Source organism: Pholis gunnellus (assembly GCF_910591455.1).
Source record: "Pholis gunnellus genome assembly, chromosome: 2".
Classification (NCBI taxonomy): domain Eukaryota; kingdom Metazoa; phylum Chordata; class Actinopteri; order Perciformes; family Pholidae; genus Pholis; species Pholis gunnellus.
In genome coordinates this window covers 9961462-10076243 of record NC_136536.1, presented here as the reverse complement: position 1 = coordinate 10076243, position 114782 = coordinate 9961462, and the positions used below count along the sequence as shown (strand labels likewise).

Sequence of the window (114782 nt, the reverse complement as noted above, 5' to 3'; positions counted from 1 at the left end):
TCTAAGGAAATTGGAAGGGCATTTCCCTTTCCCATTTATCATGATTTTCACAGTAACAGCTGCCTGTTGGCGCAGAGAGAGGGGGATGGGCTGTTAATAAAAAGCAGTATTTAAGATCAGTAGGTTTTCAGGTGGTAACAGGTAGCCTTGCTGGGGAAGAGACAGCTTTATTCTGGAAATGACTGTATTAATGTCTGCAGAGGCCTCTTTATGTGCTGCCCAGAATGATTATTCATGAATGAAAGTATAGCACTCAATTGGCAGTTTATTAGGTGTAGCTTCTAGTCCAACAGTCCTTTAATACATGATGATGATGTTAATAATCATTTTGGAGGATGCAGTTTGTGGTGCTGTTGAATTGTATTGCTTTATACTGAGAGGTGTATCTATTATTTACCACCCTCATTTATATAAATTGGTTGGATATAAGCAAACGCTCTAAATCTGTCATTTGGGATCGTTGACTCTGTCTGTAGCATCAAATGCAGTTCTGAATTTGGCATGTGCAACAACATACTGAGGCCAAAACCAGAAGATTTCTATTAGGTCACCAGGCTCTGGGTATAAGATGGCACCGCCAGAACTGGCAAGAAAGGAAACATGGCAGCATAGTCGAGTGACTCCAAGCAGAACCAGAAAAACAGCTGTGTGTCCACAGCTGTGTGAAATATGGTGTGTCTTCCTCTGCCTGCTGGTCCCCAAGGACATGTCTGTCTTGGCTACATCCAAGTTCCCCAACAGAAACTCCATATACTGTGGAGGTTGCTGAAAAAACATAGCATGTAGTTTCTGTTCAGTGCATGTTTTTTTTTTTTATTGTTCTATGTTCTCACTTTCTTTCAGTCCTGTAATAAACATCATCCCATTAGCTAAGCAAGTGGCAGTGGGCCCAGCTTTCATTGAGGTGGAGGTTTAAATATCTGTATGCTTAGCCTCATAACAACAACCAGCGGGGAAACCTCATGTTCATGTTTTCTATCTTACCGTAGGAGAGAAAAGAGGTGACTTCATGTCAGAGGTATCTGGAGAAAGAGGAATCTGCATCTCTTGAGTATCATTTTAATTTGTGGAATAAAATAGTCAGTCTTTAAAAACTGGCTGTTAATTTGTTGAACGTGGTGAGTAATGTTGGTTATTGACTGTTTTGTTCAAGGTTTTTCCATGATTTCTACTCTTTATTTAACTTCTCAACTAACAACTGAGTAGTTATGCCAAAAGTGGCAAATTCAGGAACTGGTGGATTATTGATGATATTCCCCTCATGTGGTAATATTAAATCATGAAAAGAATGTTGTTTCCATATTACATGCAGATGTGGGAGGTTTTCATGGGCTCAAGGGATGGTAACGTCGGTCGGTATGTCCGCCGTTTTGGTTGGATTGCCATGACATGCATGTGGTACAGGTACAAAGTTTACACTTTTCTAGAATAACTATATCTACATCTACCGTATAGATTGCCATGAAATTTGATACAAAGATTTCTGTTTCACTCATGAATTGTAATAACTTCTAAGACCCCCTGATGTCTCATATAGGTCAAAGTATACTTTGTTTCAAATACCTTAAAAACGTGTCCAGTTTCTGTCCACCTGATGAATTTAAGTTCAATATTAACTCTCTTTTAGCTCTGGTCTTTACCAGCTCTATCTGGGTTAGGGTTATGGGGTTAGGTTGGTTTTTATTTATTTTTTAGCTAAAAGTAGCTAAAAAACAATGCTATGAGAGAGTTGAGTGAACCAAAACAGTAAAGTTAAAGGTTAGATAGCTAAACAATGAACTAAACTTGTTATAAAATTCCGTAAAGCGGAGAGGAGCTGCAGCTTATGGTAATTATCTGTAGGTTCGTCACTATGCGTGACCCCTTTCACATTGTCTATTGATTTAGTTAAAATATCATTTATAGCTAGTTTAAGTTCTCATTAGCAAATGCTAGCATGCTAACACAGTACACTGAGATAGTAAACATCACCTGATAAATATCAACATGTTAGCGTTGTCATTGTGAACGTGTTAGCATGACGGCGTTAGCATTTAGCTCAAACCACTGCTGTGTCCTGGAGTGACTCTAGTAGACTGAGAATGAAAAAGACTGAGAGAAGGAAATCAAGGTGTTTCATCACAAGTGTCTTAGTCCAAATGCACTTTCTAACAATGCTGTTACAGCTCTGTCCTGCTCTTGATCTCGGTGCTGCTGTCGCCTCGGGCTCACATGATCGATCGCATGTTTGTGGGGCTCAGACTTTGTGTTGCAGAAGTGGTGGGAATAAGAAGGATATGTTTTTGCAAATCTGGGAAAGGATGTAGAATCACTTCCTGTCCATGTGCCCTAGTCCCTAATGGACAATTAAGTGAATCATGTAAAATTCCCTCATTGCTTGTGGCCAATGTCAAACCCCCAACACGGCTGGGAAGTCACTCCTCGACCTTAATTAATACCATATTCCGACAGTACTTTTCTGTTTTTTTTCTCTTGCTTGGGCAAAACTGGCAGTGATAGTCACTCTCAGCAGGGGCCGGGCTGTGGTGAATTTTATAGTTCAGTTTTCAGTAGCGCTCTTGTATTTTGATTGTTTTATCCAAATGACCTCATTTCCTGTAACAAAGGGCTTTGCTGGTCTACATGTAAAAACAATGCTTTGCCCTGTAGTCTCTGTGGCTAAGAGTTTCCATTGTGTGTGTGTGTGTGTGTGTGTGTGTGTGTGTGCGCATAGCCCTTGCTGTCATGGAAACATGTATGCAGAAGCAGAGGAGTGTGTTTAGGGAAGGGAGGTTGGAGGGCACTTTCCATTTGTGGAACAATCTGAAAGGGTGGAGTCAGGAAACGTGTCGCTTAGTTAAGGTTACAGGTGCAGTTTAGTCTGATAAAGCTGATAAACAATGTTGTATTTTGGCTAACTGCTTAGCATTGGAGTTATTAAAGTGATGAGATAAAGTATCAGAGATTTTTTGTTAACCCTCTATAGTATCTACATTATTTTTATCCACATACTAGCTTTTTTTGTGTGTTTTCCCACATACAATAACTCAGATCAGGTTTCAGAGGAAAAAGTTCCATCTGTGCTGAAATGAACCTGGCTAACTAAACTAAACATGATCAGATCACATATTAGATCCACCGCTATTAAAATACATTAAGAATATTGTTGGTGTTCTAAATGTAAGTGTAAATGTTTGTCGTACACAAGCTGGGAATGAGGGCTAAAACTTTATTATAGTAAATAAATAAATTTAAAAAATGAAGAGTTAAATGTAGACAAAAAGCCTCAATTATCAAATCAATGTGCAGATTCATCTGTAAAAAATGCACAGAAAATAGAAAAATAAATTAACAAAATATATTAATTCATTTTGACAAATTTCATTAATTTCATTATTTGCCAATTTATTTTCTGTTTACATGTATTTATGTTTTTATTTATTTCCCTATTTATTAATTTCTCTATTTATCAATTTATTTATTTATTTCTGTTTTTATTTATTTTAAGGTTAAGAAATACATACAGAAATAAATAAATATTCATAAAAAATAAAACTGTTAAAAATGAACAAAAACGTAAATACATATTTTCAAATTAACCCGCACATTTATTTGGTAATTGATACTTTTAGTTCTACATGTCTTTCTTTATTATTTCATTTATTAAGTCATTTATTTATTATGGTGTCAGTTTTAGTCCTCCGTAGGTCTCGGGTTACTGCTGGGAAAACAGGCGTAGCGTGAGTCCAACAGGTGATGGGCTTGATTGAGTGGCTTGTCATAACACTGCAGCGCTTTATCACTGGGGAACTACTGCTGAAAATTAATTACAGATCAAGGATGACTTCAGAAGATTATTTATAGCCTCTCTCAAGGGTTTTAGTGGGAAGGGGATCCCCTCGGAGAGAATGAAAGTATCAGTGAACTGCTCTCCTGGACACTGAGCAACATCCGTCTGACTAAGTAACGTGAGGTCACTCATAGTTTGGATTTTTAACGATCTGCCCTGCAAGTGTAAGCAATCAGTAACAGATAACAAATAAGTTCGACCAAACGAACGTGAGGTTAACTCTGTAACGCTCTGGAATGCCAAATTGGTTTCTGTTTACTCTGTTCTTCCTTCCTTCTGGGTCGTTTTTTGAAGTTTATGTTTCAGATAAATCACTAACATGCAAACCAGGTGCGAAATAAAGACAACTGAACAGAAGGAAACATATTTCTCTCTTCTAAAAGAACTTATATTGTCTCTGCGGGATTCAGAAGATATCAGTACTGGCACGCAGAGTCACCTGAGCTGTGTAAACTGGTGAAGAGGGGAGATTATGCGGCAGCAAAAGAGCAGAGTTAGAAGGTCATAACACTGCTGAATGTCAATTTGATCTCCTTCTTCTTGCTTTAATGACCAGACACTCCCAGCTGCTCCCAGAGAAAATGCTATGGTTCAGCACTTCCGTGACATGCGATGGCTTTCCCACTGACCCCTCTAGGGAATCACAAAGACATCTTGTTACTGGGGATCTTCATTTGTCTGGGTTTTCAAGAGTTAACTGAGACTGATGAGGCATTCCTGAAAAACATCAGCGGACTCTGCTGTGATCTTGGTACAGATTTACTTGACTCCCATGTCAGACAGCATACTGGGAGCTGATCAAATATTTCAAGAGAAACCCAAAACGCCCTCCCAGAGATTAAGCTCCAGGGGAGAGAGAGAAAGAGATGAGGAGTTCAAACTGCCATACATTCTTGGCAAAGTAACGTGAACTGGAAAGCAGCTAGATGGTTAATGATTAGAATATGTAGCGATCTGCCTCACTTCCCCCTGTGGCGCTTTTCCCCACAGACCATCACTTTCCTTGAGGTTAAAGCACTGAAAAGTCATTGTTTGGAGTGAGCACAAAGGCTTGAATTATGTGCAATTAGTCTTTTGTTCCCGGCCTGATAAAACATTCAGATTAGATCTTTGCCTGTATATATTTGGTGTTAGACTGCTCAGGGTTTTTAAGTGGATACACTTATATTAAACTAACTCCTTTTTGAGCAGATGCCATGGCTGCCATCCCAGTAAGTGATGGGTATTCCCCATATTTCATACCCTTAGCTGAAAGGTTTCTTTCCCAACTGTTCCACTATTAACGTGATTTTCCTCTTTATAGGAAATGATTTAGACACAGTGCTCTTTAAAGGGAGGGTTCACCATAATTATGAAAGACCATGTTTCCCATGCAGAGAGTTTAACTGAGCAAACTCCATCTGCGGATGCAGGACATGTGATGCGATGATTGGGTGATCAAATCCGGTCTGGTCCTTGGGGTGAGATTGTTTTTGCCAACAGACAACTTTGTTTTTGTTTGTCCAGACTTTGAGATATTTCTCAACATTTCTCTCCATAACAAAGTTTCACCATTACAGTACTTTCATTGGAACATCTGTCTACCAAAGAAACAGTAGCCATGAAAACTGTCAAAGGAATAGTTCAACATTTTGGGAAATTATTTGCTTCACTCTAGCTTCATATTTAGCATACGGACAGATGACAGTGGTATTGATTTCCTCGTAGAAAGGCCTTTACACACTGTGGGCGTGACGAATAAACAACATGAAATTACGAAATACTCTCCTGCGAATAACTTTAACAGCACTACGGCTAAATCATACATTTACCCGTACATGCACATGTCCCGTTGTTGGGTGTCTCTAGATTAGAGGGCTCTGTAGTTTCCCACTGACATCAGACTCTGACCCTGCAGGTCTTTCTTTGCATTCAGGCCCCATCATTAAGCTCCTGCAGAGTGTGGCCACTCACCCAGGGAGGGGAGGTCATCTCCCAGCCTTTTACTATAATCACAGCCACAGACCAGCCTCACCAGCAGCTGGCAGGTGAATCAACGTGCTCTTTGTCAAATCACCTGAAGGTCTGTTTTCACCCCCTGAATCGTTGTTTTGTTTCTGATTACGGGGTAAAAGCCAGTGAGTCAGAGAAGTACCCTTGTTGGGTTTGGACTAACAGCTGCTCCTCATTCATTACCTTAATTAATGTTTCTTTTCTTTCTTTGTCATCGTGGAGGAGTCTTGTGATGTACGGTCTTGTATTTATGTGGTGGATGTAGGTACTTGTGTGTTCATGTTTAGAACAAGCAATCCTTCAATTTCTCTGCGTGTGTGTGTGTAATCATGAATTTATAGCTCGCAAATAGAGAGTGCTGCAGGGCGGACGTATTTTTGTAGACCAACTCCAGAACGTTGCAATGGCACCCTTTCACTTGACAAAGAGCCAGTGGGATTTTCTATTGTTTTTAGTAGTATAGCAGAAATTAAGCCCGGTGGCAAACAAATGTTCATGATACTTACACGTTTTGTTCAGCAAGATAAGCTTGTGTAAACCACCGAGCTTATTTCAGGCATCACACCAGAAAATCATTCAAGGAACCCACTGACTTTAAGACGAGGGAACCGGAAGTTCAAAAACTCATTTCTGGGTTTTCTGACTCTTTTCCCGCAGCACTCTGCTGTTAATGCAACTAAAGTTAGGGAAGATAATGAATCACATCACATGTAAAGGAAGAAGGGTGGAGCTTTAGGGGAGGAAGGAGAATGATAGTTGCAGGATTGTGACAGGTGATATGTGAATGTGGAAGGTTTAAGAACTCTAGCCATCAACGCTTGGCTTTAAATCACTGTAGGTGCAGGGTGTGTCTCTATCAGAGAATACGGGAAGTTAGAGCCCCATGCTGTGCTAATGAGGTTGCCCGGTGCCTTAACCCAGCATGGGGGCTCCTGCTTGTGGAGAAGGTTGCGGGAAAATTGAGTCCACCAGATCTGGGTAGAGATACCAGAAGCACCGTGAAAAAAGCTCCACAGTCTTTCAAAGTTGTCATGAGATATGTGTGTCTCTCATATGGATGGTTTAGTCATCAAACAGTTATAAATGTTATTTTTTAAAGTAGTATCATTTGGGTAAAGTACGTGTATTCACAGTTATGAAGCTACATGAAGCAACGAGCAGAGGGTCAGCTTAGCCTTAGATCATCACAAAGACTGGAAGCAGGGTAAACAGCCTGGCTCTCTCCCACCGCCAGCAAGCTAATCAACATGTTTAGTCTTGTTTGTTTTATCCCTACAAAAACTGAAGTGTCAGAGCTTTGGAGGTGCTGGTAGGTGGGTTTTGTTGCCTCAATGCAGACAAAGCCAGGCTAGCTGTTTCCCCTTGTTTCCAGTCTTCATTCTAAGATAAAATAACCGGCTTCTGTTAGCATCATAGTTACGCTAGCAGGCACTGTTAATTGGTAAAGAAAGCAAATAACCGAAATATCTAACTATTCCTTTATCATGTTGGGAGGCTTTCACCCTTCATTTGTTTAGCTACTGTATATTTATATACAAATAAGACTTGTGGAATATATTAGTCTGTGATTTCACAGTACTCTTAGTACGTTATTGCTTTTAATGCACTGTAGCCTTTATTGCATTAAATCTGGCTGAAGCTTATTTATCCTTCATAAGGAAAATAAAGTCACAGACTCACACTGCCAGCAGTACTTTCTCTGGATGCCCTCAGGTGAAGGAAAGTGTTTAAGTAACTATGGAAGATTAATAAAACACCTCTCTGCTAGGATAAAGCTGTTTTGAACAAAAATGATAAGTGTCTTCATGGATACAAAGTCTCACATGTTTTGATGCTCAGCTTGTGGTTGCAGTTATACCAGCAAAATGACACCAAAAAAAGCTTCTGTATTGACCTCCAGGAGGTATCCAAACATTACACAACGTGTGAGAAAGATGGGACCTCCAGGTGACGTCTTCTCACAGACGTGTTAATTAAACACAGGAAGAAACACACCCTGACTTTTAGCTTGGCTTTGCTGTTTGTGCTCAAACCACACTTTTCGCAAGTGTCCAGAGGTTTGCAGGCACACAGGGCAGAGAGGGCAGATGAGTAACTGAGTGTCTAACTTTGAGGTAAAAAGATATTTGTTCACTTAAAGTGCGTACATTATTAATTGAGTAATAACAATTTCTCAAAAAATGTATGTGTGCTTGGAAGAAAAACTTTTTTCGATGTGGTGAACTTAAGCTGACCTGTATTTTGCAATGTTGCATCATGAAACACATGCTTTTTTTTATAAAATAGGGAACGTTTCCTTTTACCTTTCCCTGCCCTCACAGTCTTAAAGGAATCATTTTCTAATTTTCAACATTTTGGGAAATTCATATGTTCCCTTTTTTGCTTAGATTTGATGAGAAAATCGATACACCACTCATGTCTGTCGTTAAGTATGCAGCCAGAGCCAGGAGACGGTTAGCTCGGCTTAGAAATACTGCAAGTTGGGAAAAACAGTTGCGCGTGGCTCTGTTCAAAGTTTAAAAACATCTGGCCCTAGCACCACTGAACCTCAGTAATCAACACAATCTATATCATTTGTTTCAAGCTGCTTGTAGTTTAACTTTGGACAGAGACAAGTTAGCTGCTCCCCCCCCCGTTTCATGTATTTGTGCTAAGCTAACCAGCTGCTGATGTTTAGCTTGATATTCACTGTACACAGGCATGAGAGTAATATCAATCTTCTCTTCAAATCCAGGCAAGAAAACCAATATGTGTATTTATTTACCAAAAAGTCAAACTATTCCTAGCTTTTTGATGGTACGATGCTTGCTCTTTTCTTGTCTGGTTGCGGATATTTGCTTCCCTAATGTATCTTGTATCTGACAGATACTAGTTCGGCAGCTTTGAAGCAGGCATTCCGTTTTCTCTACACTCAGTTATTCCGTTATTCACTCTGTTAAGTACGTACAAAGAGCAACCACGGAAAGAGTCAGCAACCTCCCACCGATGACAAGACTCCAGAGAGTCACTGTGTCCGGTCAAGAAACACTGACAGCACCTAACGCCCTCTAAAACCACAACTTGAATGTGTTGCATCACTGATGTGCCGGAGTGCAGTCACAGACTGATGACACAGACGAAGCATCTTTGTATTAACTATCCTCATCTGTAAGGCTGCCTTTATGGCCAAACCCCAGTTGTCAATGCATTCAATGGTGTTATTAACAGATGATCATGAGTGTTACATTTGTGGTGAATATCAACAAAGAAAGTGCAGGCCATTGTCAGATCAGTGGCAATGTGGTGAAACCACATCCCAGGAGTGGGGAACAAAGTGAGCTGCTGTTCTCATGAAGTGACTGTTCCAGCATGTCTTGTTCGAGTTTCTATGTGATGTTGGATGAGACAGATGTTGGCCTTTCAGTTTTCAGTGCAATTTCATTTCGCTCTCCAAGATAGCGCACATGTTTGTCCTGGTGCCACCTCCGATCTGCTCCTATCAGAAGGCTTCTTCAGAGAGATGGGAACACCTGGCAGATCGAGGTCAGAGGAACCAGATGGTACCTGTGGAATTCAGCCTCCTCACCTGCTGCCACGGTGTGGAGCACCTAAACACCTGGATAGTATAGTCTGGGATCACTGAGATCATTCTGTTTGTCTCAAAATATCTGGCTTTGACTGTCTGGCTGAGAGTTTATCAGACTGACATGTGTTGTTACGTGAAAAAAAGGATCATCTTTAGAAGCCTCTACAGAGCCACGGATCAAACGTGTCTCTAAGTGGAAACATATACTTTATAAATCATGGTCAATCTCTTTAAATTCAGGGCCAGTGGTCTGTGACACAATTTTTCTAATTTTGCCTCTTAACACGACACATATGGATTTGAAATGAAGCAGTCAATATGTGGTTGAAGTGTAGACTTTCAACTTTAATTCAATGGATATAACAGAAAAATCACAATAACCGTTTAGGAATTACAGCCATTTTTACACAGCCCCCCACATCTTCAGAGGCTCAAAAGTAACTGGACAAACTAACATAATTGGGAATATAATCATTATGTTTAATACTTCGAGGAAAATCATTTGCAGTCAATGATTGCCTGAAGTCTGGCACCAATAAACATCACCAGACGCTGAGTTTCCTCCCGTGAGATGCTTTGCCAGACCTTTTACTGCAGCGTTCTTTAGCTGCTGCTTGTTTGTGGGTCTTTCTGCCTTCAGTTTTATCTTAAGTAAGTGAAAAGTATGCTCACTTGGGTTGAGATCAGGTGACTGACTTGGCCATTGAAGAATATTCCATTCCTTTGCCTTGAGAAGCTCTTGGGTTGTTTTCACAGCATGTTTTGTGTCATAATCCATCTGCACTGTGAAGCGCCGTCCAATATGTTTTGCAGCATTATGCTGAATATGAGCAGATAGTTCAGCACCAAACACTCATCCTGCTACTTCTATCAGCTGTAACATCAACAATGAACACCACTGACCCAGTTCTATTGGCAGCCATTCATGTCTATGCCATAGCACTGCCTCCAGCAGGTTAGACAGATGATGTGGTATGCTTTGGATTCCTTTCCTTCTCCACTCTTTTCTTTTCCCATCTTTCTGGTACAAGTTAATCTTGGTTTTATCTGTCCAAAGAATCTTTTTTCCAAAACTGGTCAGTCTTTTTCAGATGTTTTCTGTCTAAGTCTAATTGGACCTTCCTATTCTTCAGTGTTACCAGTGGTTTGCACCTTGTTGTAAACTCTCTGTATTTAGATTCTTGAAGGCGTCTCTTGATTGTAGACTTTGACAATGGCGCGCCTACATCCTCCAGAGTATTTCTGTCTTCAGTAGATGTTCTGAAGAGGTTTTTCTTCACCAAGGTAAGAATTCTGTGATCATCCACTTTAGATGTCTTCTGTGGTCTTCTGGGATTTTTGGTGTTGGTGAGCTTACCAGTGAATTCCTTCTTTTTAAGAATGTACCAAACTGTTTAATTGGTCAATCCTAATGTTTCTGCTATCTGGCTGATAGGTTTGTTAAGTTTTTTTTACCTAATAATGGCCTCCTTCACTCGCATTAACACCTTTTTGGTCCGCATGACACCAGCTACCAACTGCAAATTCAACATTTTCAATCCTATTATCTGCATCATTTGTCATGAAATAGTGACAGAACAGGCCACACCTGGCCATGAAACCATTTGTCAGACAATTGTCCAATTACTTTTGAGCCTGAATGTGGTGGGCTGTGTAAAAATGGTCCTAATTCCTAAACGGTCATTGTGATATTTTTGTTGTATCTATTAAATGTGGACGTGAAGCTGAAAGTCTACATATTGACTACTTAGTTTCAAATCCATGGGAGTTGTGTAAAGAGGCAAAATTGGAAACATTGTGTCACAGTCCAGATACTTATGGCCCTGACTGTATCTCCATTTCACATCTGAGGGCCTTTCACAATTCACTGCACCGAATTTACCTCATTCCTTTTTTACTAACAGCGTGGTAACTTTAATTGGCTGTAGGAGGTTGCGGTTCGAGACGTAGGGACGCCTGCCATGACTGCTATGGAAATAGCACGTTATAAGCAAAGGAAAGCCTTACTCATAGAGAGCACCCAGAGAGATCTGCTCTCCATAGCTGTGTCATCAACGTGCAAGCCTCTCAGCTGAGAGAATGGGTCCTCCACAGCCAGTAAATGACCCCACCCAGCTGGGCTTCGCTGTCCTCATCCAAAACCTTCCCTCTCCACCTCTCTCTAACATCATCAGCATGGCCTGCACCACAACTGAGAGACATGGAAGCAATTATAGCAGCAGGCACGGGAACACACTGTGTAGGCAGGGTGAAGTCGAATCTGGGTATAAGAAAAGCTCTGCCTCTGTGTTAGCATGCCAGGGTACTGATCATTGATTCAGGAGGTCATGAGGAAAAGGAAGGAAAACTACTGCTTTTGATGAATGTATCAGAAAATGCAGAGATTGTTGGAGCACATGACTACTCAGCCTTAGAAAACTGCTGCATAATGCTCTCTGTGGCTCTGGAGAAGCTTTATAAAGTGATACAAATAACACTGATGATGTCATACGGGTTATCTCAACCTGGAGCCATCACATTTTTAGCGGAAAGCCTGCATTTCAAACTGTGGATGTAGAGTTCGTAAGACGTGGGCGTTTCCCAGGAAGGGAGGGTCTGATGAGAGATGCTGAGGCAACCAAGTTGGATTATGGGAACTGTAGGTTCCAGATTTTTGGAGCTTGACTCATTTTAGGACTTGTGTCTATTTAGCGTTGTGTATGTATTTTTCCCAATGACCGTATGCAAGCACTGCACCCAGGGTCCGTTTTCGGAGCGCTCCACCTTTTTTTGTGTAGCGCTAGTGCTTGTTGTTGAAAATCTTTTCAGAAAGAAATTGGTGATGTAACTTCACAGTCCTCATATTGAGCAAAGTTTATCTGAAGCTAATGTGAAGCTTCAGCGGTCCGGCCTAGACAAATCAAGTGAGTTCCTTTTTTAAGTACCACATTTCCTCTTTCTCTTATTATCTCACCACTGTGCCTCAACAAGGAAACACTGTCCAGGCGGGGAAACGCAAAGAGGGAATATCGTTCTAAAAAGTACATTTTGGAAGACACCCACCCTCTAACTCAGACTGCTGAAGCCTCATATTAACTTGGGAGTATATTTTTGTGAATAACACTGGCACCGGCTAAATATGTCCCCAGAGCAACATTGGACGTAACAATGGTTCCTATCTCATATAAAATAAAACAAAAATCTTCATAAAAACAAGTTGTACAAATAATAATATATAAACAAGCATATTAAAGCTACTGCAGATGTAAAAAGAAACGCATTTAACTTACCAGAGCTGCTGTTCACTATTTAGCTGCTGTTCCCCCTTTCTTTGTTAATAAAGAGTTTAATCTCACGGTTGTTCAGTACATCCGTGCGTTTTACTTCCAGTAAGAAGTCCTCCTCGATTCATGGACGCCAGTGAAGACAGTCGAGCCTCTCCAGTTGTATTTCTTGAATACGTTTTAATGCGTTTGAGGGCTGAAAATGTCCGCTCGACAGAGGCAGCAGATATTGGGATTGTCACCGCCAAACATGCCACGCTAGCCCACTGACCAATCACGTACTTGTAGGCCAGCTAGCAGCTCTGGCACGTCAAAGAATATGCCCAACATGTCAAACTAAAGATCTAATTGGTTGAAGACTATGACAATCAACAATATCGTCCCCATTCACTTAAACTGCACAGGGATTCACTTGTGAGACTGCAGGCCTCGGGCCTCTCTTCTTACCTAGAGACACAGAGGTGAAATCTGATTGGATAAAAGCTCTACTTAAAACAAGCTGCACTGGAAGCAGAGCAACTGAGGAAGACAGTAGCTGTGCAATGAGAAAATAAGATAATGAGAAAAATATTTTTATAAATTATAATACATGTAGTGTATTTAAGATAAATTATAAAATAGCTATAACTTTGTGATTCTGTTTAGGCCAGCAGAGAAGGCTTTGCAGGCCCTGACGGCCCACCACTGCTTTTAGAACATAATGGTTCTGAATGGGTTGATGGCCAGTATGGACAGGAGGAATGATTACATTAGGATATTCCAGATTCCATCCTTTTGTTAACAACCCTTTTCTGGTGCTTACTTTTCTGTTAATTAAGCAGTCAAATTAGTCCTATCTAGCATTTGCAGTATGATGAAACAATATCAATGGCAGTGTGATTGACTGCCTATCCCAACAAAGTTTCTAGTCTCATTCATAATGTAATCGCTTGAACTGAAGCTGCCAATAAGGAAAGCATATCAATTTTAAGAACGTATGGTGTGCTTTGAAAATGGTCAGCAGTAATGTATAATCTATAGAATTTGCTTGTTAATGGGCAAAAAAAATAAAAGCGAGGCCAATGATATCGTCCTTGAAATCACTTTTTGTTTCTGGATCCACACTAGCGGCTTTCATTCCCACAAGATCCATGTCATTATTTCTGAATCCAGATGATGATTTTTCTCAACGCTCACTTCTCACAGGCTCCTCCGACATTTTCTGTGATCTTCCCAACATAAAGAGGTCATTATCTTTCACATCACATGGAGGTATTACAAAACAACAAGGTATTTCTTCCGAACTCCTCAGTGGCTGAGGTCTGACCAGATCCTGATGGGCTGAGGTAGGTTCGTCCAAAGAAAGTGGACGCGCCCATGAAAGCAGCTCCTCGGGGAGACCACCCCCCCTCGTTACCCATGGAAACCAATGTAATAACACAACCAACTTTACTGGGACACTCAAATGTTCCGGGTTGTCTTCATGTCCCCTGGTTGCAGGGACGTGACAGTGGATTTGTACATTATACATACTGCATGTGCACATGTGTGTGAGTCAAAGTGAGAGAGACAAGCTGAATGATGGGGGCCGTGTTGTAAAAGGGAAATTTCTGCCTTAACAGCTCCCGTACCTAGGCAAAACGCACGCAGAGGCCTCTGCCAAATCACTAATAGAAACCAGACACATGGCGCAAGAGGAGTGAGCCTTTCACGGTACAGCTCCAGAGGGAACCACTGGAGGAGTGACGCGGGAGAGGAGGTGGGGAGGGTAAGTTAAGCAGGCAGAAAGAGAAAGAAAGAAGTGCGTAGATAACACACTTTTAACCGTTATTTGCCCTCAGAGTTTGCCTGAGAAGGGAGCGTTAACTCCCTATTAGTATCTGAAATGTCTCCATCCACTCAAAAGATGAGCGCACTGACTGATAAGGGGGAAGAGAAAAACTCCTTAAAAATGAGCTTGCTGTAAATGTGAGAAAATACCATTTTTCTTGACATCTTATTGATTTGGCTTGAGGACTAAATCAACCTAATCACAACCACATGCACTCACACAGATAGCCACCCAGCTTCAGCTTTGAACTCACGACTGACAGCATATTGAAATGTAGCCAGCAGCGTGTTAGAAGATACACATGGACAGAGAAAATGTGAAAAGTTGAGTATGGTGTTTTTTTTTGTATTGGACAAAGTACGCCTGAAATGGGAATAGAACTGGAGTACTGGAGTAATGTGTGGCATTGGGCCTTCAGATCAGATGATTCATCATCAACATTTTATGAATCAGAGGTTTTCTAAAGAAAACAAGAGCTTTTAATCTCCTTCAAGCTGCCTCTCCTTTCCTCTCCTCTCCTCTTTTCTGCCCTCGTCTCTCATTTTGTATAAACCATCACATTTTCTACCCTGTACTCTACTTGTCTTGTCTCATCTTCTCTCCTTTCCGCTCCTCTTGCTTTCCTCTCCTCTCGTCTCCTCTCTTCTCAGTTTTATGTAAACCATCCCATTCCCTACTATCTTCCCTCTCTCTGCCCGGAGAAGCTCCATGCCGGTCATGTGTGAGACATCGGGCGACTAAGAACAGAGGCTCCACTTCAGTCTGCTTGAGCTGCATGTCAGGTCATACCCAGGGACAGTGAGTGCCCGTGAGGTGGGAGTGCTACTGAGAAATACACTGCCTTATTTAGAATCACAGTTGAAAGAGGTTTTGAGTCACAAGGCATCGGCAGCACAGTCTCTCCCAAGGGAATTCATTAGGGAGAATGAATCAGCATCGAAGCACAAACATTAGGTGTTGGTGTTGACGCTCAGCAGTCTTTGTGTGAGAAAGTATTACCATGAATGGTCAATTTCTATTCCTAGTGAGACATTTAGTCTCCAGGTGGAGGAGATGAATCAGCTTCCACAGCTGTGACATCACTTCCTGAATGAGTCTTAGAAGGTGGAAACAAAATGGTAATATTATATTTTAGTTACATTTTCAACAGCTTGTCGTGATGCTTTGAATAATAGAAAACGTGGAGGGGAAGATACAGCAAAGATCTGGCTGAGCTGATCATTATGAACTTCATTGGGTCACTTAAATTGTCAAGAACATTTCATTAGATGTCTTCTTTTCTCCAGTTATCAAAAAAGGTTAGTTTCTATAATTGCTTTTCTTTTGGCAACGGCCCCTTTCCGACTCACTACCCCCCTACTTCCAGTGCCCTTGCTCGGACCACACTCATCTTCGAAGTCAACCTTCAATTTAATCTAAAATACACTAGGTTGACAAGGGGAAAGAGCATGTCGAATGAAGAAAGCAGCGTAGAGCTCCACAGTGATTGGCTTTGAAATTTGTGACATATCGAATCTAGCTTGCCTGGGGAGTGTGAAAACACCTTTCTACTGGACCTAAACATTAAAAAAAGAGGAGATCTTGAAATAATCCCATGTCCTTCCCAGATGTACGTGAGTTAGTGGTTGGAATTTTGTTTTCAAACTGTACTCATTAGTTAGTAAGGGAGGTTCATGGGAAGTTGGCTACTGGCAAGATAATGTTTTCCTGTTGTTTTCCACCTGGGTGTTCCACGATTAAAAAAATGTTTTCAGTGAGAGTGAAATCTCTGTTTTTGAAAATGTCTTGTTCCCCACAGGGAAGACACCACTGCTGCTCCGGTGTGTTGGTGGTCCTTCGCTAAGCCCTGAGCTGTGTCATATTACATTACCAGTTATGCCAGTTATGTGTGGTCAGAAAAATGCGTTTTGTCATTGCTGTAACCATAATGCATATAATCGTATAATTGCAGCACTATGACGTAAATGCCAGATTAAAGTAAAGTGGGTGTGATTGTCGTGTTTTTACAATGACAGATATAACGCAGCATTCATTTTGGCCTCAGGGAGAGCATTCGCAATTGGAGACGTCATCAACACATTGTGCCTGAACAACATGTGACGTAAAATAAGCTGCAGAATGAGTCTCTTTTACTTTGAAGAGCAGGCGATTCATCAGCAGCACCAAAACACAACATTCCTCAACACAAACACAGGAAGACTGGGATTGTTTGTGCTCAATACTTGGCTGTGGCAGCATGGCACTTTTTTAATAATGCAGCATAGTTTCCCGGATAAAACATGCCAAGAGCGGCCAATCGATGTCGTAGTCACAAAATTAGGGTTAAGCAGTGCTGAATAGGACTGTGCTTGGGATGTGGGTTTGGATAAATCAACCTTTGCTGTGCGAAATAAAAGTCAAGCGCTATTTTTAGTCCAGTGCAGGCTGTTTGAGCTGTAAATTCCTTACAGCCAGGCGAGTAGTCGTACAAGTATTAACGACTGTCCCAAAAGCAAAAAGGCCCAGTAAAAAGTTTTTCCATGGAGACGTCCCAGAGCTAGATGCAGAAGCAATAAAAATACCTGACTGGATTTTTTTTCCCCCCCAACACCAGCTATTCTTTGAATTTCAGTGATGATTTAGAAACTAAATGTTCACGTCATATATTCTGCTGCTGCTCACCACATCTGCTCACAGGCTCTTGTCATATTATTGAACAAATAAATGTGGAGAACAGGTGAAGATCCTTTTCTGATATTTTATCACCTGAACCTGCGATGTGTCCGATTTCAAGTGGAGGGAAAACCTGCAGTTGAACCATAATACCGCTGACCTTGCACCCTTTCATTACAGAAGACACTTCCCCTCCGCGCTGTTTGCTTGTGTGCATGCTTTTGGTTTGTTTGGGATGTAACCCTATCCAGGCAGAGGACATGCTTTGTGCCAAGTCTTCTCTAACGCCTTCGTCTATCTCGACCCCCGCCGAATAACTGACCATGCCAATCATTTCCCAGAACCCCTCATGCTCTGCCTGTCTGGGACCCTTACTCATATAAGGGAGGGGTATGAGCTACTTCACCAGACCACCCCGGGATGTGACCTTGCCATGACTTGTACATTAGCAAGATGACAGAATACCCTATGCATGTTGGTTCACACCGGCTGATACTACTAATGCACTGATCATAAACCTCTGACGGCTTCTATATAAGGCTGTGCAAGTGTGCGTGACACCTTGGTGGTCTGGACAGCATTAACATCAACATTGACTTATAAGGAGGAGCAGCACAGATTAACGGGAGCCAGGGAGGGAAGGTGAAACATTTTAACGGGCATTGTGACTCACCATCTCAAACATTGTTTTTTTATGTTCATATAACGTGACACAGCTGAAGACCCACTGTGTTATTCATCAGCTTCAGACAAGACACACATTAGGAAGAAATTAGATAAGTGAGAGAGTTGGAATAATAGAGGTTTTAAAGTTTGAGTCACCAGAACACTGTTAAATCTATTTTCATATTTTTAGCCATATTGGTGGCATGACTCGAGGGATGGCGATGTTCGACTAATGGTCAGTTCACTACTTCAATCCAGACTGAAATATCTAAAAAACACTTGAATTTTATACAACATTCATGGTCCCCAGGGGATGAATCCTAATTACCAGCTGCGACAGCGATGCTGGCATTGTTTTCACCTTGTTAGTCTGTGTGTGAGTCATCATGGCAAAATGTGGTCCTGTAGACCCCTACTGTAGTGGGAATTACCAAAAAAGCGGTTTTGAGTACTTTGCCAGGTGTTTATATGTCTGTCTGTGGACAGATTTTGTCACCGCAATATCATCACAACCGTGCAAGTTGCATTCACAAAACCTAACAGGTGTGTAGTTGAGATCAAAATGAAGACCGATTTAGAAGATGTGTGTGGTCCAAGCAAGGGCAAGTAGGGGGTAGGACGTAGGGAAGGAGCCATCCCCCCCCCTGCACTTTACTAACCTGGCCCGATTTGGTGTTGAGGCTTGGGTGATCCGAAGACTTTCTCTAGTTGCTTTAGCGATCCCCTGATTTTTCCTCTACAGTGCAGGTTTTCACTTACTTTCTCTACTCGATAGATTGGAACAATATTTTGAAAAGACATGCATCGTCGCCAGATGATGAATCCGAATGACTTTGGTGATCCTCTGACTTTTTCTGTTGCGCCACCATCTTGTTGACATTTGAGGGAAATATTCAGACTTATTGGATGAATTGTCATAACATTTTGTACAGACGCCCCCCTCAGGATGAATTGTAACAACCTTCGTAATCTCTTTACATGTTCCATTAAGGCCAAAATGTAAAAGAAATTCCATTGCTTTGGTTTATGACCGCAAACCTGCATAACTAAAAGAAAACATTCAGCCTCGGCTGTACTTTGTGCTAGTGGTAATCATTCATATCATGATTTATAGAACACTTTATCTCTAAAAACATGGCTGTGGACAGTATTCACTGATTTATGGAGTGATAAAAAGAGATATCCAAAAATCCCTCTGTAAGAAACGTTGGCTCTAATATGTTAACAAAATGAAACAAGAATGTTGAACCTATTTGAAATATTAGCATGCTAACACACTTAGCAAAAATTTGGAGCATGGTAAATGTTATGCCTGCTAAACATGTTAGCATTGTCGTTGTGATATGTTAGCATGCTGATGTTAACAGTTGGCACCGCTGTGAACAGCCTCACAGAGCAGGATGGTGGCTGGGGGCTATTGTCTTCTTACTATACAAATAAAAAAGAAAACAGTAAAGGTGTCTAAGCACTTGGCATGCTGTGTTGAGGGATCTAAATGATAAATGTGAACCTCCACCACAGGAAGGAAGTTAAACATACTAACAATAAACATTCAGGAAACTATAGTAATGCGTTCCACCCATCGGTGGACATGATGATAGCAAATGTTGCTTTTTGTCAACCTCTCTTACTGCAAACATGTAGAGGAGACGGTTTGTTGTTCTACCATCTAGAAATGTCTCCCTCAGTGGAGGAAGTGCATGTCGCTCATTCAGCTGATGAAGTGTTGAAAGTCACCGTATTGTGTCTACTGGTCAACCGTCTATTACCATGAGATTTCTCAAGTCACAACACAAGTGGAGCAGCCAAAGGCCTTTTTAAGGATGCTTTGCCCTCTTTAATCATACATCTAATATAAATTTGTATGTGCTTAAAACAGCAGTGGTTGATACTCTGTCATGCTGTTCTTGTAACAATAACATGAGGCTGTAAAAATATAGAAGATATATATGTTTATGTCTATGACTATAAGAAGAAGTAGCATCTATATTCATCTATTTTCACTTTAAGTGCAGTTTGTTTTTGTCATGGGAAGTCGGGCGCGACTATTTCCATATGCATTGTGTCAAACATGTGGCGAAGCGAGTGGGTGTGGGAAAGCAACGGAGGCAAATTGGAGGGAATGTTTGAATGGTTATACGTGTGTGTTTATTTGCTTGTGAAACAATACCCAGAGGCTCTCCTGTGATCACATTGATTCACTGCCCTCTCCTGCGTGTACCCCCAGATACACATTTTACAGCCGCATTCCTTCACTCCGAGGCACGGCGGCGGCCCCGCGGCACGCCCGCCCCAACAGCAAAACACAGGAGGAGGTCACAGGGGGCACACCATTACTCTGAGAGACAAATAGGCCATCCAAATAAAACATGACACCCCGAAACATGGGACCTGAATGCAAAACCTGGGCGACTGGCTGTGCACACATGGCTCGTACATTGTCATCTTTCAACTCAAACATTCCTGTTTGCAAGTTTTCACAGCGAATCAGTTTTGACCTGATTTTGGAATCGCACCGTCTGAGGTTTATTTGTTGCTCTTTCGTTATGATAACCTGCACATATTGCCTGCTGTGATTCAACTCGGAGTGTTACCAGTTTTATGTTTTGTCGTTGATTCTGGTATTTAAGAGGATTTTCCCACACCTCCCGCACACCTTGCTTCTTTTTTTTTGTGCATCTTGTCATGGATTGTCAGCCGGGCCACTCTGCCTCAGTGACCTCCCATTAAAGTATGTCAAGCATTTAATGCCGCCTCTTAAGGAGTTGTGTTTTCAAGCAAACAAGTCCGGTGAGGTTGAACAGAGACTAAACACTGCATGAAGCAAAGTGCTGGCTGTAATTGCGGGCGAGACAGGGGACACTTGTGTGTGTTATGGATTGTCGAGCGTGGCTGCCAGAGCTGGTAGCGCCTCCCAACAGCTTGCGGACGGCTGCTTTACTGCTCTGCACCCTTTGACTGATTAGCAGATGTACATAAAAATACAACAGTTCATTTTCAGGCGTTTTGTGGCTGTTTTAACAAGGCCACTAAACAATGGACACTGTTTGGATCATCTTGCTCCCCACACACGTTGTCTGGATTGACAGTTAAAGCCACAAGAGGAAACCATAATGCAGAAGGGCGGGTGGACTTTGCCTTGTAAGGAGCCTACGGGATGATTTCTCCGTCTCAAACAATCATATGATTCACTCAGCTGCTATGTTGCTAAGAGCTTGTGTTGAAAACAGTGGATAGTGGATGTAGCAACAGGAATTCTCAGGACTTCCACCCCTTCATGACAAATCTGTCATCCAGTATGCAATGCCTCAGACTGGCTGCAGCGATCAGCAACACCTCACCACCCTTTCCTCCTTGTACATGGGGAATGTTACAGAGCAGAGGGGAAAGCAAAGCAGATAGGAACATGGTGTGTGTTTATGTGCGCGCGTAACGGAGCAGCAAAGAGTAAAGCACTAGCTGAAACAGGAAGCACAAGCAGGCTTTTACATTGGAGGAATTTCCTGCCTGTAAGATGCGTATCGCTACGTTTTCTACGGTTAAGGGGAAACGGAGAGGGGGATGAAGAGGAGGAAGGAAAGTTCGCTCTGTGTTTGAGGAGGCCTTTCATGGCAGGTTTCAGGCTTACTGTTTAGATCAAGAGCTGGTTTGAATCCAAGCCACAGTAGCCCATTCTTCTCAAAGACTAATACTGTACATGGGAGCTGACACAGTATAGCCCCATGTTCAGAAACCACGTTTTCCATCATTACCTTCAATTTTCTTTCTCAACAACACATTTGATTCATAGCTAAGTGAGTCCCAAATCCAATACATCCGAAAGCAACTGGCTTAAAGAGACAAACGCATGTTAAATTCTCTTTGCCTCATTGTTCTTTCTGTTGACTTGTGCGTGTACAAACTAGTATCAAGTGGCCTGTTGTGGCCTTTTATTTGCCGTCTGTTCCCGAGTGGTAAAATGATGTTTATTCTGAGACAGTTGCCTAACGGCAGCCATCAGGGTGTCTCCCCACCCGGCTCCCGGGGAGCCCATCGGTGTCAGCTCACCGTTTGTGCTACAAAGAGAATTGAGATGCTCGGGGGTTGGTGCCTCGAGGAGTAAAGATAATTTGAAAGTTGCAGATAGATGCAGTGATAGTTTGCTGAATTAGAGACACAGACCACACCTTAATTTTGAAGTTTAGATTTTTGAAGGAAGAGTTTGACATTTTAGGAAATCTTATCACACGTCAGTTGAATAGAGTAAACATCTTTACAAATATACTGTATATCACAATTAAACTTCCCCAGTTGATTGCTTATATTAAGCCAATCATTTCTTTGTACTGCAGGTTTTCTGAAATAATATGTTTAAATATTCACATGAGGCATTATTTTATTATATATGTGCTAATTTGCATACATTTCTGGAACAGAAATTGGAACATTGAACAAGACTTGTTTCATTTTGTTGACATATTAGAGTCAAAGTTTTTTACAGAGGGAATTTTGGATATCTCTTTTTATCACTCCATAAATCAGAAAATATACTGTCAACATCTATAAAAAATATTTTTTTCACCATGTTTTAAGAGATAAAATGTTCTATAAATCATGTTTTGAATGAAATATGAACAAACCGCTCAGTAGAACCATTCAGAATATAGATAGGAATGAAACTGGAACGTTTCGTGCATGTCCGTGCTAATGGACAGAGTACAAACAAAAATTTCACTTTCAAAATTTCAATTTTGAGAAAACAAGTTATGGATTGTAAAATGTCATACATTTTGACACTACAGCTGAATGCAGGGTACAATGTTTAACTCATAGAAATGTTGGCTTTCTTGCAGAGGGTGAGGTGAGATGAGAAGATCAATACCTCACCATGTTTTGAATATTAAACTGCAGCCATGAGGTGGTTAGCGTAGCTTAGCATAAAGACTGAAAGCAGTGTGAAACAGCTGAAGCCTGGCTAAAAAGCAGTTGCATGAGCACACTGAATTCACACCTTCGTATCTTGATATAACTGTGAAGATAAGGGCACTAAGTGGCCTTCTGGTAGTGCTATTAATAATTTGTCGGAAAGCACATGCTCATCTAAAACGATAATGTGTATGTGTGCATGTGCCTGTACATGTATATGCCTGGCTGTGCAGACGTGCCAATGTGTCAGGTCTATATTTAAAACAGTTGGCCAGCTGTGTAGAGTCCTGTAAAATGTTCTCTAAGGGTTTTGCTGCACTTCAGATCTGTTGCCATAGCGGCCAAATGATGATGTCAAAGCAGAGGCATTGGAATAAAACCACACCCCCCTTTTCAACGGAAATCACAGTCGGCGGGAGATGGAAAATACTGTTCAGTTAGCCAGACCCAATTCCGCTGCACCAAAAAGCAGAACAGGCTCTCTGGCTCCTTCACTCACAAAAACATGCTAAACGGAACACACTTGTGTACACTGGCTTGTAGGTTAAGTTGCTACTGGATGACACACATACAGAGAGGGAAGAGAGAGAGGGGGCACAACTCTTGAAAGGAATATTTCTCCTATCTCCAGCCAAATCCTGATCCTGTACGATGTCAAATAGATAAATGTGGGTGGCTAGATAACATTCGAGCTGTGCTGCTCAATCAGGCACTAAAGAAGACAATGACTGAGCGCTGATACCAATATTATCTATGTCCAGTGTTTGCTCGCCCCCTTCAACTAACCTCATACATGAGGTCTGTATGTAAATGACTTTGCAACAGTGGCTTAAGGTATAGGTACCACGTTCCACAATGCACGCTATTATGACGGGCCCTAGTGCACGCTAGTTACTAGTTATGAAACGCACAAACACACACACAATCACACACACACATACACACACACCATTAGGCGTACACATGTACATCCAAAAATGTGTTGGATTTTACATTTCAATGACTTACTCAGGAAAGAGAACGCATTAAGGACGAGCTACCATTTATCATATCATATACATGACCAAACAGAAACTTAACAATGGGCAACATCTACAAACATTTTACCCAGAAATCATCATTGCACATCTGTGGATGGCAACAAAACCAAAGAAAATAAGAAATTATTCAATTTATTCTATATAATTGTATATTTTATTTATAGTTGTAATAGTTTATGTAGATTAAGCATACCATTTAGTTATATACTGCTGCAGACTTTACAAACAAATTAATACTATAGGTTTGCTTTTTTGAGCATATAACAAATACGGGCCCCGTGCTACCACGCTGCCTGCACAAGACATTTCCATCCAAGGCATCAAACTCAGACTTTCCAGTACGGTAGTAAACATGTGTTTACCACTGTGAATTTAAGCAAAAACACTTATTTAGGTTTAGGAAAAACATCATGTTTGGGCTTAAAATAAGTTTTAAAAAAAGCAGAATTATCTAACATAAGTAAACACCACAAACATCCCTAACGTAACTGCAAAATAACTCAATACCACTTGGACACAAACACTGGTGTCTTGGTTGAAGGTCCTGTGTTTGTTTGATCAGCCTGCCCCGTGTGGGTTTTTTCATCACACTCCCGGTGAGTTTTTCTTTGAGCGTCTACTAATGACGTAGTTTGGTTTTTAAATTCAAGTTACTTGAAAACCTGGTGCGTCTCATACAGACGCTAAAGGGAGCCTTATGCATCGGTATCAGACGTGAAGGGGCGTGACAAAATTGTTGGTATTTGGCGCCCTGGGAATAAGAATGGGCTGGTCTGCACTATCTATACATACGCCCCTGCTGTGATGACCTCCAATGGCTTCAGAATTTCAGAAGTGTGTTTGTGGCAGATTGCACAAACATCCTCTCATCTCAGAGTTAGCATATGATGGGGAGTCTGAAAACCAAACCGTGACTTCAGAGGGAAAGTTTCGACTCCAAATAATGTTGATGGCTATATAATCTTGCTTTCTGTCAACCACGCCTTGAATGCTGCTTCATCTACAACTCATCTTGAGGACCTAAAAACAGAGTGAGAGACCCCTCAGGGATTAAGGCTTTGAACCGTCAAGTGCCCCCAACAGCTGTGAACTGCCCCCCCACAGACACTCTGGATCTCTTCCATCAGTCTACGGTCAGGCTTCGCTCCCTGTGTCGGGGAGCTTCAGACAGGTTATAAATACGAGCAGCACTTGACAGAGAGTTCATGTTGCTTTACTGCCACACAGCCAAATTTGGCCCCTGTATTCAATCCCAGAGGCTTCAAGTGAATCAGCTAAACCAACAGTCACTAATTCCAGCCGGCCAGGATAGGTTTATTAAAGGTCTCATTTCAGTGAGTAGTTGCTTTTTTTTTCACAGCCTAACCACTTTCCTCGATCTCGTGTGACTCAGAGGCAGGAATACGAAATCAGATCACAAATCAGATGGACGCTGCCTGTAATTAGATAGAAATACATGTGGATCACACATTGAGATGCAAGGGTGTGTGAGAAAGGTGTAATTAGTGTGAAGTTGTGCAAATAAGTCTTTAAGAATTGTATATTTGGGAGGTGTATTTGACCCGTGGAGATGTGGCAGTTCATATTTCTAGTTTTATGGAATTAATGAAGTTATCTGAAAAAAAGTGTTTTTTCTGACTTATCAGTGAAAACCTCAAAAGATAAAGATTAAAAAAGAATACCATGTAGGCTCGGCATCTAAATAGCAGAACTGTTGGTTGGCCATGTGACGTTTCATTGACCTTCTCATCACCTGTCAGCAGCAAACAGTCACAAAAGCTCAAGATAACCGTGAGATAAAATCAAAAGGAGGAGTTTTTTGATCCATTGTTCCTTTTGGTTAATAATCTTGTGTCACCGATAAAAAAAAGTCTCTGAACTCAAAAGTGACCACATTTACACCGCATTGGTAAACATGGAAGATTAGCGGACGAAAAGTGTCTTTTTTTTCCTTTTTAGGGAATCACAGGCTCCTCCTCTTCCAAACTTTGTCACGGGTGTGGGAACTCCCTGCTCCTCCGTGTGTCGTGAGTAGGTGAGCAGAGGAGGCGTGGGCCTGGAGAGAGGAGAAGCAGAGAGAGGAGCGAGGACGCTGAGAGGAGCTGACGGCGCATTAATGAGACACTGGCCGGTTAGAGCTACAGGGATGCAGTTTTAGCCGTAATCCACAACAATTTTCAGGCTTGATCTGCGGACTCGAAAGCGCCCAAAAACTGGGACAATTTCGACATTTAAAAATAATTTGAGAGGATTCATTTATTCTCAATAATGGGCTTGGAACGGTTTCGCGTAAAGACGCCGGGGATCGAAGCCCTCCTCGCCCGATCTCTCCTTTGTATCAGCGGGCTATTACTCACTTTTTCTGTCTGCGAGGCGTTTAACTTGGACGTGGAGAACCCAGCTGTTTACAGCGGACCTAACGGGAGCTACTTCGGATATGCTGTTGACTTTTATGTAGCCGATTCTTCCAGGTGAGTTTTTTTTAAAAACATAAGTACGACTATTTCTCTTTTTTTAAATTATATTAAAAAAAGTAACAAGGGGCTTCTCAGCAACAAGCTCCAGTGCAGTCTGAAAGTTGTTTATGACTCTTTCTGGGCGCCTCAAAATACTCAGTTGTACACAAATATGTTGCGTGCAGCGTGCAAACTTTCCAAGGGGGGGACTTGGGTGTTTTGCCAAGAAATGTAAATTTACAACTCCCCTGTTAAAGTTATTGAAGAAGTTTCCAAAAGGAAACACGGAACTCGTACGTGGGATGTTGTTGTGGCGGCTCTGGCATTAAATCAAGAGACTATCAGAGTTTTGTGTACTGTGTTCTCTGGAAGGACACATGCCCTACGCACAGCGCACACGCCTCAGTGTGCACACAACTTACTGCAATTTAATATACTCAGGGAATTGCATTCGTTTTAAAGTAACTACATTAAAACCCAGATAGTGCTATCTGTATTCATCATAAAAGTATGAACCAAAACCTTTTCTTCTTTTTATCTCTCTTGAAATCCTTATTGCCCTACAAAATTACATTTACATTTAGCTCTGACCTTTTAATCTGCCCTCGTCTTTAAACGCCAGGGGGGAAAAAAGCCTGTTAACGGCTACCTTTAGCCATCATGTCTTATTGGTCTGAAATGCTGCTGCTGATTGTGATGCTTTCTGGCTCAGTGGGGATGTGATCCCTGTGACACCTAGCATGCTGTGATCGTCTGGCATTCTTCCTTGTTGGCATCGGCCCTTTTGAGGGACTCATGCATACATGCCTGTGGTCAGGTCTAATAGTAGTATGAGGAGAAAATAATAGTGTGGGACATTCTGGCTGTCCTATAGGAGCATGTAGTGTTCATATCAACAGGGATGCAGCCAAAAAAAACAAACTAGACATGCTTGACAGATCTGCATTTGTGTTTCTTTACATTCGGTACACTTTGGTGAGCCTTGGACCCAAACCTGTAATTGTCATAATCATTAACAAAAGGTTGTGCGCCCGCAGTCAAGATTTCCCTCAGACAAAATCAGACTTCCTGGCTGAGTCTGTGTCTGCTGAGCAGCACCAGCGGTGTCTCGGCCCACTGTTCAACCAGCCAGCATGCTGGGGTTTGAGGAAGGGCTTTGTGCCGAGTGGGCCGCCAGCAGCAGCTCTAGTTTCCCTGTTTCTCCTCCCCACTTCCCCGGACGGTGAGACACTCAGACATGGGGACATCCCCACCCCCCACTCCCACTCCCCCCCCCCCCCCCCCCCCCCCCACCATGCGCTGTCTCTTTAAAAGCCTGCTGCTCTTGGTCTTCATCTCTCTGCCTGGGAAGCAGCGACTTCAGGAGAGCGGTATGATTTAGGACGTAAAGCCTGAACGCATGAACCCCTCTTCTCTCTCCAGCCTCCCCCTCCTCACTTCCTCCTATGCTGATGTCATTCTGCAGCATGGCTTTTTAATTCATCCATCCCCCCACTGTCTAGCCGCTCTCCCCATCATCTCTCCACGACTCATTAAGTGTGAGGCAGAGTAGACGTCATCCTAATGATGACTTAATCTGAACTTTTCTACAGTTGGGATGCCATACTCATGGAGGAGGAGATGAGACAATGCTCCTGCAGAACAGGAACAACGTTTAAATGTAGCCTCCTACAACCCAGTGCCCTGTAATTTTCCTGTGGATGATATGTATTCAGGAGTCCAATGTCAAGCAAAACAAAGTACACGTGAGCAGAATTGAGATCATGACTCATCGCTTTATCTGCAAACCACACGTATCTGCCATTTTTCATTCACAGTTTCTTAGATGTGGACGCATATCGGGAGATGTCAGGAGAGTCATGAAAGGAGTTTCTGTTATCTCATGTTATTGCCGTCACATCATCATCGCCCACACTTGGGAGACGTGGGGGAAACGGGGGAGTAGCTGGAATCCAGGGGTGAGGTCAGTTGAGGGTTGCACAGGGAGTTTCTTCTTGTCAGGATGAGCTGCTGTTAGCCCGGCTCCGATTTTTAATAACTTGTGTTCATCACTGGTTGGATTAGCAAAATGAGACGGATGGCAGATGCAGAGACGAGGAAGGAGGATACTTCGCCCATCCATAAATGCCCCTGACAGGCCTGCGAACACAAAGGCTTACTTTCTCCCAGTTTGACGCTCATCCTTGACAACAAGTTTATATACGCGGCGGGGTCTGTCATGCCCTTCGGCCTGGCGTAATAAAATTATGTTTGGACACTGGCAGACAGCCCACCATGGAAGAGCGCCTAAGGATAGTGTCTGTGAACTGTGTATGGAGGCTCTTGTCAGATACACACAGGAAGGGCAAGAGGATATATGGTCCTCTGTTGAGTGTGTATGTTATTTTCACGAGTGAAGATGGTCAATTTGCATGTTTATATGTCAGTTTCACACACACCCTCCTCCTCGTCATCATTGGAAGAACTTCTGAGGGCTGACTCTCTCCTCAAATAACGTAATAATCAAACAACAGTAACTGCCTCCTCTTTTACTTTTGCCGGTGCCAGGCAGGGATGAGGGAGTGGATCACACTGCAGATAGAAGGAGTCAAAGGGTCAGGGGCTATAAATAATAACAGACCTGGCCTGGAGTGTATGGAAGGACGAGACAGCTTCTGGTGCCTGTTGAATGTTGGACTTTTGAGGAAACGTACAGTTATAACCACTTGTTTTTGGTCTTTAACTGCTCTAAGTGAGATTATAGTGCCATTGAAACAATAATGGACAACCAATGATGGAGGACCCTCTGATGGATTTAGTAATATGTTCCAGTCCCTGCATGCGTTTCAGTGACGTGTCGGAGATGTGCGTTAGCTCACGAATTGTTTGGCCATGACCAACACATGCCGGGTTCATTCAGTCCATTTAGGTCACTCTCCTGAAGTTTACCCTCTCAAACAGGGTTAGAGTTGAACTAATGTTGACATTGGATTGAGGTCTCTTTTGGCCACTAAAACTGCAATGTTTTCTCTCACAGAGGTCCCTCTCCATATATGATCTCTCTCATTTGTGTGATTGTTTTCATCGGTGTCCTTTTCTATGGACATGTTTTGAAATGAAACCAGTAAGTGTTGGAGCGGCAGGAGCACAGCTTGTATATTTGTGTTGCCAAGCGTTTCTTCATCCAGGTTCATGCAGACAATAGGGCCCTTTGTCTGACGGCAGAAATTGTTTTCTGTTTTCCATTTTCCAGAGTAATTTTCACTATGACTCATTTCTTTCTTAATGTATTAGTCTTCTGAAAAGCTGAGTTAATTTTCTGTTGTCAAACTTTGTACACACCTATGATAAGCAGGCCAGTAGGTTGAGAGCATTAGTGTCTGCAAAGGTCAGTTGGGGCATACTTAGCTTGGCTACACTGCAGTCTGTTTGTAACATAAAGTGCCTGTTTAGCTTTTACTGGTCTGTTGGTAAAAGGGGGGTTTAAATAATGAGCCTGTGTGTGTTACTGGAAAAAGTCGGTGTGGCCCGTGGACCTTGCTGTCACGTCTGCTACATTGAGTCGGGAATGCCCAGAGGACATCATGTCTGCTTTGGAATGGAGTTAGCCATTGGTCAGGGTCCTCCTGACTCATACTTTGCTAGATTTAATCTCTGACTGCCAGGGGGCCTGGTTTGTTTTAACCCCAGGTCACTAAATGACACATCTATGGTAACTTGATAAAGACTATCCTTTTATACAGCAATAAGCAAATGACGCCATCGTCCGCTTGTGCCGATATAAAATTCCACTGGCTGGAATTCAAATTAGCATCTCATTTTTGTAATGGAAACGTGACGTAACCTCTGGCCATTACTGTCTCTGGATGTGCATTTTGTATGTATGCATGTGTGGGTGTGGCTGGGATTGTGGGGGTGCACAGACAAAGTGTCAACAGCTGCTTTACCCCCCCTCCCCCCATTAATACAACAGCCTCTCTATCCTGAGGTGAGAGGACTGGACCCCCTGACGTGGGTATTGTGAAGAGGTGTGAACCACCAGCAGTTAAACTCCCCACAGGAGGATTTTAGAGCGGCTGGACGGTGAAAGGAGAGGGAGGGGTTGCATTTGGGAATGACGGTGGGAAAACAGTTAGGTATGAGAAAATGCGTTTGCTCGACCACAAGTCATTTTGATATTTTTTAAGAGTGGCAGGATGTTTCAAATTTCTCACTTGCTACTTGTGAAATGTTTTTTTTTTTTTTTTGCATGGTTTGTGGTTCAGACAGAGCAGCTGCTGGTTTCACACATTAGCATCCATAACGATGGTATAATACAGCCACAGAATGATCGCTGCCTGCTGAAAAGTCTGAAGTAAAAACAGCAGTCGCTAAATCAGCTTGGTGGGGACTTTGCTGATTCACTTACCAGGCTAGTGACTTCTTCCCAGCTGCAGAAGAGCATAAAATCATTAAGTTCCAAACTATAAAATTGACATTTTTCCTGTGTGACTATAAAAAAACATTATTTGGCTACCTTGGCCTGCAGCACTTTTATGTTTAGAGGATACCAGGGGAAATGGTTTTGTGGTGATAGCGGAATCAGCTCCTCGACAGACTGGACTGTTCATCTGATCCACAGCGGTCGGTGCGGGTTCAGATCTCAATGGCTCCTTTTCAAGTTCATCCTGGAATGTAGAAATGTCCATAGGATGTAATAAAAGATCTCAGGCCTGTAAGCAACATACAGATCCTTTATCTGGTTCTTACTCTACCATCTGACCGTTATGACAAGAAATGTGGCTTCAGCACAGCACAGCACAGTGGACTCTCTGTAGTCAGCACACGCCATCCCAGCAGGCACTGCTACTCTCATCATCTTCAGGCTCCTGGACAGCAGCACTGAGAACATGTGTGTATGTGTGTGTGTGTGTGTAAGAGAGTAGACGCTCGTCCATATGGCAGACGTAAGGACTCAAACAGCTTCTGTCTGGCCTTGGTTCTGAGAGGACATGAGGATATTCGTGTGGCTCCATGTGGTCTAGAATAAGTCATCACACACTGCTTGTCCTTCTCATTTCTGTCATTCAGCTGATCTCACTCTAAGTGCCCACGCGTGCTTTGAAAAGTCAATACTGCTGCAAGATGACATCATGCAATTCGTTAATTTGTTCAGCGTGTCACCTAACTGTCTACTCCCATTGATCCAGGTATCATTAAATGATGTTGGTGAAGGGATTCTTTAGGGATGTTTGTTTTATTTTGCTTCCATTTCTGCGCTGAGGGAGTGAGAGCAGTGAAGGTCAAGAGCTGCCTCTGGCTCAGGATCATCGGAGTTCCTCTACTGATATGGAGCCACTCCACTGTTTAAGCACTTGTTGATAGCTCTGCGGTTCGAAGGCAACAACTCCTTTGTCTGTGCCACGGCATTCGTTGAGCCGTGTTTATGACTGCAGGTGGTGACTGCAGCCGGCACTGGCATGCTTAACAAATGCGATTTTTCCTCCCCCTTCTTTCTAGCTTAAAGCGGTTATAATAGTGTTCAAATGACATCAGCTTTTGCAGCTGGGTGGAAGAAAATTAAATGTGGAATGAGACTAAAGGGGCGGGGGGGTAACAGAGGAATTTGCCCTCTGACAACCTCCTTCTGTAACCTCATCATAAACTGTATTAGCCATGGCCATGCGCGATAATGTCACATCAGCAAGTTCCAGCACTCTGCATCACCCTTAATCTCGCAACCCCTCATAAAATAGTGGTTACTGTCTGGCAATTGTGGTGTGGGGTGGGATTTCTTTGTAGAATGTCCTCTGATTGCTTGAGCTTCAACTGAGACGAACCCAGTTCTCAGTCACAGTGAAGCTGTTGTTTACGCATTCCTTATTTGCAGTAGTTTAATTAATGCTTCATTAGTGGCTGCTGTATGGTAGCTGGTGGGGTAGACTTTGTTAGACATGATGAAGCTTCCAATGCTTTACATCCTCACTCCTAGGGCATTGATCAAGTCCCTCTCTGGTGAAATGGGTTCGATATTCACCCACATCAACATGACAAATGAGCAAGTGACGTGTGGTTTAATTCTTCAGTAGACAAAACATTTCAGTGCACTAAAGATTGGTCATGGCTTTTCAGATGCATCCTGAGCTTTGCCAGCTGTGATCCCCATCAAACCTGTGATGGTGCAGCTCTTAATCCCTCCGAGAAGTGAACAGCCTTTTGTCTCCCAGCTACCTTCGACCACTGGGCTGAGGCCCACTGGTGGCCCTTAGAGCGCCATCTAGTGGTCCACGTAGCTACTGCCAAATGGTTAGATTTAATTAAGAAAACATTCATGACACGTCATCAGAGAAATTACAACATTTTTACTGTTAGCCAGCCAAATTCCCTGGGATGCAGTGAAATGTATCGGTTTTTGAAACGAAAAAGTGATGTGGGAGACGACCCTGCGCCAGCAAAAACTCCAAAGCGTGTTGTTAGGAAGTATGACCCTGAATACATTAAACATGGCTACATAATGGCCGGCAGTGGTGGCTAACGGTAAGCAGAATATTTATTTTGGTCAGTACAGCTGACAGCGGCATAACACAAATTTACAGCCCCGTTTCTTTTTTTCCCCTTTTTTCATCATGTTTTTTTTTTTCATTTATCTGGGAAGGGTGTCCTCAGATTTTCTTTTTTTTTTATAATCAGAAGTAGGCCTCAAGTTACAAATGATGGAGAACACCTCGGTCTGCACTCACTTCAGCCACAGTGGCTTGGACACAAACCGATAAGTCTGTCCTTCAGCTCAACAGCTGAGGATTGCTTGCCCCCTACCAAATGCATATATTTGCATACCCATCCCAAGAGCCGGTCATACACTCCGCCTCCTTTCACAAAGGAATTTGTAATGCAGCAAGCACTCAGCCGACTGCAGTTACAGCTTCATTAAATGCTAATGACACTAAGCTCTATATACCTTTTGAGCACTCAGATAGCAGATAAGGTGTAGGGCGGAGAAACACTAGTTTAGTTCTAGACTGATCCTCACCAGATAAGGACCAATTAAATGCTAATTCCTCCTCATTTAGTGCTTTTAGATCGTTATCATTCTGTGTTTGTGTGTCTGCACATCTGTGTAAGGTAGTGCAAACTCGCTTCAACTTGCTGATTAAAGCATGATCTGCTTGTTATGTTATTTCCTGTACCCCCCCCCCCCCCCCCCTTTGAAAAGCTGCAACAGGCTGGACTATGTTCAGATCTGATTCAACAAAAAAGATGCTGTGGCTTCCAGTTTCCTTGGCATCGTTAGTGTATACATAGTTGTGTTGCTTATTGCATGCATGTGCTTGGATTCAGATTATTCGGAAAAGGTTTTTGCCGTAGAAACATCAGTTGATTTCTGTTCTTCAGTCTGCTACGAAACTGTTACGGCTGTGTTGTTTAGCACAGGTAATCCTTTTTACAGTAACGTTTTTTTAGTGTGGTCTGCTTGTGTTAAATATTTACTAACTGCTTGCATATCTGTGTGTGAGAGGGAGATCCTCAGCTGTCTAAATGTGACCCCTCTGTGATTTTAGATTATTGCGCAGGTGAAACTCTGGGTATTCCTGCGTCTGCTTATGTGGTGAGAAAATGCTTCTTGCTCTCCAACTCGGACTGGTTTGTTTCTATTTCTCTCTTCCAACACAAACCAGGAATTTCTGCTCCACATTTGGAATTGGCATTGAACTGTATCTCTTCTCTTCCGAGGTATTAGGACCAATGTATCGGTGCGATATTGAACCCATAAGTTCTGCTCTGTGACCTTCCCTTTGTTCTACACACAGTAGTGTGCTTTCAAAACCAGATGATGAAATGATTTGAAAGCTTTCTCCTGACCACCAACTTACTCTGGCTCCCTTCTGTAAGAATTTTTTCCGTAAGCCATCCTGTAACTTTCATTTGTTTTGTCATCTGAGGTAATAGATAGGTTCAGTGGGATTAATTATTGTGGATTACAAGGCCTTGGAATATTGCATGGTTTAACTCCTGTTTTGACTCATGCTGGCTCCCCCGGCTTTCTCTGAAGCCTGCTGAGTACCCTTCGGGGGAAGAACGCTAAACTTAACCCAAATGTAAACGTTCATGCACTGTTGGAAGATCCGGGGCAGGAAAGGGTGTGCTCTTCCTGTTTTGGAACCCCCTAGACACCGTCTGGTCTCAGTGGTCCCTTGCCCCCTTTACCCACATCAATGCCAGCGACTGCATCTGTGTCGGTGATGCTTGTCAGGTCAAGTGGGTCCAGAGTGAGGTAATGGCTAAATCATCCACTTAAGACACATTATCTACATTACTGGGAGATATTGTGTCCAACTTGACCATGCTCAAATCTCTGATTTCCCCATTAACGTACCATCCCTCACGTTTCTTCTTCTCTTTCATCTCTGACGACTCACCTGTCGCCTCACGGATTCTTCCTCTGTCAGTTGAAGTGGTCGGCGGCCCTCCTTGTAGTTGTACAGTGTAGCTCCCAGGACATTGACGTTTTGTGGCACAGCTGAAGAAACAAGAGCATGACTCCACTTAGCCTGTCTGCTTTTCTGTTTTCCTATTGAACCTGTCCCACAGGAACGCTTGTGTGACCGTGTGAGTGTTTCTCCTGACTGCTCAAGTGGAGTGAATGCGTCCGCGAGCATCACATATGCACATGACCTAGCAGCAGTTTCCCCTGGTTGTATGGGGATTATGTAAAACAGTGCTGCAATCTGTTAAAATGTTTTGCTTGTGAGTCAGAATACAGCTTGCTAAGCGGTTAAATGCGTTCATGCATCATGTTTGAAGCTGTTGAGCCGGAGGTCTGGAATGCGACTGTTAATTGAGGCCAGGCTAAGAGCTACAAACCGTAGCAATGGTTTGGTAAAGAAATGCGGGTTTGTATGGATCCTGTGGTTTGGTAAAATTGTAACATTGGATTTACAGCAATTTGTCTCTCTTTCTGTCATTCTTTTGCAGTGTGAGTGTGGTGATAGGAGCTCCAAAGGCCACCACCAAGCAGGTTAAGGTTACAGAGGGAGGATCTGTCTTCTACTGCCCATGGAGCCTCAGCCAAACAGACTGTCACACCATCGAGTTTGATATTGAAGGTAAGCATTAGGATAGAGCTGTTGGGAAGGTCTGACAGCTGTACTATCAGTTGTACTAACAAATGCTGTTCTAATTTTATGATTTTTTTTAACTGTAAACAGATTGCATGTGACTACCTGGTTGTTTGAGAGTTCGAGAAACTGGATATGTTTTCTAAATTCTCTTAAAACAGCGGAGGTTTGCTGCTTCTCTGTACACGTTTGAAGCCATCAAAGCCTTTCCTCTCTGTTCCTGTAGTCAGCAAACAGGGCAGGATCAGGCGTCAGCGTCCCACTCCACTGAGCTATTGTCGGCTACTTTGGTTCCTGGACGCAGGGTGAACCTTTTTTTCCTGTTCCTGTCCCCTCTTTGGGGATGAAAAGGATAATGGGGTGTTGAAGAGGTTTTTGAAGGATACTCTTTCCGTCACCCAGGTCGTGTTTGTGTTGCCTTGCCCCAGGAGCTATAAGGGAGATAAGCAACCAATAAACAAATAGGTCTCACAAAGAAATGTCCTATTTGTATGACAGGTGAAGCAGACACCGGTCCTCACAAAAAGGCTCCAGTTGAGTCAGGATTAGGTAAAGTGGTTTAAGAGAACACAAGGACTTTCAGGAGGTTGTCTAATGAATGGATTCATGTTTCAGTATGTTGTCAGAGTACCCATCAGCCTGTTGTGCACAATAGAGCCATGGCAAGGTGAGGAAAGGGACCATCAAAGTAAAATGACTGCTAGCTTTTAGAATGAACATACCCTAAAACACACACACACACACACACACACACACACACACACACACACACACACACACACACACACACACACAGTGTGTTACCACTGTGCTTATGGCTTCTTTCCTGAGAAATCAAAGCTTAGCATTGTGGGCCAGCTTAAATGTACTGTCCATAATGCACAATAGGGAGAAATATTCCACTGAGTGTTTCACAAGCCTGGTTTAACAATATTTTTTATTGGACACACCACTGCTGGGTACCCTTTGCTCCACTATTTTTGCACGGTCTTTCTTGCAACATAAAATGTGGCGTTGGCTGGAGGCCTCAGTGAGTGATGTCATGTGCAAGCAGCAAGGCCTCACAGTGAAGGTTAGTCCCCTGGGCTGTCCGAGAGTGTCCTTCATATTTTCTAAGGGCCTTTGAAGGAGCTGATCTGAGTGCCAGAGCCGGTTCCGACATCTGGATCACAGCAGAACCACCATACAGTGGAGGAGCAATCAAAACACAGCCATCTGCATGTAAATGGCAGCTGTTACATGATGACATTTACTGCAACAATTCATTTACTGTAGCTGTGACAATTCTGATACTAAATACTAGAGCAATGAAAAAATACAGTCCAAAATCTTCTTTTTTTTTAAGTCTCAGTGAAATGGAAGTTATAGCATCTTAAGCTTCTGTGCTACAGAATATGTTAGTTGTATACAATCACAAGATACATTTAAATCAAATTCTTCGGGTGGGCGGGCTTAGAATGTAGCACCTAAAGAAGCTACAGAGGACCGTGTCGCCACAAAAACCTTGTCGCTAAAAGATGGCGATTGATTGATGGATGTCATGATATTATTGGTGGGCATTTCCTGGTGCTAGCTTCCATAAGCACACTTCATATTTTGTTTTACAGGAAAAAAAGATGATTGGATTTTGATTGAAAAATATATATTTTTTGCATATAGGTGCACAATATTAACGTGGATGTGATCTAAGAGTTAAACAAAAACATGTAACTTCATCTCGATTTTCTCCATTATGAATGCTAGTGTGAAGGAGTGCCGTCTTCCACTACAGTATTTGGTGTCATAGGTCTCACTGTCTCTTGGTGTGTTTGAGCTCCCACCCACAGGCCATAGACCCTCTTAATTAGCCTAACTAATTGGGTCAAAGTGGCCAGAGGCCCCCTCCCATCCACTTCCTCCTCCATTGAGATAAGAGCCCGTCTATGAATCTGGGAGGAGGAAAGGGGAGCGAGGGCAGTAGGGAGGGTGTGAGAAGGGCACATACGGGACGGGAGGAAGGGAGGGAGGGTAAGAAAGCCAGAGGGGAAGGAGGAAAGAGGGAGAAACCAGAGCCTTGTTCCTCCGCTCTGTCCCCCTCTGTTCTCCTGCTGCCGGTACTCCCACAGGGGCAGCTGATGTGATGAGTGAATTTGGCCATTTGTCTTTAACCCCACTGACACACACACAAATACACACACTCACACACTCACACAGAGGCTCTAACGCCACTAATGGCTGTCGTCTCACACACGGTTCAAAGGCGAGAGTGAGTCTATGGACGCACTCCAGACCCCCACACTCCTCTGCTGGTCCCGGGAGAGACCGGGCCCGGCACCATGTCCCATCAGCGCACCGCTCTAACCGGCCTCCCAGGGGGACTTCGGTCAGATGGCATGTTGTTGGGGCCCGTCTCTGGCTCCCCCCCCTATCTACACTCTGAATCTCCTCCGACTCTCGCAGACAACAAACAGAACTTTGCCTCACCCATTATGCTGACACAGAACTAATGCTGCAACTAATGCTGCCATGTGAGAGCTTTAGCTTCTTATGTGCTTCAGTATGTGCTTCCCTCTCTTTTACATGGATAGATCACTGATCACAGTCATGAATTACGAGGGGAATTTTCTGCTGCTAACTACTGGTTGCCTTGGTAACACGAGTCAAACCAACAAGAGTCACTCACTGCCTACTATGCGCTACATACTCAACACGTGTGCTATCTTTCAACCTACTTTTGTGGTTGTTATCTTTTTGATTGATTTGATTTTGGAGGCAACCACAGCTTACCGTTCCCTGGTGGCTTTGCATTGGCCTTGTCCAAACAAAAAACCCTTAGTTATGAAAATATTAAAGTGTTTGCTTTAAGAAAAAGTGCCATGCAGCTAAGGCAGATTAGTTAAAGCAACACGCTTATAAGGAGCCGTTTTGAAGTGCTGGTCATGTTATTAACTGTATGCCTAAAGCACTTCTTCTTTTCCCACATAGACTTCTATGGGGGCAGGGCTCGCTGCTGTAGGCTCGTGATGAGTGATGTTTGCAGGAAACCCCGGTGTTGGAGATAGCAGAAATACAGTTGGGTTATTAAAAAAACTATAATCTCTCTGCTTACTGTCGTGGGTGAGGGGGAGCAGCACGCCCTGAAAGCAGAGGAGAGAAAATGCCGTACAGACATGGAGACTAGGGCGAGATAGTGTAAGAAATATGAATAGGAAGATGGGGATAATATTGAAAATGAAAACAAAGAAAGAGTGAGAGAAGTGTGTGCCTAAACAGAGATGACTGGGAGGTTGCTATGAGGAAGCCGGGCCAGAATGTGTATGTTATCCTTGGACCCCAGCCCCTTCGCTGTTTCCACAAAGACACAGAGCAGCTCCAGGCTGCCGAGTTGGCTGGGAGGAAAGACCGGGGGCCGACAGCCTGCTTTCTTCACATCAACATAGGTCATGATCTCTTGCAGTATCTAGCGTCAGACCCTGTTCTGTTCTTTTGCAATACGCCTGTGGTTTGACAAAGTCTTCAGGAGCAATGAGTCTGAGTAATGCAAAGGGTTAAGCGGGAGTGGTGCGGTTGCTTTTGACCTCACATTTGAACTTTCCTTAAAGATGTTGGCTCATACTCTGAAGCCCCCAGTGTGTGGGTTTATGTGGAAATGATGTGACCTCCTTGCCTAATCAATTTGTTTGCATTTCATTCTCCATTGCTGCACAGATGTAACATCTGTCTGCCAATAAAGTCGTGTTTTTAAATCTGACTCCCCAGACCATCTGTCATGTCACCTGCTGCTGTCAAAGCGTTGAAGTGGGAGATCGGCGTTAGTGGCCAGGTGGTCAAACAGAGCGAAGGGTCAGCGAGGTTAAGCTAGTCCGGTCCAAAACCGGCCACGCTAAGAGAACTACCATCTCCTGAACAGTGGCCGAGTAGCAAATGCCATACTTTTTAAATTCTCACCCCGATTGTCTTTGCATGAAAAATAGTCTAACAACTGGTGTTAAGCTTTCTTTCTGCCAAATGGCCAGATGTTTCCAAGGGCCTGGGAGAGGAAGGAAAAATTAAGAAACTCAAGACCCACATGAAGGAATGCATGTTATTTCATAGTGCCATAACTCAGTGTCATTTTCTCATGTTTTTCCCAGGGGATCGCACCGTCTTGCTCAACGACACAGAACATCAGGCTGATTTCAAGTCCCACCAATGGTTTGGCGCCACTGTGCGTTCTCACGGTGACACAATTCTGGTAAGATGACCCTCTCAGAGATGACTTTGGGGGGTTGGGCCGCACCACAACACTGGTGCTCTCTGCTGTTATGATTATGGCTCTCAGTGAAGCCTGCTCTGGCCACATGGCTGTGAGAAACGGTCTACTTTGAGTGATGTCTCACTCTGACATCGTGTTCTTTGGTAGAAATTTGTCTCACATTAAGTTGTTGTCACTAGGGTCCAGTTTTCACCTCCAGTCTCGACACACCGCAAAGAAATGTTTTGTGCCCCCCCTGTGACATCAAAGTTGAGCCGCCTCTTGTTTGGTCTGATAGTATGGGTTGTGACCTGGGTTGAGTTACGACGGTTACCCTGCTCCAGATGTACCGCTGACCTAAGCCTGAGTCTCCTCCTGAGTTCACCAGTGTGATGTTGCAACTGGAAAAACATCTCCCACCTAAAAACTCACCCCATTCATCACCACATCTGCTCCCTCCCCTTTTCCTCCCCGGCAATCCCCATCTCTCTCCACCTCCTCTCTGACCCAGGCTTGTGCCCCTCTCTACTCCTGGCGGACTAAACAGGATGTCCCCCACTCTGACGCTACAGGAACTTGCTACCTCTCAGTCCATAATTTCACCAAATTTGTGGAGTATGCTCCCTGTCGCACAGGTAACTGTCACCTCTCTATGTGGGAGTCATATAACGGGGAATGTTTTGTTGATTCAGTAATGCCTTGAAACTAGAAGTTCGGGAATATTAAATGATTGTTGCGTCAAATAATTCATGATGCACCACTCCATTCCTGCATGTTTCAGAGATCAGTGATGCGGTGGGACAAGGCTACTGTCAGGGAGGATTCAGTGCTGACTTCACAACGGTAATAACTAAGTATCTGTTAGTGAACCACCAGAGGTTTCTGGGATAATCATTTCCTTTTCCATTGTAATAATTCCGAGTTTTATCTTTCAGGATGGCAGAGTGGTATTAGGAGGGCCAGGCAGCTACTTCTGGCAAGGTATGTAGGGCATAACGATCAGACACATGACAATCTGAAAAACCAAGCCTCGAAATGTTCTTCTTAAAAAGTTTATTTTCATTTGACTTTGGTCTTACTTCAGGTCAGGTGATCACTGCAGCTAAGGAGGACATCATCAAAGCGTACTACCCAGGCTTCTTTATGCAGTCTGTGGAGGGACAGATCCAAACCAGACAGGTGAAGTCTGAACATGATGACAGTTACCAAGGTAAGGGAAGCTAACGTGCTTTTATGATGAATGCACATTTACACATATCTCCATTTGTTTGCCATGCAAGCTGAAGTTGCCGTCTGTCCTCTTGTCTACAGGCTACTCTATTGCTGTCGGGGAATTCAGTGGTGATCAGGTGGAAGGTATGTCAATAAAATAGGGTATGCACACACATGGCCAATGGTAGGTGAGGCGTGCAGGATGTAAAACGCATAACGGCAGTCACATAGCAATGCAAATATTACAGCTGGAGTGAACATAAGCTACAATATTTTACTTGACTATTGAGCTGGAAACATCGTCAATACTGGAATTCTCTTACCCTACAGCTGGGCTCAACCTGTAGGTTTCCCCCCCTTAATCTTTGCTTCATGTCTCTGTGCACCTCAGATTTTGTGGCCGGTGTTCCAAAAGGACTCATGCTTTATGGTTCGGTAAGAAAGCTTAATCATCGCTCTCATTTTGGCTCTCATTTTGGCTACCATTTTGGTGCTTTTAGGATGAAAGGCCTGGGCTTTAGATTTGGGACCGATACAGGAAAGCAAAAGAAAGAAAACAACCTTAGTAATGTTGTCACAGTGGGAAATATTTTTGTAGTAAATTCCATAACAGAGACTGTGCTTATATGAGATCGTATACAAAAAAAAAGTTCACCATATGTGGCTGCTGTGTTGCAGGTGTCTATTCTGAACGGTACAGATCTGAAGACCTTGATTAACTACACTGGTGAGCAGGTGAGTCCAACCTCAGCAGAGCAAAGGCTCCTTCATGCTCCACTTCCTCTGCGTTTTCATTGCCCGGCTCTTCACGAGAGCTCTTAATTTGTTGAGACAGTGTAAGCAAAAATAATTTCCTTTACAACGTTCTCTTAACTAGATTTTGGTCTCTTTCGTGGTTTGCTGTAAAGCACAGTTATTGAGGGGAAAGTGCAGTGGCAATTTGTGCAAATGGTTGTGGGAATAGAAAAGCACTGAGCTCGTTTAAACAGTGATGATTGACTCAGCTGAATAAATAAAATCACAAGTGAATTTGCTTACAGTCTGGTAATTTAGACTGCTGCTACAGTGTGCTTTTCAGACTCAAAGTTCATGACAGAAAATGCAGGAAATTAAACTGATCTGGAACAGAAACAGCATCAAACTGGGCCTCGCCTGTTAAACCCATCAGGCCTTCATGTTTCCTTCAAGCCGCCCTTTTTCTCTCGTGATGCAGAGTGCAGTATGACTGTTTTGTATTAACTAAAAACAAACCAAATCTTGATGCTGTTAATGTCTTTTTATGATGAGATTTTTAGTCATGGAAACCCCTTTCTTTACAGATGGGATCATATTTCGGGTATGCAGTGGCAACGACTGACATCAACAGTGATGGGTGGGTAGTTGCCTTGTCCGTTGTCTGTTTTTCTCTTGCTCCCTGCCTTTCTCCGTCTCTTCCTTGCTAGATAATTTGCTGACAAGAGTCTAGATTGGATGCCACCAACAACACATTAGAGGCGTCAATGTGTCTGAGCTTAAATGAGTTTGTGATTTTCCTTTCTTGTCTCCAGGATGGCTGACCTGCTGGTGGGAGCTCCCATGTTCATGGTTCGGGGCTCCGATGGCCGTCTGGAAGAGATGGGCCGGGTCTATGTTTACCTACAGCGGGGCCCCGTGAACCTGGAGCTCCGCCTACCTTACCTGACAGGCACCCAGGTGTACGGGAGATTTGGCAGCACCATTGCACCTTTGGGAGATCTCAACCAGGATGGTTTTAATGGTAAGAATGGGGTTTGTAGCAGGGGGATTGATGGAATATTAGAAGTGAAATGAGTTAGCATCATGTTTTATTTTAGTTTGTACATCTTAAATAGTATGCAGAGGAGTTTTAAGTAGTAGGAGCTTTTTAAAGGGATCAGTGATTAGTAATAAAGTAGTAAACAAAGGAAAATAATTAAATCTGTATTGAAAAGCTGAAATATTTACATGTGTGATTCATTTGCCAAAGGTAGGTTAACTGTCTAACTCAGTGTTTCCAAAACTTTTTGTTTTGGAGACCAACTTTGAATCAACAATGACAAACCACCACTATCCAATTCATAATAGGCCTTTTTCTTTAACAGGCCTTTACTTATGGGAAGAGCAAATTAAAATGTCTTCCTGAATTTGCCAAAAGTTCAGTTTATGACCAAATACCAGCAAAACTAATGACATAATTAGCCTCAGCTGTACTTTGTGTTTACTGCTAATTACCAAACACAGCATTTAAGCCTAAGTATAGCCCCACAGAGCTGCTGGCTTTACACTTTAAGCCTTGTTAATTAAAGGTATCTGCGGCCGTATGATATTACCAGCTTTCTCTGTTAACTTCTGCACAGCACTACTGTGGCTACAGGCTGATATCTTTCCTCTCTTTTGACCTTTGGCAGATGTGGCTATTAGCTGTCCGTTTGGAGGGGAGGATCGGCAGGGACTGGTATACATCTACAATGGATACTCAGAAGGACTCAGGGAAAAGCCATCTCAGGTGATAACTGGCCAGTGGGCTGCTGGTGCGATTCCTGCCAGCTTTGGATTTGCCCTCAGAGGTGCCAAGGACCTGGACATGAATGGATACCCAGGTGAGTGAGGTTGCAAGTATGCAATGGTCATCGATAACTTTTTATATTTTCAGTATGTTTTCTAATTCTGATCCTTTATTTTCTCAGATCTCATTGTTGGTGCCTTTGGTGTTAATAAGGCAGTTCTCTATAGGTACGTTGTTTTGAATCACATACTGTATGTAGTCATGAAGTCTGTGTGTTTTAAAAATCCAATACTCATGTCTTCACTAAATAGACTGTTATTCTAGCCGAGCATAATGACTGGGAAGAGAGGGAAACTGCAATCTGTCCAAATCCACCTACCTGCACATCCAAAGCTCACTTTAATTTACACATCTGTCTTGTTTAATCTATACAAAATCGGTGTAAAAAGTGCAGGTTTAAGAGGTGCTAGTTTTTTTTTTTTTTTTTGTACCTTTGGACAGGGCTAGCTAGCTGTTTCCCCTAGTTTCTAGTCCTTGTGTTAAGCTAAGCAAACCGTCTCCTTCATGGACAGATATGTGTGATATTGATCTTCTCATTTAACTCTCAATAAGCATATTTCCCTAAATGTCAAACTGTTCCTTTTAAAATGCCAGTGTGTATCATTTCGGGGAATCTCTGAGCAGAAATGGAATATAATATGCATAACTATGTTTTTATTAGCGTATAATGACTTGAAACTAAGAATAGTTGTGTTTTTGTTGGCTTAGAATCAGCCCTTTATATCTACATAGGGAGCGGGTCTTCTTCACAAAGTCCGGGTCTTCAATCTACTTTCTTTTTGTTACCCACAGATCCCGCCCAATTGTTAACACCAGTGCCTTTCTGACAGTTAACCCCACCATGATCAACCCTGAAGAGAAGAACTGCATGGTCACCAGTGGAAACACCAGCATTCCTGTTTCCTGGTGAGTGTTCAGCAGCTTGTCCAGTACCGACACTCGGCTTCCTGTGACTCTGCTTCAGTACTGCTCTGTTGGTATTAGTTTGACCCAACTGCAAAAAAGATGGGTGCTTCCTCATTTCCCCTACATGCTTAAACAACTCCTATCCTGACAGGAAGTTCTGATAAGGAATACCCTTTTCATAAGCAGTCACGATATTTATTTCTACCCTTATCTGCTCTTATCTGACCTATTTTCAGAAAATCTTCATATCGCACTGTTTCTGTTGAGGAGCAGAGAAATAACTTGCTGAATAGCAGCATTGTTAGCCGTTAACCAAATGTGCACAGCACTCAGCTCCAGAAAAGGGGGAGAGGAAACAGATGACGGTTGCTCGCTGCCCGACATGGTTGACACTGCGCTCACGTGTCTGCTTTACCCCCCTTTCCAGATCCTGATCCATAAAGGAAACTCTTGTATACACATGTGTCTTGATTACACTACGTTGCCTGGTGATGAGGAGTTTTTGGTGGGGGTGAAAGGAGAGCACAAGGGATAATGGGATGGGGAGGGGCTGGGAGGCTTTTGCTGTTGCTTTTGAATGAGATATTGTTTGGTGGTGGAACACAGCTGGGAAACATCAGGACACGTAGACTCCCGTGAGCGTGAGCACACAGTCATGCAGAAACAGGCAGACACAGGAGCTTATACATGAAGAAGTCATAGTACACTCTGTGTCTTTATGTCTCATTTTTCACCTCTCTTCCCTTTCCTGTGTTTTTTTTTTTCAACGCTCTCCCTTTTTCCTTTCTCCCTTCTAGAGTGTGCTCTGCCTCTCGTGTGTGTGGGTTTACTAGTTAAAGGATTGGGGGTTTCGGGTTTGCAGACTTTTGGACAGCAGCAGAGTGTTGTGCGGCTGATGTCATGGGAGAGATCTACAGGCTTATATAGACTGCCATTGACTGGTCAGCACTGAAACCTGAGTCGCCCAATTTCACCCATCTTAACTCTGCTATTCCTTGTGTGTGGTTGCATGTGTGTGGAAACGGAGACAGACCAATCTATCAGCTTGGCTGGCGAAAGCGGTCAGATGCCAGTATGTCAGACATTTGGCATTTTTTCACATTATGCATTGTATTCCTGTTGCGTCTTGTGCCTTGTAATGTGAACCATGTAAGGAGCTGACACGAGAAAAGTGGGCCATGAGAGATGGTGTGAGAGCAAGAGAGAGGGTCTTGTGTGTACAGTGTATTTATACTGAATCTCTGCCATGAATTAATATGCATCCCTCATCATGTCTTTGTCCCATCTGTCCAAAACAGTGTTAACCTGAGTTTCTGCATATCTGCTGATGGGAAGCACCTACCAGACGTCCTAGGTGAGCCACTTTTTCACACATGCACTTTATTACAAGTAAGGAAACTGTCAAATAGCCACCAGTAGTAATGTTTTGAATCCATAACAGTCTGTAGGTTTGTGTTTTGGCAGGAGATGTGGCTTTTTGTGGATTTTGTTATGACAAAAAAAAGGGAACGCAGTGTGCAAAATGTCCTCTGTGATCCACCTCTTAATGCTCAAACCTCTTCTGTGTTCACTCCTCTTCCCTATCAACCCATAGTTATTGTCTCTAATTGCTCCTTCCTTTATATACAAGCGTTGACTGTGTCGTCAGATGTAAGTTACATTGACGACATTGTGTGTCCTTCAGAGTATTAATGGAGCTCTTTTTTAAAACGTGTCTTAATGTGACTCAAGAACATTCGTCATGCCATGAATAAGATAAGATAATCCTTTATTAGTCCCACAGCGGGGACATTTACAGAATTACAGCAGCATATAGTGGATAGTGCAAATGAACAAACAAGAGACATAAGTAGAAAAACAAGATCAAAACAAGTTCCGGTATAATAAATAAGTAATAAGCAATGATCTAGTCGGACTGAATGGTTGTTTATATTGCAGTGGATGTATTGGGTTTACATTGCACATGAATGGATAAATGAATGAAGAAGTATGCTCATTTGTATGTGTTCCAGATTTCCAGGTGGAGGTGCAGCTGGATAGTAATAAGCACAAGCAGAAAAGTGCAGTGAGGAGGGCTCTGTTCTTGGATTCCCAGCAGCCTTTGCTCCAGAGGAGTGTGAGCCTGCGCCATGGCGAGCGTGTCTGCCACAACACAAAGATCTACCTAAGAGTATGCTCTTTTTCACACTAATAGAAGACATCTATGACTGTGATTATTCGTCCTGTGACTCCTGTCTCTAAGCATGTTTTCTAAAAAAAAACATTGAGTAGAAGTTGTGTTTTTTTTGTTTTTTTTTTACGATTTTTATGCAAACCAAAATCCTGGGATATTCTTGACCAGCAGATTCCAATACCTGTATCAGAACGCCTCTGTTACAGCCTTAAATGATACATCTGGTATCGGCGAGTTTATGAGTCTTTGCACTGATCTGATATTACGTTCAGCTCATTTATGCTACACGGGAACAAACGACACGTGTCACTCACTTCCCAATCTGTACATCCTGCCCGATCTCTACTGCCCATGTGCAACTCTCAACGAAAGTGAGAAAGTAGCGAGATGTCTCCCTTGTCAGCTGCCTCCATAATCAGCTCTTGAGAGTTGCACATGTGCTCGTGAAAAGTGTAACTTTAGCCGGAACTGGCAAAATGCCGGCAAAACCTGTCAAACTAAGGTTTAAGGCACTTATTCTCTGTATGTATTTGATCATGGTCACCAGACATTACAACAACGATAGCAGTCATATACGTTGTAAGTAGTATACAGCTGTTAAAAATTATTTTTAACAGTTGTGTACTGTTAAAAATATTTAGCGGTATAAATATATAATGCACCGGTATTGGATTGGTACTCGGTTTCGGCAGATATGCCCGTTCAGGTATCAGAATTGATATCCCTACAACACATTCTCAATGTTTGTACGAACTGCATCTGACAAAAACTCTGGTATGTGTTTCTTTGATTGCAGGATGAGAAAGACTTCAGGGATAAACTCTCCTCCATTTATGTGGCCTTGAACTTCAGCTTGGATCCAAAAGCTGCCGCTGACTCCCACGGCCTGCGTCCCATCCTCAACTATCAGACCACCAACGTAATTGAGCAGAAGGTATTTTGACGTGCACTACACTTCTCCAATCTTCTATCCAGCAACTAACCCAGGAGTGATCTACGGGCCTTCTAGCACCAATATATGGTCGAGCAGTGTTCCCTAATAGTGTACATGTTGGTCTTAGATTGCTTAGCTTCATTCACTCTGAGCTGATGATAAGAATATCGGCCACGTTGAGTAATCATTCCCTGTATCACCGGCCAGCTACTCACGGACTCTCTCCTGGCCCAGATGAAAGAGTGAGTCTGTTCTTTTTAATGTAAATTCAAAACTACTCCGCTGGGAAGATTTCCAGAGTGTCTGGAAAGCGGTCTTCAAAATGAAAATGTGAGGCATATGTACAGTCGAGTGTTTCCCTTTTCCAGCAGGAATTGCTTTCAGCTGGCTTGGCTGCGTAACAGCACATAGGTGACTCGACACAGACGGTTGGTAGATATTTCAAGGAGGGGCACAGCCCTCTGCCCATCTGGTTGAATTCTGTCGGCATTTTGCCAGTTTTCCTCTGGCAGTGAGTAGAGTTGGCTAAACAACACGTAGGCACCCTTTCAGCTGCTGCACGGCATGCACCATATGCGAGTTCAGCAACAGCCATCAGTTTTTGGGGAATGGCAATCAGAGTAGTTTTATCTCTTTCTCTTTCTCCATTTATCTCTCTCTGTTGGGGTTTGTGTCTATCTTTTGGGGATCAGGACTGAACCCTGTCATTGATGTCCTTCCTAGATATCAAAGCTGTTGGGCCTCCAACAGATGTGGTCTATTGCTGAACTGAGACCTTGAGACAAGCCTGAGCTAAATATCATCCGTAAACCTGAAAAAGCCCCTTTTCGCCAAACACCCAGAGGAAAAACCTGTGTTTATGTGTGTAAAAGGGGAGTGAGGTTAGCTTCAGACCTCCAACATATTTCATTAATCTTGCTTTAGACTGTGTTAATGTAACAGTCGGGTGACTTATATACCGCAGCCTTGGCCTTGATCAGACACATGATGCCCTATTGATTTCCACACATGCTTTGAGAATATGTGGCAAGCCCATGTAGCATTTCATTGACTCTGCCAAGTTCTTACTCCCTTTGAGCCGGAGTGAGAATGAGAGATGGTTGATGTGTTGGGCACAGTCTCAATCTCTGTCCTCTTAACATATTCCACATGTTTCCATTAGGAGTTAAGACATTATGATGGATCTATTAATTGCGATCATCCTCAGATCTTGTTCACGGGCACACGTTTCTGCAACACCAGAAAAGTGTCACCTTTTTAGAACTTGGAAACGGTTGAAATTGTGCATCAATGGGCTCATTAACCAGCCCATGAACTGTAAGCTACCTAATAGTTAATGGTACAGTTTAAATTGATAAAAACAACAAAATCTTATGTACCACACGAATTTGCCTCCTGCTGTTTTCTGTTCAGTTCACGGTAATTGCGGTTGGTAAAGCCGTATAGCACCGGGTATGTAGCAAAAGTCAACACAATGGGGAACAATGCTTATGACGTTGTGCGCTTTTCAGCTCTAAGTTGATTTTTTTTCTACTTGAGGCATTCAGGGCACTCCCGCAAATACGCGAGGCGCACAGAACAGAAAAACGCCAGGCACTCAGCAATGGAAAAGCAGTTTGTTCAATTATTTTACAGCTAAAATAAGAATACGAAAATGTTCTTGCATGAGTTCCATTGAGCTCACTGTTGTTGTTCTTTAACTACAGCAACAGGCCTACGGACGTCGTTTTCCTTCTTTACACTGACATACAGACCCGGGGTGCACATGTGGCCAAGTTAGCTTGGTGGATACCATGGTGTCCATAATTAGAGCCCCTGGATGGTGTAATGACAAGGGGGGCGTTTGGCTCTCTCTAATCTCCTCCTCCATTTCTATTTATTATCCTCATCGTCAGGAGCATCATCACACTGTCACAGGCGCAGCGGGATGCAATTTGGTTATCCGCAGGGCTTTCCCTGCCGCTGCCCTGCCACACGTTCAGCGGTTATCCACTTATCCAGCAGTGTTTCTGTTCCTTTCTTGTGTTTCCCCTCCACTGTAATCTCTGAAGCCCCACTTCTGCTTTTCTGGTCAACAGAGATATCCAATGTCTCAGTAAGTTTCTCTAGGATGAAGGCTCCTCCCTCTCCATATGATGATACTATAGGGCTGTGGTTCGCTGGGTGGCGTAGCGTGTGGTGAATGCGCGGTTTGCCACATAGCGCTGTGATGTGGGACTCTGGTGGCAGCTGGCAGCTTTGTGCTCAAGCTCCACAGGAGTATCTCCTCAGGCACGGCCTCTTTGGGCTGGACTCTTCCTCCGCTCATCATTTCCTTCTCTTGCGCCGCAAACAGAAAGCATGTGTGTGCCGGGACAGCTGGTTCAGGGGAAGTGCGTCTGTGCCTGTCATGACCTCACGGAGTCAGACGGTGTCCCTCTGAGCCACTTTTTTTTAACTGTCTGATGACGCAGTGATGATGTCATGTAGACAAGGGGGACTGCAGCGCAGGTGTGTGTTGGGAGGTGGTCGGGAGGCTGGGAGGTGGAATGCATTAGTCATACCACATGTCGCATCTTGCTTCACACATCCTGTTGTCTCCCATAAACAGACACTTGATTTATCATGTGCGCCTAATTCTGTTCACATGTAAAAGTGTGTTTTAGTGATAACCCACTGTGTGATTATCGTGGTCTGCGGCCCCTAACCTTTTATCACCCCAACAATGTGCATCTTATAGGCTCAGATTCTGTTGGACTGTGGAGAGGACAACATCTGTGTTCCTGACTTGAAGCTGGCAGTTAACGGGTGAGTCCGTCTACCAATCCCATAGCGTATGGATTTCGGGAAATATATTAGAATGTGATGGATAATACACGGTAAACTGTGAACAGGGTCACTGAACTTTTGAGTGCTAAAGTGTAAATACAGCTGTTTTTGTTGTTCCGCTGCTTTGTTTAGTTTAGCATACCAGAGAGGGACTGTTAACAGCCCCGGAGTTGCAGTAGAGTTAGGGGTACATAGTGCTCTGAAAACAGGAAGCAGCTCTGCTCTACAGGTGCTATGTGGACAGTTCAGGGGACAAGACAGAAGAGATGAAAGGGAAAGTATGGGAGCTGTGTGGCAGAGTCCCAGCCTCGCCTTGCTCTCTGAAGCTGTCAGGATCACCCTGCCTTCCACACTATGATTCAAGAAATCTGTTAGCATTTTTCTCAAAAATAACAGCCTCCCCGATACTCCCTTCTCTGCTCTGTCATTTTAATTTTACATTCCTATATTTATACCATCTGCCTCCATTTCTTTCAATGTATGGCTGATCCATCACATGTGGAACAACCTGCTGCAAGTGCATGCGAGTGCAACTCCAGAAACTGAGCCGCAGAAAGTGTGATTGGTGCGATTTAAAATAATAGCTCAATGTTTTTGTCTGCTCTGTTGTAAATTAAGAACGCCTAGTAGTAGTAAGAGGGGTTGACAGGATGGCTGTGATTTAGTGGAATTTCAGATAAAGTATCCATCGTTCCCGCAATGTTGTTTCTTCTTCTCCACTGCCAAAGCACATAACACTTTCAACCTCTCAGGGAAGCTTTAACGCTTTGTTCTGTTTTCTAATTTTGAGCCTTTGTTTGGTTTAAAAAGGGCAATGCAAGTTAGAGTAAGACTAAAGTTGACTCGTAGGCTGGCAGGGGATCAGTTCTAGAAATCTTCTCTCTCTGGCTCTCCTGCTCTGCTTTACGAGAGCGGGCTGTAATTAAAAGCGTCTGTGTGGCCCTCCAAATGGAATTTCTCATTGTTCTTAGCTGTGGAGAGAAGTAGAGGGAGAGAGAGAAAACAAGGAAGGGGGAGGTGATTTTACAGTCCTTCGCTGTGTTATTAGGCATGTATGACTTTATTACCACACTGGAAAAGTTTTCACTTAATGGCCGGGCTTTGTGAGTTGAATCGAATGTATGTTTCTTTTTTTTTTTGTAGCATAGCTCTTAAAAAAAAAAAAGCCTGCATACGTGCATTAGTTTCATTAAAGCAAATTTATTGGCTACTCTACAGCCAGCAAACGCAAACAAAGACTCATTGTATTTTCAACTGCGTAACACAGTTTAATATATATTTATATATATATCGCATTATTTTTCACCAAATAACTTAATATCAATATTGCGATATTGTAGGGTTCTCTTACACAATATTCACACAATGAGATTTTTGATCAGAATTACTAAATGGATAAAGGCAAATAATGGAAATCCTAGAATAGTCTGGAAAATTAAATAATTAAGAAATACATATATTTGTCTAAGGAGTCCTGACACTATTTAACCTAAACATCGACCCTATTAGTGATCCACTTTTTCTCTGTCTGGGTCCTCAGGAACAGGAAGGAAGTCTACCTAGGTGATGACAACTCGCTGACCTTGACTTTCAACGCCAAGAATGAGGGTGAGGGAGGAGCGTACGAGGCAGAGCTCTACGTGGTGCTGCCCCCTGAAGCTGACTACAGCGGTATTGCCCGCAACAATGAGGTGAGTAGGAATGCAAAAAACAAATAAAACCCACAACTTCTAGCAACTAATATACTTCTTGGGACGTGATTACGGCTGCTGGTCTTTTTCTTGAAGATTGTCCTCGTGGTCTGACCGATCCTCTGTCCTCTTGTTTCTCAGAGCCTGACCCAGCTTACCTGTAGCTATGAAACGGAGAACCAAACCCGATACCTCAGCTGTGATTTGGGCAACCCGATGAAGTCTGCTACCAGTGTATGTACATCACTGTCTTCTGGCAGTATCTTTTCTCTTGTTCGCTCCATGAACTGATAAGTTTAAGCGTTGAAGGATTGTGGTAAACAGTTGACACCGGGGGTGTCGCGATGTACTGGTGTTGACGATAACCAACATTTAAAAGACAAACAATCAAACGTTGACGTCATGTCAAGAAAGCGCATATGATAAGAACCGTTTATTGCCACGGTATGTTGAGCATACAAGGAATTTGACATGACGGGTGATCCAGCACCTCTTAAATCCCTACACTTTGATATTGCGCTAGTATTGTTATCGTGAATTCTTTTGGCAGAATCATCATGTAGTGAATATCTGATATTGTGACAGCCCTAGTTGACAAAACATCATGATTTCCTGCTCTTGGTAGGAACAAGTTGTATGCCATCCCCAGGTTGGGTGTGTGAACAGCACAGGAAAAGTCAGAATGTGTTCGGAAATGTTGTGACAGGAAGCACAGACTCCCATCTGTGCCCTCAGCTCCCGAGTTCCCCTTTTTAATGACAGTCACAAGCTGGCATGCTTTTAATAGGTCTGTAGAGGAAGACTGTCAGCGAAATGTTAACTGGAAGAGCGAGACAGACGTCTCCATTTTAAAAACTATTTACTGTCATAAAATATGCTCAGTTGTTCTTATGGTAAAGGTCTCCGGTTGTAGCGTTATTGATCTGATAGGTTAAAAGAACATTAAAAGGTAGCTGCAGAGAGACTTAATGTACCAGCTTGTGTGGAAAACAAATGGATTATTGATAAAGAAAGGGCACATTTTGAATGTGTAATGCATCTGTATACTGGATAGACCAGCAGTTCACAAAAAATCACACAAATCTATCAGATGGATGAGATGAGTTCAGTAGAGAGGGGAGGAATGGCTGCAAGAGAGTCCTTGACGGGTAACTTCAGTATTTTTCAACCTGGAGCCTATTTTCCCAGGTTTTTGTCTCTGTGACTAATGAGGACGACGCTTTTTGAATTTGGTCCAGTATTGAGCGACAGCGCAACAGACGGCAGCCTCTCAACGGGCTGTTTGTTCATTGAACGCTCCTGCTCCTGGTCGGCGCTGGCCAATGCTACGCTATGATAAGCCAGTCTGTGTTGGAGTTGGACTTGGCAAAGGGGCATTTTCTCACTGTTAATGTATGTCCACTAAAGTACTTTTTTTGCCACTGACAGGCTCAGATTGTTATTAAACATCATCATGTCTGACATCATTAGAAATAAAATGTTTTTCTGTGTCTTTCGCTTGATTCAACCTGTTTAGCACGTCAAGTGGCTGCAGCGTTCTCGTGTTCTCCATTTGAATAAAACGTCCTGATAAGTTACTTTGACACAAAAACATGGGAAATTTGCTCCAAGTTCAAATCCTTTAAAAGAAAAAATATTACGTTTTGCGATCGACTTTTGTTTTTAATGATAATTAATATGTTGGATCTTCCTCTTTGCAGCTGTGGGCAGGTCTGCGCTTCACAGTGCCACGGCTGAAGGACACGCACAAAACTGTTCAGTTTGAGCTGCAGATTCGCAGGTACAACTTGCTGTCAACCTACATCAGAGACATTACGTGTGGTTCAGCAGCACTGATCTCCACAGCTCTCGAATGACATCAGCTAATCAGAATCTTTTTCCTCTCTCTGTTTCCACAGTAAAAATGAGAATAATTCCCACAGTGAGGTTGTGCCTTACAAGCTGGAGGTGGTTGTTCAGGCTGAAGTCATTCTACAAGGGTGAGTTCAGTGTCAGGATTCCCTCATTTGAACTTTGGGAATTTCATTAAGTCTCTGGGGCCCTTCCTACGCATTCTCTCACATCCCTACTTCTCTTTTTAAGTGTGTCTCGACCAGATAAGGTCTTCTTCCCGCCGGCCAACTGGAAGCTGACCAAAAACTACGAGGTGGAGCAGGACGTTGGGCCTGCAGTGGAACACATCTATGAGGTAATCAGCCATGTTGTTAGCTGTGCAGACTCATCGAGGCTGAGCAGATTGGGTCCAAAAGCAGATACGACTGTTCACAAAGCAACTTCCCAGGACAGCAATGAAGGAAAACCAAAGAAAATGTACTCCAGATTAAGCAGTGTGATTTATTCTCAGGGGCTGCTTATCCACCTTCATGAGATTTAACAGCGCTCTACTTTAGGTGACCTATTTGTAGATTAGGAAAATATGTCAAATATGAAAGTTTCAGCATGAAAAAAAAAGAATCGTATGCAACCTCGCAGCTACAACTAAAATATTAATAAACTATCAAGCTGCTTTTGAAGTTTTCTAATATGTTACATACTAAAGTTTCTTTTTTCATTTCCTTTTTCCAGCTGGTGAACAATGGGCCCAGCCGGATCAGCCACACCCTGCTTGAGCTGCGTTGCCCCCTCAGTGTCCAGGGTCAAACTCTCCTTTACCCTCTTGAGTTCTCCTTAGAAGGCCCCATCAACTGCACCTCTGACAGAAACATGAACCACCTACGCCTCAAAGTGAGTGTCTCTCAGAGTCAAATAGGGCCAAATCAGACAGTAAACATCTCCCACTGGTTCCCACTCAGATGTATGATTAACAGTTGCGCCGTCCCGCTGGTTGGCCCACACCCACTTCCTCCTCCCAGCTTTTTAGCTCCACCCAGGACACTAACCCCACCACCGCTTTGAAGTCCCAGCTCTTCCCTGTGCTTAGAACAGCTTGATGAACCACCTCACCCAGCAACTCACTCATCTTCGACATCCAGCGCCGCGCCCCCCTTATACCAAGTTGTAGCTTTGGGATTTGGTGGGCAAAGCATTTCAGCGCTGCTGTTTGTGTTTACATTCAAAGCTTGACACATGTTGAGCAGGGTTGTGAGTGGTCATCTGTCTTAGCTGTGTGATCTAATGTTTTTCCCCCCCTGGTGAATTTCTAAGTACGGTGTATTTCCCTGGGAATCCATATGGAGTAGAGCTCACATGCTTCTGATTAATGACAAAAAGCCTTAGGGTCATGCTAACATTAGGTCCTATATTGACAGAAAGGGTGGTGTGCTCTTCTTCCTATAGTGAGGTCAGAGTCCGTGTTGTCCTAATCGGTGGTGTGTGTATGTGTGTTTGTTCTCTCTCCTCCTTTAGCTCCAGCACACGTCCACAGAACCACCTATCCTAGCACTGAAGGCGCATGAGCACCGCGTCGAGAGGAGGGATGTCCACAGAAATCAGCTCGCTCATTTGACTAATCTGGTAAGATGCTTAAAGTGTGAATCGTCACGTTATCATGGATGAACATAGTCAAGCCAAAAGGTTAAGTCTAATGTAATAGGTGACATGAAAGTGAGGAAATGAGGAGCTTGAGTTCACAGTTAAGGGTTTAATGTGTTTATGTGGTTAAAGTTATTTTTGTGTCACTTGCAGAGCAGGACGTGTCCTCATTGGATAAAAAATAGAAGGTTTAAACAACATAGTTTGTTGCCTTAAAGCTAGGCTGTTAATCTTCTTCAAATCCATTTTTTTGTCATATTTGTTGAAATTCTCTTTACATCCTGACAGCAATCAATAAGTCGAATGCTCTGTCAACAAGAAGAGGAAAAGTTTGGTTCGCCTTCGTGTGCACACTCTGCCCGTTCACTCATTGCGCATCACATGAGTCTTCCACAAGCTGCTATCTTAACAGCTGTGAGCTTGTTACTTGTTTACACTCATGACGACAACTTTAGGGGAGTGGCTTTGGAGGGAGGCCTGAAGGAATGGGCTGTCGGTGTTGCAGACTTGGGGACTTTCTTGCTAGATTTAGATTGAGCTTGTGCTGCTAGCTACTTTCATCGGAGTTGGCAACACTGGGCTGGGATTTTTTACAGTTGGGTCATTTTTAAAATGTAGCTTACTCTTGGCTGGTTTCTTAAGATCACCAACCCTAGCTTTAAGTTAAGCGTGCAGGTCTGGATCTAGTTTGGCGACACTGGCCATGCTCTTACACGAGGCTCCTGGGATTGAGTAATTAGGTTATGATGTCGTTAAAAGGGAGGGGTCAGAGGGCACAGGCTTGTCCCGTTGTGGTGATTAACATTAAAGAGTCTTTAGTAGTGGTGGAGGGGCGGAGAGGCCGAAGGGACGTGGGAGGCTTTTTGTCAGTGATGCACTGGTTACTACACAGACTGCTCTCTAATTTTGGGCTCTTGGTGTTGTGAGGGCCCCAAGCCCCCACACACTGGCCCTATTGATCCAGCCAGCTGCAGGTAGCTTTTCTCTCTGCCTCAGTCTGTGGATACCTACCTCCACCAAAGAGGTCTTTGTCTGCGGCCTATCGCTTCTAACCGTGCTCGTTTATCAAGCATGTCCAATGACACCTCCGTATGAAGGACCCCATTCTCCTGTTTCCCGCATGTCTGCACTTTTATTTTCTTTTAGCTCTCAAGAGGAGACGTCTTTGTTCAAAGTGTCTCATAATCAAAGTGTGTTAGTGTTTAGCAATGCTTGGTTAAAGCTGTCAGCCCAGGTCATTGTGTGATCATTAAAAATGACCTGCTTGGTCTTTGAAGAGCTGAGCTATGCATAAAGAACGAATGACTGTCTTCACATGCACTAATAACTGAAAGGCATTTCATGATCACTTGGATTTTTTATTCTGTTGTCATACTTTCATATGTTGTATTGGCTGTTGTGCAAACATAACTGTTACAGTATGTTTGGCACCACTTTCTAATACGCTGTGCCAAAGGTTTATGTGGTAACTAATACTTTATTGATGGTAAATAAATGGTACTAACGGTAATAAGTAATTGACAGATGGTAATTGATTAGTTATAAAAAATAAAACTACATTGGGGTTGCCAGGTTGTGATACATTTCTCTGACAGGTGTTCACCCTGCGGCAGGGCTTTTTAAATTATTCAGTAAAGTCCTCTGATGAACTGCTTCTGGAAAAACCTGCCGAGGATCTGGACCAAAATCAATTTATTAACATTTGTAACTGTAGACTTGATGGTTTATTAGAAAGTGTGCAACCTGCTTTATTAATGAATGATTTCTAACAATTATAACTGTATTATTACCAAATACAGTACCAACAGTGTACAGCAGCTGTGTAGTTATTTCACGAAGCTGTGGGAACAGCCTCCAAGCCCCCAAGCTCCAGATCTTGACCACATATCCCCACCAGGGAGGATATGTGGGTCTTGGCTCTGAGGCATCTTTGGCAATGGTCCATGCTCGGGTCATTTCCACAGCCCTTTGTGGCCCCGGTGCCCTGGAGCTGTGAGGCGGTCTACCAGGAGGAAGTGGACTGATACGCTCCCTGTCTGTCTGAATACCCTCATTAAGTCTGTCTAAGAGTCTAAGACTGAGCCTAAGGGAAGCAGGCAGGCCCTCTGTTCTCCTCCTGAGTTTGCCTACTTGATGTAATAAGTAAACCAATGCGCTCCCGCTGAAACCTCTCTATCTGGGGGTGGTCTAGTTGCAGCACCACCTCCAAAACGCAGTATGTCCATGTTCTGAAATGTTAAAAGTGCCAAGCTGGGTTATGGGGATCTAATTAAGATTCTATATTCTACAGTCTTGAGAAAAATGGACCGGTTTTAGCCGTTGGGCAATAATGTGGAGAGTGGTGCATGCTGCATTTTTACAGTCTCATGACATTCCTTCAATCTAATTTGAAGCAGGCGTGGAATAGTGATCATAACATTGGGCTCTTTGTTATATTTATTTGACCTGCAGCATTAAAATGGCAGTTATTTGTCCTTCGAAATGTGTCCTACTAGTTTTCACTTTTGCCCGTGTGACTTTCACCTGTTGGTTAAGTTTTGTGGGAATGTCTTCATTTAGAGTCTACTTAAGCACAATGATGATTTAACAAAACGCATTTAGCATTTAACTAACATTATCTTTACTCCTTTGTGTCTGCTTCCGTAGTCCTGCTCTAATACGGAGTGCTGGGCACTCCGGTGCACCGTGGGTTTGCTGGAGAAGGGGACTACCGCTATCCTCAAAGTGCGCTCCCGCATCTGGGCCGAGACCTTCACCGAGGTTTGTCAGAGATGACCCCTGCCTTTAAAAACTCACCAGACATGTACTGTACACAAACACGTGTTCCTACCACATGACAGGAGGCATAGCAAAGGAAATGGCTGTGCACTATAGATTAGTCTTTTCCCACCGGTGCCTGTGTATTTTCTCATGTCAGGCTTTGGCAGGAAGTTAGAAGCCATCAACAAAAAAAAAGAAAAAAAGTTAAAACCTCAAATGTGAAGCTGGCAAAGGTACATAGCTGCAGTAGTCAGTCTCACATATCTGTTTGTGTTGATTCTGGATCAGATTTGAAGGCTGCCAGTATGCACAGTCCCACATATTTTCCTCAACAAATGGGACAACAGTGTCTACAAGTTTACATTTTTGTTTCTGTCTGCATGCCATATTGGAGCTACCCATCGATTATTAACCACCCCCTGCGTGCTGTAACATTATGCATTTGCATGAATGTATTGAAAATTCATTATCTGGTATCACAGCTTCTCCAAGGATAGGAATGCTGAAGGGATTTTCTTTGTAAAAAAGCCTACGGTCTCTGTCGCCCCCTAGTGTATAAGTGGTGGATTGCGTTAATTTTGAATCAAATGTTTCAACTTGTGCTTCTTCCTTCAGAGAGCTTACAAGCAATATGTGCTGGAGTGCCTGGCCAGATACAGCGTGGAGAAGATGCCTTACGCCATCTTACCCAAACATGCTCCCAGTGGACACAAAAAGGTATTTTAGATTTTTTTCCATTCTTTCCAGAGGGTCTACTTCTAACAGTTGTATTGTCTTCATTTTCTTTGTTGAAAGATGAAACTGACAAAGTGTGTTGTTGTCTTCAGGTGGTGACCCCAGTGGTGTGGAATAAGCCAGATCTAGAGAACTCAGTTCCTTTATGGATAATCATCCTGGCCATTCTGGCTGGTTTACTGCTTCTGGCTCTACTCATCTACGTGCTATACAAGGTCAGTGCTGCTGTAAACAAGGATTTAAAAAAAATCTTGTACACTGATTAGGTATGTGCTCATTTCTAATTTTGGCTTTTCTTAAAAAAATGTTTTTATTGTAGCTCGGCTTCTTCAAGAGATCTCTTCCTTATGGTACCGCCATGGAGAAAGCTCAACTCAAACCACAGGCTGCCTCTGAGGCCTAAACAACAACCATAGCTACCAGAACCACAGCACCTGGCCATATGATTGCAATGGAGAAACGCGATGGAACATGCAGACTGAATGAGAAATCAGTTGAAGAGAAAAGTAAAAGAGAGACCACTGGAACTCCACTGTGCTGCACTAGAGGAAGACAAAAATCCAAAGATCTCCAAGCCAAATGAATGTTTCTTTTTTTTTTAACTTATGTCTTGTTTGTTGGCAGGTTGGGATTTTTACTAAATAGAACTTTTTCTCAATGCCTCAAGGCTAACATTAGACTGAACAATGAGAAAGTGACTGCAAAATACGCGCAGGCCTGCGGATGCAGTTTGATGCCTGCTGGGTTTCCTTGTGCAGATTCGTGTGGTGGAGAGTTCTGTAATATCCCTTTAACTGACTTTTTTTTTGGTGCTAATGACCTCACAGGATATGGCCACATGTAGCTTATGGCAGCCAGGAGCTGTGAATTACGCTGCCTGTTAAGGCCTGAAAGTATTCTTCTGGTATCTCCTTATTATCGGTTAACAGGTTTCAGGTGAGAACAAGAACCTGGCTATAACAACGTCAATATTACAGGCCTAGATGTCAAGAATCCATCTGTTTAATAGCTCTGCTTTTAAGACAACATTTTAAAGTTTTACATAAGGTTTGACCTGTTCGAGGTGTTCCCCTGATTCTTGCCTAATGCATGCTGGGATATGCTCCAGCACCTCGCAACCCTGAACCGGATAAACGGGCGTAGAAAACGCATAGATGGATGTTTCTTAACTGATCTCTCTCTGCCTCAGGTTGGTGGACAGCGCTTGGTTGAGTTGTTTTTGCACTCAAAGGAAATCTACTGATATAATTCCACCAAAGACTGACTGACTGACCTTCCTTTGAGTTCTGATTTTGACTCCTACTGATCACTTTGTTTAAATCCTGTCCGTTCATGTTCAGAGTTACCAACGCTAGCATCGTCGCCGTCGTGTAGTCCACTGGGATGGGACTGGAACCACCACAGACCTGAGAAACCTCACATTAGGCTTGAACCAGTGTGGTGCTTCTGTCAAACAAAACAAAGTGGCGTTCTCCTGAAGAATATTTTGCTCCTGCTTGGTTTGAATCAAAGCCATCATGCAAGCAAATGAAGCTTAGGGGAAACTGCAGAGTTGATGGCCAATGGCGTGATGATGTCTTGAACCAAAGACGTGACAATCATTAATGTTGTAGAAAGTTTTAGTCTGAGGGCAGGCGGGATCATCGCTCTTTTAGTGGAGGGCTGGGCAATACGGAGAAAATCAAATATCAAGATATCTTTTAACGCTTACCGTGGTATCAGTATTGTAAGGGTGACTATTGGTGCTTTTACAAAAATGTAACGCAATGAGAGTTTTGAGAAATAATCATTGAAGTAGATATAATGACTAACAGTCTAAGTTCAGAAAATGACATCACTTTACTGTAATGCAGCCTTTAAAACCAGGGAAACACAACAATTAAGCCATATTACGGTATCCAAAATCTAAGACGATATCTAGTCTCATATCACGATATCAATATAATATTGATATACTGCCCAGCCCTGTTTGAGTGTGAAGGATCCATTTCCAGCTCAGAGCGTGTGTTACTGTGTTATAATGTATTATACTGTATTTGTGATTGCTTTTAGAGTAAAAGCTGCCAACGTTCAGAAAGAAAAGTGGCGGAAGTCATCCCACTACCAAAAGGCTACAGGGACTAAACATCATAATGCTTTGTGTTGGTTTTCTTTTATTTGTCGTGTACATAGATTTCACGTGCCTTAAATGTAAATACTTCATGTCCGTGGGTAAGAGTTAGGGTTGTGTGTGCTTGCATGTGCACATGTGTGATTTCATGCATGCATGCATTTGTGTGAATGGTATATTTATGAATGTTTGTTTTGTGTATGAATTGGTTATTACCTTTCCCATTGCTTAGTCCTGTTCATCCCAATCTGTAGCTTGAGATTGTCGAGGTTAATTTGTTCTGCATTACTATTAGCCGTGATAGCACAATTACAGTCCAGGTAACTTCTTTAACTGCATGGTAGCAGTCACAACACTGACAACCTCAGTGTAAATCCCAAAACCTTTCTGATTGTGGGTCAAATGTGTAGTTTTCAAAAATCAGTGTGTCTGGAATTCAAACCCCATGGGTCATTAAAAATGTATTCTCTATCAAAATAACTGTGCAACACTACTAAATAATTTAACATTTGACATGATATAGTTTATTGGTGTCCCCATGTATTACAAAAAGTATTTCTTTATCTGCTGTTCTTTAATTTAAATACATTTCTCAGCCAAGAGGTTAAGACAGAGATAATCTTACTAAATTGAGTTGACATCTAGTGTAAAACTAGGATGTGCAATGTACAGAGTGACATTTATTAGAAACATTCTAAAGCCATATTCTAGTTATTGGTATTCACCGCGGACCATTTACAAAAAGGTTGTTGACAGCAGTTGGACTGTGGGCCATGGTTTGGCCGCCCCAAACCTACAGGATGTCTTGTACCGCTAACAAAGGGATAACAACTAGGCACTGGGAACTAAATGTTGTTTGAAAGTGCAATATTTATATTCACTCTTTTTTAAAAAGATACTACAGTGCTTTCTCTTTGTTTTATTTGTGATAAACTAGGACTTTTTGTTTCAAAGTATGTAATGAACACGTACGCTAAATCCTTTGTACGGTTCTGGCTTTTCACTTTCACTTGTTTTCCCACTAATTATACTTCAAAGTGTGAAACTTTTGTTCCACTTCTGACGTACTCACCACTTCTACGCTGGACCACTTTTTCTGAAGGTACTATTTTTTTTAATACCGCAGACTGACACAAAAATGCAACAACCAGAACATATCTGAGCTGAACTTGACACAGTTTCATAATTTATGTGCTCTGCTGTTGCACCTGACCAAACACCGACATTATACGAACCATATGTTTTACATGTGTTTGACTCATCATCACACTCTTTCCATGCCTCCTCTTATTAGCTAGTGATTTACAATTTGTCAAATGGTCCACAAAATCCCCATATGGTAGTTGATTCAAAACATCTACCTTTGTCTGTTCTCCACTGAAGATGTCGACCCATTATTTATAATGACAGGGGATCATTTTACTACTTTGTCTATGGTTACATCGGGGGGAAGGCACTGGGTTTTCCTTTCTTTTTCTTTTACGTGTCTCAGCCCATTTTCACTCTCCAGGACTTCCAAAAAGAAGTTGTACATATTTATGACAAGGAGAGTATTTTTGAAATCAAAGGTTAACTGATTTGTTGTGAATTTCTCTCACCCCATATTGGGGAGAACGTTTTTGTCAGCGGGAAGAATGGGGGACGGGGGGGACGGGGGTCTTTGGAGGTCACTTTTTACCTGTTATGGTTTGTACTTTTTAATAAAATATTTCCCTTTTTACAAACTCTTGTGCTTTCATTGACACACGTAATTGAGAAAATAATTTATTTAGAAAACAACATTGTATGAAAGTATATGCATGTCAGTTAGTGGCATCATTGCCCTAAAAAAAAGAAAAAGAATGATCTGATACAATATATTAGTTTCAATGTGAAAATGCTAGTGCGCAAAAAAACTGACCTAAAGTGATAAACTATGGCAAAGATCTGTTGTGTGTGTGTGTGTTCTTATGGCCTTTTGATCCTTCCACAGACAGCAGTATGGACCTTTTCATTGCCACTCTGTTGCTAGGGCAACAGCTCTGCTCCAAGTTTACTTCCTGTCAGCTACGGCATTAACAAACATTGCAACAGAATATACATTGAGAATGTTAACCGTGTCAAGTTTGAAAAAGGTCGATACAAAATGTCACATCAATGATTTTTTTTTTACACCAAAGACGGGCATACTTTGCTTAACTGTACATGTTGTAACACTGCCTTTGTGGGGGGGTCAGTTTCCACCGTGGCACACGCTCTGCTGTAAGGCTTTTTGGATAAAAACAAAGCGTCCCACAAGTCCCTTTGGACACAGAATTGGATTCTCTGGTTCATAATTTTTTGCTCTTCATGCTGTGCAGAAAGCTCATCCATCAAAGTCCAAGCTCCTTGAATTAAAGTGAATCCACCGCACTCGACACCTCCAGACATCCATCTTATTTAGGCGAGTGTGGATGTTTTTGTTCATCCAGCTTTAGTCCGTTCTCTGGTTCACATTTGTGCTACAGTTTCACAGTCTTTGTACATTTGCGGGTTGATGCCCTAGCATTCTATTGTTCTTGATAGCTGTGTTAGCTTGCGCTGGTTGTCGATCACTTTCAGGTTCTGAATGTAGTGTCGGATGTTGCTGGGACTCCGCAGAGGAAGGGCGTGGTCAGAGTCTGGAGGAGAAGGAGAAATCGCTTTTGACTCGGCACACATTTAAGTGTTCGTAGTAGCAAATCTTTCTTTTCATTTTTTAGCCAGTACAATTTAAAAATGCTAATGTGAGAACAAGGGAAAAAGTAAAACAGTAACAAGGCTGTGGAGCCACACTGTGTATAAAAAAAGCAAGACAAAACCAAACTATAACTGTGTTAATGACATGGTAGATGTTGCTTACATGTAGATATACGAGTAGCAGGCCCTTCCAGGAACATCCGATCTGCCAGGCCCCTCTGTGGAGACGACGGCACTGCAGTAGAGAAATAGAGGTTTACCTACTTCATGCATCATTCAGCCAAATCATCCATTTACTTCAACCTGCATGTGCAACTGTTTAACCTTTTGACCCAAACCCATGCCAGTGCAATAAATCTGCTAGTTGACAAGCTCAACTGGATGCCTTACCATAAGGCTGGCTTCTGCATCCTCGTACAATTTTCACTGTCTTGGCAATCATGCGCTGTCAGAATGGAAGGATGAGGAAATATTTCAAGTTGCATGCAATGCCATGATTTGTGAGGAGAATATAATAGAGCTGTGAAATGTTTAAAAAAAAAAAAAAAAGATTCTGTCTTACCACTTTCTCAAAATTGACCAATTTGTCTACATAGCTGGGATTTCCCTCATTGATGAATGTCATGTCTGGACAGAGGCAGGAACAGAAAACACGCCAGCGGTTAGTGAAGTCATTTACATGACATTCTAATGCTGTGTAGGCGACACTGCTGGTCTGTATCACCTTTGAGCAGCAGAGGCATGAAGGGGATGTAAGGAGGACTGAGTTTGGCCACAGCCAGTCTGTAGGCCCTGTGGTTGCGTGAGGGATCCTATAAAGAACAGAGAATAAACAGAGCATCTTCTTTCTGTGTACAGCATTAATGTACTAAACAGTACATTTTGGAGTATTTATAAAATCTACTGAATGGGAGCATCTGGTGTAACTTACCATCAACCTCTCATAAGCACAGTAAATTCTTTTTGTCTTGCTTGGTATTCTCTGGAATAGACGATCACACTTTTTGTTATTTGGTGAATGATGATACTTTGTTGTATCATCATGACGGTTTCATTCAGGGGTTTCTCACCTCCCAGGTCTTGTAAAGCCTGTGCACTGCACTGTTGCTCAAACCGAACATCACAGCGAAGAATGAATTGAGATTCTTCTGCTCCTTTAATCTGTGACAGAGAGGACACATAGCTACAAACCAGTGTTTTTACCAAACTTATTGTAGGCATGTTGTAAATTGGATCGCTGTGGTTAGTCATTTGTAAATAGACACACTACACACTGTCGTAGTGAGCATGAATTTCTGAACCAAATTTAGAGAAATCAAGGGGGCCACCAAAGTCAGTATGCCCAATCCTCTGAGGACCATGAATATTTGTAGAAAACAATACATACATTTCAGTGTGGACCAAAGTGGTGGACTGACTACCTACATTTCCATCAAATCATGGCAACGGTTTTAAAGCAAGTAACCCGAACTTACACTGCGGCAATCTTTATGAACTTCTTGAGCAGAATGGCTCGTTTCACCAGATCTTCACAGAGGCACATCTCGGTCACCACCCAGTACTGCACCTCGTTGAAGCGACGCACAAACCGCTCCAGGTTAGCTGTGATGGCACCGGGGAATTTATGACGGCCGAATATGTAGTAGACGAGCTCCAGCTGCAAAGATAAAAACAATTATTCACATTACAGACGTTTTTACAGGAGACTTAATGAATATGAGTTGCTTCAGAAACATGTGACGCATGCAGGAAGTGTTGTACTGGAGTACCAGATGATCTCGTGGCAAAGTGCCAATGGGTGTGACTCAGATACGCTCATGTAATGAGGAAGTTGTTATACTATACATAAGGAAGTACTTTATGTGCTGTAGTGAGATATCTGCTGGAGTTACCTCATGCATGGCAGTGAACAGTTCCCAATCATAGTTGGTGAGTTCATTGGCGATATCTTTGGAGCCCATCTGTTCGAGGATGTCAGTTGTTCCTCGCTCTGGGCCTTGCTGCTCCTTCAGGGGCATCTGGTTAGAAAGAGACCGAGAGGGACAGGAAATGAGAGGATAACAGATTGTGGTGGTGTTCACCTTTGATGGTAAACTGCTTTGAACCAAACCACCATGTCAAGCTTAACTGTACGTACCAACCATCAGATATTTAGAAAAAAAAGAAATAGTATGGCGGGCATCTATTCCTCACCAGTTGCTCCACTTGGCTGCTTGTGCAGATGAACAGTTTCTCGTTGAGTCCCAGAGCCGTGTAGACTGCAGTCGCATCCAGCTTCAACTGAGCTCTTTCTGTGTGCATTTAATGAATCAAACACTAATTTTCAGCATAATTAACTGACAAAGAACAGTAGAAAAATGTATAACATTTTGCAGAAACTGACAATTTAAATAAAAAACATCGAAGCACATTTGAAAAAAAAAAGAGAAAGATGTCATTAATCTAGTCCCACCTCCCATGGAGTTCATTTTGACCAGGATGTGATCTCCGCCAGGTTTGACTATAGCTAACAATACATCCTTTACAGATGTGTTCACTGGGAGCATCAGAGTGAGAGATTTGTTGTCTGGCCTGTAGATCTCATACAGCACTGCAGCGAGAGAGAGAGACAGAATGTCAAAATATGCTGATTTGATCATTGATGACGTGAGTAATGATGTGTTATCATGAACAACAGATACAATGTGAGGTAACTCTACATGGATTGCAACATGTTGTAGTGATACATAGATAAAAACAAGTTAAGTTAATGGATCACGTCACTGATTTGATTGTTTGATTTGTCTTACTCGCCTTTATCTTGAGCTCTGATTGGTTGTAACCACCCCACTGGCTCCTCGCAGTTTGAAAACCAATCAAATTGCTGATTCTGTCGAGAGCATCAGAGTGACTCAGCAATTCAGTGACATTAAACTGACAAATGACAGCAGCATGGCATTTAGCTTTCTCATTAACATGCATCTCTGGTATTAAAATCCTGCAGCCAGCTGTCATGTGCAAAAAGACAAGACGCTTACCCTGCTCAGTGACTGATATCCATTCTCCAATCTGTAAAATAAAAGAGGAAAAACTGTTTTGGATCTCATGCTGCAATATTTATGATTTGGGAAATGTCTCAGAAATAGATGTTATGAGAGTTATGAGAGAATTTTAGACAATTTACACTTTTGTTCTCCTCCTTTCCCTGAATTGTTCTTTCAGCATGCTGAACAGACGGAAATCTCCTGCCACCTCCTTCTTCAACATCTGTTTAAGCCCAAACATGGAAATGAAACAAACAAAACAAACAGAAACATCGTTATAATACAGATAATCTATATTCTTAAAATGTGATGTAATTATTAAACAAAAGGATAAAATGGAGCATGCAATCCCGACCTCCAGAGAGTCCAAAGCAATAGGGTCTTCTTTCAGCAGAAGGCCATACAGCGCCACCCACTGGCCAATCAGCTTCACTACCTTCTGCTTGGTGGTGAGAATGTAGGAAGCCTTCTCCTGATCTGAACCATCAGAGAGCTCCGCCTGATAGGTGCAACGACGGTTAAGGGGCATTTCATGAAAAGCTTTACAGACAAAACAAATCTGAAACAATTACGAGACACTGTATTTAAGCAGAACATATGAAATGTATACTTGATATTCACTTATGGTATCTAAATGCTCTTGTTTGTTTAATCTGCTGGCATCGTAATCATCATAAGCAGCAGCAGCAGTGGCAGTACACATTATGTCCTTATCATCATCAGCATCACCATCACTGCGTATTAGTATTGACAATCACAGGATATTGGTGCTGTAGTGCGGTACACAGCTGGCTGGTGGGCATGAAGACTTTGTGAGTGACTAGAAAGTCGCTCACACAGGGATCTGGAGGGAGACACATATCACAACAACACAAGTTTAAGGGGAGACACCGCGGTTGAATAGGGTGAAACAAATTAAACAATAGATGTCATCATGTAACTTCCCCAGTTGATTAATTTCATTAAGGCAATTGCTTTTTGTATTACAAGTTTTCTGAAATTTGATGAATACATTTGCACATAAGGTATTATCTTAACAAATATGTGCTAATTTGCATTGAATAACGCCAGGTTCAAAATGATTGTATCATTTTCGAGTGATACATTCGAGTCAAAGGATTTTACAGAGGGAATTTTGGATATCTCTTGAAAATTGGAAATCAGAATTCTTTTTTTTTAAAGAAATGTATCGTAAAACGACATACATTTTGCCAGACACGACAGGTGAATAGGGTAAAACTATGTAACCGATAGATATCACTATGAAACTTCCCCAGTGGATTACTTAAATTAAGACAGTTTTCTAAAATGTCTGAAATCTAATACCAACTTTTCTACAGACACAAATAGACAAAGTAATAAAAGGAACACCTAAATGTGTATTGTGGATGTTTTCTTTCCACTTGTTTGAAGGAAGACAAGTTAATCTCAAAACTGACCAGTGCTTGGAAAACAATGTTTTTGCTTTAACTATGTAGCTGACCACGTCACTCAAGAAAACAGGGAAAAGGCAAGAAGGTGCCTGCAGGGTCCCACCTATTGAGTCGTTTCCATTGGAGTCCAACTTTACTGTTTCCAATAAGTGTTCTAGGATTTTCTCAGGTGTTCCTGACATAACTGTGTACCTGCACAAAGCATGACAGAAGGGAGAAAGAGTATTTTTAAAAATGTTAATATTTTCTTTGCATTGCTCTGCATGCATGCATTCTGCTTCTTAGTTGTGTTTGTTGTGTAATTAGTGCCTGATAATGTAGTATAATGTTACTTTCATTACAACTGCTCTTGTATACTATTTCAGTCACTCATAATTTACAGTCCTTTTTAAGGGTGACAGCATTGCATCAGTCCAGAAACTACAGATAACCCCCCCTAAAAAGAGGATCCAGAAAAAACGCATTTGACGCCATGATTGCATATGTTTTGTTGTTGAACTGAAAAGGCATTGCCTTCCAGCACATACTGTATCTACGTCATAACTAAGTTTGAGGACTTCTTGCCTAATGGCATCAGGTCCAAAAAATGGATCAAATGACTCCTCAGATCATACAGCTTGGTTGTTTGGTGGCGAACAAGAGCATGCGATAGTAGTGGGATATTAGGAGCTGAGCGGTTCCTGGAGGACACGCACCACTATGTCTGCCCGGGTTGGGTGAATTTAAATATCTCGTATTTATTGATAAATATCTATAAATTGCATTGATGATTCACCTCAGTTAATGTGTCTGTCTTTGTCTCTTTAAGTCCAGTCAAGAGCTGATCACTTTTTTTTATCTTTTAGGTTTTATTATTTATTTAACGCTGCTTATTTTTAAAATATTTGAAGCAAACTAGTGCTGTCCTGTCCCTGTGCAGGGTGTCATATTGGCAGCCAGTGGGTGCACTAGGGATGGTTTCATGTGGTGCCTGGACTTGCATTAGAGTGGTGTGTGGTGGTAGTTTGGGTGTGGTCTCCTTTGGTTGGGTGAGCTGTGCAGCACCCTGTGCTGCCCTCTCTCACACTCTGTTCAGGCTTTCCTTTAGTAGGACCAGCAGATAGTAGTTTTAGTAATTCAAATGAAACGTGCTTGAAATGTTTTTTTTGACTGCTGTCTTTTTTTTCAGAACTAGATTAAGCTTTAATCATTGTCAAGTTTTGGCTACAAGACGATAGTTGAAGGTGTGCAAGTAGGGGAGGTCAACATCATGCTAATTCACTTTTTTATGTTTGCTAAAATACTTTCAAGACTGATAACAAGTCATTACACATTACAGGGTTGAAGTCCATTTTTTTTCCCGGGCTTTTCAGATAACAGCCGTTTAATGAGACCTTAACTGCGTTTGACAAAAAGATCTGTATGCTTGTTATGATGACGAATGGCAGCAATTGTGTTATTGGCGCGATACAGTATCTGCCCACGCCCGGGTAGACTGTCTTAATGATCATAAACCCGTAGAGTGTGTGAGAGTTTCTCACTTGCTGTTTCCTGCCCCTCCCTGCTCAGCCCAGTCGGTTCTCTTCTCCAACACCAGCACAGTTTTCCCATGCTCCTCAAGTCTCACTGTATTAGCTTCCACATCCTGACGCACAAGAACAAGAGACATGGATGAAAGCACCATCAAATACTTATTTTGTATATCTGAATTTGTGGTGGACACAGAACAACTTTTTGACGTTGTCTGTTTAGACAACGTCAAAAAAAGTTGCATAGTAATTAGTTACTCAGACACACCTTAAGGATGCGTATGAAGTCCTGTTTATCAACACGGAGGAAATGGCAGTTGTCTTCTCTCAAGATGATGGTGGCAGCGCGAGGGGCGTCATTCAGCAAAGCTAGCTGCCCAAAGTCCTCACCCTCATGTAGCGTAGTTACCAGGCCCTGCATGCACACAGCACTTTCAACATTACATTACACTAACAGACAATTCCAAGGCAAACGGTCATTTCATGAATGCCAATTCAGATATTTCTTATTATGGCAGTAAGAGTAAATGGATTTACCTTCCCATGTGTGATCACATTTACAGAGCCTTTCCAGATGATGTACCAAGAAGTGCCTTTGTCCCCCTGACTGAACACTACATCACAAAAAGACAGTCAGTGCTAACATTGGTCCTTTACACAGGTTGTTTACAATGGGCTTTATTATGTACGCATGACTGACGAGAAGAGTAAAAAAGACTCATGATGACCTGATTGTCTCCACTGAAGTAATGAATCAATTGTGACAGGAGGCTGTTTAAATATTATACAGATAACATATCTGAAAGGTATGTTGCACAGAAGTGAATGCTAAGAGGCCATTTGTGCACATGTGAACATAAGTGCACTTATTTGTTTATTTATATTATTTGTGGTTCAAATACATGGTGGAATTGTGTCTGCATGTGCATGTATCAAGGCTGTAGCCGGAGCACTCACAGACTGTTCCGGCCTTGGCATGTGATTCAAAGACCAGCACCGCTGCCAGCTCCTTACGCACCTACAAGCACAACAGGCAAAGAGATTAGACTGAACTGCGTGGATTACTCCTAATGGTTCCTTGGTCAAAGTAGTTTAGGACTCAGAAGAACACTGGATGTGTGGCAACTTCTATTATCGTAAATGAACAAACAAGGTAGAAACATTATGGGGAAAACTGTTTCTTTTGCATTTTCTTACAATGGCAAGTGTTTTATGGTTGATTTTGTTTATGCAAGAATTCTAGCCTTAAGCTTGTATGAAATTAAATTACCATCAAAGTAAAGCCTCTTAAGTGCAGTGTAATTGACCCTTTGCTAAGTTATGGCCCTCAAACACAGACTGGCCAATCATAGCGCAGCATCGGCCAGTTGCAACCAGGGTCCAACAGTTATCCGGCTCTGCTCCATAGACTCTCAAGCAGTCGTTTCAGATTTTCTGGTTTTGTGGATTTTGAACTAGTCGAGGTTAAATGTTGTGTAATAGTGATACTCGTTACCCTAAAAGGGTGGAAGGAGATATATACGTTTCTAAAACGTTTCGTTTCTATGGCACAACCTGTGGACATTAGCACATCTGTAACTAGCTTTTCTATGCTATGCTAGATTCTGAAGGTATGCTGAATGTATACACATGCCGCTTTTGCCTTTTAATGAGTGTCAAAGTGGATAAAGACGTAGCCTTCTTTACAAGAACAGTGTTCTTCCTTCATTTCATTGTCTTCTGTCTTGATCGCCAGGTGATGTGGTGGTTCACTTTTACACTGATCTGTAGACTTTAGTCTTTATTTTCTTAACCTGCTGAATCAGTTTGACATCTGGAATGTATCCTTCAAAACCATACTGTAGACCCTTCTTTCTGCTATTCTCTAAAATATATTTTGTTTGTTTTTCTATAATATTTATTCAGGGAGTGCAGTTAGTGATTGTGTGGTCTACGTGGTAGCTCTGATAGCTTGATGGAGTAGCAGCGGGGGGGGGGGGTGGCAGGGTTTAGTGGAGGGTCACTTTTTTTCCATGCACAAAAACAGCATACAGTGGCTTTAATCATACGGACACGGATGTCAAGAGCGGGCAGTAAAAGTGACTCACAGAGGTGGAGAGATGAGCTGCAGCCTTGACATGGAGCAGCTCCTCATAGATGACCTCCAGGTCCTCAGCACTCCTCTGACTGGGGCTAAACACAGACGTCAGGTGTAATCAACCACAGATGCACTTAAAAACGTTGAAAGATGCAAGATGGACTGTTGTATATGATCACTATGAAAGGGACTTCATCATTAGTTCATTATCTAATCATTATCATTATTAGTTGTGTAAAGCCTTAACATGCTGACCATTTGCGTAGAATCATAGTGAGCAGAGCATCGGGACCCAGCTGAGACAACAGCGACAGACTCTCCTGCAGCTCGTCCTCTGAGTCCTTCTCATTTGTTATGTGGTTCAGGCCAAACTCCGAGTCCTGGAAGCGGTAGAACTGGGTGTCCTTGTCATGGAAGTTCAACTCGTGTTTCACTTGATTGAGGCAGATCACAGAGGAGGGAAAACATCAATAAGACCCGAATGTAACGAGACCTTTTCGAAAAATGATGATCACATAAAAATGAGATTTAGAAAAGGAAATAACTAATACATTTTGACCTTCAGGAGAAAAAGTTGCGGTGCAGTGACTTTACAAAACTCCTGAATGACAAGATACATGGAAATAAGATTCATTTATTCAGCGTGATCCCCTTGATTTGATGATGAAGCCTTTATATCCTGATTGGAGTGGTCTCTTCCAGGAAGACAGTGCCTCGTCCAAAGAGCAAAAGCGTTTGACTGAGTGGCAACATATTGTAAAACAATCAAGCACTTCTGGGGAATTCTTAAGTGCAGCCTGAGACTTGACCGTCTAAAAAAATACATACTTCTAAAGTCCATTAAGGCATGAGCTCGCCCAACACATATGGTAATTTCTCCTAATTGTGGTTGCTGGTCATTGGTTGGGAGTATTTCTGTCTGTTGTGAAGCACATCCAAAGCAAAGATGGATTTATAATTATTCTTGAGACACAATTCTGCAAACTTCGGCTCTTTAGTTCTTACCATGAACAAGGATTCCTTCATCCACCAAGACCTGCCACATTCCAACTGCTTGACTTCTTGATTGCAGGCATTCATTTTGTTTCATCAGCCAATCAACAAGTTCCTTTCCAGAACAGCATTGTCTGTGAGAGAAATGTAATATTTGAATCAGCATGTATTTTGCAGAGATTTTTTTTTTAATAACATGGAAGAAAATGTGGGTACCTGTATGTTTTGAGGTGATGCTTTCTGTCTCTGATCAGACCTGGGTTCCCCTCGATCATAACACTATACACCGCTCTCGCTGCCTTTACCACACGATCTGAAAGAAACTTAACGAACATGACATGAAAAAAGCAGTTACACTATTGTGTCTTTCTGTCATAAATATTTATGTGAGTTGTGTTGCCTTTTATCATGTGATGTAACAAAGTGCGAAAGAGCGAGGGGGGGGGGGGGGGGGGGGGGGGGGGGGGGTGTACATAAAGAAGACAGAAGTTGGCAAAAAAAAAAACGATGTTTGAATGTATAAGTGAAAGAGACAAGTGTTTCTGCATTTCCCCTCAGTGTGAAGATCTTGTAATGGGAACCACGTCATCAATGTAGAGATCTATGTGGGCGTTGTAGTGTAATGTGGCGCGTTTGTGGGTTGCAGGGAGGCGAGAATGTGTTAAAAATGGCTATGTTAAACTCTCCCACTCGCTGAGCTCCCTCCCTGCCTCTACAACTCACTCTCTGGGCGGCACACAGCGACAACAAACTTTCACTTTCTGACCACCCTCAGTATATTTCCTTTGAACATTTATCAAATCTTTCCGCTCCCCTTAGTCAAAACCCCCTGACACACATACAGACAACTCACTTGGGTCCAGGTCTAAACCCCCCCACCCACACAAAAAAAACTGCAGACATGGGTGCAAAACCTGTCAGCCACTGATGCAGAAGCAAGGCTTATGTAACAAGAATGGGCTTTGTTTTTGCCTGTAATGCAACTGTCCCATTTCAGGCCTTTTAACGCTTTACACGATACACTCTGCTTCCATTTCAAAAACAAATTGGATCTAACAAACCCCTTAACAATATTCACTGTCTTTATGAATGACTGAGTGAATGAATGAGTATACATCTTTATTGTGCTCCTCCCTATTACACTTACTCTCTCACATACCCTGCACGAAGTCTTGTGACTCCACGAGCGACTGAGATGGTTGCTTGTTTGTTCTTTGGATTTTCCTCAAGGCACTGCTATTTGTCCAGGGTGGTGGTCTAGAGATGCACACAGCACCCCACAATGATCATTTCCTATATTAGTGTACTCTCTTTTAAGTGGAGTAGTGATGTAAGGAAGCAATTGACACCTACACTCTTTGCCTTTTCTAGTGTTCTGTAACTCCTTGAGGGTATAACAATGCCTGCTGACCTTTGACCAATCTACTGACCCCTTGCATTGATGACGCCAACACAATCTTTGCACTTTGGGGGCTTGTTAGATCGACGGTCATGCAGGACTGCTTATTATAATGTTCAACTATAACAGACTACTGTGGGTAACACTGTACAGCACAAACTGCAACCTATCAACCCCACATTGGGCTGTTCCCAGACCTGACATCAACAGAGTAGCCCAAATGTGCCCCAAAGCGTCTGCTGTGCCCCTCTGGAGTTGTGTTGTCTCGAGGTCACCACTTTTCCCAGGGGCCCATTTTCCCCTGGGACTCACATTCTCAGGCATGTCAGCTCCAAAAGTCATTTTCTTGATGAGGCCATTTTCCATGACCTAATCCTCCTAATACTGTGATTCATTCCAGTTCTGTCTGTCTGCGTTGAACAGTGTGTTGTTTATTGTCTGAATGTAGGCCACCTAATCATGTTATCTAGGAACCGTAACCAGTAGCTAACTGTTCCAAGTGAGTCGAATTACAGAGCAAACACCTTTCCCAGGTACAATACAAACTGTGTGTGTGTGTGTGTAGCATTGTGCAGTGACCAACACTGATGTATGGGCCATCTGTAAGGTTTGGACAGGCAGTTATTACCCATTTTATGACTCGGGTTGATTGTGCTGTTGAGGCCATTTTACAGTCAGGAGCCTGTATTTAAAAAGTGCCTTAAAGTCCAAGTAAAACGGAAGTTGGAGTGTCTTTAGCATCTGTACAGCGAGTATTTCCCAGTGAAACGGAATATTTTAGTTATAATAGGGATTTAAATGAAATCCTTTGCATTTGATTGTTGTTTTGCATATAAAAATAGGTGCACAATATGACCGGGGATGTGACCTAAAAGGGTTCAACATTTTAATTTCTCAACTTTAAGACTTCATATTGGTTTACACTTGAACTGTCAATTGTATAGGATCTTATATGATCCCCAATGACTACATCTACTTTTCTTGCAGGGCTACAGAACAGCTGCTCTACAGCCTGTACTGTCAAACACTCTTCAGCAGAACATGTGCTCACTGTGACACAGGAGTGAACGCAATCATTTGGATGCAAGAAAGTAGTAGTATCCCAGCACAATCACATGATCTATTCTGTGTATTTTCTTTAATTTCATTCTGGTCCTGGCTGAAAGTGTTAGTCATAGTCTTTTGAAGTCTGTAGTACGTGATTTGGTTTCACGCATGCATCTTGTGGGGTGGAATGATGATGAGTACAGTTATCCACTGTCTCTCCTCTGTAGGCGAGACATTTCTCTGTTTCTTACTCTCAGTGACCTTGGTGGGCTGTGTTGTGTGAGAAGCAGCTACAGATGAACACTGTATGAGTTGACAAAGAGCTTTATGCAGCTTTGTGGACTGTACCTGACTTTTCCTTTCTCTCTGAGTGAGAAAAATACAAAACCACACTTCAGGAGGCAACGTTTCTGTCCTGCAATACATGTATATATGGGTTCTTCCTGACCTTTAATTTAGGTCGTGCAGCATCAGATCTATCAAGTTGTAGCTGTAGCTTATGTGAACTTACAGCTCTGACCTACACTAGATGAGTATGGGAAAGTTCCCTGAAGAAGTCAAACACATTATATAACTTTGCGAAACCTATGTATCCAAGCTACAAAGTCACGCACCCTCAGAACTGTACCACCTCAGTCAAAGGCAAGTAAAAAGTTTTTGCTGACAAATATTCAACTGGAACATGTCAAACGTTTGTTACACATTAAGCTAATGATCACATTTGGTGGATTCCACCTCAGTGAGTTCAAACACAGGTTATTATTAAAAACAATCCATCTTGTATGGTGTTATCAGAATGTATGATTCTCATTAGTGACTTAGAATCTGGAGCCAACATTTGCTAAGCAACCGAACAAAGTTACAAAAGGTTAGCAACACCTGCCTCCTGCAGACACGATGACTCTATTTTCTCTATCGTCTCCCTGTAGCACAAAACAAAATGCACAGGGATTGATTCTTTTGGGGTTGAACGATGCTCTCTCTCTCTCTCTCTCTCTCTCTCTCTCTCTCTCTCTCTCTCGCTCTCTCTCTTTACTTCATCTGTCTGGTGGAACCCAAACAGGATTTTCAAACCCTGTATGAGTGTTTTTAAAAGTTCTCTCCTTGGCATGTTGTTGAAGAACCCGAGATAAGGCAGTGTGAGGTGCCTGGGCTGGCTAGGCCAGTTAGCTGTGGGCCCTGGAGTGCCCTTTAGACTCCTTGTGACTGCCTGCCCTGCTAGGAATGTGTTTTTTAAGACAAGCTTGAGTAGTAATGCAGGATATTATAACAACAAAAGAACAGGTTCAGCAGTTTGAGAGGATGCAAGCACTGCAACTCTGGATGATAGCCGAGGTCAGTAGAGCCACGAGGAGAGAGAGATATCCAGGCTGGTGATGGTTTAGAGTCACATTTAAGGGCTGTGCCAACCAGTGTCAAATATGGTGATCAGCTAATTTGCAGAGTTGGCAGATGGAGAGCCTAATGTGTGCTTACAAACCTCATCATGAAATTGTTATGGATTGAATAAAAACTTGCAATGGACATCACATGACAATAAAATGCGAGATAATAATTAACCCTGATGACCAAAGCTCAAGGACAATCCACTTTGCAACAGTCATATTCAATAAAATGGTCTATTTTCAGTTATGTTGCAGGAGCCAATACATACTTGTTTAATTGCTGAAATTTAAAATCTCGCTTCATGCATACCTTCCCATCTTCAGCACGAGTTTAAAAACATCAGTGAGAACATTGATTTATTTCTGCTGTAGGAAGGTAGTGTACCAAAGCTCTCCATGTCTGGCATACACACCTGCTTCATCGTGTCCTTTGAATTCAGGGCCTCTGGCAGCGGAGTCTAAGAGAAACAGGAAGAGAGACGTTATCACCTCTTAGCTATTTCTTCATATCCAAAGCCTCTGAAATAAAGCAGATAACTTGCTTTGGAACGGCATTCCACAGGAACTAGCTGGACTGGCCGTTGATGATAATCTTGCTGCTTTTTCACCAAATAAACAGATTAACCAAGCTGGACTGGCCAGATAGAAAGAATAATTATTTTCTTTTCATTGGGATGAAGGTCAACACAAATACATTATTACAAACCTGCGCTTTGTTACCATCGTCTCCAACGAGGTGTGGGTGGGTGTCAAGTGTGTGCGATGAAGTGGGAGGTAAGAGTACACAGACATCAGCAAAGGAAAGTACAAAGCCTGTAGCCACGCGTTTTGTTAAGTGAAAAGGTTGCTTTTAACTATGGACTTTTTCTAAAAGGCTTTTGAATATCCCAACCATTAGAGATAATGCATTGCAGTGGCTGAAACATATAAACAAATGTAATCATTTCTTATTTTTGGAGACCTTACTCTCTGCACAAAAGCCAGGTCAGCCCTAATTTTCTGCCTAGGGACAGAAATATATAGTGCAGGCAGTGGGGTTGCACTACAGGGCCTGAGGGTTTGGAAGTCCATAGAGGGAACAAGCCCTTGCGAGTGATTCAGATTGCCAGATTGTTCAAAATAGAACTCACCATAATGTAAAAAAGGTGCCATTTGCTATGTATGCCTTCAAAAAGCAAACCCATCTAAAATGTAAGCTTATCCTATATAAACTATAAAAGACCAAAATAGACCACTATGGGTGGATAGCCCAGGTAGCCCCTTGCCCGCAATGTCAAGTGCCCCCGGTGTGGGAAAACCACTGTGCATGCCCAAAGTCGTTGGCAACTAAAGCGGATTGCAGAAATTTGGTGTAGCTGATTGCCTGTTGCCCCGCTGCAATTTGATTGGCTGCTTGCCAAGTACTGCTGTCGTCATCTGCTAGTAGTCTGCAGACGTTTCTCTTAACATGAACCATTTGGATTATCTTCTAGAGCACAAATTAAAAAGTCTGCTTATTAAAGATAAAGTTATGATTTAACACCTCGGTGACCACTAGCCACGGGATATCGTTATAAACCGAACCGCTGTTAAAAATAATCGCATATAACGTGGAGTTGTCGCAAGAAAAGATGGCTAATTTAACTGCTAACGTAAACTGTTAGCTTGTCAGACAAGACGCCTTTTTGAAGATCTAACGCATCTTTCTGTGAGGATTAACAAAAGCAGCAGGACAACGTGGTAAACTTGGACTAACGTTGGCTACCCAAATTGACAGCGCATACAAACCTGACACATTTTACATTTTGCAAGCTGCAAAATACAGCACATAGAGAGAAATTCACGTATTACAGAGGTACCCCTCCTATTAACTAAATATTTGTCCTTGCAACATGATGCAACCCAATGATGAGACAAAAGTGAAATGTAGTGCCTATAAAATCAGTTTCCCTTAATTGTGTGAGGGTCCAGACATGACACTAAATACCCACGAGCTACCAGATCTGGATAAAAATATTCAATCTTAATTAAAGATTGGAAAAATTCTTCATAAGTCTCCGACTTAAATTCATTGAAAGCAATTGCCTTTGGAATACAGGTAGAAGTTGGCAAGAAAAGGATCATAAAAAAAATGTAAAAAGCAAGCCACAAAGAGGAAACAACTTCGGCCAAAGTAACACCACACATGGCAACAACTACTGCAAAACTAGAAAATCACACAATTTTACAATTTGCCAGGTATAATCGCTTGACATAGCTGTCAATTAAAGTATATTTGACTGAATGTGACTCCATAAACCATAGAAGATTTGTAACAGTTATGACCCAACAAAAAGGACACGTGCCCCCCCCCTGACTAGACAAACACGTGTGAAAAACTGTGTTCTTCCAGTTCTGCAGACAGGCAGATGCCATTAACAGCTTTTATAAATGTGAGGTATTTTGTTCTTCTTTGCCTCCATGTCTCAGCCCTGGTATGAAAGAGTAATAAGGACAACGAGACGATGTCCTGGCATGTCCTAATGACAGCAAATAGAACTCAGTTATGCCTCTGAAGGAATTTTTCTGCATTAGCTCAGATAAAGAATTGGCAAATGCATCAGTGCAAGTTAAATAGTGTTATCATGCCTAAATGAATAGAGAAAGTAGTCACCATTTTGGGAAAGATATTACTCTCTGCAACTTTGATTAATATCAAGCCTAAGATGTAACATGCAATTATCAAAGAATGTTGTTATTGAGGTAGATGCCACTTTTGTGCCATTATGGTACAAACATTGTTCCCAGAGTATAGACCATGTGTATAATATCAAGTCAGTGCATTTAATCATTTTTTAATTAGGATGTTTGTCAGTTTGCTGTCAATTTATTACACGTTACACTTTTGTGTGAATCTTGTGATTGGCCTGGCGAGGACATCTCTGTGAAAGTACTTATGTGTAATGTATCATGTATAAGATAACCTGAGTAAACACAAACTCACTTGGTGCAAGTTGAACATTTGAGAATATGTGTAGCTTTTTACATTGAGGGATTATTAAAATCAGGTTGTCAAACTGGCATGCCAGATCCAAAACACATGTGTCAGTTATTTACAATATAATATAATTGTAAAGTCTAATTGTAGTTTAACCTTTTGAGATGCTTTATGAAAAATGTTACATTGATATTTGGCTGGCCAGCAGGAAGTTCAGAGTGCAGTCTTTTGAGATTTACAATCGCCTTTGACGTATTGTTGGTTAAAAGTCAAGTAAATTTAGAGACTGTTCTGTGTCTTCCTGTGACCTGGAGACAAAACCTCCCCTTTGTGCATTCTTCTACATACTCTGTAAACTTAGCGGGGATGTTGAGGTGAAGGTGAACAATAAACTCTATTTATAACCTGAGTTTAATAAAAGAAAAGAAAATAAAGACTTTGTGCTGCTTTGTTGCCTTGCTGAATTCCTACACCCAATCTGCCAAAACAATAGAGAGATCTGCTTCAGTTAACTAAGCATTCTTGCTAAGCTGCTATTTTGGGGACCCTGGTGAGAGGAAGTGAGGTTGAATAAACCCGATTTTCATAAACAACTTTCCCCTGCTCTCTGACAATCTCTTTCTCCACCTCAACTCTCACTTTGAGTTTCAGCATGACATGTGTGGATGCAATGTCCTCCTATGCTGGAAGGTGGCTGTCACTTAAACAAAAATAACGTTTTAAGTCTATAAAACCATGTGTCAGACATTCTATATACGCCAATTTGTACCACAAATGATGAGCTTTTTAGAATCTGCTTCTCCAGCAGTGACTACTACCAGACATTTACAGAGTAACCAACAGACATGATGATGATGATAAGGAAGATGATCAAAATAGTGGTGGACTATATTATCACCACTCTCTAATCTCCTGGACATCTTCCTGTGCCACTCTGCAGTTATTTCTGTAAAGTAAACCTGAAAGCAGCATACCCAGCTGATGCCTCGTATGGTCGGTGTTTCCACTGAGGAGCGGTCCCGCAACACTTGGTAAATGTGACTCCGAAACAGATGCATCTTGTCTCAGATCCAAACAACCGACACACAACTTTCCCAGTCAGAAGATCTGCACACGGACTTGGCACCTCCAGACATTATTCACAGCAAAGTAGATCGACCCGACTTCCGCTCATTACTGTGCACACTGACAACACAACGCAGCGACAAGTGTCGGCTCAGGGCTCCGCATTTCGTCCGAAAAAAATCCGGTCGGAATTCTGTACGTCGCCCCTGCATCCAAACCCGGACCCGGCTACCTCGATAGACGTGTCTGCCTCAGTGGGGACGGAGTGTGAAGTCTTCTTCAGCCATCCCACGCAGCACAGGCGCACTGCTGAGTTGCGTGTGTGCGCGCTCTTTGGCTTTGGCAAGGAACTAATACGGAGTCATCAGAGAGACGGCCTCCTCTGGTATTTCTTACGGCGTAATTAATGGCGTTTGATTTTATTTAACTTGACGTCGATGCACTCCGTGTGCATGTGGGCTGGTGCGCACTGTACAATTTGTCACGTGCCAGGAATTGTAAGGTCTATTTCACCAGGCTCATACTGTAGTATACCCTGATGGCACAGGTGCATTGTTAAAAGGTGACAAAACCTGTACGGCAAGTTTATATTTATACTGCACGTTTCAGCAACAAGGCAATTGAAAGTGCTTTGTATAGAACATTAAAAGCATTGAGACAAAGAAACACAGGACATTCAAATACAATTTAAAAGAAGTCACCACAAAGCTAAAATAGATTAACACGGGTATAAAGTACAAGAATAAAAGTGCAGTGTCAAAAAAAAGATTTCATAAAAAGCAGCAGTAAACAGAAAAGTCTTCTGCTTTGATTTAAAAGAAGTGAGAGTTGCAGCTGACCTGAAGTTTTCTGGGAGTTTGTCCCAGATATGTGGTGCATAAAAACTGAACACTGCATGTTTGGACTCTGGGGACAGTGAGCAGACCTGCCCCAGACGACCTGAGAGGTCTGGATGGTTTATAATGTAGCAGACGATCATAAATAAACCATTCAGTGCCTTTATAAACCGACAGCAGTATCTTTAAATCAATTCTCTGACTGACAGGAAGCCAGCGTAGAGACCTCAGAACTGGAGTAATGAAGTGATGAACAAACTCTCTAAAAAGACACTAATAGCAAAAAAATAGCTAATTTTCCATCTTTTCTTTAATGCCTCATCACTATGTAACACAGCACTATACGTACTGACGTAAATCTCAATGAAACCACCCATCCAGCAGTTCACCTGTACTGTAAATTCACAAGACCGGGTCAAGGTTATTAAAGGAGTCATAATGTTCAGTGCAGTAGTTCAGAGCTGCGCACGTGAGCTGCAGAACTCTGCACACACACTTATCTGGCTGTCCAGCTGTCTGGCTCAAGCGGGTCTGTAGGCACATGGACTTGCAGATAAACTGTTTCAAGGGCAGAAACCCGTTTAGTTTGTGGAGCAGCACTTGATGTCTCTCATTCAGTTCTAGTTGTCAGTTTGATGACAGGTGTCTGCCCTTTGCACAGGTGTTAAACTGTTACATACCCATTACTGTTTTTATAGATTCATAAAACTCACAATGCATATTGTCTCAACAGGTGTATCGTTCAGCTGTGAATGCATCTTGCCATGTTGCTATATCATCACCTCTCTCTGTGTTTATGGCTCAGACCTCACACATGTGGTTCCATAACATTTTATTGACTTTATTTGTGTTGCAGTATGAAAGCAGATGACTTACTTCCACCGGTGTACATCGTCTTGGTGCGGAACACATGGATTCGACCAGGTTCTCCATAGAGGAGATGGCTTGAACAGTATCTGTAGGAAATCAACAAGAAGCAGTGGTGGTAATTATTTTCTTTAAGAAAGAAACATGGGAATGCATCTGTCGTGCCTATTTGTCGGTAATTGGTCAAAGCAAAGCAAATGTCTGTACATTCGCAGACCGTCAAACAAGGACAAGGGGAACCTCTATTTTTTGATTACCCGTGCACCTCCATTTGTAACCGTGTCCTGCAGCCTGGCAATGTTATGTAAGACTTGTTTAAATCCCTGCTATTGTTCCAGTGCAGGGCCGCCCTTCCTGTACTGACCTCAATGAGTCAGTTTGCCATGGCTTTCCACAAGACACACACACACACACACAGACAGACAAGAACACTAATTCTGTCCTGCTTCCCGTGCTTTAGTTTGGGTTGTTCCTCCAGCTGGAAAGGACGACAATTTTAGGAACTCTCTTCTTTGTAAAATATTATTTAAAGTCCAGCACCTGTTGCTCTTGTATGCCACTTCTGTTTGGGCATTACTGTTCCTTTCTCGGAGTTCTACTTAATTAACACGTGTGTTGAGTGAATGCCAGAAGCCTTGAGAGATCAATTCACTTTGAATCACAAACCCCCTTTATATCAGTTTCATAACAGAAGCTACATTGATTGCCTGCTCTATGCTTTAAAGCTGCTGCGAGACACATTCACTACAATCCCTGAGAAAGAAAACACTAACTTCTTACCAAATCTAGACCCCCGTGACCTACGTGATGGATCATGGGGATGCTCCAGTCACTGCTGTCCCAAAAGCCAGTATTGAAAATAAGCGAGCCATTAAACCAAAATGTTTCAAGTGCGGCTGATATGTTTCCTGTGTTCCGGTTAAACTTGTATGACAGTTCAAAATGAAGGAATCCAGTTTTCCTTCTTATGAACTCCTGAGGGAATGTTAACATGATGGTTTCGGGTGATAAGGACGAGCACATTGCTGTTTGATAGTATCTGACAAAGTGACTGCGTTGTGTTTACAGCTAGACATCACTGAGAAAAATGTGACTGGGATTCATGGTAGTTTTGAACCAAAAATAAAAGGCTTCAGCCTCACTACGGGAGCAAACTGCCTCTTTTATAGAGGGCTAATCTATGCTGGATGGGAATAATCTCAGGATTGATTTATGTAAAGTAAAGAATATTAGTAATCTAAAAGCTGCATCTCACAGGAGAGTCACTTTGCATTGCTCAGAAGCTTCACCTCACATGCATTTTAAAAACAAATGCTGCCCTCTATTGAGAACACAGATGCTCTGCAATCACTCCACTAAGTGGAGAGGAAATTCATGTAAACCTCAGGTAAGTTTACACACACAAAATGATTAGATTAGATTAAAGTCTATCGACTTTTTTTTTTATAGGAACCACCAAATGAAAGTCTGTTTAAAAAAACTACATACGTGTATGTTTTAATAATGGATGTTTATGCCCTCATATTTTATTACAGGAGTAAACCAATAATATTTTATCTGTGTTGTCAGTGGTTCTCTCTCTCTTTTTTATTTATTTATTTATGTGTTTCTATTTAGATCCTCTGGGAATGGGAGTGGGATTTCCTGCAACATCTACGCCCAAGGAATGTTCACTTTGCCAACTGTCTTTGTTGTGCCTGTCTGGTGATACACACGCGTGCACGCACACATGCACACATACACACACACACACACACACACACACACACACAGACACACACACACACACACACACACACACACACACACACACACACCTTTTCCTTCCTCTCCCTTGTCCAGTTATTAGCAGTGACAGGGGGATGAAATATTTTATTCGTTTGACCCCAAGGTCAAATAAGGACTGAGGCAGAAAGTGAAGCAGACATGAGCGAAAACATTAAAACAGACAAAAAAAACGTAGTCAGCATCGTTCTAAAAGATCTACCTCATGCTGCGCAGTCACATGTTGATACTTACCAAATTAATTCAGTCATAGACGCTAACAAGCAGCAAGTAACTTCAACACATTATTCAGAGCATAAATGATTTGCTTTGTCTGGAAATTTGAAGCAATTAGTAGTAAAATAATCTGCATACAACAAATTTGCTCATAAAATCTTGTCAGACATTTAGTAATACTTTGTCAGACACTCTTACATTTGCATGGCGCACCATCTAATGTCCATTCTCCATCTGATGAAATGAAATGTCATAAACTAACCAATATGTCAGTCCGTTACATCGTTTAGATAAGTGTTCAGATACTCACCACTGGCACGCTCTTGTAAGGTTCTTCAACTTCCACACTTTTTGTGTTTTCTGCTTTCTCTTTCCAGCCTTTGCTCTTTTCAAATGTCTGAGGATGATTCTTCTGTCATTGCTGTTTATGTGAGTTGCGGGGAGTGTTGCTGGACTTAGCTTCCTGTATCTTTCTGATTGGCCGTGAAGAGAGTGCCCCAGGGCTTGGGCTGAATACAGTCTGTGTGTGTGAATGTCAAGACATGATCAGAATATAACAAACCTTACGTACAGTTTTTGGCCTAATTTGCATTCATTTTCGCAGCTATGTTTAAATTCTATCAAGAACACTGAATATTTTAGATGCGTTTACTTTTTTTGCTTTTCAAATTGTGCATCTTCTTTAATATTTATTGGTGAAATGTAACAGGACATTTGCTGAAGTTCTGTTTGACGTACTTGTATGTTGCTTGAATATTTTCATTTTATGCTACACTATACTTCTACTGCACTGCGACTCAAATGCAAATACTGTACTTTTTACTGCATTTATCTGACAGCTTTGGTCATTATTTACTATGCAGACCAAGATTTTTTTAATGCATAAAACATATGATGAATTTTATATAACATGATAAGTTCATCATGGGTTTTGTACGTAATTTTAACTACCCAACAGTATTCAAATCAGCTCCACCTCGACCAACTACCACAGAAAAATATGAATTATACATAAGTGCACCAGTAACAATAACACAATAGAAACACGCTCACAGGGGTCATTTTTCAGCATATTAAATATACTTTTACTTTTGACACTTACAATACAATTTGCCAATCAGACTTCTTTATACTTAAGTACAATTTCTAATGCTGGACTTCAATATGAAGGAGTGTTTTCAGAGTCTGGTGTTGCTACTTTTAGAGGATCAGACTTCATCTTCCACCCCTATTTGTGAACTATTGGCTTTCTAGCTGACAGTAAGGATCAACATAGTGCTTTTATTTCTTTTCCTGACTGTATAAACGTATGCAATATTTGTGTGTATAGATTTGTAATGTATCAAACAAAGATTGCCTTCTCAGTGAGCTGCCAGTTGCCCACTGTACATCTCAAAAGACCATGTCACCAAATGATCATAACAGTTTGGCGTCAGAGGTCTAAAACTGCAGTTCTTCCTTGCTCCACTAGGGGCGGGGTGTTTGCGAGGTGGGGGTTTCCTCAGTGCAAAGATATTTGAATGTTGAAGTGATAGATGACTTCTCGGCAAATTGTTGAAAAGGCACCCAAACAAACTCGTTTTTTCCGCATAGAAACAACAACTATTCTGTATTTAGAGTATTATTTAACAATGAAGTATACGTGCAGACCAGTTAAACCGATGAAATTTAGTCTTTATCGATATAATTGTGGCATCAACTGAAGACGAGGATTCACAGTGAGCGTGTTTTCTCAGTCACATCTTTCCATCTTTGCTATGTACCTCAGATAAACACTTGTGTTGCTACTTTTTTTGCCTGCCTCTTAGCTTGAAAGCTTGTCTCATCGGGAGTTTGTGTGTCGTGCTTTAGCTTTTTCTAAAGCTAGCTAGCTAACACTGATAGGCGTCGTTGTCTCTGGTCGCTCAGCCTAGGGGAAATCTGATGTTGTCGGTTTCCTGTCGTTAGTATCAATGCTATTACATAATGTGGCCGTAAGCTGTTGATGTAGCTTAAAACCAGTCTATTTAGATACAAATACGCCTTTAACTCGCACACCTGTTACAAACATTTGGCTGGCAGTAGTTGGATTTTTACAATGGGAGTCAGCAGAATTTACATTAGCATCGGATATTCTACCTTTGGTACCCTGGTTGGACTTTCGGCTTTCTTGGTCTGGAATATAGCATACAAACAGCCATGGACGGCGGCCATGGGAGGCCTGTCAGGTATGTTTACACACCGAACTTACAGCGTTAATTGTAATGTTAAATGTCTCCGTGATCGTCTTATTCTCATAACATTGGAGCATTTAACTCAAGCTGCCTAATCCTTTTGCAAGGCCCGCACAGTCACACATCCCCATAATCATAATGTAACAAAGTGGCTGTGTTCACTCTGGTCACTGACGCACTAACACATGTCAGTATTTGTTTAAATGGATGTTTTTGTGTGTGTTAGCTAGCTCGTATGTCACACTTGTGCATGTAGCTCATTCTCTGCATCAGTACTCTGACCGATATTGACTTTTTTTAGGCTATTGACATTTTCTGACATAAGCCTGTCTTAAAATAGGCCTACGCTTAATAAAAGTGTGTGTTCCAACTTGTCTTTCAACAGGAGTGTTGGCGCTCTGGTCTCTTGTCACACACATCATGTACCTGCAGGACTTCTGGCGCACTTGGCTCAAAGGCCTGAAGTTCTTCATCGCTGTTGGTGTGCTCTTCTCAGCCTTGGCAGTGGCCGCCTTCATCACCTTCCTAACGCTCGCCATCACACAGCAGCAATGTAATACCCTCTCTCTACTGTTCCTAGTTTATAATGAGTAACTTGTATGCATAAGGATTATAGGATTGATTACCTTATCATCACATGGCTTTTTCTGTCCCACAGCTCCCACTGACCCGAGGAGCCTTTATCTCTCCTGTGTGTGGAGCTTCCTGACTCTCAAATGGTCCTTCCTCTTGGCCTTATACTCCTACAGGTATCGCCAGGAGTTTGCAGACATCAGCATCCTCAGCGACTTCTAGTCAGTACTGATTTTATGGACTGCGATGGACTTTGAGAGGTTATAGGCAGCCAGCAGGAGCCGGTCACATAGCTTTTGTAACAAAGAGGAGGAAGCGCAGACACGGCTAAATTAAGAAGTCACCTGACTTTTACCATAAGGAGTTGCACTTGTTTTACTTGCTTAACAAGCTCTGTATTTGTATTGTCATCGGTTGTCCTACTTCTAATGATCCAAATATTATATTCCTGTAAGTAGTCTGACCTTCTGAAGACTGGAGCTGCTTTTGAGTTCATTGCTTGAGGCTTTGTATGGAGAGACGTGCTGTGTTTTTAAGATTTTATCTTGGTGTTGTTGAATCTTAAAACCGCTAATACATATAAGGGAACCCCCACCGTAACAGGCTTCAATCGAATGAATAACTGTGAAAATGAAAGTGAAAATACTCTTAAAGCTAAAATCCTCAGAACCAAAACTAAAACGTCCCACCTGAAGCCACTCTGCTAATTGCTAGGTTGACATTGTTTGCTGGAGTGCTTGAATGTTTCTACCCAAATGGGCTTTTTCATAGTTAACATCTTTGAACAACTGAATACTCCCATCACTTCACAGTCACTGTCTTAGTGTCTGCAAAGGCAGCCTCTTGGCTCCCGTCATCGTCAATGTCCCAATTTGAGAAACCGTTTTTAATTCAATCACTGATATGAATAGTTACTATTATTTAAAGAGGGTAGTTGATGTGCTTTATTTCTCCCTTCTTATTCCACATTTACTTTTAGAAGATCTTTTGTTCCACCATGGGGAGACTTGCTTTTCTTTTTTTTTTTATCAAGAGTCCACTGGAGAAACGACGACATTCCTCTAAAGAGAACCCAAATTAGTTTGATGAATATTGCACTTTAGTCTTTGATATTGATGCCATTGTTTTGCACACAGATCCTGATGCAATGGAAATAATGATGTTTTACACAGTCATCTCTGCCTCACCATTTTAAATGTTTAAATACACTATTTGTGTGTAATTATTTTACAGTTGGCATGTTTTGTACAACTAGGCTTTGTAAGTGTTTTATTTCCAGCTGTTGCTCATGTCTACCTTCTACCATAACACCATGTTACATGTATTTCTGTTGATGAGAGAATGAATGTGAGGATGTAAATAGAATCTGAACCCATTAAAGGTGCATTTATTGTTAATTACATTAGGTTGTCTCCTTGCTTTATACCACACAGATACAGCAGCACCTAACGAATCAACAATTTAAGGTTGCATTTCCTGAAGCTTTTCATTCTCTAAGCTCCACCCAGGAGGTATACAGGGTCTTAGGCGTAGCTTGATAAGGTATCAAACAACTGGGCAATACACACATCTGAACCAAATGCCTGCAGACGTTGCGCTTCAACAATAAGGTACAGTGCTGTCTTCTTTTCAGACCTCTAACTTAATACAGAACGATCAGCACATTATTTGCTACTGTCATTTTGATTCCTTTATCAGTGACCTCATAAGAGGCTACACATCTTTAAAAAAAGAGGACCTCAGAGATTAAGCAGAACAAAATCTTTTACCAAATATATTTGATGATTGAGTAATTGAAGCTCATGTGCAATGGGTGCTCAACATGTGTCTTTTTTTGTTAAATGGTGAGGAATCTCTTTGCAATTCTTGTCTTTACGGTCAGTTATTTCTTCTTGCGCTTTAACAACAGAACAAGCACGTTTGAACAGAAAGCATAATTAATTTAAGGCAAACTTATAGTTTTTGACCAAAATGGTAAAATGCTTGAATGTTCAGTGCAGATATAATTTTGTATTTGTAGTTTTTCTCAAATGATGGAATGCGGTAGAGTTATCCTTTTTCTTTTTCTACAGCAGGCAGACTGTAAGACTCAGAGTGATCTTGTGCGTGTGCTATTATTTACCAAGTGTTGAGCTAATATTTTAGCAGTCCTCCTACCTGTGGCCTAATCCTTCACCCTTCAAGGTTAGATTAAGGCCTTGGACATGACATTTGCTTCCCAAATGTAAAACAGCAGAAGTGCAATCCTAAAGATGCCCTTGTGTCCACAACTGTATAAATATAAACCTCATACTTTGTTTTTGTTTACGTGTGAAAATTCAACTGTGTAAAGCATGTGCTGTTAATGATATTGATGATGTTGCTACTTTGATTAACAACTAATATTAGTAAAATATAATTCCTAATGTAATTCCTTTAATTGCACCTTGAGGACATAGTATAAGACAGAGTTTTCCAAGGTCTTAATACATTTCGATATGCTGTAGCCATGCAACGGGACCGCCCACGTTACGTGATTGACAGGCCGGCATATAACCTCCCAGACTTTGACGGAGAGTTTGACAAGAAGAGTCGACAATTCCCTGTTGGAGAGAAAGTGAGGAAACTCTTCAGGTACAGAACTGCAATCTCTCCGCACACACGGTCAACATGAACTACAGGTCTTAACCATCACACAAACTCTACCTCTGACAAGCTTTGTGTTTGTGATCAAACAGTGGAGAGCCGTGTAGCTATGAGTCAACATAAAGTTTAGACATGTGTTATGGACTTTTTCAAAGTAACTACCAGAAAACTAGAGTTTCCCTTGTTTGTTTCTGTCAGATGCTCTGTGCTGAGACTGAAGGGCTTGTTGTTCAGACATCTGCCTGTACTGAGCTGGCTTCCCAAGTACAACGTGAAAGAAAACCTGCTGTGTGATGTCATCAGCGGGGTCAGCGCTGGCACCATTCAGGTTCCCCAAGGTCAGTCGATACTCTCCTCACTCTGATGCCTCTGTACTCTATAATACCCACCGACTGAAGCTAGTTCCAGCATCGTTGGCTCCGGTATATAACATATCTTTTGTTTTTTTTGATATGTTGTCATGATTTATGTGTTATAAAACTGTTTCTGTTCTTTCCAGGCATGGCATTTGCCCTCCTGGCCAACCTCCCTCCTGTCAACGGTCTCTATTCCTCTTTCTTTCCCCTCATCCCGTACTTCTTCATGGGCACTGCTCACCAGATGGTCCCAGGTAAACCAGAGTGATTTATCTCCAGTGATTTCCTATAATGACAGTGATAAGTTAGCCAAGGGCTGCACCGCACTGTGCAGATCAGCTGTGCTCAGCTTGACTTTCCAGTTTGCGGTATAGCAAAGAAAATAGATGTGACACACTACTTTCCATAGGTACGTTTGCTGTCCTCAGCATTATGGTGGGGATCGTGTGTCTAAGGCTGGCCCCAGAGTCGGACTTCAGTCATTTCAATGGCACTCTTAATGCTACAATAGTGGACGCAGACCTGATGAATGAGGTTCGCCTGGGAATATCTGGAACCCTGGCCTGTCTCACTGCAGTCATACAGGTAGCCGGCACTAAAATCAGTCTTTCAAAGTGAAGCTTGAAAGACATGTGAAGTACGGCGTAATCTAAAAGTTACACATTGAAAGCTACTTGTGTCTGTGCAGATTGGCCTTGGCTTCATGCAGTTTGGATTTGTAGCCATCTATCTGTCAGAATCCTTCATCAGAGGCTTCATGACTGCTGCTGGACTGCAGATCCTCATCTCAGTCCTCAAGTACATCTTTGGCATCCAAGTGCCACCTTATAGTGGTCCGCTGGCTGTTATATATGTCAGTGAGCCCCCATATTTAGGCCAAAGAACATCAGCAGACTTTGGTTGGTTGATTGTCTTTAAAATATGTCATTTTATTTCTCATAGACTGTCATAGATATTGTACGTGGCCTTCCAGATACCAACATCGCATCGCTAGTATTTGCTCTGGTCAGCAGCATAGTTCTTATTGTGGTGAAGGAGCTGAGTGCACGCTACCGCCACAAGCTGCCCTTCCCCATCCCTATGGAGATCATAATTGTAAGTTTATAGTTTGTCATTTCTCTTTATTTTTTGTTTAATTTCATGAAGCTGTTATTTCTATATGTTTGACAAATATACTATGTAAGGACGATAGTGGTGATTGATCCCTATCCCTGTGCTACACAGGTTGTGGCGGCCACAGCCATCTCGGGCCCTCTGCATCTTCCTGAGATCTATCACATGGACATAGTGGGAGAAATTCCTTTGGGGTAAAGCGCACATCAGCATACTTGGAATCAATGGTTGCTTCATTAATTAAAATGACCGATTTTTTTACTGTTCAATTTAGATTTATATCTTGTTTCTAGTTTTCCAGCACCCATCCTGCCAACAGTGAGTCAGTGGGAAGACATGTTGAGCACAGCTTTCTCCCTGGCAATCGTGGGGTATGTAATCAACCTGGCCATGGGCCGGACATTGGCAGCCAAGCATGGCTACGACGTGGATCCCAACCAGGTACAAAAACTGCATATTTTTTACTAGATCAAAATGTGCATTTTATTAGATTTTATTAACACAACATACATATTCTTGTGCAGGAAATGTTGGCTCTTGGCTGCAGCAATTTCCTGGGGTCCTTCTTTAAGATCCATGTGATCTGCTGTGCCCTGTCTGTAACCCTGGCTGTGGACAATGCTGGTGGAACATCACAGGTGAGTGTTGCGTTACCACTTCCGTAGCTGCAGAGGTGGAAGAAGTGCTCCGATATTTTACTGAAGTAAAAGCAGTAATACCACAGTGAAGAAATACTCTTTAACATGAAAAAGTATTGCATTCAAAATAAAACTGCAAAAGTACTAGCATCAAGTACTCATCATACAGAACGGTCCATTTCAGAATATGATATATATTATATTATTGGATTTTAATTATTGATACATTAATATGTACACTAATTTAGTGTTGAAGCTGCTAAATATGGGGCTTATTATGTGTTCAGCTGGGTAGCAGCTAAGTCTTTTCTTTATCCATAATCATAAATCAACGTATTTGTTAATCATATTTGTATTATTAGTCTGACGCAGCAATTTAACTAGTATTTAAAGTTGTCAAAAAAATGTAGTGCAGTGGAAGTATAAAGTACCATAAAATGTAAATTAAAGTACAAGCACTTCAAAATTGTACAGTTCTGAGTACTTTCCACGACGGTTTTAAGGTAAATATTGTCAAGTAATAATAGTATGGACTACAAGAAAATAATATCTCAAACTGCTAACTTCTGCACCTCTGTTGCTGCCCTCTCATAGTTCGCCAGTCTTTGTGTGATGCTGGTCGTAATGGTTACCATGCTTGCATTGGGAGCCTTCCTGAAACCACTTCCAAAAGTAGGTGGACATAGGTGGATTGTGATACTTGAAAAATTAGACAAAACATTTAAGTTGAAGTCAGAGAAAAATCCAGGCATAAATTAGTGACCTATGCAACCTTGGTTTTGCCAGTCTGTGCTTGGAGCCTTGATTGCAGTGAACCTCAAGAACACTCTCCTACAGCTCTCTGATCCCTACTACTTATGGAAGAAGAGCAAACTGGACTGCGTAAGTCAAAGCCTTGGATGCAATATTGCAGCACAATGTGATTTTTTTCCCCTCCATATTTTCTCCTAATGTTGTTCTTTCTCTTCTAGTGTGTGTGGGTTGTGTCATTCTTGGCCACATTCTTTCTCAGCTTGCCTTATGGAGTTGCTATCGGAGTGGGCTTTTCCATTCTGGTAGTGATATTCAAGACACAGTTGTGAGTAAATTATCTGTTTTTTTTAACCAGAATTACAAAAAAAGACAATGGAGCAGAGCGTAAAGTGTTTATGAATGCTCATTTTAATAATGTGTTCCCCGTAGTCGTAATGGTTCGGCAATGGTTCAGATTATGGATACGGATATCTACAAAAACCCGAAGGTGTACAGTAAGGTATGAAAACTAAGTATTTGTGTGTATTTATTGTTGTAACACATAATAAATTAATGATTGTGTCTAATCTTTTTGTAATCACTCCACAGGTCATTTCAATAACAGGTGTGAAAATAGTGAACTATTGCTCCCCTCTCTATTTTGCAAATGCTGAAATATTTCGCCAGAGGATCATCAAAAAGGTACAGTTGAAAACATGACCTCTTTTGCTGTCACGCAAGGCGAGGCAGGCTTGAATGAATGTGTTAATGTGGCTTAATAGGTGTTTACACAGGCATGTTTGTGTCTAGACCGGGCTGGACCCTGGCAAACTCATCCTGGCCAGGCGGAAGTTCTTAGAGACAGAACAGAAGGAGAAAGCGAAAGAAGAGAAGGACAATGAGACACGAAGGAGGAAACCCAGCTCTTTGGTTAACATGAAGGCTGAGGTGGGATCAAGTATATATGATACATGACACACATGTGTTTGACCTAGCGGCTCGTATTTGCATAGATTTCCTGAAAATACATCCTGTGACCTCTTCTGTACACCTTTCTCTATGTATTTCCTCTCCATCTAGACCATATCTCAGCTTGAACTGCAAAATGACTTTGATATGAACGATGGCACTGCCAACACACCTGAGCCTCCCACCAGCTATGTCAACTTCAGTAGTGACATTGAGCCGGGCGAGCAGGCGCCTGACCAAGAGCCACCCAGTCCCACACTGGAGTCCCAGCCCATGCCCTTCCACACCCTCATCCTCGACTTGGCAGGGGTGTGCTTCATAGACCTAATGGGCATCAAAGTATTGATAAAGGTTATACGCTTGTTTGCGATACCAAATTCACTTAAAACAATTGGTTCTGTATTGAAACTTTTGAGTAATATTTTTGTACATTCAGTGTACAGTATGGCACCGCTAAAGGGTTCAATATAAAGCATTTTACAGGGTTCATAAAAGAATAATTCAAATACCTTTGAGGTTCTTTATAACCATGAAAAGGTTCTTTTAGTTTAAAGAATAAGTTTCCAAATAAAAGAGGTTTACGTGGCCGACCCGGCTAGCTCATGGCCGCCGCTCTGCACTGCGCTCATACGGCGGTTACAGCTGATGACGCCGTCCCGACTGTTGAGCTGTTAGCTCTGTCAGCGCTGTTGCCGTGGGTTTGCACTGTTAGCGCTGTTAGCACTAAGCTAGCAGCTCTCAATGATTGCATACTACACATATTTAATGAACTGACACATGCATAATCCGGATAAACCAGCATTCCAATTTCTGATGTTGAAAAGAAAAGAAACACAGACAGTGAGAAATGTCTAATAAAAGACAGTAAAGTTGGGTTACTGCAGTATGCCTTGTCACAGTGCTGTTGTTCTCCTCTCCACGTCTCTCTGCAAGTCAAAGAACCCCTGAAACATAAAAGCTTATATTTTCTGTACAAATCTAATATTGAACCTTTTTGTCACAAAAAGTTCTCTGATTTGTGAGATTGAACCCTGCCGTCCCTTACTGAACCTTTTTAAGAGAGAATGTTTAAGTATGGGTACAATAGTATATTCCATTATGCCTCCTAACAGTCTCCTTCTCTCTATTTCCCCACACAGATGAACTCGAGCTACGCGATGCTGGGCATTAAGCTCTACCTGGCTAATGTTCAAGGTAACATCTTTGATGACTTCTGTGCATTTCACACCCGTTGGCATGGAAACAGAACCCTAGCCATTCATTGAGCATTAAGTCCATAAGGCCTGTGAAGGACGCTGGTAGAAATGAGTGTACAATTGCAAGTCAGAGATGTAATGTCTAAACACTTGTCATGGGAAGCAAGGGACTCCCATTAGATAAAGATATAGCGGTAATTTCTTGTGATTTATCACATATAAGCATCAATCAATGTTCTTCTCTTGGCAAATTAAACAGCCATCTTTAAATACAACTTGAGCATTGTGTTAAAATCACTTGTTTCGCTCTACTTTAAGTCCTTGTGTGATGTTTGCTGTCTTGCCGCCTGCAGCCCAGGTGTATGAAGAACTGGAGGTCGGAGGAGCTTTTGATGCCGGCAATATTGGCCGCAGCAATCTCTTCCTCTCTGTCCACGATGCTGTTGTGTTTGCTCAGCAGACCTCTGGAGAGAGGCAAGGCTCCGCAAAGGTAGGCCCCCACTGTATAAAATAACCTTATCATACAAATCCTTTTCATAACATCACACACAAACACCTGCCGGTCAAAGGTTTTAAGGTTATGGATATAGGGAGGGATTAAGAAGAGTAGAAAAGCAAGATTTATTTTCTTAGTACCAAAGTTGTCTTTTTAGCACAGCTTTTGTTACCTTATCTGGTTCAACAAGGGTAAACAGAAATATCACACAGGTTTTTGTGACACATTAAGTGCCGCAGCAAACAAAGTTGTAAGTTACGCCAAGGTCATGCTGCATATTGTATACTGTGTGCCTGATTGTCTGCTCTTACTGCCTGATGTGCATAGGCAACGTTTTTAGCATCTGACTGGACATACAGTCATACAGCCAGTCTCAACTTTAAAAAAACCCCATGAAATAAAGCATCTCTTTAAAAAATAAAAAGGGTGTATACTCAGAATGACTTAAATGCGGACGAGTACAGTTCAATACAAACAGTAGTGTAACCTTCTCCTATGTAACAACTTTAATGATGCTTAATTCAATGCATATTAATATTGAGGGATTGCCTCCACACGGCTCTCAACATGGCGACTTCTGAGCAACAACGACAACCGTGCTGACAGAGCGAACAGTATGAACCTGGGGGGAACTGGATTGTGCGCTCCACTTACGCGACGCCGCTGTAGGTCGGGACTGCGTTATCAGCGGTTTCGCCATATGAGCACAGTGCAGAGTGGCGATTGGCAAGCCAGTTGGGCACACACACACACAGGGACTCACATGCACTAACATTCACTAACATGCACACGCGGCCGGACAGCTACTTAAACAAAGCACAGAGAAACTCAGATTACACACAGTGGGAGTGTGACTTCATTCTCTGCTCACTGCAAATAGTTGTTTGCTGCTATATTAATGCTCTGAATTTGGAATTTATCACTTTATAACTTTACAGTTACTTTAGCCAATGCATCGGGAGCAAAGCAATTTTAGTTTGACTTTAAATATTTGCATTTACTTTGTCTTCTGCAGGCAGAGAGAGCGAGACAGCAACTCGCCTTTAACATTAATGAGGAGAAGGATCTGGAGCAGGTATGCACTAGTTTGCCCATAATAGCTCAAAATGTACAGTTTAGCCAACCTACTTTTATTTCCCATCAAGCCATTACTGTAAATCTAAGAGTAGTTTTACTTTTACAGGAACTGTTTTGATCACTGATTGCTGCAGTGAAGACGAGGAGAAGAAACATGCGGAAGATACTATCAGTTCAATTTGTTGTTGCCAAAAATACATCCTGTGCTTTGTCTTTTATCTCTTTGCAGGCTATCAATTATCTTAATGCAATGTTTTTCTCTGTGGTTGGGCACAGTCAGTACTTGACTCCGCTGACAGGGGGTGGTACATACCAGCACAAGAGACACGAATAACAAAGTAAGCGCTGAGCAGATAATGATGCTCAGCCCCCCCCCCCCCCCCCCCCCCCTCCCTCAAAATAACTGTGGAGTGAACCTGCTGACTGTGCAGTCATACAGAAGTGGTCCTGTAATTAACTGAAAGTGTGCATGGCCGCAGCTGTGTTGTATAGCCAGCTGAGCAGTCTGGCTAAGTCCCCGTAGAGGCAAGACACTAAGAAAGGCTAAACACAAATGAAAGGAGGAATGCATCAGCAGTTTCATGACTTAGTTGTCTCGCAAACTCTATTAAGGACCACAGTGTCCATCATTTACCATCAGGCAGAGTAAAGCCCTCACAAACAAAAACACTTCTAATTGTTGCCAGTTGCATCAGTAGAGTGACTCTAACAAAGAGGAATATGTGGGCCAACTGCCTTGTGTTTATGTAGCAGGTGCTTAAAGGCATGTGGTGTCTCACCTCGCAGCGGGCTGACAGCAGTGTTGGTATGCTTGTGATGCATGAATGGATTTATGAAGCTATTAAGAAATCATCCTAAGGTATTCTGGCACACATCTGCTCCTCTGCTCTCCTTCTTCTCTGCAGCAAATTGGCACCACAAGTGATTACAAGGTTTCTATGGCCATCAGCTTTAATTTGGAGCTCTGGGGAAGTCTCTCATCACTTAATGTGTGTGTGTGTGTGTGTGTGTGTGTGTGTTTAATTTCATCAACTGCAGCTTCTCCTTTTCCTTCTTTTCTCCCTCATTGTTTTGAGACCGTCTGTCGAAGCCCTTTGCTGCTTGGGCCTGATTTAATTAATTAGAATTAGGGAAATATTCAGATTGAAACAGTTCGACCATGGTTTGTCGCATGGTTATGAGCCATTATGCCCCTCCGCCCATGCCTTTCTTGACTGTATAAGAAAAGAGAACTTGACTCTCACCAAAAAGCCAATGGGATTTATCCATTGGATTTTGGATTATTGCAGAAAATATGCTCTGTGGCAAATATTTACATATATTTATGATACTTACAAGTTTTGTTCAGCAAAATGATCTTCACATAAACAGCGAGCGTATAAATATACTTCAACACGGTCGCATTAGTTCAACGTCATCACCACTAAGCTTAAGGTGCGGTAGCGATAACCGTGATGAGGTTTAGTCTCAGTTAGCAACTGCCTTTTTTAAGACACGTTAATGCTTTAAATGACACAGAGGGGTATTTACTGACATTTTTTCCACCGTAGAACAGAATGATAACATCTCTGGTTAACCGCAGACCTTATTTCGGTCATCTAACCAAAAACCCTTTAAAAATAACCATTGATTTCAAGACAAGGGAACTGGAATGCTAACTCATTTTCGGGTTTTAAGACTCATTCATTCAGTTACCAGAGGATTGACGGTCAACCCTTCTTTACTGCTATTTTTTCACTCACTGCCATTACATTTAAAGTTGTGGTGTGTTGCTTTTATACTGCGTTTCTTTTGTCTAAATGTAGGCAACTATAGGCCTTTTAATTTGACCTCCCTGATATTGTGCCATGTAATCACCCCTTGTCGGTAAAGCTATGGGCAAAAAAAACAACCTCTCCTTTCTGGAGGTCAAATGATGATTACACTGAATTATGAAATGCTTCGAGCTAAAACCTTTTCCAAATGAGATACTATTATAATGGACTATAGCTTCTCAATTCCTGTAATTGCAAGTTCACATAAAAATTAATTTTACACCTCTTGCACATTCATTGACTATGATGGTTTAATTAACAAGGTTCCTTTTTAGAAATTTGAATCGTAAAGATTTATGTATTAAATTTGTTTACACGCCCAGTGGTTTCATCCTATTGAGACTAATTGCATGGTGTCAGAGGGTATCTCCTCGTTGAGTCATGGGACCTTGTCATTTAGAGCTCATGGCTGATTTTACCAAGAGCTGTCCCTGAGAAGAATATTCAGCTCTGACCTTTCACAATCAAGATTTAATTTTAATAAAGAGCCAGGAAGCAATTATTATCAAAAGATTGTTGCATAAATGGACTGTGGGCTTGTATGGGAGAGAAAATGAGAATGACAGAGCAACTAAAACCGTTTCTGGTGATTGAAATAGAGTCTGTTTGACATTGATCAAGCGATAGCAGTTGGTGCTTTGCATATGCATTTTCTAGACTTATGTTTGGGGATCTATTTCGCTTAATTAACAAGCCAGTTTGCAGCCAGGGCATCATAAATCTTGATTGTGCAATGTCAGCAAATTGTCTTTGGACAGGGTTTGTTTACGAAGTTGCTGAGAGCAAATCTGACCACTGATAGCTGGTATTAATTAATGTGAGTATTGTCTCATTCCAGTAGTTCAACAGCAATTAAATACACCAACAATCTCTGGTGATTAATTAAGGCATACAATGATTGAGTCTGTGTCTCTGACTCTATGCATAATTATTTATAGTTAAATGAAACCACAACCCCATGTCGGATTGAAAATGCTGCAACCTGCTTGGCCAATTCTTGTTTTTCTCTTTTGCAACCTCTAGATGTAATGAGTTATTTCATTTCATGGTAATTTCAACATGAAGCCACTGTGTTGATCATTTCTAAAGATACTGACCTTTATGGAATGATAAAAAACTACAAACAAAATCTGAAATTGCTGCTGCCGCAAAACACCAAGATGTACTTCTATATTTTTAGTATGTTTGTTTTGTGGGAAGGGAAGGAATGAATTCATTTGAATTCCATTAACAGTATCATAAAAACCAAAGCTGGCATTAGAAGATAACGCTTTAGAAAGATAAACAAATTTGACCTTCCTTCAGAACATGCCATCAAGACAAAGAGAGATTTGCAGCTATCGTGTTGGACAGACAGTGTCATCAGTGAGGTGTTTTGCCATCCCATCAACTCATTAAACCCGAGCGGCAGGTACTGTTTGCGCTCCTGTCTTCTTATTAGATGAAAACCGCAGTGTGATGACTACAGATACGAGCTCCTTACTGAGCCGTTCAGTATCAGCGGGGAAATTAGACAAGACAACGCAAAAACAACGCAGTGTGGTGCAACGCTGAGGGAACTCATTAGAACACTGCAGCATAAGAGGAAGCCGCATGATGCTTTGCAACATGTCATCAGGGGTGTTGTGAGTGTTATTACACAATCATGATTTGATAGCTTGTGCACAATTACTTCATTAATTTTAAGAATGTTGCCTGATAAACTCGGGAGCCAAGCAGGACATAAAAGAGGGCAAGCTTTGATGCAATACGGTGAACCAGAGCTCGTGATCTGCTGTCGTATATTCGTGTATAGAACGATCTGTCTTTAAATTATTTAACAAGATCTTCATCGACATTGACAGGATGCCAATATGGCTGTGAATGTATGGTTATAACCACAGCAACCCTGTATTTTAACATGTTTTTGTAGGAGACAGGGTTGTTTGAAGAGTTGCTTGGACACATGCACAGTGAGGGTAAAGGGCTGCTTTGAAAGTCTACAAACACCATCAGTTTACTGCGTGACATACTATAAAAGTCAGGTTTGAAGAATTGAACTGTCAGGAGTGTGGCTCAGGTGATTTCAGAGACAAAGACCGGCTGTGTCCGAGTGTCAACAAATGTCTGTCAGGCAAAGCAAGCCGAGGCCAATAACCACGCAAGCATTAGTACAATTGCCCCGTGCTTCAACTATATCAGAATCATTAAGACAAACATTTGCAAATTAGCTTTCCAGCGAGCTCTACATAAAAACAATCCACACGGTTCTCCAAATGATACTCATTCATTTCGAAACACAAAGCTTACAAACGGAAAATACATTGGACACCTTACAGTGATCACTTCTGGGGATGATCATTACAACCGTTTTTATTCTTCTTTTTCTTTATTTCTAATGCAGATAACCATCTAATTGACATTATATTTATTTTATTACATGAATACAAAACACTATTTACTGAATGTTATTAATACAATACAGCTGTTTCAAACAGAGCTTCAAATTACCGTACAAATTAAATTCCTGTAATTCAAATAATACAGTACAGTATATAAAGTATATAAAATACATGCATTTCCATACAGTGCATTTGTATAATTTCAACAGGGCTGAAAATAAACTGTAGGCCATCGATGCCTAATATAAAAATAGAATGTATCCCACATGTTGTCATGCAGGAAAATACCCCAAATGAACCCACTGTAAGCAGACTACTTGATTAGTATAAGCAAATTATTCAAACGGCTTTTGTGTCGGAATGATTCTGTCCAACGCTTTTTGATCCATATAAGCGATAGATCACTGTAACCATGATCACTACCATTTCCACTGTCAGGGACAAGGAGAAAGAGAAAATGGTGGGTTTGAATTGTAGTGTTTCTCACTAAAAGTGTGGTTCAGACCAGTTTGATTTGCTCTCTCATTGTCTAGTGTCCCATGGGTACTTCTGTCTGCAGAGCACCTGTCTGAAGCTCAGCGGAGTAACCTCTGCTTTTATCTCAATAAACAGGCAAGCCATTATCCAAAGCCCTTTACTGCTTTTGTTTACCTCTCTATCATGACTTCACTTTCAGCAGACAAATTCAACCCTGATGGTGATTTATTAACTATTAAATTGGAGCTGAATCAAACTCATCGGTTGTGTGCATGAAGAGTGACACAAAGCATATTTTCTGCACATTAAATGGTCTGTGATAATATGACAAAACATGAATGTATTTCAGTCTTTAAATGCTTAAAACTTCAACACATTGTGCTTTATGCCATGCAGCAGAAATCGACAACTTTTTTTTTCCGTTGGAAGAGGGAAATTTGCAATTCAAATGTCTTTTGGTTGCACATCTACATGCACACAAGTACCCAAGACATTCCACTCACAGCTTTGGCCTTTAAACATGTTTTGGCTGATGAAGCATTTTCCCGTTACTGTGACAGCAGCACTGCTTGATGATTCATTGTGCCTTGCTCTTTTTACGCAGCTGTCTAACTGCACCATGTTATGACCATCTACTCACCTCTCTCTTGCATTTAACAGCTACAAATCTTCATGCTGTAACCGTCCACAGCTGCTCTTATAGGTAAAGCAATAAAAAAAAACAATATCCATTATATGTCAGTTTGGAAAATATGTTTGTGTTCGAGTAAAAAATGTTACTCACGGAATATATTCCAGCAGTTGGGCTTTTACAGCAGACATTATCTTCTCATATATAATGCTCTGAAGTGGGGCGACATTTTACATCTTGTGGAGGGAAAAATCAGCGTGGTTATATTCACAGGGGGCCCGAAACCTCTCACCTCAAGATATGTGAATGAAAATGAGTTCTATGGGTATCTACGATGCATATGAAGTCTGAGGCAGTTTTTTTTTTGCATGCAGTATAAATGCCAATCAGCCCAATTGTATTCATGAGTGCTGATCAAAGTCTCCATAGTAGCCATTTCACATATTCAGACCATGTTTTTAAAGTCAACGTCTGTATAAAATTGCCTGTTCTGACTTCTAGGATAACCATAGCCACGTGCAACTTTACAACCACAAATAGAAACCTAGCGTTCCCAAGTTCTCGCCATCCAATCGTCGAAAAATGCAATTCTTGTAGAAATCTTTAAATGTCAAAAGATTTTGATATTCAAATCACAGTATGACTTTGTTGGTGTTCCTCAATGTCTTTGTGACTACATTTGGTATTTTGGAGAGATTTGTTAAATCAATTTTCTTGTGGTCAAAAATGGTTAAATATTGCGCTGAATCTGTGTAACAAATGGTATCATACGTTTGTGCAGCAACAACTTATGAGACGTAAATGAGCATGGGAATGGCCATCAAATACTTATTTGTATAATGTTCTAAGCCCTTATACTTTTAACATTTGAATAGACACCTGAGCAAAGCAGTGTTTATTAGAGATGCAAAACTAGAAATGTTTTTACACACAGTGCTGAACTGCTTCTCAAATTATGCTTCAGGTTCCCAGATGATGTATACCACTTCATATACTGTTGACCAGCTATTGCCCCCTAAAGAGCCCCTGCCCCCCCCCCTAAAAAAGACAAAAATGTGCCTATGTTAAAGAGGAGTGAAGTAAAAACTGCTCATAAGTAGAGTTACAATATATTCATGACTAATTTCACAAATTCTGTTGATTGTCTGCCGTAATGACCCGCTGTGACCACAGGATGGCACTGTGGCTTTATCTGTAAACCCACAGAGCCGCTCTCCTCTGATCAGCAGTGAAAACTTTGAAGAAGACTCAGATTCCCCCCAAGGAAACCATGAAATACAAAGTTGTGAGAGCTGGAGCTGAGGCGATTAAAAAAAAAAAAAAGTATGACTGTAAAAGAGCTGGTGTTGTTTCCTGTGATCCATATATATTGAGCAAAAGGGAGAGTGATGGCTGAGCGGGGACTGCAGCACCTCAGTGGCCCTGCAGATGAATGAAGATGCAAATGGAGGTAGGGGGAACTTAAAGCCTTCAGTGACACTAAGCACACCCCAGAGGCCCCAGTGCAGAACGCTCAGCCTCAGCACATCAAGGACACAGCCTTTCTGTCTGAGCATCCTCTTGGCACGCATCGCATCCGTCCATCTACGTTTTCATCCAGACAAACACTTGACTCCTTATGCTGAGCTGAGCCAACGACAAGAGACAGATGTGCCCTCCTCAGACAATCCAGCGTGATAAGCGGCTGTGCCGCTCCACAAAAACCCAAAAGAAACCATCTGACGAAAAAAAAAAATACTATTTTACATGAGAATGGTTGTGCCTGGAAACCGTACCCTCACACGTTGGCTTCGCCTTGGCTGTAAATGTCAATTTCATGTCAGATTCTTTCTCTATTCAACCATGACGCCTGTGATTGCTTCATCCCTTTGCATGAGAATGGCTTGAAATGAACGTTGGCCTATTCTGGTGCTCATTTTCAGTGCCCTGTGAATGAAATGCATCGTAAAGGGCCAGGAAGCAGACAATCACATGATCAGGCGCCACTCTATAGAAAATGAAATTGTGCACTGTACTGAATGTTTCTAAAGTTATTCAGTGTGCCTCAACAGGCTCGAGGTGTTTTATAGTTTTCTTTATCCACTAAGAGCAGCTCCCTGGTGGGACCGTGGCTATGCTAAGGAGTGCCACAACCATGATGTAGGCCCCAAGTGGCATGTTGTTTCTCTGAGTCATTCAGGCATACGGTACTCTGGCTTTCCTCTCCACTGGTTACAGAAATACAGGTGAGCCCACAGCAGGTGAACCTGTCATAGTCAGCACCTGCAGAATCCTAACAGCCAGCAGGGGAAAACTGAAGGACAGGGGAAGTTTTGTTGTGAAGAGTTCTGCTGTGCCACCTGGGAAGTTTAGTAATGAAGGTTAAACACAATGTTGTCCTAAGGCAGGCGTGGCCAAACATTTTTGATTGTGGATCATGTACAGACAACCTCAAGCGTTTGTCATTATATACTCGACAAGACATAACAGTTCACCGTTTAACATTACAGTAGTTATTTTGTGTGCCTACATATGCCAAGAGCTGCTCTTAAATTTAATTTAAATCAATTCAATGCTTTTTAACTCTAATGCAGTGCAAGGCCTAAGTGTTCACTTGTGTTGTTATGGGGGCAATTTATTATACATTTATTTAAATGTATTATAAATATGTAATAAAGCTATAGTCTACCTTATTTCTAACAATTCATTCTTTTCGTAGTTTGTCTACCCCAGACCTAAAGACATACGGTTATACAAAGAAACTGTCACAAAATGTCATCACTATATGGTTTTGCTTTACATGCCAATACAAATACATGTGTTTATGCATTTGATTATTAATAAAGAAGAGCAATGTGAATATTGAAGAACTTGCATTATTTTATAGGTCATTATTTCGGTAGTGAGTCAAAATCAGAATCCATGATGTGTTTTTGGCCTTTCAAAGAGTTGCTCATACAGTTCTGCTTGGCACTATAATTTGTTTAAATGTTGATTTATGAACTAATTGTCTGTAATTGCTGCTTAGTGCCACTGTTAATCCAAGCTGTCTGCCTCCTGAAGCACATTAGGCCAGATTTGTATAATGAAGTAATTAGTTTAATTACGAAGAAGAAAGTAGGGATAGCGTAAGAAACGGGGAACAAGAAGCCAGAAAGCACCCCAGTGCCATGAGCGTGTTTTCTGTCTCGCTATTATGAAACATACTCAGCAGAGTATATGAGAATGTGAGCAAATCACTTTCTCAATTAAAGCCCACACATGTTAACAAAGTTAATTTGATATGGGAATTTATATTTAGTTTGTTGTCCGAGGCCAGTTTCTGGACCTACTTCGCCGCAGCGTCTCACATATCGAGTTATTTCAGCTTGCTAACAAGCTTTGCTTCTTCCCACGTTCAAAATGTATAGCTCTGTGTTTTCTATTTGGCTTCTGTCACCCGCCAGAAGCTGCCATCACAACCAAGACTGCTCCATTGTCTGCTAGCATTGTCATTGTTATTAGTCTTTTGGATTGCCTGTGGAGGTATCGGCAGGCTCCGGGGGAAGCAGGCGCCAGGCTAGATAATTAGTTGTTCTTCGATGCCAGACGGGCACATTGCCGTCACTTGGAGGGGAAATGGAAAGTGGCATCACTATCACAGTAACACCGGAACAACCTTTGGTGTGAGGGCCGGGTTCCAGCGCATCTGTCACCCCACTAGTCATCTACCCACTGGCAAGACAATAATACTTACCAGCGTAGCGATACACAGCATGGATAATTACTTTATCTGAAAGGACATTATTCTTGTCATGTTTGTCATAATTAGTTGTGGTGTGGTGGAATCGATATTGAGTGTCTGTGTTGGCGCGATTATTGAAGACAAAGAGGTTGGAAGATTTTGGCATTTTCATTTTTCCACAAAAGAGACATCTGAAAAACAAATAGAAAGTCGTTTTTGCCTTTATTTAGGCATGCATACCAGCTCTACATGTTCTAGGGCATAATGCCGACTACTTTTTTTTTTAATCTCAAATCCATAAGCTGCTTATATTGCAGCCTTTTCCAATGACCTGCATTTCCAAGCGCGGGCTTGCTGCTGGCGACCCTGGGGTGACGGCTCTGCTGGTTTCTACGGGAGATGTGTATGATGACAAAAAGTATAGAGACGCCTACAAGCAAGGTCCCTCCGAAGCCCAGCAGGATGCCGTGCAAGAGGGGCAGAGCTACATCCAAAGGCCCCTTCTGGTACAGAGCGACAGGAGCCCGCTCCACGATCAGATCCAGGTCCCGCCATGTCAGATCCCTTACTAACACACACACACACACACACACACAGCACAAACAGGAAAGGAACCTTAAAGCAATTTTACAATCATTAAAAACACACAGAAAATGAGACAATCTCCTATTTTCCTGTAGCTGAGTATGAACTACTAGGCTATCTATTAGAGCTAGATCGAGATCATATTAACATTCAACCAAAAGGTTTATGGACGAGAGTATTTTGGTTATGTTGTGTAACTGTAAACACCCAGAAGTCACATCTCATGGTAGCTCGTGCATGTTGGATGACATAACGGTACTTGCTTCACAACTTCTTTTAAATGTTTTGATACCGTTAAATTGGTTAGCGTGTTTGGTTCGGTTGCTAAAGTTGAAGTGCTGGCTGGCTTGTTTTGCCTGCAATTTAAGGTTTGTGATTCAACTCCGGCTAGCAGCCATTTTGTGTGTTGGGCATTGTTGAGAGAGATAATAATGATTAGGAAGCCGGGGTCAAAACAGCTAATGGGAGCCCAAAACACTGAGTAAATGCTGCTAAATGGTACTTTTTAAAAACGTTGATAGCACGTAGCAATGGACCATAACATGACGTGGATTTTTGTAGCGGTAGCTCACAGTGGGTGGGATTGGATTTGTGATAGACTGAGTAGGTAATAATCCTAGCAAACTCGACTAAAACTTTGAATCAATTTGTCATCATTTCTAAGCATGTAGGGATTGATTTCATTGATGAGTTACAACCATAGACTGTGCGTCATTTAAATCAGACTTCCACGGGGAGAGACATATTACTATACGGCTGTCATACCAGCTAGATCATAACTGGAAAATTCCTGGAAAATGATCTTTAGAAAAAAGTGGGAACCCCATATAACCATCTCAAAGGACTCTGGGAGCATTTTCGTCAAGTTTTAACTTGAATGAAGAACCCGGGAGAATACAAAAAAAAATGGACAGGTGATAATTACATTTTTGAATTTTTAGGTATCCTGGGAAATACTCCTCATATAGTGAGAGTGTTGATGTTGAGAAGTAATGAGTTGGAAGCATGCCTACGGCCACCAAATCTAATCTGGCATCTCATCTAAACACTTAATAGAATCAGGGTTCAGTGGAACATTATATCATTTGTCATTCAGACAGTCTCCAGAGGGATAACCCAAAAATCTCCTCTTGACATCAATAGCTGAAGATATTTGGCCTTAGAAGTGTTAAAGAATCGGTTCACCATCACTAATTCTATTTAATAGTGTGACAAACTAATGTGACTCTTTCAAGCTTTAGGATACATTACCTCTTCTTTTTCGGACCCTCTGGGCTTTATGCTCTTGGTGTTTTGAGTCTGATTGTTCCCGTGGGAAGTTTAAAGAGTTGACAAATTTGTGGTAATCTTCAACGTAGAGTTTAAGCCCCAAGATTTTGTCCTGGTTGATGTTCTTCCCCACTTCTGTAAAAACACAAGCACATTGCCGATCTAAAAGTATATCTCTGTCACTTCAAATGCTTAACTTGCATGTATTTCATTAAGAAAAGACTGAACATTTGAATCTAATTGTAGTTGTCTCGCACTAAACACAATCCGTTCTGGCAGGAGAGCAACTGCCGTCCTTCGGTTCAGAATAAAACAGAATGAGTCCTTCAAGTTTCTACGTATGAGTAGATCTCTTCAGAACTGCAATCAAGTGTACGATAATTGCTGCATTCTGCATCTACACAGTCGTTTTCATCAAAGCCACCAATGCCCCCCCTCGTGTCTTATAACTCATCTCTTCCCATCCTCTCCTCTTTTTTTACTCCAAAGTTGCTGATGAAAGGAGCAGATGGTTTGTTCTGCGGCTGGTGTCAGCTCCGCTGAGTCCTCTGTCAGATCATTTACACCTCCTTCTATCAAACGCCACTCGGCTGTGGCGTTGTGTGCACACTGGACTGAAACGCATGCCAGAAACTGGCAGTGTGCAAAATATGCCACTTTTGAAGTTCCAATTAAAACAAATCTCAAAGTAATGAAGCAATTACGCAGTGTTGTTAGAGTCTTCAGGAGGCCTTCTTGACCGAAATAAACCAATTTTGAAAATACACCGACGTGTACCCAAATAAGCCTTTGTTCCAATTTCTTTTTGTCAAGGGACACGCTGAGACGACACTGTGCTGTACATAAAAAGTTAACCATTTTAATTTGAAACCCATTATCTTAGTGGCACCACGCAGAATTATTCTATTTGAAAAGACATTATCCAGAAGGCAGATGTGTTCTTTCTGTCTCCATTTGGTTGTTTCTCACCAATGGCAATGTCGGTTCTGCCGATGTGCTGCAAGGCGCGAGAAAGCCTGTCGTAGTAGGTCTCCTTGCCGTACTTCAGCATCCAGTCTGTCAGGGCCGTCCGGCACTCAGCCTCACTATCTAGTAAACACAAAACATATGGCCCTCAGACATGCAGGTCTCTGACAAGTCAGCCTGCTGCCAGGAACTCCCCAAGCTGAGCTGGATGTGTGAGAAACAGACTCTGGGTGGACTTCATGTCTACCTTATTACAGCCAATGGCATATGACTCAGAAAGGATAAGTTCACATTTTGCCAAGCCTATCTTAAAAGGCTATTCACATGTACTTATGCTACAATCGCTGTAATAATTCCTCCTGGCTATCATACTGGCCGTGAAGAAATCCCTTCCTAAAGCAATTTCAATGTAAGTGATGGGGGACAAAATGCACAGTGCTCTTCCTGTGCAAAAAATGCTTGCCAGAGTTCGGCTGAAGCAAATATAAGGCTTCAGTCATCCGTGTTACGTTCTGGCACTGTGTCCAGAGGCTTTTTGTTTGAACTGAACTTTTAAGAGAATCTTAGTTCTAAGACTATCTTTATTTTTTTATTTTTTGTTGCATGTATTAGCCTTCGGGTTTTCCCTTGTTTAATTCATTGATGTTTAGTGTTTCCTGTTTTATTTTGTAGGTTCACTTCTCATGTGTCATGTTATGCTTTACTTCCTGCCTTTGCTTTTGGCCTCCTTTGTGATTGTCTGCCTCGCCCTGATTTGTCCCAGCTGTGTCCAATCACCCAGCTGTCCCTGGGTATTTAGTCTGTGTGCTATCCATCGTTCAGTGTCAGGTCGTCTGTGTTTGTAACTTGTGTTCCTTGTTCTATTCCGGTTTGTTCTCAGTTAGTTTTTGTATTTTTTCCCCCCTTGTCTTAGATTTATTCAGCCTGCACTCTCAGTTTTACACTCTGGAACGAACTTTATAACATTAAATCGTCCCTTTTGTTCAATTCAACCTGCCTGGTGTCCTGCATTTGGTTCCTCTTTGAACTCTGAGTGCGTAACAGAGTTAGACAAATCAGTTGAATCTTCCGATCTTTACTTTTGTTGAGTTTCCTCTCAGAAAGTAATGCAGCAATGTTTCCTCAGTATATTTTAAAAGACCAACCTTTTGCGTTTTTAAGTACATGGCTACAGTTTAGGCATCGGTTCAAAAATAATTCTATGTTAATCACTGAGTTTATGCACCACTTGGCATGCTAAGTGACCCAAATCACACTCACCTACAATGTTGGGTGAACAACAGGTTCATGATGGATCTAGATGAAATAGTAAATGCTAATATGTGCCTTCAACATTTTCTTTAGAACTTCTCCCCTCACTGAGGTGTGTGACAGTCACAGCTGTGTTGCAGAGCCTCACTCAGCTCAAAACGTTTGTGAATTTGAGGAGCACAGTGCAGAGAGGCTGAAGTGGACTGCTTACATTTTGCATTAGGAGTGAAGAGCTAAGAGGCTGAACCTAGAGCAAATCCTGAAGGACTTTGCGGTCACAAAAGTCAGACTGGTGAGTAAGACAACAAACGCATTGATCTGTTTTTGCTTTAATTGATGTGTTTGTGGGATGCTGTTGAGTTTGTGTGAACGTCTGTGTTTGCTGCCTTGGCAATGTTTTATTCTTTCTTTGGAGAGGCGGGATAATCAATTTATGTAGCCAAATAATGCTTGTTGCATCCTTCCGTGGTGTACGTAGCTCTTTTTGTGTTTATTGATTATTATTTTTGTGCAACTATCTGAGTTTTGTCTTCTTTTCTGGTTAATTCTCTTACGGTTTTACTGAGGAAAGTGGTTGTTTATTTGTAATTGATGCGCAGACTGAAAATGTTTGTCTGTAGAAAAGGAATTTATTGTTGCTTGGACATAAGAGCTCTTTAGTGCGGTTCTCACCTGGGGACGGCGTAATGTTGTTCCACTAGTGTGTAGTTGACATGATAATGCTCTTTATTTTGTAGCCTTTATATTTTATATGAATAATCCCATTTCACAATTATTTTAAAAATGTAACACAGTAACGTTTACTCAGAGTACATTTTAATCGACCTACTTATCTGAGTACACTTTTACGCAGTAATTTTACTTTTACTTGCTGATATTGACTCGAATATCTAGATCAGGTATTGGTGACAATGGGGCCGAGATATTCAATTTAGTTCTATGTTTATATGCGATGTAGTGTATATTATTTGAACTTTTATTAGGTTTTGACCAATTTGTTGAAAATGTATAGTTGAATTGTAATTTTAAAGATGTTCTATGAAGTTGCTGGTGTGCAATGTATTTTAATTATGAACAACAATTCAGGAAATTTGATCGATGTATTTAGTTCTGCATTTTTGTTCGAGAAATTTTAAGAAAGCAAAGTTTAAGTAAAGCCTGATGTTGCATCCCTCGTAAAAAAGTCTCTAACAGTACTTTTACTTGAGAAAAGTAAAATGCACACAGAGGAGATCAATCATTTCTGTGATCTAAAGTGCCAAAGGTGTGTTTCAGATGATGATGAGTATACTGGCCTGCAGCAGGAGAGGCGTCTCTCTTGACTCGAGGCTTAGGATCTAGTTGATTTCTTTCGGGTGAGAGACGCTCGATGTGCTGGAAGATGTTCTCCTCTGGGTGCGAGAGGGCGAACAGAAGGTCCTCGCACTCCTTAGACGTCAGCAACTCCACTAAACGCTCCAGCTGATGGACACCAACGTCCTCTTCAACTAAACAGCCACAAAACACACTAATTACAATAAGTGCTAAAATAACTTATAAGAACACCAGTTTAGCCAACAGGACCAAGGCTTGTACTCAACCATCACATGACAGCATGACCATACAGTACAGTGTAAATTCCAGTTAATGAAGCAGAATGCTGACAGCTAACAACATTTCTGGAGCATGCTTGTGCTTTCAATTAGCAAGTGCTGCTTGTGTGGCGTGAAACTGTCATATTGCCCTCATCTGCTTAGAATAGAAACTGAATAATCAACATTTTACAAAAACAGAACCAAGTTGTCAGCCATTTCAGTCTCACTGCCAGTTTCTTCAGCTGAATTCTTATAACACGCTGGCTGCTGATGTGACGGCACCTGCCGTGGAAACATTTGCTCTCACCTGTGTCCTCTCCGAGGGTCGAACTCGGAAGCAGAAAGAAGAAGAAGAAGAGACAGAAATTCATGTCCGCTAAAGTAGTGTAGACTCAATACACAGGTGCTGCTAACAGTATGTGAAGTTTATTTTTAAAACTTGTTTTAGAATGTGTTGAATGGTGTGGAATGTTTTTTTTGTTAAACAGCCAATCACCATGCAAGCTATATAAATGCTGTTGTATATATGTTATGGATGCATTATTTCCCCCACACAATTTGGAAATGATAGACATTTTGGAAAATTTACACGAGGGCTGTAATAGTTCTTATGGATTAATCAACCATTTTTGATTAGTAAAGGAATTATTTCTCTATAGAATTTCCAAAAATCATAACGGAAAACCATTAAAAATGTGATTTAGTCTGTATTCAAGTTACAATTATATGAAACGGTGAAAAGCAACATTCTAAATCACATTACAAGTTTTAGTAATGTGACAGTCAATGAATATAGAATACAAGATGAATGTAAATATGAGGTGATGTGTATTGCAAATAATTATCATACAAGTGTGACAGTTGTTTTAAGTAATGCAGCTGTTCATGGTGTGACGTTCACATCTGTTAACCAGAGCACACAAAGGTAAACTTCTTACTATCACAACCTGCACATTGCCTCTACTCCTCACTTTGTTTTGTTTCAAATCCTATCGAACTCAGAGGCTTCATCAGGTGTGGTTGTCAGCTTTACAATAACTACGCAGCCTATGGTCAGCCTTGTATCACTTGCTCAGCAAGAGTGTAATGCACATATTGTGGAGTATACGATGGATCACTGAGGCATGGAAAAGTAAAACAGCACTATTATGTTTGTCTTTCCCTTTGATGTGCACCGCTGTAGAGACGTGTGCTGGGAGTTCTTGAGATGCAGCTCACTAGCAGGGAGAAAACCTGTTAAATGGCATTATTGTGTGGGCTACAGTGCGGGCATGTTTCACATTGTTAATAAGCTTCATTTGCCAAACAGTAAAGGTTGTTTGCGTGGGCTGAGTCTGAAATCCTACATCTTGGCTAATGAAGAACAAAAAATCACGCTCTGGGGCTGACAGCCACAGAAAGTTGGGTGTGGGTGGTATAACGGCTCCGTAATGATTTAAGATGTTGAAAGAAAGGCAAACTGGACAAAAGGTCAAGATATTTATTCATATAAGTGAGTTGCTCGGTACAGTATCTTATTGATGAAAATACATGCAAAACATATCTTATACGATATAGCAGTGGAAATACATTCAAATATATAGTACCACATATCACAACAGTATGATCTTGTAGAAAAACATTCAAAATGCAGTCAAAATGGAACAAATTGAGTTACTTCTTTGACTTTTGAATTGGATGCCTTCCAGTTTTGTGAGCGTTAGCTTGTGAAGCAGTATCCCCATGTCTCTTACACTTCACACCACTGAAATCTGGTTTAATACAGACACAGACTCCGGTGGAATGAAGGATAGAACACATGGGATATTCTTGCAGAAAGTGTCTGAAATATAAGACACAAAAATACATAACGCAGCCTTGTTCATTTCCAATCTGAATTTCATTGTGATTCTGACTCATTACAGTTTTCCCTGAGTGAGGATTTGTAATGTTAAGCTGGAGGCCGGATGGAGGCCGACCCTGGCACCTGGTGCAGAGCAGGCGATTGGGACTGTATGATTTATGAGGAAGCCTCCGAGGTGGAGGAGGTGGAGGAGGTGGAGGAGGTGGCAATGAGTGCAGCAGGAATTGAATGTTGGCCTCTCCCTTTTCTTGAGCTAAAGTTTGAGCCTGAGCGAGACCAGGCCTGCCCTGCTCTGAGGCTCCAGGGTTTCAGGCTGCTGTTGAAATCCTGAGCTCTGGCACGTTATCACAGGTCTGAGCTAGATGCCTGTTTAGTCATCAGTGATGCAACACCCCCCCCCCCCCCCCCCCCCCCCCCCCCACACACACATACAGCCCTCCTCAAGCCCACCACTGCCACCGGACACCACGACAAGCCCCGCTATCTGTCCGCCTCAGAGTCCCTGCTCCTGGGGAAAGACGACACCACGCTCACTCCCCACACCTGAAGCTTTCCGATAGTCATACTTCTCCCTCTTTTATGCACACCTCTTCACACAACTGCTCCCCTCCCACACCCAAAAATCTCTGTTGTTCCTGCTAAATCTCAATACGAAAGCTGCTTCCGAGCTTGTGATTCCTCCAGGTGATCTTATCCTTTTAAGTAATTTAACACAGGTACTTTTCTAACAGGGTATAAGTTATAGTTGTATCTATAGACAAATCTACTGTTGCAAGATTAGACTTTTAGCCTTTTTTGTGCATAGACCAATGCCTTACCTCGTTTAAAATGCATTACTCACCTTAGTTGCTCCTTTAGTTCCCCAGTGACTCTGTGAATGCAATGCAAATCAAACAACAAAACAGCTCGAAGCTTTCTTCACGAGGGACTGAAGCTACAGCTGACAACATGCTATCTGTCTTCTCTCTGTCTTTTCTTTCTACCTGATTCAGGTAATGGTGTTTTAGAGGCCTGCGCCGACCAATAAGACACAAGCACCTGAGCAGGGCCACCCATTTTTCTTCCATAAAAAGCTGCCACACCCTGCCATGTGGCGGGGTTTTATTGCCAAGGATTAAGAAAAAAAGAGCTAATAATCCCAGAAACTGAGGTAGTATTCCCAAAAGGTCTGTGACCATGCAACTGTTTTGAGTAAAATCTTCATTCCAAAAAATATGTTATTAACACAACAAACACATCTTATCCACTTCAAAGTCTTTGAAAGAAGACTCCAAGGAAGGCTTACACTTACAAATGAAGTAAAGGAGTTTCGTGTAATATTCATCTAATAAGGGCCTTGTGTTCATTGTTTGATGAGGCTTTGCAGTAATTTGCTCTTTTTTTTTTTTTTTGTCTCTCTCTACACTCTCCCATTGTTCCTGAGACCAGAGCATCTCTGAAGCATTTCAGAAGCCCTTCCAACTCATTTTTATTAGAAAATATTGATATAATAATTTGCAACTGTGGCGAGAAAACAAAAGTTGCCTCTGCAGTTGGTTAAATAGCCGTCTTTTATAGCTCCTGAACGTCATTCAGCCCCGAAATGACTATAATCCACATTGATATCAAAATCAAAATCAAAGTAAGTACATAACAGTGCAGTTAACTGAGCTGCGTTAGGTAGTGCACTTTGTTTTCAGCCACATACATAAATACATTTTAACAAGACACTTTGCAGCTCTCTTCTCCTCCTTTCAGCCTTCAATGAAAAATGGGGCGACACCCGACATCCCTCAATGTGAAAGGACAGACTTCTTGAAAAGCATTCCTTCCCCTCACAATGGCAGGGTTGGTGTGTGTGTGTGTGTGTGCGTGTGTGTGTGTGTGTGTGTGTGTGTGTGTGTGTGTGTGTGTGTGTGTGTGTGTGGGGGGGGGGGACAGCACCCACACATTCCTGAGGTAGCGAGCTGCACCAAGCCTCACCTGACAAGATATTTCTTTGGTGAGCACATTAATTTGAGCCCAATCTCTTTTATATGTGATTTTACTGACAAGGACACCAATATCTTTGAGTTATGAGCTGTTGTTCCCAGGAGACAGACAGTGCTTTACCTCTGTGTTCTGTGTGGGCCAGATAGCTCTGGACAGTGTGACTTGTTCGAGGCAATCTTTTGGACCTCCGGAAGGTGACAGCTGAAAAACGAGC

At 41.9% G+C, this 114782-nt stretch overlaps 5 protein-coding genes across 8 annotated transcripts; 3 read left to right on the top strand and 2 right to left on the bottom strand.

The window, feature by feature from the left end:
* Positions 1–25863: 25863 nt before the first annotated feature.
* itga5 (integrin, alpha 5 (fibronectin receptor, alpha polypeptide)) lies at positions 25864–59121 on the top strand (the record flags this gene model as incomplete). Its single annotated transcript, XM_079167039.1, has 30 exons — positions 25864–26193; positions 35110–35240; positions 39365–39465; positions 39977–40100; positions 40247–40308; positions 40401–40446; positions 40550–40675; positions 40777–40821; positions 41069–41112; positions 41356–41412; positions 41997–42049; positions 42225–42433; positions 43083–43274; positions 43362–43407; positions 44033–44146; positions 45445–45500; positions 46159–46316; positions 47116–47253; positions 49973–50040; positions 51602–51752; positions 51894–51986; positions 53453–53532; positions 53651–53731; positions 53835–53940; positions 54318–54476; positions 55098–55205; positions 57870–57983; positions 58599–58700; positions 58811–58933; positions 59038–59121. Exons 1-30 carry the CDS (start codon positions 25991–25993, stop codon positions 59119–59121), a joined length of 3174 nt encoding a protein of 1057 aa, XP_079023165.1. The 5' UTR covers positions 25864–25990.
* A 3476-nt stretch (positions 59122–62597) lies between these two features.
* rapgef3 (Rap guanine nucleotide exchange factor (GEF) 3) lies at positions 62598–87091 on the bottom strand. Of its 3 annotated transcripts, XM_079171423.1 has the most exons (29): positions 86955–87091; positions 84426–84635; positions 82124–82203; positions 76804–76848; positions 72776–72882; positions 72572–72693; positions 71822–71999; positions 71577–71661; positions 70447–70507; positions 70027–70103; positions 69758–69904; positions 69502–69605; positions 68085–68173; positions 67307–67392; positions 66904–67047; positions 66689–66771; positions 66543–66573; positions 66319–66394; positions 65978–66115; positions 65719–65816; positions 65418–65543; positions 65001–65182; positions 64596–64686; positions 64457–64507; positions 64250–64337; positions 64088–64152; positions 63916–63970; positions 63689–63760; positions 62598–63467 (listed from the first exon to the last, which is right to left on the bottom strand). In XM_079171423.1, the coding sequence occupies exons 3-29, from the start codon at positions 82178–82180 to the stop codon at positions 63349–63351; spliced, it is 2577 nt and encodes an 858-aa protein (XP_079027549.1). In that variant the 5' UTR covers positions 82181–82203; positions 84426–84635; positions 86955–87091; the 3' UTR covers positions 62598–63348. The 3 variants fall into 3 exon arrangements, with proteins under 3 accessions (XP_079027549.1, XP_079027550.1, XP_079027548.1); XM_079171424.1 differs by lacking the exons at positions 84426–84635; positions 86955–87091 and adding an exon at positions 82895–82973; XM_079171422.1 differs by lacking the exons at positions 82124–82203; positions 84426–84635; positions 86955–87091 and adding an exon at positions 80321–80648.
* slc48a1a (solute carrier family 48 member 1a) lies at positions 85937–88297 on the top strand. Its single transcript, XM_079171451.1, has 3 exons — positions 85937–86322; positions 86714–86881; positions 86987–88297. Exons 1-3 carry the CDS (start codon positions 86193–86195, stop codon positions 87121–87123), a joined length of 435 nt encoding a protein of 144 aa, XP_079027577.1. The 5' UTR covers positions 85937–86192; the 3' UTR covers positions 87124–88297.
* A 1092-nt stretch (positions 88298–89389) lies between these two features.
* LOC306708187 (solute carrier family 26 member 9-like) lies at positions 89390–98946 on the top strand (the record flags this gene model as incomplete). Its single annotated transcript, XM_079175934.1, has 21 exons — positions 89390–89514; positions 89725–89864; positions 90026–90136; positions 90292–90467; positions 90571–90735; positions 90825–90977; positions 91107–91189; positions 91289–91436; positions 91520–91633; positions 92228–92305; positions 92420–92515; positions 92605–92711; positions 92816–92885; positions 92975–93067; positions 93176–93313; positions 93446–93685; positions 94474–94528; positions 94884–95020; positions 96042–96101; positions 97009–97092; positions 98941–98946. The coding sequence occupies 21 exons, from the start codon at positions 89390–89392 to the stop codon at positions 98944–98946; spliced, it is 2379 nt and encodes a 792-aa protein (XP_079032060.1).
* Positions 98947–105277: 6331 nt separating this feature from the next.
* On the bottom strand, positions 105278–113557 carry tmdd1 (transmembrane and death domain 1). Of its 2 annotated transcripts, XM_079169631.1 has the most exons (5): positions 113439–113557; positions 110476–110667; positions 107933–108052; positions 106946–107098; positions 105278–105677 (listed from the first exon to the last, which is right to left on the bottom strand). In XM_079169631.1, the coding sequence occupies exons 3-5, from the start codon at positions 108012–108014 to the stop codon at positions 105364–105366; spliced, it is 549 nt and encodes a 182-aa protein (XP_079025757.1). In that variant the 5' UTR covers positions 108015–108052; positions 110476–110667; positions 113439–113557; the 3' UTR covers positions 105278–105363. The 2 variants fall into 2 exon arrangements, with proteins under 2 accessions (XP_079025757.1, XP_079025756.1); XM_079169630.1 differs by having other exon boundaries at positions 110476–113557.
* Between the last annotated feature and the right edge of the window lie 1225 nt (positions 113558–114782).

Coding starts and splice junctions, on each gene's coding strand:
- rapgef3 (XM_079171422.1), bottom strand. CDS start 80,404: ATGCATCTGTTTCGGAGTCACATTTACCAAGTGTTGCGGGACCGCTCC. Junction 70,508..71,576: donor CAGCTCATCTCTCCACCTCT/GTGAGTCACTTT, acceptor TTGTGCTTGTAG/GTGCGTAAGGAGCTGGCAGC. Junction 66,772..66,903: donor TTGCTTTGGACTCTCTGGAG/GTCGGGATTGCA, acceptor GGGCTTAAACAG/ATGTTGAAGAAGGAGGTGGC.
- slc48a1a (XM_079171451.1), top strand. CDS start 86,193: ATGGGAGTCAGCAGAATTTACATTAGCATCGGATATTCTACCTTTGGT. Junction 86,323..86,713: donor GGCCATGGGAGGCCTGTCAG/GTATGTTTACAC, acceptor GTCTTTCAACAG/GAGTGTTGGCGCTCTGGTCT. Junction 86,882..86,986: donor CGCCATCACACAGCAGCAAT/GTAATACCCTCT, acceptor TCTGTCCCACAG/CTCCCACTGACCCGAGGAGC.
- tmdd1 (XM_079169630.1), bottom strand. CDS start 108,014: ATGCTGAAGTACGGCAAGGAGACCTACTACGACAGGCTTTCTCGCGCC. Junction 107,099..107,932: donor CAGAACCGACATTGCCATTG/GTGAGAAACAAC, acceptor GTGTTTTTACAG/AAGTGGGGAAGAACATCAAC. Junction 105,678..106,945: donor GAGGGTCCGAAAAAGAAGAG/GTAATGTATCCT, acceptor TGTGTGTGTTAG/TAAGGGATCTGACATGGCGG.